Source organism: Anopheles marshallii, chromosome 2 (genome assembly GCF_943734725.1).
Source record: "Anopheles marshallii chromosome 2, idAnoMarsDA_429_01, whole genome shotgun sequence".
Classification (NCBI taxonomy): domain Eukaryota; kingdom Metazoa; phylum Arthropoda; class Insecta; order Diptera; family Culicidae; genus Anopheles; species Anopheles marshallii.
The window spans coordinates 64,715,222-64,827,788 of record NC_071326.1 but is presented as its reverse complement, the minus strand read 5'-3'; the positions used below and the strand labels follow the sequence as shown (position 1 = coordinate 64,827,788).

Here is a 112,567-nt window from a genome sequence, read left to right as displayed (position 1 = left end):
ACTATTGTTCTCGCCATTCTCGCCTTAGTGGGTAATTAACCGTATCGGCACGTCAATGAGCGCAATGTCTCCCGCACTGGGAGGGAAGTTGTGGAAGCATTGGATAGAATCAAGATGCTCTTAAAGCTAGCATCGCAGGGGAGCATTGCGAGGGCACTGGACCGTACCGTACCAGCGGTGTGCGTTGAAAGGAAAAGTTGACTCCGTTCGCAAACGTCAACGTCAGTGAAAACAGTTTCCGCGGATGGTATCGTGATAGTTTGTTTGTTAAATGACTTTTTATTGTGCCACTGGACAAAGTAGATACAAATGTTGCAGCTATTTAGTATTTAAGTCTATGACAAATGCAAATAAATTATAATTAGTATCTAATTAACCGTTTTATCGATTTATGACGCTCGGCCTGGTCCAGAACATAAGGTTCATTGCCTAAATTAATATTTGCATGTTGAAATTTCCTTGAAGAAAAGCACATTAAAGAGAGTTTTACGTAATTCAATTAAACCGGGAGATGAGACGGACTGCATCAAGGTGGAATATTGTGCAGCGTTCGCAGTATCAATGTTGCACGTTGATGTTAATTGTTGATTGCTGCTGGGTTGCAAGGTAATTATCATTCATGTTTTGAGAATGAACTCCATGTCGGAATTTCAAGGCGATTTGTAGTGCGGTGGTTATAACTGTATGCCGTTTTAACTATTTTAATATAGCTGTGCTTCTAGGCCGAATTCATGTTTATTTTTGCAAAAGCTAGTAAGTGAATAACATCGAAACGATGACTTGATCGAACTTTAAAAGAGACCTTCACTTTTTTTAAGCTATTTAGCCCAAATTGAAGCATAAGTGAGCAAAATATTTGTTTTTTTTTTATATTTACAATCAATAAAAACAGCGTCTAAACCAAACAATAAATATTGTGTTTCGACAGCAAAACACAAGTAACAAAACAGTTAATCTTATCCTTTACCTTGACAAGGAAAAACAGCTTAATTTTGTTTATATATGAGATAAAATCTGAATAACTCAACGAGGTGCTAAATAAAACCATGCCCCTGTATAATCTTATTTACAACAAAATTATACGAAGCTTTTTGGACAATAATTCGCCATTAACGCATCAGTTCCGATTCGATTACCGTTGGCAGTCACCTCCTACGAAGTAATCACAACCTCACAATTGCATCAAAAATAACTCCACGTTATCGTAACTCCATATAAAAACAACGGTAGTGAGCATGTTTGCCCAATAGCCGTTGCACGTTGGGTAGTTGGTTTTTGTTCGTACCGCGGGTGTAATTTGAGCGTAATTTGATGTGGATCCACACGCGCGTTTTGTTCGGACTACGGCCGCAGGCTGCGGGCTACCGTGACATTGACAGTGTCGAATGTTGAGCGAGAAGGTTGTACAGGCTCGTAACTGTCCGCTGTGTGTTAGTAGGTGGTTTTCCACCGGTACGTGCATACCAAACGTGAGTAGAACGGATTTTTATGCCCGAGCCCGGGTGGTTAGTTTGTTAATGGTTACAAAATGTGCTAAGCATCCGTCGGATCAGAGTGTGATTTGTTTGATGAACGTGTTTTGTTTTCCTCTCCGAGCGGATAGGATGTTATACAATACACGGATAAAATGAGATAAAATGAGGATAGGCAGATGTAATGACGTCTGCTGCAAACAGAACAGTAGTCGTATCGCGTTCTGGCTATAACAAAACAAATGCAATAGTAAAACAAAACCGTGGAGCTCTAAAAATAGCATTCAAGTAATAAAAGGTATCATTAAAATAAGACAAGTTTCCATCTTCCTTCATGATGTTTTTTTTTTAATATAACAGTAAACAGTCAAGCATTTTTCAAAGACCTTCAAAATTTACAGCGTGTTATATAATTGGTTTCTGGTGTACTTCATGTTAATTTATTTTCAGTACGGGAGCTCTTATTATGCAACTGATTTTTTCTTTAAAAAACAAAAACTAAATACTTCAAAGTTCATTTATCTTTAAAAATATCTTTTTTTTTTAATTCAACAATAACGGTCAGACCGAATTGCTATCAAAAATATCTATTTGGTCACGAATTAATAATTTAAAATTTCGCAAGTAGTAGATTAAAAATAAATTTTAGAACTGTTTAAGAACTGTTAAGAACTGTTTAATAGGATTGATTTAAATCTCTTGTTAAAAACTACTTTTATAAAATACCAATACATTTCTAAAACGCATTTTTTCACGTTTTAATATTTGATTTCTAGAATATGAATAAACACTCCGTATCCAAAAGTAGGTAGGTAGTTGTTTTATTTAAATCATAAAAGTTACATAATATACGAGAATCTCAGTCTATATAACCTTACCTAACTTTGTACTAAATTAAATTTTGGGATTCCGAGCAAAATCAACAAAAAAGCCAGGTAAATGGTAAGAATGGAGGAAGAAGATGAAGATCAGTATAACAGAAAAAAACATCAGTGAAAGTGAAAAAAAAATCAATGAAAAAAACAAGAAGAAAAGATATGAGTAACAAAAAGAAAAAAAACAAAGAGGTTGAGTAAACAGACAAAGACTTAGGTGGGAAGGAGAAGCAGAGAGAGTCGAATTGAAGTCAAATATGTTATACACGGAATTGAATTGGCAAACAGCGCGGAGGAATGGATCATTAGAGCCAGATAGAGCGTGTCTAGAAGGAATGACAAGAACAGGACAGCTACACAGCTGGCAGGAAAGACCATACAAGTCCAAGAAGGATGTTGGTAATGAACAAGGGCTGGTCTTGAGAGAGACGTGTTTCTATGGAATCAATATCTAAATATTGGTAAAGATACCAACCATTTTGGACGCTTTAATTGGTGGTCTCCGTGCAACAGTTTTTATTAAAATTTTTGTTTTATTTAGTTTTTGAGTTTACACTACACGATAGAAATGTGAAAATCATACTTTAACTACGGAATAATTATTGAACCCTGAAAATCTATGTGATAAAAATCATGCTTTCCGGTCAAAATGAGTTCTAGTCAAAGCCGTAATGGTGTCTCCCGGCGCCCTTGACACAAATCTTAAAGTGCGCCCCCAGTACCCACCCTCCGCCCTCCTGCGCAAATCAACCTTTCAAGCGATTTAAAAGGGTATTCATTTATTTGTTTATATAAAATGTAACTTTATTTCTTCAGAGAAAACCCTCTCCTTGCTTGTAGCTCCAAAGACTGTATCTTTGTTGTAGTGGTAGCTTCATCTTCTTTATCGGCACAACAACCTCAACAGGTCTAGAACTGCCCGTTTCAGACTTTATTTGTTCTGTTCTGCGTACGGAAGATTGGTCCGGATGGGATTTTGAACCGGTCCGGTCGTGCGAAGAACGGCGCCGCTACCAATACTCAACTATTGGTTAGGATTGGTTCTATGACATCCGGATAAGTCCGGATAAGCAAGCTCGACAATTTAGAACAACCACGTCCACACTCTACTACATTTTAATTTAGAAAAAAAAATGTGAAGAAAGCTTTAAGAAGTTTTATGTTGAACTTAAGTTAGGGAAATTTTAAGAAGTCAAGTTGCCGTCTCGGAGTTTGTTCTAGATTTTTTCAGTAAGCAACTGTCGTTTGTAGCTTGTATGAATGATATCGACCAAGTGTGGATAAATTTCACCATTTTCACCTAAAATATGTATAAACCATTGGTATGGCTTGTGGTGTATGGGTAACGACGTCATTCTTCACACGACAGGACCGAGATAAAATCCCAGTAGGCAGTAGGTTACGTCAAGGAGAAGATCTATGAATCTTAAAAATAGTTTTATTTATTAGTTTTCTTTTTTTTGCGTTAACTAGGCGATATAGAAATGTTTCTACCACAAATTCGGAATCAGTCCTGGCAATGGGGGAACAGTACGAAAGGTATTTTGCGTTATGCCATGTTGGACCTTTAATTTTTGGTCCTTTTGTTCATTGAATTCATAAATTGAAGACTTCGGCAACAAAAATGACTATGTTGGTGCTAGTTAGAACAATATTAAACTAAACAATATTGGAACAATGTAGCTGAAGTATTAAAGGTGATGAGTGAACTGCAAATATGGCCTTTTCTCATATTAGTCCTTTATTTTTGTATATTAGAATTATGAATGTAAATATTACAACTTGCCATAAGACTATAGATACGCTCTAAAAAGTTCGTTCCGCTTGCAGTGGTGCATTTGGTTGGGGCCAACCTGACGAACCCCTCTTTATGGCAATCGTTCTAATGTAAAAATATGATTCCAAACATGTATTAAATGATGATATTCAAACAATTTTGACAATTGCAAGCCATATTTTTTTAATTTAAAAAATATTCCGCTAACCGTTCAACCACACAACGGACAGCATATGTATCAAACATAGCATGCGAGTCAGAGCTTTTGCTGAAGCTTTGATAAAAGCACCAATACAGTGCGTTCCAAATGTAGCGAGATACCGGCACGAACTACCGGTATATTCGATTTTTTTCAAATGCATTTTCTAGAAAGCAAATGCAAAATTCTTGCCAAGCTTTCTACGCACTTCACGCTGGCATTAGGATGACATCGAAAAAATTCAGCTAATATTTGTATCCTCCAAAGCACTCTGCATCAGCGGAACGTTAGGCCACCGTACATGACATGATCGCATCTAAGCGGATGGCTCCCCGCCATTTAAAATGATTGGCGCGCTAAAACCGACTTTCAGTTTCTATCCAGCAGCCGTCGCGTTCGGTTTGCGCAATCAGTGCTCCTGAAACTGTAGTTGAAAAACTCCCCCGCCCATTCGACCGTGCAATGCTGGAGTAAAAATTCGTTCATTCGTCTCCGGTTCATTTACCTTCGGGTGACATTGCTACACCGAAAGTAGAACTTCCACCTAATACCGCTTAGCCGCATCGAATCTTAATGGACGCCACCTTGGATGCAGTGGATGTGTTTAGTGATTTGAAAATTGGTTAATGGTTGCTTTGGTGACCGTTTTTTTGTGACCGTCTCGCGATCGGATATTTTGTGTTTTTTTTGCGGATATTTACTACTGTTACGTGTAATTTAGCAGGGCTTTTCTATAATGCGCTAGCAAGGCTAAACATGCTGTATTGTATGGTTGTGAAGTGATTGAATAAGTTTAAAGGCTCGTTTTTGTGACTTACGTTCTTCGCTCCCGAGTGTGTTTGTAGATCGATTGTGAAGCGAATGTAATTGTGCCGTCGAAAGGCAAATTACAAATAGGTCAACTTTTTGAGGATAATTGCTGGGTAAAAGCATTAAGTGAAGGTTTGGTGTTTTTTTTTTTGTATGTTATTTGCGTCCATCCTCCTGAGCAGCCTTCGGACGTGTGCGGGTGCTTTAAGTGGAGACAACAAGTAGAGTAGTAGTACAACACAAGCCAACGAAAAAACAATCGCAAAGCGCAGTGTTATTTGCAAAATCTTTACCGAACAGCTTTGCGAAAAACATTATTGTACCCACAATTTGCTGGTCATCGTTGCCGTACCGACATTTTATCTTACCATCCTACCGAAGAAACACGTAACAACGTTTTGTATCCAGGCACATGCAGCACGCGTGTTAGGGTAAGTGACCATGCCGTTTTGTTTTATTTCGGTTGTAAACGTCCAGATTTGCGTAAAATTCTATTTTAAGCAGGATAATGATCCAAAAGATGTATTAATTTGAAAAAAATCAATCATAGCAAAGCAAACGAATCTTATTAATTTTTGCTTTTTTAACCGCTCATCACACCGGTTCTCAACTACCACAAGCGTTATTAGGCAAGGTCCGAAATGTTCGTTTTTTTTTTGTCTTTCTTTCTCTCTTGCGGCCTACACTTTGATTGGCCATCAACCGAACGAACGGAGAAATCGAGTTCAATGTTACGCGACGATGACGTTGCATTCGATTAAATACTATTCTGCTACGATTTTCAAGTTCATCTAGACCTCTACCTCACAAGCATTCCCCCATGCCTTATGAGTGACTTTACATGTGCGGTATTTTTTCGAGCTGCATTGTTATGCGCACCCGGCAATACTAAATCATTCACACTCAGCAGAAAACATGTTAAAAACCGTATAAATGATGCGCTTAACCTTACCGGTTGGTGGCTTATTTCCGTAAACAGTTGGAAATGGAACTAAATCGAAGGTTAAGAGATATTATATTATAAGAGAGCATTGCCATTCCTTAGAAGAAACAGTAAAATTTTACGAATATTTAAAGCCCTCTAAAACAAATAGGCGACACATTATTCGGGATGCTATTAATACTGTTGTTGTTAAAAAGTAGCAGTACTTTCTTACAAAAATTAAAAAAAAAATCTTAATGTTTTTTCGTTGAAATGTTAAATTTATATTTGACATTCCTTACAGGCACAAAATAATAATCCTTCAATCAGCAAGTTGTTTATCATCTCATCGTTTTTGTTTTCGTGCTCTGGCGTGGCATTTTTGTTATTGCTTTGGTGATCTTATTACACCCACAAAAAAAAAAGATCAATAACCGATCGCCTGCCACCTTTCGATCGATCAAGTTTAGCTCATTCAATTGCTAAAAGGAGCTCTTTGTTGTGAACCTGATTTCCTGCGGTACCGCGGGCCAGGTTCTACCTTTTTTTTTTAGAACCATTGCAAATTAAACCCCCATGCAGGAAGTAGTACACAAGCACACATACCTCACGCAATCTGCCAGCACGACAGGTGGACCTCGTCGATTACCGTCTTTGGGCGAAGATCGATCGGCACCAGGCGAAAGGGAGCAAGGCACGCGATTTGATGCCGGTAAGCTAGTCCGGTCTCAGAACAAACTCACGTTCTAGCACTCCCGGCCCGGTCACATTCTCCCGGGCCCGGGCCAACAACTCCGCGGCATGCACCAGTTTTCCTTGAATCATTAAATTGAGGAGTGAAACAAAATCTAGAATAACGCGCGTACACCGGTTCATGATTGCCGCTTGGCAATTCAACAAACGTTTGCGGGGTTCGTGCCTTGTTTGAAAGCGGGATCGGAATAGACTTCCTTCTGACCAGGGGCATACAGCAAAACGGTTTGCAAAAAGAGAAGAAAAAAAGAAAATGCACAGACACACAGATCATACACCTAACTTGCACTAGCGTGATACCAGCGGGCTGCGGAGTTCATGTTTTGTGAGGATCGCTCGCAGTGACCCGGAAGTGATATACTTTAAGGACGCTTAAAACTCGGGCTAAATCATTTCGAAGCTGAATTTCGAAGTTTTATCGTCGGCTGAATGGAACGCAGTAGAAAAAAGCTACAGCCAAACATAATCAAACAACACTTTATTATAGCTCCGGCCACCCACAAATTTGCGTGGTGGAATAGGTCCGTGCGCGTGCATTATTCCACGAAATCTTTACGACACGAAGCTGATGATGCGGATGAGGCGAGAGGATCGTTATCGTCATGTGCTCGTGCCGTTTATTGTGTTTTCGTCATTGACAAAGCTTCCTAGTCATAAGCACACAATGGAAAACCGCAAAATTCAAGCGAATTTTACCTTTTGCGCTAAAGGGTTTTGTGGAACCAGTGTTATCATTCATGTCCGACCACCTCACGCAGGAATGTAAGGTAGGAAACGGGTTGATGATGCTGAAGTAACCGCTTTTTACTTGACTTTTGAAAGCTACAGCTTCACGTTTCAAAGCATATAAACTATGAATGTGAAAGGATCGTTCTTGATGACATCTTTAGAGGAACCTGTCAAATGCATTGGAACGTTGTAAGATTAATATCATACGTAGTACCATCATTATAGAAAAAGCTGTCATTTTTGTATCAAGGTGTTGTTAAAAATAATTTTCAACTACAAAAGATATAACAACATCTTCAAAAATAATTCAAAATACTCAATTAAATAAAAACAATATTCAAAATAAATAGCCCGACTGGCTCGGTTGAATGGCGGCACCGGTCCCACACTCTAGAAGCGAGCCAAAATCTCATGCGGACCACATTGAAGCAGGATTATTATGAATTTGAAAAATGAAACATTAGCTTAAAAATGTATTTTAGTTTATCTTGTATTCAAACAACTTTTATTATTTTGTTTTGCATGGTAATCGCTATTCCATATTATTCTATTTTTGCATTTTTTTGTTTATAATTTTACCTAAAACATTTGCTTTGTTTATTATTACAATAAAATACAATAAAAAAATCGACAAGTGCAAGGATTTGTTTAAAACAGCAAAATGAATGTTGAATTTGTTGCATTCAATGTTAAAATGTGTATAGCTTTGGGTTCAGGGATTGAAAAATTTTTGTTTGCGATTGTGTCTGATAAAAGATAACTAATTGATGCATTTGGAACAACATATACATTCTTTTCATATGTAACTTATCATTTGCAACAAAATTCATTCAAATAAACTACATTTTAAGCTTAGTTTACAATTTTTAGATATAGGCTTCTTTAGATAGTGAAGTTGTTTGACATATTAATATAAAAAAATTGAGTACTAATGCAAACCAATCGCATAAACTTTTATCTTACATTTGATATTTGATCCTAAACTTTTACTACTGTCGCTCAAGGTTTCTATTTCCAAACATCGATCAAGCAGCTGCACACAAAAGAAGAGATAGTAGAAATAATAAAAACAAATCATAAAATGCATAGCCTTTCCTCATTAACTAGTTTTTTTTTTTATTTAAAAATTTCATGACGGCTACTAAATACTCATAAAATTAATCAAATATTCAACATTTTCTTATCAATGTTGCAACGTTTATGCGCTGATGTTTCCCAACCAGAAGCATATATTTAACACCGCTGGCGTTAATTTCATTGATTAAGCTCCTAATGCATAGCACAGTGTGCTGGGCTTAACCGGCGACCTTATGTTGCACCGCGCCAATATGGAAAGCGCTGCAATCTGCCGATCGTCACGAGCTGTGCCCGTAAACCTTCAGCGATGTAATCCAACTGGCACGTGTGGTTGCTTATGTTTTCGCACACATCATGCCGGGCCGGATTGGTGCCACCGAGCATCCCTTTTCCGTTCGCGAGCTGCGATGTGTGTGCCCAGATCGCCTAATTGTGCCGATGGCCTTGCGATGCTAGATGATGATTACTATTATTTTTTTGCCACCGTTGGTTCTCATCCGTTCACGAAGACGAACGGATGGCTGGAGCACGAGCGGCAATACGAAAATATTCAAACAAACGGCTCATTTTCGTGCCGGGACGTTTGGTAACATAATCGATTGCAAGGTATGATGCGCTCTCGATCGAAAGGGGCATTATGCAAACAAAACCCATCGTTCACACCTTCCGCCCGGGTGACTGTGGCGATAAATGATTTAGTAGCAACGATCATTGTGATCGAATGAGGCAAGAAAACTGTTTTTTTTCTGTTTTTCTCGCTCTCTCCCATCATCTTTTTGGCGCGAATCACACTTAGGCGATCGCTCGGTACTGATTACAAACCGAGCCGAAATCAAAACGGACTGGGCACAGTTACTATTACAGCACCCATTTCTTGATACGGTCGATTCCAAACCCATTCGTATCTTAGCGGAGCAGAATCAAATTAAAAGTGAGGTTATGTTCATACATACCCACACATATATATAGTTTGTATTGAGATCATAATTTACATAACTGATGAGTGGATCGGGCCTGAAATGAATAACTACAAGCTCAGAAGCAAAACAGAGTTTAATGGAAAGCACAACCCCAAGGGCTTGTTACCATCAACTCAAGGTAAAGAAAAAAACAATTACTGTTCTGGTTCTGCTTGTGCTGAGTCTGGCCCTAATGAGACCACTTCAAAAACAATTGCAATCAATGCCTAATGGCTGTCTCTCTGTGTACCTTCTTATAAAAGAAAAAAAAACTCGAATAAAAATAGACCAAGCTTAACATTATGAGGGTCTTAAAACTCACGTTTCTTTGCAATAAACTTCTAATACCTTTGTCGGAAGATAAGGCCTTGGTGAGGGCTTTCGAACGGCTCTAAGATACCATTTTTGTATCACTTTATTTGAAGAGGTGAAAATGTTCCGTGAGTAATTTATCCAATTGCGCATACACAAAAACGGTTCCATTCCGTGTTTAACCACTTACGAAAACCACTAGAAAATGTGTAGTACCGATAAACGATAGCAAAACAACGACCACCTCACGTCTAGCCGGAATTGGGAATTTCCCTTTTGTGGAAAATAATATTTCTTTGTGCATATTCATAGCTCATTTCATCCACATCCACCGTCACTCGTCTAAACTGAGCCCAACGGTCACTGCGAAATGCTTTACGATCAATATTAGGCAAGTAAACATCAACAAAGCGATTGTTCCAAAGTGTTGTTTACCGCCACATGGCCAATTGCCTGGCAGACAGACCTTCTCTGCAAAAACACAAAACCTCCATCATGATCCAATATTGTGGATGGCGGATAAGGAACAACAAAAATACAACTCCACTTCCACGTTACCGCCTACGTTGGAATGCCACCAGCGCCAATGCTCCACTATACGTATATCCGTCCGTAAGTTCCGGTTTAAGCTAAGTGGATCAATGTCTCACAAGAGATCGTTCCGAACTCTTTGCCACCCTAGAGCCAGAATATTGTACCCCTTCGCAAGGTGTGTTGCAGCTAGGTACGGGGCTGCACCGGAATAAGAGCGACGCGCATTACACCTTCACGAATCGCTTCCTTCACGCTACACTCTACACACACGAAGTTCCCCCGGAGGGCTCTCCTCCCTTCAGACCGGTGGGTTTCGGGGTCGAAACAGATAAGACAGATGTCGTTGTAAAATCATTAAGCCCCTTTTGCCAACCTAACGTTCGTGCGACACGGTTGGGAAAACAAAGACGCTGCGTTTATCGCAGTTACCAGGTAGAGCTGCCGGGAAGCTGAGTTTTATCGTCGATTTTGCACGATCATAAAGCTCGCCCCGCGGTACGCGAGCACGATTTACCGCGGTTAGTGTCTACGCCGTCGATACGACGACGAGAGCCGATGCAGGTGGGTTTTGGCATCTTCACCGGGTGCCCCAGCGCAGGTGGAACACCGGTCGGTTCGAAAGTGCACAACCTCGAACAATCAGCTGTTGGGCAGGCTGTGGGAAGTTGCTGAACTTTGTATGTCCCGCTGTCCGTGTGTAACCGTGCGATCATCGCGTATCAGCTGATGTTCCTGAACAACTCAAGTCAGGGCATCGGTTGCGCTGATGCATCAAAAGTTGGATGGAACACAACCGTAATTCACGTGTTGCGATGCCAAGGCCGAGGCTAAACCACACACGGTAATATGTCGAGATGGCGTGAGATCGTTGTTTGCCTCTCTTATGCAATTACTGATTTATTGTTCTATCGGCATCATCGAACTTGCCGTGAAGTGATTAACCCGATCTGGGCACTCGCATATTGGTTAAGAGCCCTCGCCGAGCAAACGAGCACTGTCACAATGCGTCGTGGACCTTGCACATAGACCGACCGAATTAATGTCGATCATGAACATATGTTTCATGATACACAATGTTCCAGTTCCGCCAACACGCGGCACTTGGTATTCGAGACCATGCCGACAATTATAACGCGACAATAGCATCATCAACAAGACGTTCGATGATGGAGGGTTTTTGTTTCTTCGAACACCTCCACCAACAATCGGACGCTCGTTTGCAACTGGTACGTGCATGCACCCGTGCCTGAGTGCAATTTTAATGCACCGCGGTTGTATTCAAACCACCCCGCACGCATACCAACCGGGACGACGTGTGGTGCGGCGTCTAGCGCGCAACAGGCACGCACCCGGTGCTTTGCATATGTAAATAAGTAACCATTTGCGTACGTGGAAGTGGTTTTGCAGCCATTCGTAAAATGCGTGCGATAGTTTGTGGGTGATTGATGTTATGCAGTAGAACATTCGAATAGTGTTCGGCGAACACCTCTATTCACCGAATCGAGAAACGGTACGGATTGAGAACGATCACGATGATGATTGTAGTATTAGTGAGTTGTAGCTTTGGAAGGATTTAGCTGGAGATTATTCAAACTAAAGTTGCCTGTTGGAGTTATTGTAAGTATACTGCCAGATAAGATTTCAAAAGAAATTCTAGTACTTTTTGGTAAGGTACTAACCCTTATGCCATCTTCAATAAGGTGTTTTGGTACATCTTTAGTCTTGATATCTTGGTACCTCCTTAATCAAATTAATGTTTTACTAGTAAATTATGCAATCTCAGCCTAATGGCTTAATATACAAACTCACTTCTCCTTTCCCTTGACGGATGATGAATATGCCCGTCACAGATCGGCCGTATGTTGCTGACAGAGGACGTCCATGTCCATCATGACGTGTACCTGCAAGTAGCATGAAAAATCCTGTACCAATTTTTTTGTTTCTCCTGCATCCGACATGTTATATATTATAGAAGAGTAGAATTTAAATCGACATTTATTCATAGCAACTGAGAGTTCACGTAGAGTTATGTGTAATATGCGCTCGTCAACAACGTGTTAAGTTCATTAAACCGAGCGAAGGTAAATGAAGAATGAGTTAAATATTAAAGATAGCACTGTAGTCTGGAACAGAGGCGGGAAATGAACGTATTACACTCAGCAAAGATTCAATGAGGCAAGCTAAAGTAGGAACTCTGAATCATTCGACAAGTGTGATGTTCTCAACTCTCAAAGCACTATTAAAAGTAAGCACATCCCATGCTTTTTTAGGAAAATCACGATCAAGCAGCAAGGACATTGTTTTATCCGAGTTTAGCCTCTGAAGCATCAGGTTTAACCAAGGTTTTACACATGGCGTATTAGACCAAGGGTAAATCTAACTATCTCTGGTATGTTATATTGAACAGTATTTACACCTAGTCGACAGTACTAAGTGGCAGATAAACCACCTTCATGTTGTTGTTGCAAAACAAAAAATATCCCTAATTACTCGACAATTTCGCGAATGCCTAAGCTACTATTGAGCGATATTCAAGTTTGCGAAATGTCGTATAACTTGGCAGTTATGGTTTCCACCACTTCAAAAACGACAGCTCTGCAGATTGACCTGGTGTTTGCGCTAGTAAGTGTTGGATATAGTTTTGGGACCTCCTTTGGCACCATCCTCCTAATATATGACTCTACTCCAGCAGAGATACTCCAATCCCTACAAATTAACTATAGACCAAATGTGCACAGAGTAAGCTTAAGAATCACTCCACTTAACTACACGCTATAACATCCCTTAACGCGACCATCTCACTGTGAAACTGTCCAAATTCCAAACTGCTCCACTTCACTCGCCCATTCCAACGTTCTTCAACGACCTTGCGGTTCACTGTTTGTTAAACAATTCCCGCCGTGAACGTTGTCCACGCGACCCCAGTACGGTCCCCGTGTGCCGACGTCAGCGCAAAACTTACTTCGCGAAAGGTATGGCGTCAATGGAGGATGCCGTGGCACACGACAGCCGTGTCCAGCACAAGTGGGGCTGGAATCAGTTCACGATGAAGTGTCGCATCTTTTGCGCCGTGCTGCTAAGTGCCCTAGTGCGTATCGGCCACTCGTGGGATCTGCGTTCGATCGGGATCGATCGATTCCGCGTGCGGCACGTTTCGCTGTACCACTCGAGGGCATTCTTGACGATTGAATCATCCAACGGTGAGTGAACATTCCTTTGGCACGTGTTATATCATAGGCTACTATAGTAATGTGTCTACCAAACACCCTTAGTGTCGCTGGTGGAAGCAACCTGGCCCGAAAATACTGGCAATCAGTGGCCTCGAGTACTGTCGAGCGATTGGGACGAACGGTCGTGCCGTGGATTGCGACAGGTGCTGGGAACGGATATCGATCGGCTCGCTCGACTGTGGGTACTTTGCGGTGCGGACCGGGACAAGTTGATCTGTCCACCGAAACTGGTCATTCGCAGTTTGCTTAGCCCCGGTACGGGTGAGATACACCATCAGTTTCGTGCGGCCGATAATCAGCGCTTTCACACGATTGTTGTTGACCCAGTCCCAGCAAGTGATGGAGATACACGTGCGTATATAACGCTCCTGGATGAGGATCATGTATTGCTGTACTCTCTGTTTAAACGTACGGTAGGCAAGCTACAATTTCAGTAAGTTGCGCATCACCATCATCATGTCTCGATTCAAGATTTTCTTACATACGACATCTCACTCTCACGCAGAAAGAACGATCTCACCTCAATGCATCCGATCTCACTTTCGGAGGTGACCATCAACAACAACCACCTCTACGTAGCGGATACGGTGAGTGATCGCTTGTTCGCACTTCCCGTCCGGAACATACGTCAGCTCGCCTTTCCGGAAGATGGCGTGCGGAAGATTATTATGAAAACGAATGTTACCTACCTCGGGCGGTTGCTCGGTCGGCCGTGCGGGTTGAAGTTGGATTTCCACGACAATCTGCTGTACGTGCTACAACGCGACGGTGCGATTGTCAAGTGGACACCGGGACGTTCGCTGAAGGCGGAAAACCATCGCGTTATCCTGCAGCAAGGTTCGAACATCACGCAGATCATCCTCGGAATCGCCGGAAAAGCTTGGGCCGTGTCCGGGGAGTACATTTCACACGAGACCCATCGACACTGCATGAAGATTGGGGTTTAGGAAGGGGTTTTTTTTTTTTTAATACTGTATGCAAGAGAACTGTGATAAAGCATCTCAATGGTACCATGATGGAAATATAATGTTTACATATACTCTTAAGAGCTAACAAGCTTCATGTGTCCAACTCTGTCAATAATGCTCCGACACATTCTGATTCCAAAGTGACAAACAGACAAACAAACTAAATTTTCGATCCAAAAAAATCCCGCTTCTGAAACGTTTACTCCCGCAGCACCAATTCCAACATTCCAAATTCTACCGGGAAAGTCGAACTATCAAAACTAAGCGTCACCAGTTCAGTGACGTAGTACCGCAACAGAATAAAACGAGTTTTGCTTTGAGAAGGAACACGCGTCTCGTGTTCATTTGCGAACCAATCCTTCCTCTACGTAAATTGATATTGACCTTCGCTCGCATTGATGGCCAAGTCGTTCGCCACCGGGGTGCCGCACGCAAACCGCTCGGTAAACCGGCGCTTACTCGTTGAAGTGTCCATGATGTCCGTTACGGTGACATTGAAATTCGCTAACCGTAAATCCTTACCAATGAGTCGGCCAACCGTCTGGAAAGGGTTGAAGGTACCGATCGTTCGAGCGGAAAAAAAGCTTCATTTGCCAGTAAATTCTGCACTCACACAAATCAAGCAGAAGCGGTTACGACCCAAAAAGACTTCAGCAATTCGTTTTTGCGAACGGCTATTAAAAATATCTAAGATAACGGAAGTTTTAATGGATGTTGATAGTTTGGATCTTTGTGTCGTTAATTAAATTCGCATTCTCAAAAGTTTTAATGTGCCCAAAAGATGTGCCAATGCTCTTTTTGAAAGTGCGATAAATTATCCATTAACTGCTTCTTAACTGGATGGCTTTGGTAAGTGGAACCGACAACGAACTTATGATTTGTCTTCCTCTTTTTTTTCCTGTAGACGAACATTAAGCTATCCTTTACACCGCATCTCGGTGGCGATAACAACGGACACCACTCGCAGAAAATGGAAGGTAGAGATAATAATGGCTTCATCGGTGACAGCAGTCCCTCTATAGCGGGTCAGTTTCGCTGGAATACTCCACCCTCGAATGGAGTTCACGTCTCCGGCACGCACGGAGTGGCTCTTACCGATGTGGAACTGGCCGGAGGTAAAACCGTCCACAGGACTTCCGTGCCGGAGGAAATCGCACGAAACGGAACCGGTACAGCAATACCCGTGCAACCCACAGCCGACCGAGACCAGTGGGGTAAGGGTGTAGAGTTCCTGATGTCATGTATCGCCATGTCGGTTGGGCTCGGTAATGTTTGGCGATTTCCATTCGTGGCTCTTGAGAATGGAGGCGGTGCGTTCGTGATACCGTACATCATAGTGCTGCTGCTCGTTGGCAAACCGGTCTACTACATGGAGATGATCATTGGACAGTTCTCCAGCCGGGGAAGCGTTAAGGTGTACGATATGGCTCCGATCATGCGTGGTAAGTAGGTTGTCACAGGATAGAGTCTCCTTCCTCCGTCAGGTTGTTGACAGATAGCAAAGAGCTGGAAGAATGGTTTGATCACACAATTCTTATCCCATGAAATAACTTCCGAACGTTGCGAAGGCGTCGGGTATGGACAGATACTCTCAACAACAATCGTCACAACGTACTATGCCTCACTGATGGCCACCACGTTGCGGTATCTGTTCGATTCGTTCCAAAGCATCCTACCGTGGGCCGTGTGCGAGGACAGCTGGGCAGGAAACTGCATTCCCTCGGGCTCAAGCAACACCTCCAGTATGAACGATCTTAATAATACCCTAGTACTGTCCAACAGGACTTCCTCAGCCGAGCTGTACTTTACGTAAGTGGAGCCATCTTGTCTCAGCTAAAACATGGGCAATCAGTCAACGATAATGCTTCCAAACGGTAGCGGTGATAAGGAGATATAAGAACCGGCACGACTGGGATCGTTTACGGTTGAATACTAAAGCGAATCTAACACCGGTTGAGTTAACTCATACCCTTTTTCTCCAGTGGTACTTACCCCTGTTATCCTTCTGGTTCTTCTCTATACGCAAGGTGTTGGCTATGGGCAGCTGTTCTCGGTGTCTACTCTAATCACGTATTACTCTTCGCTCATGGCACTAATTGCACGGTATATGATAGACTCGTTTATGAAACCCCTACCTTGGGCCAAGTGTCGCCAGGAATGGTTACCGAACTGTATTGATTCGGAGGCCAAGGCGATGTCGGCACAGTCAGAATCAGCTTCGCATAGTCTCAACGTCACAGGTCTCTCGATGGCCAGTAGTTCGGAGTTGTACTTTACGTAAGTTTACCGGACATGGAACTGTCGAGCGTCTCTGTCGGTGGTGGTGTAATATGTCTGTCGTACGGTGTTGGCTGTAAGCGTGCTACTTGACCGATGAGTTTGTGTGTTGACGCTGCACTACTGGACGGAATTGATCACACCATTTAATCTGATTGCAGTAAGGTAGTATTGAAGGAGCTGGACGGTATTGATGATGGAATTGGGCTACCAGATCTAAGACTGACCCTCTTCCTGGTTCTTTCATGGTCACTCGTGTTCCTGACACTGATCAAAGGTAATTATAGCATGTCAAGTGGATGTAGTCTACACCAAACTAACACACTTTGCATTCCTGCTCGTTTCGTCTAGGCGTTAAAAGTTCTGGAAAAGCCTCATACTTCCTGGCGCTCTTCCCGTACGTCGTCATGACCGTGCTCTTGATTCGGGCCTGTACACTCCCCGGAGCGGTGGACGGTATCGTGTACTTCCTCAAACCACAGTGGGACAAAATCTACGACCCCAAAGTTTGGTATGCTGCGGTGACACAGTGCTTCTTCTCACTTTCGATCTGTTTCGGGAACATCATCATGTACTCCTCCTATAACAAGTTCCGGCACAATGTGTATCGTGACGCTACGATCGTCACATCGATCGATACCTTCACCTCGCTGCTGGCAGGTTGTACTATTTTCGGTATTCTTGGCCATTTGGCACACGTCACCGGCAAGACGGATGTTGGTAACGTCGTCAAATCGGACGCTGGTTTAGCGTTCATTTCCTACCCGGAGGCTATTGCAAAGTTTGAGGTATTGCCGCAAGCATTTTCAGTACTGTTCTTCCTGATGCTGTTCGTGCTGGGCATCGGTAGTAATGTCGCGATGACCTCGTGCGTTATGACGGTTATTAAGGATCAGTTCCCGAAGGTACGCAACTGGCAAGCGGCTACGATTATAGCTATCTGTGGTGTGCTGCTCGGAAGCATTTACGTTACTCCGGTATGTGATAGGTAGGTGAACTAAATATGTGCAATGTGTACTAATCTTGCCCATTCTTTCATTGCAGGGTGGCCAGTACGTGCTAAAGCTGGTTGATTACTATGGTGCTTCATCGATCGCTCTAGTGCTCGCGATTGCCGAACTGATTGCAATCGGATGGGTATACGGTGTAGATCGGTTGTGTAAGGATACGGAATTCATGCTGGGACATCGGCCAAACCTTTACTGGAGACTTTGCTGGCGCTGGATCACTCCGCTTCTCATGTTTGTTATTCTTATCTACAACCTTATCACGTTGGAACCGCTTATGTACAAGCAGTACGTGTATCCAACGATCGCATACGGTACGAAACATTCGACACTAACACACATAAAGTTGAAGCAGGTTCGTGTTAATTTCTTCTCCCGTTATCCCTTTCACGCAGACATTGGTTGGTGTATTTTCGCATTCGGACTTCTGCAGCTTCCGATCTGGGCTGCTTATGCCATCTATAAGCAGAGTGGAAAAACTCTCAACGAGGTATTTTTATCAAACGTTGATCAAACTTAATTATTGATAAAATAAATCATCTTGCAGAAAATAAAGAACTCCTTCAAACCTACGGCTGCTTGGGGACCGCTCGATCCAGTGACGCATTACGAATACAAGAAGTTCATCGACGAGGATTGATCGGCTAGCTAGCGATCGGGATGCGCTCGATGACCCAATGGTAGCTAAACAATTACACAGTATTGCTAATATTTTTAACTAGAATCGGACAATCCGATCGACGATGTTTCGTTCAGCGAAGCGCAACGGTGTTACTGCTATGTGATACATTTACTTTAGTATTGGTTGTAATTTATTGTACACACAAGTTAGAATAAAATAAAAGCCAATCCGCCACCGATCGGCACACCGACGGCCGCCGTCAGGTGATGTGAAATGCCATGGTTAAATTTCCGTTGTAGTTACGCTTTAGCAGCTGCACTTTTGTTACACACTTAAGGCACCAGGAGTGAAGGAATCCAGTGCGGAATGATTTTACGATCGTGGGAATGGATCGCCTTCTATTAGGGCTGCAGCTGCATCGCAGGCAACAAATATGAGTTCACCCTTGGGAGGATCGACCAGTGTGGCCGGCAAGGAAGTGTCCCTATCTGCCACAATACGCTGTGGAAATAAGTTGCTTTAAATATGATTTTCAATAAAATAAACACGAGATCATCAATACCTTAAGCATTTCTGCTTTTCCACCACCCTGTGCACCGAACAGGCACACCTTGGCATTATTGATTAACGGCAGCGTCATGGTGACCCGTTTTGGTGGTGGTTTCGGAGAATTATCGATTGGAGCGATCAACTTCTTCTTCTCTTCGAGCAGCGGGTGACCTGGAAACAGTGACGCCGTATGTCCATCCGGTCCTATACCCAAAATCAGCAGATCAAACGACGGTATATCGTCCGGCTTTGCCAATGCAAATGTTTTCCGTAGCGTACGTTCGTATTCTACTGCTGCATCATTCACGTCCAGCGAGGTATTCACCGGAAAGAACACACTCTCTGGAATGTTATCACAGTTTGCAAGTAGATCTCGTTTGAAAATTCCGAACGTTGATTCCTTATCTGCTACCGGTACAACACGCTCGTCGCAAAAGAATATCTGCCACTTGCTGAAATCGGACCGCAGATCCGACATACCCTCACAGAGAATGTCCGCTAATGAGCCACCTGGAATGAAAAACAGACACGCATGTACAAGGATGGTCACGCACTATCGCCCATACGAATGACTTTGAATTCACTTTGAATTCGATGGACATATTTTGACCTACCCGATACACCTAGGCGGAACTTATCCTGCTTAGCGAGCGTTTCGTTGGCGTATTTTTCAAGCAACCCAAGAATTTCATCGCAGATTGCGTCACCGGTTCGATAGAAGGCTCTTTTGAGTGCCATTTTACGGTAGAAATAACGATTAATTCACAGTTTAAGCAATGCACCAGCTAACGAGTCTGTCGCGTTTTCATTCGTCACGAACATAAATAAACATGACGCAAAGGCTGTTTTGACGTTTGCTCCAATTGACATTTCGGTTTTGTTTACCTTGTGCCTCAACAAGCATGAGCCAATACCCAACAATCAAATTTTTAAATGTTGTTACAAATTCGTCCATTACAAATCGTCATACAGCGGAACAATTCAAAACACTTTTATATTACATAGTTTGAAAATAAGAACACAGTGATTTTGATTAAATATAAAAAAAGTTTAACAAACCCGACTTTTGCCGCATGGCACCTAGTATGCAGCTCTTAAACAGCGTTCACGCTGCACTGTGATGGTATTGCCAAAACATGATATAATTTCGGACTATTTCTGTGTATACGACATATAACAAATCATTCCACTTTGGATGCTCATTTCACAAACACAGTTTTGGTTTATTTCTTCATTATTTGTTTAATTTTACATCGTATGATACGACTCGAAGGGATAAAGAGGTTGCGATAAGTTTTACAGAAAGTTGCTATTTACAGTACTGAATGGTTAATATCTAGTGCGTGCTATTTTATGGCCCTTATGCCATTTCACTCGACCTTTACTTCTACCATACATCAACAAACTGTAGCATCAATAGCAAAGGTGTAAAGAAATGCTAACCAAATAACGCATGAGTACAGGTGATTAAATCACGTACTTTATTCCTGTTTCGTTCAGCTTCACAATCTTAATTTAAACGCGCTTGACTAAGTTCAAACCATATCGCTAGCCAGATCTGTTGCTCCTACAATTGATTCCTTTCGCAAATGTGTACTAGTAAAAAAGTAAAGGTAAATGGGTTACGGTAGTACAAAACAATTAAGCTAATGGTTGCATAAATAAATTAGTTAACAATCGCTTATTTACAAGACTGTATCGATGTTGATCTTGATGCGGCAATAAATTTTATGAAAAGAAACAAAAAAATTAAAAACTGCTGTTCCATGATCATTACGGTCTTCAAGAACGTGTAATGTGAGAAACGAATGTTCAAATTCGCACGATCACAAGAACCTTTATTTCTATTCAAGATTTACGACGTTAGACGTTTGATATCGTATTTGTAAGGGGTAGTGCGTACACAAAAACGATCAGTTGTGCAGTTTCCAGTGCATTCAGAGAATTGTGTCATTCGGTGTGTAGATCTACTGCTATGTGAGTGAGCTTAGGTGTGCTTTTATGTGGTAATTTTACGCCCACCTTCTTCCGTTTGCTTACAATAGCTACGGCTAGTTTTAATAATTATTTTGGTCAACATCTACTTTGGGTTTTAGTAATAAACTTTACTTTTGGCTGTTTGCTATCCCTAAATCTTCCCTATCATGTTATCGTATCGTAAGACAAAAAGACAAAAAAGAAACATCATATTGCACTGTGTGTACTGAACTTAGGTATTGAACTAACTTTAGCTACAGGATAAACAATAGAAACTAAGCGCCATCGATCCATTCGGACTGACGCACACTTGCTGGGTAAATAGTAAAAGATCGTATTATATCTCCACTATTAATGTTACTGAAACACTTCTACCAGCCTATCCGACTACGACGGGGGATAAAGATATCGAAACAGATGATGACGAGAGGGGTCATAGACGTGCGATGCACGGTACTTCTCATCGTGTACCAACCATTCCGGAACATGCCTAGCCAGAAGTTTCAACACACTACGGTAATTTGACTAGCACAGATACTTTTTCTTAGGTTTCAGCGGTTTAGTCCGTCATTTTGCGGCGGAAGCCGTACCGTTCGATGTACTGTTGCTCTGCTGCTGGGGCGTAGTCGAACGGGAAGCTATAGACGTACGGGAGCTCTGGGTGTGCTTTTGAAAGCTGTTCTCCGCACGTGATGTACCGCAAACCTTGAAGAGCGGATATATAATCTTATAAGACTTCATCCAAGCAACCGGGTCTATATAGTCCTACCTGATGGTGTTGATCCCAATCCTTGTGCTGACAGAAAGATCCACAGTATCGTGCCAGATTACAGCCGGAACAGGTTTCGTTTGCCTTTCGTCCACAGTTCCAGCAAGCCTGCAAGGTACAAAGATCACTGGTTAATCGGTTTGCATCTCCTAGCGGGTAGATCGAAATTCTCAACTGAATATTACATTCTGACTACCACTCGAAATGGGTGGCTCTGTCTCATCGGCGCTGTTGCGATGTATGTCAGCGTACAGCTTCTCCATCTTTAACCGTTCCTGAGCGATCATCTCCAGTGTTCTTGACTCTGCGGCCGCAACGGCACGCTGAATCTCCATAACAGCTTGCCGTTTGACCTGCAAAAACCATGCCTATCATTTACTATCTGAGAAATTTGTGAGGATCTTTCCTCTCCTAACCTGATTCACAGACTCTTCGGCGGTGCGCCGGAACTCGGATATTTTTTCCTCCGTTTGTCTCTTGATGTCCGCCATCGAGGTGTCCTGGTGATCTCGTGCATGACTGTTATCGATACCACGCTGCTGCAGTATGGAGATCGCCCGCTTCGTTTTCTCCACCATTGCCGAAATGCAGGTCAGCATTGTGTGAATGTTTTTCCACTCCTCTTCACCACTGGCTCCTCCAATCGAGCCACCACCTATACTGCCACTACCACCGGTACCATTACCGGTGCTGCCGCCACTGCTGCCACCGCCAGCGCCTCCGCCGCTTCCGCCGCCAGGTGGAATTCTAGGTGGTCGATGAGATTCGGTAGACCCAGCTCTTAAATCCCGATCGTCTCGGTGAATGGAATGCTGTGGAAGGTGGACACAGTAAGTATATGGCCCACAAAACACATACAAAACACTTACCAAACCATCGGAATGTGGATGTAAGCCACCGTTTTGATATTCGAAGAGAGCTGGATGGCCGGGATACAGTTGGGACGCGCCGGAGGCCAACAAAAGCGACGGATGGGGACGTTTGGTTGGCGGCAGCACGTAATCACTCCATTCCGGCGGCCCTGTCGAATGTGTGTCGTATAAGCTGAAACAAGGAATGCTGCAATATTAGGTCTCTTCCTCGATGTCGATGCTATTCACTGTACTCACTTATCAGAAGCTCGTCGTTTCAGTCCCAACCCATTTACGGTTGCACCGGCCGCAGGTCCACCGGAGGCAGCACCACTTGCAACGGCAGCTGCTGCAGCTGCCGCGGCCGCAGCGGCAGCTGTCACCGAGGATGCGAACGTTCCCTCGTGTGGCAAGAATATTTCGGCCGTTTCGGCTAAGTTCTGCACGTACTCCATAACGCTGCTCTCGTTGGATCTGACGTACTGGGCAGATGTCTGGAAATGGAGAATTACGGAACGTTAATGTTTTAAGCTCGTTTATTTTTCATTCCTTAGATTCATATTCGTAAGTTCTGTAACTGAAATACTAATACTGCTTTGTAGAATAAGAGCTTCTTCTCGACAATTCTTTAAGTATTCTTTCTGAAATGCAAGGTAACTTAGCATAAGTTACTCAAAGTAAATCCGATAAATCCTGTTCCTGTTCCTGAGCCAACATCATAGCGGAAGCCAATAGAAGTACCGAAGCCGTCGAACAATAATGATAAAGTGCAGTCAATGTACCTTCCCATGATCACTTCGCATAACTTTTAACGCAAACAGCTTGGACAGTATGCTGTTATTGCAAATTTAGCAACCAACCCCATAGGGGTGGGAGCAAGGCAAAAACCACCCTAACCACATGTTGTTGCCTGTAACAGCTTGCTTCGAAAACTTGCCACCACTGGGCAACGGTTTGGGAGTGCAATAATCTGCCAATTCCAATGTCTCTTAGATTGTTCCGTTACAAACAAAAATAATTTAAATAATAATGAAATTATTATAGTTTATATTAATTTAAATTTTTTAAACAGGCTGCTGGAAACAATAAAAGTGGAAAAATGCTTTCACTTTTCATCCTGCTCTTTTGTTATGTCTTTCGACAGGATAGCTTTTTGCAATTCGATTTTGTTTGTGATAAAATTATTTTAAAAGTAGTTTGATCAAGTATTAATGTATGAGAAAAATGAATCGTTATTTAATTTTCACTTTTAATTTCATGTTGAAGTTTACTATTCACATTAGTAGCGTAATGTCTAAGCAAGAAAACTTGGGTTTCTGAACGGTATCGTCTCGTGTTGTGCTTAATAAATCTTTTGATAAGAGTTTTTCATACGAAACTTTTGAAATTTTCACTTTTGAAAACGTTTCTTATTTTTGTTCATGAGACGCACATTAAAAATGGAAAATTTCTATTAAACAAACTTTTAGAAAAAAAGCCTATAATTTTTTAATCTTAGTTTTATTTTGTTAAAATAATGTATGCGTACTTTGGTTTAAAATAATGTAATAATGTTGTACTACATTATAGTTCTACCGAGTGCCCTGGGATAAGGCAAATTGCAAGCAGGAAATGTTTTGCAAGATTTGTACAAAACTCAACACAACGATGTTGATAATACGTCAAAAGTGATGAGTAATGCTCACGCAAGTAAAACTCTTTACACAGTCCGGCGTCCGTTTTACTCCACGTTCAAAGCTCAACTGATTTATTTCACGTATTTACAAGTTTGACAATTCGCTGGCAGTGTTGCCAGAAAAACAGAAAGTTGTTATTTACATTCAACACTCCTCCTAAATAACTACTGTTCAAAACACATAGTTAATTCGAGCACATTTGGATTTGCTTCAAAAACTTCCCTATCTGAGGCGCAGATAACGGCTTTGTCAATGCATCTGCTATCATTTCGCTCGACTGACAGTATATCAGCTCCACAGTTCTCTGCTCGCATAATTCACGTATGAAGTTCCTTTTCGTATCGATATGCTTCACTCGCCCACTCGATCTCTCTGCAGTAGCAAAGCATATACAACCTTGATTGTCTTCGTACAACACAATTGGCATGGTCTGTGGTTCGTTGAAGTCTTCTAGCAATCGCCGCAACCATAGCACCTCCTGACACGCCAACGTTAATGCATTGTACTCTGCTTCCAGTGACGATAATGCAACACTCGCTTGCGCTTTGCTGGTCCAGCAAATTGGTCCACCACCAAATAAGAAAACAAAACCACTCGTAGATTTTCGTGTTTTCACATCGCCTGCCCAGTCAGCGTCAGAGTATCCTCTTAAAGTCCAATCATTGCCGGATCCGAACTTCAACCTAAAGTCCTTTGTTCCTTTAAGGTATCTCAGGATTCTCTTTCCAGCTGTCCAATCACTTTCGTTGGGATTTTCCATTTTCCTTCCTAATAGCCCAACACTAAGCGATATGTCAGGTCTTGCATTTACTGCTAGATACAACAACGCTCCTACCAAACTGCGGTACAGAGTCTTGTCTTCAAACATTTTACTGTCATCGTTAACCAGTGAATAGCCGGGGTCCATTGGAGTCTTAGCAGGATGCGCATCTTTCATTCCGAACCTCTTAATTAGATCTTCTATATAACCTGTCAGTCGCATAGTATACACTCCGTCTTCCTTATGAATCTCGTAACCTAGGAAATGTCGAACGGGACCAAGCGAAGTTATGTTGAGTCGATCTTTTAGGTCAGCAAAAATTCGATCAATTGTTGCTTCTTCTGCACATCCCATCAGTAAATCGTCTACGTACACAAGTAAATACACTGTAGACTGATTTCCACGAAGTACATAGAGACAAGGGTCGGAGTCACATTGTACAAATCCAAGCGTCGACAGAATTGCATGTAAAGCCTTGTTCCAACAGCGGGCTGACTGTTTTAATCCGTAAATGCTTTTCTGTAGCCTGCACACCATGTGTTCTTTTCCACGAACTTTAAATCCCGATGGCTGCTGCATGTACAACTCCTCCTCGATAGTGCCATTGAGATAGGCCGTCTTTATGTCGTATTGCTTCAATATTAGCCCCTTCTTCACAGCTATTGCTAGCATCGTACGTAATGTTGTTTGTCGAGTAACTGGAGCGAATACTTCCGTATAATCAATGCCAAACTTCTGCGTGTAGCCCTGAGCTACAATTCGTGCCTTGTGTCGCACTATCTTGCCCGTCTCATCCCTTTTCAGTTTGAAAACCCATTTCGCTCCTATGGGCTTCACTCCGACGGGTAAGTTTACAAGCTCCCATGTTTGGTTCTGTCCATGGGCTTTCATTTCTTCAATCATAGCTTCTTTCCAAACAGGGATTTTCATCGCTTCATGATAACTTGATGGCTCTTCGTCATGAGTGACCTTGCCCACAACAAAGTCCTCATAACGTTTGGGAAGAACGCCACGCGTACTTCGACCTTCTTTTAGTGGCTCTTCAGAAGTGTCACTCTCTTCTGCATCTTCATACACAGATATAGTTTCTTCGGATTCTCCCACAGATACTTGATCCGTCCAATCCAGTTCAACAACTTCAGTCCGAGCTTCCACCGGCACGTTTTCCACAGTGCACTCCTCCTGCTGTTCGGAGCCATTACTTAGCTCAAGAAAACGGGCATCACGACTAATGATCACCCGATCTTTATCGATGTTTAGAAATCTATAAGCCTTATGCTGGTCCGAGTAACCTAAAAAAATAAGTTTCTCCGCCTTCGCATCGAACTTCTTTCTTCTTGGGTCGGGAATATGAACGTAAGCCTCGCTTCCAAACACTCGTAGTCTGGACAAGTCCGGCTTTGACCCAGTCCAATGCTCGTAGGGTGTACGGTTTACTACTCTTGAAGGGAGTCGGTTCTGCACATAGGCTGCTGTCATTACAGCCTCTCCCCAGTACCGTTTCGGCAGTCCAGCATCAAGCAGCATACAGTTCGCCATCTCTTGCAAGGCTCGGTTCTTTCGTTCAGCCACTCCGTTAGATTGTGGTGAGTATGGAGTGGAATATTGTGCGCTTATACCTTGGGACTTATAAAATTCCTGTAGAGCTTTAACCGTGTATTCGCCTCCCCCATCAGAGCGAATCGCACTAGGCTTCCGACCAAAGGTGTTTTCTGTCCAGCGAACATATTCGACGATCTTATCGGCTGCTTCATTCTTCGTTTTCAGGAGATAGATCACACAGAAGCGACTAAAATCATCAATAATGGTCATGAAGTATTTGTAACCACTTGGGGTAGGATTCTCCATCGGTCCACATATATCAGTGTGTAAAAGGTCCAATGGTTTCTTGGATTTGCGCTCGGTCACTAAAGGAAAAGGCTTTCTGGATAGCTTCCCCTTCAAACAGCACTCGCACACAATCCTTTCTCCGCAATCCTTCACATGTAAACCGCTTGCTAACCCTTTATTCCGGATTGCCGCGACAACATCGATACTCCGATGACCGAATCTCCGGTGCCAAGTATGTTGACACTCTTCTGTGTGATTTCCTCTAACTTTCAAACACGCCTCTGTAATCTTCATTTTGTACTGGTTGCCTTCCATATCACCAACCGCGATGACCTCACCCTTACCACACTTTATTTCGCAACCGTTGGCATTAAAAACGACGTCAAAACCTTTTTGTGCCAACTTTCTTACTGAAATTAAACCTCCCTCTAATCCGGGAACATAAAGAACGTTTTCGAGGGTAATGGCGATGCGTTTACCTTCTCCAGTTTCACCAAAGATAATACCGTGTCCGCATCCCGCCGATTTTACCTTTGTTCCATCGGCCAGCACCACGTCAGTCACATAACCGCCTTTGAACTCCGTAAAAAACTCGCGATCGTTGGTCATGTGACACGTGCAGCCACTATCTATCGTCCAAGCGCCAGGAATCACTTCCCCAGCAACAAAACACGCCGCGCCATGAACAGCAGTATCATTCCCTGTTGGTTGTTGCTTAGCTTGGATACGCTTAGCTTGCGCAGGTTTCGAAGTCTTCTTATAGGATGGCCGTTTCTTACAATTTCGCTGGAAATGACCAGGTTGGTGACAATAAAAACATTTCAACTCACCACGATCCTTTGTTTCAACCTTAAGGACTTTCTCCTCCTTACAGTTTACTCCTGGTTGACATTCGCGCTTCATGCTTTCTTCTCGCAATCGAGCCAACACCGATTCCATAGTGACGTCTTCTTGAGGACAGGTCTCCACCGATGTGACAAACGTGCTGTACGACGGCGGCAAAGTCCGTAGAAATAAGATGATCCGTAGCATTTCACTCAAATCGACGCCGGCGTTGTCCATTTTTTCGTAGATGTTTTCCACATATTCGATATGCTTTTCCACATCAGCATCCTCGGCCATCATTGTAGAACACAATTGATGCAAAAGCAAAGCTTGGTTGCCAATTGTAGCCTTTTCGTGGTAACAACGTAGATTGTCCCACATTTCCTTGGCTGACTCTGCTTTCTTGATAAAGCGCAACTGGTTGTCTTCGACAAACATCGCAATTGTATTCCTTGCCTTTGTGTCCTTCTTCTTCCATTCTGCAAAACTGTCGTTCTTTTCGTCTGGTATAGGAACCTCGATCACTTCCCATACCTCCTCTCTCTCTAGCAGCGTTTGCATACGGAATTTCCATGCGATGAAATTCGCATTGTTCAATTTCGTAAAAATGGCCTTAACGGAATCCGCCATTTTGTACACTTAGTGACGCCGGTTGTTCAGGAACTTTATCTTTTCTTACGATCACGAAGAAAGAAATAACGCGCAAACTAAATACACTCGCTTAGCACGTTTCGCAAATTACTCAAACTAGCAATTTTCAGCTCCTGGGCCCATAACCTGATGAGTAATGCTCACGCAAGTAAAACTCTTTACACAGTCCGGCGTCCGTTTTACTCCACGTTCAAAGCTCAACTGATTTATTTCACGTATTTACAAGTTTGACAATTCGCTGGCAGTGTTGCCAGAAAAACAGAAAGTTGTTATTTACATTCAACAAAAAGCCGTCATATTACAATAAACAAATAAAAAAATAAACAATATAATATTTTGTTTAATTAAAAAAACGCGAATCAAATATTTATAATTTCTATATCTTGAGCCTGAATGAATAATGAATTATGAATCTGAATCTGAACCTCCTAAAAAAATGAAAATTTTTAAAATTAATGTTTTTATCATGCCCGTACCTATCTACATGCACTAATCAGATTAAATTAATAACTAATACAAATTATAGTAACTAATCTACAATTAGACTCCTATGACTGATTCTAAAATTTCAACTGTTTAGTTCAGTAGTTCTATTATCGTGATATTCGTTTCCGAAAGCCTTACATTGTATTTCAACACACCCATCGCATGAGCTCGAAGCGCATCTATTGACCCGAATGGAATATAGTCCACACGCGTAACAACACTCCACCAATGCACACTCCGTAAGTAAATCCTCCATTTCCAATCCTATTGCTTTAGAATCGGTTTCGATTGTTCCACAAATTTCGCACATAGAAACACACGCAACTGGCCCAGACTAAGCTCTCGCGAAAAGCTGCGAGCAATTCACGTAAAACCGCACACGACAGCAATCGTTCATCGGCGGGTAAAGTGCTGTGATGGTGGATTCGGGTTCCCACACTAAACAAAAAATGCTACTTGCCAGGTTTGAGGAACGCCACAGGGATGAGAAAATGCGAGAAAAGAAAAAAAACACACACACTCGCATCCACACGGAAACAAATTCTCTGTGCGCCACGCCGAGATAAAACGAGCGTGTCACAGCTGCACGGAATACACCGAAATTTGTTTTTCAAAAAGATTAAAATCGGAAACAGTGTTTTCTAACTGTTCGTGCATTTTTCGCCACCGGTTACGGCCCCTACCGCAACCCCCCTTCCCCCTCCCCTATTACGCTCTTTGGTTGCCTCCATCGAATTGAAGAGGGTGGATGGATTTTGGGTGGAAATTCTTCAAACTTGCGTCCTTACACGACCTCGAAGCGTTCACCCTGCGGGCACAGCATAGAAGTTCTTTCTTTGGAGAATTTAAAAAAAACTCCTCCCTCCAGCACCCCCAACGGGGAAACTCAGACGGACGCGTATGTTCGGATCGCACGGCATTCAATCGGTCGGTGAAAATCTGCGTGGAGCAGTCTGGCGTCCACGAAGCGAACCAAGAACCAGCTTGGGAAAAGCTTCCAGCGGTTCCAGCCAGGGCCTTGCAGCGTTCGTCGGATGCGCATGTATGGTGGCGGTGTACCAGGAACAACGGTTTTTCGCCCGCAACGTTTAGCGGGGGGATATTTTCTTTCTATTCTTCCGAATTTCCACCATCTCTCACCTTGCGTGGCATTTGAGCAGGTTTGTGGCGCTTGTTTTCTTTCCCACACCGTCGTCAATCATCAGTGCGCTCACTGTGTTTCCTATCCGGGGATCGGAGGCGATGGCGATGGCATCGCGGTGCAGTCCCGGACGGGAAGTTCGTGGCGAAAGGAAAACCCAACCTAAACAGCAACAGAAGTTGGCACGGATAATAGTTCCCACGAGCGGTCTGCGGGTTGGTGATAATTCGCTCCTATTTGCGAAGGCTACATTTTTCATGCACTGAGTAAGAAGGCGTGTGCTGGGTTGCTTTTTTTATTTTATTTTTATGCTGTGCACAAACACAGTAGAGATGAGAATAATCACTCTTTTCAATGATTTGAATCGGAGTCAAAGAGTGGGTTTAAAGATTTGAAACCTTTACTCACTCTTTTGAGATTCATTAAAAAATATTACACTGCATTTATGTTTTTACCACTCTTTTGCGTTTATACTCACTCTTACTCTTTGTGCCGACTAGAAACTCACTCAGGAGTGAGTAAAACTGTTTTATCACTCTTTGGATTATAATCACTCTGTAAGAGTGAGTAAAAGAGTATTATCACTCTTTGGATTATAATCACTCTGTAAGAGTGATGATACTCTTTTACTCACTCTTACAGAGTGATTATAATCCAAAGAGTGATAATACTCTTTTACTCACTCTTACAGAGTGATTATAATCCAAAGAGTGATAAAACAGTTTTACTCACTCCTGAGTGAGTTTCTAGTCGGCACAGAGAGTAAGAGTGAGAATAAACGCAAAAGAGTGGTTAAAGGAGTCATAAAAACTCTTCGTGCTGATTTATATTCATTCACTCTCTCGAAGGTTTCAAATCACTCACTCACTCTTACTCAGCGTGCACATCTCTAAAACACAGGTTATGGCAGTGGACTGCTGGGTACACTGTACACCACTACGTCGGTAATAGTTAGATCGCATATTTGTTTACTATTTGTTGTCTATTTGTTTTTCTTCAAAGGGAATTCTTGTTTTTTCCCTAACTAATGGCAAACGATCGTACTAAATAATACTACTCGTACACACTGTTGCTTTTCAAACGGGTGCATGTAAGAATATTGTGGTCCACTCACCTGCTTGTTTGATCGTGCAAGAATGTTGATCTCTCGCTGCAGTACCGGAACGTGCGACTTTAGGAACGGTACGACGTTGGTTCGTAAGGGAAAATTCGTCGCTTCCTGCACTGCTAGTTGAAACTCATCCACAGTGATGGCACCGCTCTGGTAAGAACAAAAAAATGGTGCACTCAGGTACAATTATTTGAATATTTAACACTATTTTATAACTTTTAAATTAGATTCTTTGACCTCAGAATTCAAAGTTCTTACAATTTTTTGGTTTGGATTTTATTCAACTATCAGTTACTACAAATTATGAGGTGGAATAAAACAAGAACGAAACATTTTTTTAAAATAAATCCGGTTAATATTATTTAAGATTTTTTTAAAAAATATTTTAAAATTATCATTTCGAGAATCATTCGTTGAATTCGTGGCGTTTAAAATATCATCAATTAAATGCTCATTATGAATTATAAAATTCTGATTCTTTTCTTCGTGATTCTTTTGTTTGTGCCATAAGGTTTACTATGTTTGGTCTTAGGTAAGAAAAATTCCGGACAATAACTAGTATAACTTGTTTAACTACGATTTAATTGGCGGAAGAAACGTAAATGGTGTTATAAGCTGCTGAAATAGTTCGAATCGTATGCTTTCCAAAATGAGCGAGTGAACGCAAGCTCAAACCGACTAGCTTACATAAGTTGCTGTTAATCTAGCTCCAACTTGAGCTTAGTTAAGTTAACAATTTGAACTCGTATGAATTTAATTGAAAAATATATAGATATTAAAATTATTGTTTTTGATCATCTCTGAAGATCACCTTTGGCAGCAAACTGTATATGCTTTAGAACACAGTCACATATCGTCTACGAAAACATTACTTTCACTATCATTTTCCATTTGTTAACTGCCTAACTGTCAATAAAAAAATCATTAACAACTAATTTAAGTATTGATCTAACTTAACGACTAAAAGTTACTAACTAGAATGAACAGAGGACTATCTGTAAGGTTCTGCTAAAGTTGACCGCTATCTCAAATTGTTAATAAATGAGGTGAAGATATTTATGATTTAAAAACAACTACCCATATTAAAAGAAAAACAAAAAAAACCGGATCCTATTTTTAAATAATATTAATATTGTCGTTTAACTAACAATTATAAAAAAAATGCTCATTGTATCTTCTGGTAATGGTAAAAATAGAGTCTGCGAGTCGAAGACTTTCAAACGCTATCAGCTGTTCACAGGTGGTAATAATATTGATATTGGTATTGATAAACCAGTGAAGCCTGTACCAAGGATAACAACTCATTCGGCATTGAACTGATTCCAGACATTTAGCCCATTAGACGATGTATGGATGTGCTCAAACACTTGAGCAATGAATCTTTGAACTTTTTTTTTGAATTTTTCTTCTGAAATTAATAATCATATTTTTTACAGTATACAGTGTCCTAAATTAACCACAGTATTGGCATCTCCTTACGTTTTACCCAGGATCCATGGGCTTGAGTAGGATTTCGCACAATATCAACTTGCTCAAAATTATTTTCATTGGCCTTTTGGTTAATGTTTGGTGTTTTAAAGCACGTTTTCAATTTTTCTAAGTTTGTCTTGGGGAATCTCTCCGTTCTTTTCAGCTTCAGTACCCATCATGCTCGTTTGAGCTTTGAGCTACATTGCGCCTAGCGCTCATCTTACTGAACGCTTTGCCCAGCTCATTAGAAAAAGTTACTTGACCGAACACTACACTTGACTTTAGTGAAATCACTCTTCATGCTGAATAAGAACTTACGATATTACGTTGATAATGCCAATAAGGTAAGATTGAGCGTTGGCAGGCATGTGCGTATATGGTAATAAAACATTTGATTACGCTTTAAATAATAAATAATACACTGCGTACCAAAATGATAGCCTCACCCAGTGTTTTCGCCTTACTCTAATTAGAAAGGTCATATGCCAAATTTAGTTTTAAATATATGTTTGTTTTACGTTTAGATTTCATTATTCAGTTGAAATTTCATTTGTCTAGAAAAACACAACAATTAAAGACTTATATCAAAATAACCAAAAATAGGGTGAACCAAAATGATAGCCTCACCTGTGAGTATCACTCAAAATTAAATCAAACAAAATATCAAACTGTGTCGTCAGTAGTAAAACTGGTTGCTCTATTGGAGATTTGTAATAAAACTTCAAAATGACACGCACCATTCCAAAGAGTCTTTATGTGGGTTATTGTCTAAAATGTATTTGCGGTGCAACGGAAACCTTAATAGTCCAGATGTTTGTACTGACTTTTGACGAGATTTGCAACGTGAACCACGATGTATCTCACGACTCAATTTTGGAGGTGACTCTGTCATGATAATGGAGCGATTACCATTGCCATCGCCATCTGATCTAGCCATTGTTTCAACACGTATGAACTACAATATGTACATAGACATCTTGGAAAATAATTCGAAGCCATGCATGGACCATCATAATCTTATTTTCCACCAGGAAAACGCTTCCGTTCATTCCAGCAAGATGACTTAAGTGCGGCTATCATTTTGGTACTCAGTGTATAATACGATGTTAATATTATTGGGCGCATTAATTATTTAAATTATTTAAAACATGTAATTAAACTCAAAATTTGTAAAAGCTTTCAAACAAAAAAATTTGACCACCTTTCGAATGTACCAATTACACTTACCGCTAGTGAAAGAACCAAAGAGCGCACCCGATCACCGGTGTCGACGTTAGCATCCTGCCCGAACTGAACGAGCGCACCAAGGAACCGACGGATCTTCAGCAGCTTGGCGGTGTCCTGCTGGGCGGCGGCAGCAGCAGCCGCTGCAGCTACGGCGGCCGCGGAGGCGGGCGTGATGGCCGGTGGTGGCGTCAGGCTGCCGAGACTACCGCCACTGCCATTGACAGTGCCGGTTGGTGATGAGCTCCCGTGGCGATTGACTTGTGATGAGGCCGATCTTGGCGGTACCAGCGTGCTGTGATGTTGCGAGATCTGCGGCGAGATGGGCGACCGGGGTGCCACCACCCGTGCCCCCTCCGGTGAGTCCGGTGTGCGGCATTGTTCCTTGCCTGTGGTGCGTTCCATTCACGGTAGCGTTGATTTCATCGAAAGATGCAAAGGTGATGCGATGAAAAAGAAGAGACGAGAAAGAAAATACCAGATCAGTGGGGAGGATCGAAGCGAGCATCGGGAGTTTCGGGAGTAGAAAAATCAGTCAATGTTCGTGACAGGACGCCGTGTCGTTGGCGTTGGGCACTCCCCGGTGTGTTGGCTTCGGTGACAGCGACAGGGTGGTACCTGTGGTTACTTTCGGGATGAAAGCGAGTGTGTGTGCCGTTGTTTGTCTATGTGTCGGTGGGTGTGCATGGGAAAAAGAAAGAAATTAATTGAAATTTCAATCAAAATCGGTACAACGGGCGCTCTCCGTCACCGTCGAGTAAACGGTTAATTGTACGCCAGTCATACTGGCCCCCTTTTGCTGGCCAGCGTCGAGGAAGAAATGAATGAGATGGATGGGAAAAATGGGAAAGGTGACCAGGCCAAGGCCGCCGTGCAGCAGAATCAACCACACCCGATGGAGACGCCTGGTGACGCTCGTCGTTCGGAGTTGGGAAAAATATTCTACCCCACCGCTCAAACACACACATACACCCAGTTCTCCGAAACGGATTTCCATCATCCAGGTGCACGACTGGGAAAGCGTCCTTTTAGGATACGCTTTACACGGGTACCCACTGCCCCTGCACCGGCTTACGCCACATCCGACGGTCCGGTGTCACACACACGCTACTCCGGCAGAACTGGAGCGTCCCGGGAGGTGGAAAAAGCAAATGAAGCCTTCATTCATCTCGGTCTCGCAACTATTCCAGCGATAGCCTCCTGCCACTTGAAGGGCGGAATAGTGAGAACACTATTTTCCCTCCACCTGTCCGCTTGTTCGGTGTTGCAGGTGGCGCGTTCCTTTATTTTTCCCTCTTTGTATGCTTTTTATTCTCGTGTTCGCTTATTCCCCTGGGCTGTTTGGTTGCACGACAATCGGGGAAACTACGCGCCGCACGCCACTCGTGCAACGGGTGCAAATCGGGTGCTCAGCCAGTCAACCAATCAGTTTTGCAACTAATTACAAAACTGTCATAACCAAAAACTTTACCATGAATGGATAATTTCACTCATTCGCTGTGCGCGCCAGGCTGGTTCCGGAAAATGGCGAAAAAATGAGTATGAAATTCGGCAGTTTCGGTAGCAGCACTGCGCTAGCAAAATAGCACAGCTGAGCGTCATCAAACCCTAAGGTGATGAATGTGTAAGGGAAAATAGAGCTTCAGAAATATTTTTTATTGAATTTAAACCATAATTAATGCATTGGTAAAGTCTGCACACATATAAATAACATACATGATAATATATCGTTTGCGACAGCAAAAGTGCATCATCAATTTGACATATTTATTGCTATTGCATACAATCCAAACCACCAACCTTCATCTAAACATGGCAGCACAAATTTTACTCCCAAGATACACTTGCATCTGACAATCTCGTTCGATCAGAAATGAACAAAACAAGAAAAAAAGAGCAATGCTACTAGTGAAATGTTTTGCATCTATCGAACCTATCGATATCCCGAACACTTTCCATTCGCATCGTGTTCGCAACCGTGCGATGACAGGAAATCGGGTGTACTCTCTTCGCCATTTTTTGCTATCGCTTGTTGATGCACTCACCGCCAGGTAGAGGTTTCGGAATCCGCTAAAAAGGACATGACAGCTCAGCGCGACAATGCAAACGATGAACAATTGATCCGACCGTCACCGTTCCCGCCGGAAGCCACAACGTACGGCAAGCGCAATGCCATCCCTTAGCCCGTGATTGTGCGCGCTAAGTGATGCCCCGGAGCAGGAACAGTTCGCGAAGGTGCCGAACGGCACGGTCCCAAACGGTGCAGTTTGCAGCAATGCAATCAAGAATGGTTCGATCGATTGGGAAGGAAGTAAAAAATAGTGGCAAAAATTGCTGTACAAGTGTATTGCCAACACACTCTCTGAACATGACACTTCAACCTATTACGCCGTACTCGGTCCGTGGGCTCGTTGCGATGGCCCAAACATGCTTTCGCCCTAGAAGAGTGGGTTTTGAACCATTTCTCAGCAGTGTTCACATTGGGAAAACAAATATACATCATTTTGAAACTGAAGTTTAGTTGAAAAAGCTGAAAAAATTCTCATAATTTCAGCCAATTCTTTTAAACTCTCAGTAGTTTTAAGAACTGAATTGTTAAAACTATTTAGGAATGGTTGGACAAGTATTTTTTTTTTACTAAAGATTAATCTATGATTAACTTTATTCTAATCAAATCATAAAAATTGTAATATTGAAATGATACTTTTTCCATATATTTTTTACCTTGACTGTTGGAATCGTGTAACTAAATTGTTGTTTAAAAAAGATACATTTCAATTATGAAATATCACAAATTTTGAGGAATTTTGAATCTTTCGCTTTAGGCTCAGCCCTTTTCCAGTGAAAAGAATATTTATTTTTGATATACATGAAGAAATACGATTAAAAATGATTATTGTTTTGTCAAGAGTATCAATCGATGATAATTATTATTATGGACAACCATCCCGTAATTGTGGCAACTTGTATAATACGATTTTTAAATTAACGATTTTTAACGAAAAAACGAACGAAGAAATTTTTTCCGAATCTACAAATTTTGTAGATTACTAAGTGTCATAAATATAGCATATTTTTAGGTGCCATCGATTTGGTAAAGAAATCTTGGACTCAAGTTTAATATACAAAGCTAGTATGTAATCTGATTGAACGTAAAATTGCGTATTTCTTTAACGCATTTGATACAAACTATACGTAATAGAATTTTTGCAATTCTAAAGAAAACCTTAAAAACACTATTTTTCCACTGTGATCCCAATATATCAATGAATAACGACACAATACTGACCGAAGAGAGCAAGGAAGGTATAAAGGCTTCGTAGTACCACAGAGCTTTCCCACAAAGAACGGACAACGCTACCGAAATACGATTGCAAATAGCGACAACATACGAAAAGCTTCGATGTGAAAATTCACAACTGCAATCGATAGCATGAAGCATTGGCGAGCGATAAAAATGGAATGCTGGTTAGACGTATTGCACTACAATGCACGATATTTGTTTCCTCACAGCTCGTCGACGATAGTGTTGAGGATTCATCTGCCAGCCAGATCAACAAAATTGCCGATGATACGTGGCACATCCTTACATTTGGTTGCGTTTTACTTCCCGTGTTTGGCGTGGGTAAAACTCGGCTTCCTGTGTGGCCGCTTTTGCAAAAACGCAAAGCAAATCGGGAGATTTATTGGCTGTAGTGAGTTTCTAGTCTATTTTTTCTGCACTCAACAGACATACTACGACGGTAGCTCAGAGTAATAACAATTGAAATTTAATCCTTCCGTCCGGTGGTACAAATAGTGACACTTGCACAGACTATTCCTAGAACAGGATGCCACTTAATCGATTTGAGTCGCTTCGGAACCAGTGGCAAAGGGATTCTGAAGGGGTGCAAGTGCTGTTGGCGTAGGGGCGATTTTCGATCCATTTCATTCATCCCGATTCTGTCGATCGAATCAGGTGAATCCAATCATTGACAGCATTCCGACGACAGCGCACGAACAGATGCATCAAACACCCCTTTCGGACAACGGTGCCGCAACCGCTAACCTTCACCGCTAAATCGCCCGACAAGCGCTATTTAATTCAAACATTTTTCGATTTAATCAATTGGAAACAGCTTGCCAGTGACAGGTGCCAACGGCTCGGGCTCAGCATTTTCACCGCACGGGTGCCAACCCTCCATCCCATGCTAAAACCATTGCTCCGTTGTAATACCGGCATACAAACGACTCCGTGGCTGCTGCTGCTACTGCTGCAGCTGGCACTCATGCTCCAGCAGACGATGTCTGCTGTTGATCTATCGAAGCTTGAAGCATGCCAGATTGGCATGCCTGCCGACGAGAATGGTATCTGAAGAGCAAAGCGAATATAGCCACACATACACACAGAAGCCAACAAGAAAAAACACAGAAAAGACCATTCCAAAACCATTCCCCATTGACACAACCACAGTGGAACGCAACGCGTCCAGTATGGCGCGCTGGTTTTGAACCCATCACCGGCTCGCTACCGGCAAAAAAACATTGTCCAGTGAAGTGAGCCTCCCGCGTTTCACATTGGCCACCCGGTACGGTTGGCACCCGTACGGAAACAGATGGTGAAGATGCGAACGTTTCTGGTCAGAAATAAAATTACATCCAAGCCCCGGCCGGCCAGACCAGTGCGATCCATATTTATTTTGCCACCCCCCTGGGGTGGCGGTTTTTTCAACCTCCCCATCGGACCGACGGCCACATGCTTTGCACGTGGTGATAATTTTCTAATTTGAAAGCGTCTGGTCAGCGGATGGGTGGCCGGAATACTGATTGATGATAAAAACCCCAGCCGAAGCGATTGATACAAGCTATGGACGTGTAACGATAAAAAAAACAGTAATTGCATTACGGTTCCAAATGCATGAGTTGTGTTACAGATTTGTTAGTTTCAATTAATATTTACATTGTTAATTTCGTACAAACGTGTGGAAATGGTCATTAAATAATGATAAAACGTCTTCATTGAGTCTATTTAAATTTAATATTATGGTTGCACGAGTCCTAGAGCGATATTTTTTACTGATTCATTTCAAATGTTAGAAGCTGAATATATTGATTTGAAAGTTAAGTGTTATTTTGTATTACATTCCCAACGGTATCGGTTACCAAATACTCCGGATTAAACACTATTTATCCTTCGAATTATGTGACTAAATTTAACAATTACGTATAATTCATAAATATGTTGTTGTAATTTTTATCTAGCGCGAAACGTAAATAAAACCATGCTGACGAGATGATAAGGTTTGCTGAATAGTAACTTTATGTATACACTCACTCAACTTTCAAGGGAACAGTTTGACAGAGGACAGTTGATTCATCATTGCCTATTAAACACGTGGTTCAAACTATTCTTCCGATATGGTCGATCTTGCTTCCTATAAATCTTCTCATATCTTAAAAAAGGCCAGAGTGCCTTAATAGTTGCCTTGGTCTAGCCACCACACCATAGCAGACATCACCGAAAAATGGCAATTAGCAGAAATTAAAGATAAAAATCGAAAGTAAAGTGATCTCTGCATTCTCCCTGGAAGTTTGAAATAATCTGACAAACAGTGAAGAAGTGGATAAGATTAACTTTGTTCTGTGAAAGTGAATGTCAAGACCAGCTACACCTAGCTTGTAGGCAAATGCTCAGAAGTAATGAGTAATGAATTACTTCGAAAATGGTTAATTATAATGTTCTTTCGAAGACCACCAGCCAACCTAATAGCGTTCCGAAGTTATTGACAGGCTGTTTTAGCGAAAAGCTCAGCAAGAGAAGTTAATCTTATAAGTTTGAGGCCAATACAGAGTGACATATGGTAGTCAATTTTGCGAAAAATATGTCGTATAACCGGAGAGAACACAAGATCTATTCTATCTATTTATACGCTGGTAAGTAATCCTATCTGTAGGTCTTCCTCTCCAAAACCAATTGAAAAGTTAGGTTAGTTTTTAATTATGTAGTAAAAATGTTATAATAAACAGCACACTGCATATGCTAACATTTTTGTTCTGAGTAGCGTTGGCTAAGGTTCTGTCCAGTTGTCGCATGGCCGCCCTAAAGAACTTCTCATCATTGTAAGTTTCAAGCGAAGCGAAAAGTTTTTTTTTCATCGTCAATTTGTCAATTTGTGCATGCATACATTACAAAAAAGCAATATTCGTTCAAATTACAACAGAAAAACTCCTACCGTCTACTAAACATCCATCATAACGTATAATATTGCATTGACAAACTGTCAATATAAGTACATCTTCAATCGAATAAACCGCAAAGAGCTATCCGCAAATAACAATTCGTTTGACAATAACGCAGAAATAAACAACAGTGCTTACCGTCGCGATGCTGACAAGTGTGTAAATTACATATTCATATTTGTGTAATGCGTTATTGGGGTATAAAACAGTTTGAAGTTATGTACCAAATAAAAGCAAATTGAGCATGCCGGCAATCATTCCTAGACCAAACATATCCATTCGTTCCATTATTTGTTGCTTGTATTAATTAAACACAAATTCGGCTTCTTGTCGTAAAAGCGAAGTGTAAACATCGGTTTCGTTCGTTAGCCACAAAGGAATCGATTCATCATCATTTTTGGAACGAAACACCAATTCCTGCAGCATATATGTCTGATGCTATGTTTTCTGCATTTCAGTTTGCAAAAACTGGACAGAACTACAACCAGAGTATAACAGAAAAAAAATAACAGACGCATCACACCCGACAATATGACGATTTAAACGATGGTACTCACAAAAAAAGAAATTCAGATCCTCAGACCTGCATAGGAGGTCACCGGTACAACACGAAAACATGATCTATTTCTGACCACTCTTTTGCGACTTTGCTTTCGCTTCGTATTGTGATATCTTCAGCGAAACACTCATCGATATGTTCAACCTACAACCAGATTGCATAGCTTCAGGCGTTGTTGGACTTGGAACAAACCGAAAGCAGCGCCAAACTTTCCCATAAGAACACCAAAGCATTGGTGAACGGCAGACATGCTGGTCGGTGGAACAAAAAAGGGGGTAAAACTGTAAAAAAAAGAACAGGAAGCAACAAACCCGGAGCACATGCAGCGTGCAGGAATTGGACGGGTACCATGCTGACCACTGGCTGCTGACAACAAAAGCTGAACGCTCCCGCAGCGGACGCGTCATAAACATTTCGGCCTGCAAAATATTTATTTACGATATTTCCGGCTTTCGGTATCGTGCGGTCAGTCTCATTATAAATATGGGCCTCTCCTGTCTCCGGCAATGTCCAATGTTTACCGTCCACGTGTTCGGTGCAGATCGGATGTCGCCACTACCACCAACCAGACCGGGCCTTTTGTTCCACCTGCCTCCTGTTTGCAACAGCACATATTCGGGTGATATTGGGCGGCTGCGGAGATGAAAGCAACCCCTAGAACAGCATTGAACCTATACACACACACACACACACCTATTGCGTTTTCTGGCATGTGGAGATTCCTTGTCGTAGCCATTCGGATAGGGATCTGCAAACGAAGCGAATCTGATGCTGTGTGTTGCTGGTTGCAAACATTCCATCTGACACGTCTCCGCATTTGTGACTGTGTGTATGTCTCTTTGAAAGTGTTCAATTTGTGTACAAACGTTCGGTGGAACCACAAACAACAGAATGACACACAATTCCTGCCGCCCAATGTGTACCACCTTGCAGCAGTCTGGTCAGTGCAGGGTAACAGCTGGAGCAAACAAACAACACAAGTACAATTATTGCGAAAAATTATGCTAAAATGATGCAAAATTAAATATTTCATCTTAGTAAGTGAAACTGTTATACAACGGAGTGTAAAATATGTATCGGTACTAATACAAAACCCTGCAGAACGTACAAATTAACAACATTCCACCACGTGGTGCGTTGAAATATTTAAAATACCCTACGCCTACTAAGACGGTACTCATTTCATTGAGAAAAATGCTTTCTCAATCGACTGCAACAGGCATGGTAGGCCGTTCTGGCATTTCTGTTTTTTGTTTTGCAAATATCTTCGCTTGTAAATGTGGCCCATTCTCGTCGTTGAATACCTTGCGGGAGATTAAAAGTTGTTGATGACGATCAAGGCATCTTACCGAATGTTCCGGAAGCGGATATGTTGTTTTCCTGCTGCTTCAATAGCCCGCCAGCAATTTCGCGTGTCTGCAACAGATACGATACTGATCGAACGATTTTTACGTTACTACCGCCTAGTACTACCACGCGGTAGTAGTACTCAAGTGTTGATGTTTAAGAATTTTTAAACATCTTTTCGTGGCGTAGCTGCTTTAGGGCAGTGGGTTTATGTGTTGCTTTACTGCCCACGCTACTTGTTTGTTGTAATTCAGAAGCACCAAGGGGAACAAAAAAATCATATAAAGGGCGAGATTTTCAACGTCGAGAGGAGTTTACGCCGCACAGAACCTCAAATATAGGGCAACAATCAAAATAATGACTTAGATTTAAAAATAGGCGGAGGAGTTGAAAGTTCTTTTGCTTATGTTATGAAAGTTTGTTTCTTTCCTAGAATAAAATTTAGTTTCCTACATCGTTCCGGGAGAAGTTTGATAAAATTTGATTTTTTAAAAATATTTTTATCCTTATGTGCAAAGACATCTGAACGGAGATTACAGTTTATGAAACATTTCTTCATACTTTCCAATACTTAATATTTCTCATATTTCATACTTTTATTTTTTCCATCATCTTGGCTTATGTAATTGACAATTTTAGAACGACGGATTAAATGTTTGTAAAAGAGAAATGCGAGAAAATATATTTAATAATAAGAAGCTACTATACTTATGTGTGAATTATTGTCTTACTCAGTGATCAATGGAATGAATTGCAGTGTTATCTTCACACACTAGCACTTGGTAACGATATCTTACCAAATGTAAGAAAAACCTACAACTCATGTGTTTCCCATCGGCATAGATAAGGGCCCGCTTGCTCAAGGTACCATTTCTGATGATTGCTCTCATGCATAACATCTTCGCTCGATAAATTCACGCTTTTGTCTTGCACCCGATTCAGCAACGCCGGCTATACCGGGTGAGGGATTAGTGAAGACAAACATGGGACATATGCAGACATATTGGTCCGTGCACCGTACGCTACGAAGACAGATTACGACTTCCGCTTATTTGCATGATTTCATCGGCATCCGTCCTGGGCGAAAAGTGAACCCAACCACCCGACCGGACCCGAAGATCAACGTCAGGGTGTTCGGGCGCTCTAATGCGGCAATTTATGGCAGTTTACATTTGTTTTGCAGATTTAACCATATGCGATATCGCATTCGATCCGAGGTTGATGCCGATACCGATTGGTCTGATCGGTAATGGTAGGCAGGTAATGGAAGAAAATGGTAAAAGATGAATATATCTTCTCCAAAGGGATACAGCATGTGCCACAGACGCAAGTAAGAATTTATCTCTGATCCGGGATGACAGATTTCTCGCAAGATGGATTATACACAGACATTTTATTTTTACAAGTAAATTGAAGCTTTTTTACTGCAGTAACAAGACAAAACAGTTTGTCAATAGGACTTAAATCTAAATTATAAAAAGTGCGCATAAAAACACGATATTTGAACTTTTTGATGCAAATAACTCAAACTGCAGTAAACATAGCAGACGATGAAGAAGAAAGAGGTTACGTTTTAATTCTATAAACCTTCTTATACCATCCGTAAATTTCATTCCCAAATTGGCCAATTTTAACCATATTTACATAAGGCCCGTTCTTACATAAAATCACGTTGCGTGTTGATCAATTCTGGAGGACTGTACTCGTAAAATGTGGATGAAATCCATAAATAAACACATCACCGGCTCGCAATTGTGCAACGGCACAAAACCGGGGCTCGATTGTTCCGTTTTTAGCTGCAGCCGTGTACATGACAATGAATGCTTCCACGTACGTGTAATGGCTGCCCACAAGAGGTTGGACAAATCGTTACATTAGGTGGAACTATTTTTACCACGACCTTCTCTCACCTTTCCAGGCAGAGGAGTGTCCGTTATGCAGGCACGCTGTACACATTTACTGACAGGAACAGGAATTAATCGATATTGAATTGAAATTGTTTCGACGAGTCTTCCTACGGACATCTAAAGATAGTTTAGAAACAGAAACCTGATTCTTCTCCAACTGTCGTAGGGTGTACGAGTGACACACACACACACACAAATAAAAAATAACACACCTCCATTCCCAGCTGAAACTGGCGTTCTGTGGGAAAAATATTCTTCACAAATCATTATAAATTGGCATTGTGCGCTACGGAGATGTCAGTGACAGTGTGTCCCACCGGCTCTAGAAACCCTCGTGCATTGTACCGTACATACGACGAAGGCTGGCAACAGGAAACGGAAACCGATCCCGATGGTCGAAACCCACCGAAGGAAGCTTAGACGAACAGGCAAAACAAGCGGCAGTGGAGCTGCACGTGGCAACAGCTGGCAGGCATGTCCCGAAGAATGGTGCACGTCCCGAAAGCTTCGACTCGACCGGCCTGTGGCTGGCAGTGAAGTGTATTCATTCACGCACACTAGAACCCGTCCGCTGCAGATGGCAACCAGCGCCGAATGGCCGAATGCCGAAAATGGATGGAAAGGTTACGAAAGGCGATACGGCGCAACGGAAACGCTCATGAAAGGAGCTCAGCAGCAGTAAGGAAGACGGTACAACCTTGGCCGGTTTCGGGTTTTTGGGGAAGTTGACCAACGGCCACACGTTACCCACGTCGGACGAGATGGACGGTTAGTGGGGGGACGGGTGACCGTTTGCTGTGCGCGAGGGTTAATCACTTCTTAGCCACCCGGCACCGTGGGCTCGGGTGTTGAAGCAAAGAGCCAACACCCGGAGGGCACGAAACATCGACCGGGCGCGCATTTCATTACGGCCCACCAGTTCTGGCAGGAGTTCTGTTTTCTATTACTTTTCCACCATCTGCCCGGTTGCCTGCCTGCCAAGGGTGGTGGATACACTCGGCAGACGGCAGACACTCACAGTCCTCCCGGTTTTCCCTCACACGCGCAATAGCCATCTGGTACTGATGGCGTTTGGAGAGAACTGCTTTGCTGTGTGTGAACAGGCGAAGGGGCACGAATTGGAAGCACTTGGCGTTTGTCAGTGGCAGCCGTGTCTGTGGCCGAAAGCCCTGGAATGGCGTTGGTATGGAAGTACGGTTTCTTCTGCTACCCGAGACGCTGGCTTCCGGTTAATGTCCGAACGCGCGAATGCCTGGTTCTCTAGAATCCTCGGGTGCTGTGTAAGGAAACGCCATCGGTTGGTTTCTGTCATTATCGACGAACGACCGGTGCGAGTGACTTCTGCTGCTGCTGCACTTTAACGTTACACCAAACCGTTGTCTGTAGGTGACGTAATGCAGATTTGCTTCCACAGTTCCAACGACTGTTGAGTTGAATTAAAACGTTCGATGCAGAAGATACTCTCTTGCCATGCTGAAATGTTACCATATCATGCGAACAATGCATAATTTTGGCAAATTTAATTAGTAAATACAGCGGTGTAAGGTACTGTACATAATTCCTACGATTTAAAAATACAAACAATATGTACTGAAAAAATACTGTAAATACATTACAATATGTACTGAATATGTACTCGAATTATTAACGCTCACGTTTCAAGTAAATGAATAAGGTGTAAGTCTACAAAAGTCGGAACGTCCTGGTCTCGACATTAACAGTACTGTAGATATATTTTAACAGTTTGTAGGCAAAACTTGCCTGATATAATTTATAAATTAAGTTAAATTAAAATTAAATCATACAATTTGTTTTTATTGATAAGAGCAAATCCATATACCGGATTTGATTTTACTTTATAACAAGAGCCTGTTTCGCCTAATCCAAATTCCCGTTTCGCCTAATCCAAAATCGAATTGCGATGATTGTTTAGAGTGCATATCTATGAGAAAGACAAAATTTTAATTATTTCAGCATCTAGTTACCACTATTAGATTTAAAATTCTGCAATAAATAAGTCTTATTTCACCTATCAGTTTATTATTTTGTGTGACATTACCATTTGAAAAAAAAAACACACCCGAATGCTAACTGGAATGAAATGACAATGACTTACAACAATTTGCAGTAGAAAAGTCAATAAAGGGGACGATATAAAAATGAAAGCAATTAATTGAGTGATAGTTAGTCTAAAAACAATCACTGGCGAAGGAAATAATAGTTGGTTCAATTGTGTGGCTCACTCAGGATTAGCTAGACAATATGAATTTGCCTTCGCACCAAGAGAAGGTTAATAAATTAAAAACACTTCACCCATTAAATCAAGGAAAATGCAATACTAATTGAATTTCAGTACATAATCCGTAAGCGAGAAGCGAGAGTTTGTTTTTCCCCATCATTCTAATGCAATCTTTTCCATTATTTTTTTTATTTTAACACTAAAACAAAAAAAAATTAACGCTTAAATTTCGTTAAATTTAAAGCTATGAATATGAACTAATACATGACCAACGTCACGTAGACTTTAAGTGCCAGAAACCATCCAATCAGAAATGTATTCATTTCAATTTATTTGTTCTTTATTGAAATAAATAAACTGAACTGATATTTAACTCAACTAATAAAAAAAACGTATGAACGTTTAAAAAATGCAATATAAACTAATTCAATCTCCACATTAGATAATCAATTTCGTTTTTTATCTTAATTTTCATTTAAAACATTAAAACTAGACACGTGTTTGATCATAAAGTTCGGAGAAATGCAAAAAATGCTTTGGTATTTTGTTGTAACTTACTAAGTTAATTTTCTAATACACTAAACAACTAAACCGTGTTTGTATTAAATTTGAACAGCTTTAAATTATGCTGCTAAAACCACAGGCAAACGCCAACTGGGTGTTAGAGGCTCGTTGTGAAATGGCCCGAAGGCGCTACCAGTAAGTGCACCGAGCGGGAAAATTTCCAGCTGCTTTTAGCCTGCACATCCGCACAACCAGCATCAAATTTTCCATCGTATTTACCAACCCAGCATCGGAAGCTGGCCGGCGCCATTGCATCGACATCCCACTATGTGTGTGTGTGTGTGTCTATGTGTAGTGTATTAAAATATTTATTTTTCTATTTTATATAAATTGTACGAAAACAATGCCACATGTGCGCCCGTGTTTGGGTGTGGTTTATTTTTGGGCATTGTCACCAGAACGCACTGTGAACGGTGAGAGGTTTTCCCACCCACCCCTAGGGTTGGGATGAGATGGAGGAAAGGGGGAAGGGGGAGTTTTCGTTTTTTTGGGGGCAAGTACGGTACCGTAACAGCTGGATAAACGATGTGGCCATTCAAGCGAACGTTTGAGTTCGACCGCACGGAAAGGTGCTGGAAATTGGATGCCGGCACAAGCACTTCGCTAAAGGCTGCGGCATAGCGATGCAGTGAAAGAATTTAAAATAGCCTACCGCTAAAAAAAAAGACATAATAGTACGCGCCGGAGTTTATTTTCCATTTAATGCTATTTTAATTCACAATATTTCGACAAACCGTAATTTCATTCCGCAAGCGATGTGGAAAGCGTTGTTCAATTAAAAATGTACAACCGAGCGTTGGAGTTTTTGTGGGTTTGTTTGTTGCTTTAACCAGTAGAAGGAACATGCCCAAGTTGAAGGCAATAAAAAAAGCAGCAAACAAATTGCTAACTTGCAAAACTTTCGCCAAAGGTTTGTGCGGTTTAATTTCCGCTCAATTGCAATAAGTGGATAAACGAAACAATACCACCGGGAGAACCAAACAAAAAAAAAGGAATGGGAAAATGGCATCAGGGAAAAATTACTGCCGCCTTTGCTAAGTGATGAAGAAAAATCCTATCTCCGATCGCCCGGCACATGAAAACGCGTTCGCTACCGAGCTACCGAGAGGATTTATCGCAATGCCCCGAAAATGGAAGGAACCGGTCCGGCATCGGGCGTAATATTTCCCGCGGTGAACACGCGGAAATTCCCCAACCACCGGGCCAAAACCCGGTGGGAAAATTCATCGATAGCATCAAAATGTGGCAATAAAAATCGCTCCATCTTTCTCACCTCACCTCATCGCGTCCTTTGCGTGATTGGTTTTGCTCGCTCTCTCACGCTCACTCTCCTTTTCCTTCTTGGTACACGAAAAGCTTACCATCGTTTTTTTTCCTCCTGCCCAGCCACACACCTTCAATACCCATCCCAAAGGGGGTTGATTATGTTTTCCTTCCCTGTGTCGGTTGTTGCTTTTTTCTTCCCCTCTCTTACACTCTCTCACTTCCCCTCTCCCCCTTCCGCTCCATATTACCATTTGCAGACGAACCTTGGCCACCTTCAGCTGGCCGTGTTCGCACACCGGAGGGCGATTTTCCGTCGCTTTTGCATTGCCTCCTTGAACATTGGGCTCGTGGCCGCCCTCCTGCATCTGCCCATGGCGTGTTGTCCTGCGGCTTAATTTACCACCCGACAAAAGCGGCAAACCTGGGACCGGGCGGCAAGGAAGGAAAGAATACGAGGATGATTTTGCAGATGGATGCACAACACTCACACCGGCCGTCATGTTTCCCATCCCGTGACGGTTGGTGGGTGGTTTCCGTTTGTTCGTTGATACTGAGTGTTGCTCAAGTGAAGAGGAAGGGAGGAAGGGGAATGTTCCGTCGGAAAAGCGGCTCCCTTTGGACCCCTTTTTACTTTGGTTGTTTTTCTAGAGTTTCTTTTGGTTTTTTTTTGTGCTCGTTCTTCCGTTGTTTTCCAGTTTGTCCTTTTCCCCACTCCTTATAACGCCATAACCATCGGCATACCATTCGCACGTGAAGAAACGTAGACAAACAAGCGTGTGAAATGAACACAAATGCCATCGGAGGCGTTTGCTATGGGACAATGTCGGAACCCTGAACGAGAACACTCATTTTGTAACCGATTTGATATTTTACACCAAATCTAAAGTATTGCATACCATTTTCAGCTTTGATTGTTAACTTCAACTTGTTTTATGTTTCGTTCACTTGTTTGTTAGCAGCTAGAGACAAATAATAAAATATGCTTCCTGTAGCAAATTAGCTGGTGGTTGGAGATGTAGGCAAACTATTTTTTGAGAAAAATGAAATATTTATGAAATAAAAAGAAAGGGTTGTTTTAATTTATTATAACAATTTTGAAACATTTTTTCTTGTATTTTGCAAATAATTTTTCACACAATTTTTTTTTTTCATGGAGATAATTACTACCAATATTAAATTAGAGCGGTCATCGTCTATTTTTTCAACTAAATATAAATATTCATATTAACCGAGTATGCCCGGGATAAGGCAATTCGCAAGGAGGAAATGCCTTGTAAAATTTGAAAGATTGTATAAACTCAACACTTTGTTGATAATACGGCAAACGCCGTCATCATGTAATAAATAAATAAATAAATAAATAAATATTCATATTAAAATAACCATATTTCCAATGTATAAACGATGTTTGTTCGATAATACTTAAACGTAATCAACAAAAGACTAAATTTAAACCACCTATGCCAGCAGTAGTGTAGAAAGAAAGATTTAAAATACATTAAATAACCGATTTCCACGATTCACCTATATGATTACAAAATTCCTCTAAATGTTTGCAAAAAACTCCCATTCGGTTGCACGATTCCAAAACTAACGATAACTAATTGCGCAATTCTTTAAAATAATAGTAAACCATGTATTGCAAAATCCAACCAGTTCTAGGTTTGAATGTGATGAATTACTTTTTAACTTTTTTATCGTTTTTACGATGTCATGTTATTTCCTTTAATTCAATGCCTTGAACTACACTTTTCTTTAATTTCTTCCACCATCGCTCACACACACATCTTCTCGCTAGTGTATTTTTTCAGCTTCTAAACACCACTGGCACAAAACATGCACATTTAACAGAAAATGTTAGCTATTTCAGCACTGGCAAGAAAACTATCACGAATAACCTACATAAAGCTTGAAATGCCTGCCCAGTAACGTCCCATCTACTCTACCTACATGACACAGTAATTTGACCCGGTTCGTGCTGGCAACGCAATCCATCGTCTTAGCATTATCGCACGCATCCTGACCGTTCCATCGTTCATATTTAACCACTCGTCCGGTGTTATCCCTGCGTCCCTAGCTGACCAGCACATGGTTCAATGATAAAAAAGCCCACCGAACCGGATCATACTTGAACCAGCCCTTTTTGCGTTCTCACTCGTTCTCGCACACTATCACACCTCGAACGAAGCGTTCGCTCCTCTGCAATAAGGAGGCTTATACCTCGTTGTTGATTTATCATCACCACCAAATCCGCTATCCTGCCGAATGCGTCCAACCGCGGACGGTAAAAACCGTTACACTAGCGCACGCGATGGATCAATCAAATCTGTTCCGAAACGGCAAACCATCGAACACTTAGCGCAATTACCATTTCGCCATTCGAAAACCGGAACCTGGACGGTGAGGGGGTGCACGATTTGCATAAATAGTTTTGTTTACGTTGGAAATCGTGGGAAAAGTATCAACCGATCGCACCGACCGCCTGCACGTATGCGGCAACGGTGGTTGGATGACGCGCGTATTGCGTGTCGTAGAAACGGCAACTGATAAGTTTCTGGAAGGTGGGAAACAACAGGACAAATAGTTGCAGCTTACACCGGTTTTTAATTGCAATTTCGGTGCCACTTGGCCTTAGTTTTGAGCGTCTAGTGCTAAGTAATGAAATATGTTTTCCATCGTTAAGCCTAGGTTCGCACTAATGTGCCCAAGTTATATAAATTATTGTTGTATCTTTGGTTTACACAAATACAATTTATTACATAAAACGAAATGAATATACGCTTTTACAAATAACAGTTAAAACTTGTCTTAGGACGGAGACCCTCAACGTCCGAACGTTGCTCTGGTGTTCAGCAATCTCTCTGAGTGTGTCAACCGAACGCACACATCACCAGGTGGCAGTCCCTGTCACCTGTGAGTGGAGATTAAGTACCGTTTCCACTCCGACGTGCTTCATCCCGGTTGACACACACTCTCATGTTGACAATTACAAAAAGGCAAATAAAGCTCCTTTCATTCGATTTTTCAACAAAAAATAATTACAGTGGAAAGTTGGTTATATGGGAGCTTTTTAAACGGGTGCATTAATATGCGTGCTGCTCGGAACTTACAGTACCAAAGGAGATTTGACATATTCACTGCAACACAGTTGGCAGTAATAAACAATAAAGCAAACATAAATTAGTCGCTTATAAAAAGCCCTGCCTGTCTTACTTTATACGCTAAATATGTTTACATAATACGGTCAACCTACTATCCGTGTAATCCTAAACCGTCGAGTCCCGATGGGCACGGATAATAATTCCACTGTATAGCATTAAAGGATGCATACATACAGGCGTTAGCAACCAAATTGAGAGGAAATTGTTTCATGCGCTTAAATTCTTAAATTCTTAAATTCTAATTTTAATTTCTAATTCGAATTTTCTAAATAATTCGAATTTTCTATTTGTTTCATATAATACTTTCTTTTTTATTTCTGAATTTTTTTTCATCAGAACGAAAACAAAAAATTGTGTTTAAATGATTTCTTTTTAAAGGTTTTCAGAAAATACTCCAAATGCCATCATGTGGGAATTACAAATAAGAATATAATTTAGAAATATCGTTAAATTATGTTTCATAACTATTTTGTTTATCATGTATACATACAACATTTATACAACAATTACGTACATTGTATGTGCACCACCTCGCCGTGGTAAAAAAACAGAAAACGATTAACGAAATTAGAACGAAGGATCGCCGTGAAAACCAAAATAATGTATACAGCAGCTCTCCGCTTTACGCTATACTCGCTATACGTGATTTCGCAATACGCGATGTTTTGGAAAAATGACAGCTGAAAGATAATCAAAGGAATTCTGCAAACGACAGTTCTAAAAACAATGAAAAATAGAACGAATGGAAATTTTACTAGTTATGATTGTAAAAAATATAATAAAAATACGAATTACTCTTAGTTCCGCGCAATTTTATTGCGAAATTTTCTGTGACCCCTTATATATGTCATTATTTTAACTCTAAAACATGTAGTATAAACGATTTTTCTAAAGAAATTCGATATACGCGAAAATTCAATATACGCTACAGCGTTCGGTCCCAAAAATTAGCTTAAAGCGGAGAGCTGCTGTACAGTATTTCTTAATTCCACAAACCTTTCAATCAAACCGTCACATTCGGCACACCTCAAGCTCAACGCCCAGCAAAGATTACTGCCACGAAAGTGTGAGCTGCAACGCGAAAGTAGTTACGCGTACCATCGCGCTGATATGCAAATGAATTTTCCCTCGCGTTGGTGCTCTTGTGTTGATTTTGCGAACCGAGTTTTCGGTAACCGAATGCTCCTTTCCACCAGGCGAGCGGCGGTGAAGCTTTTCATCTGCCCGTCTGTAATTGCGAATTCGCACCGTACGACGACGCGTTGAGAGGTCTGTGCTTGCTTAATCCGATCTCACCGAACAAACTGAGCAACACCTCGACTCAGCTGTCCGGTGGCTGTTATTGGCCTTCCCCCTGGAGGTGGTGGTCATCTGCCTGTAGCTTTGTTATCTTTCGAGGGAAGTATAATGGAAAACGGTGTGACAAACAGAGGTGTATGTTGCTCGCTTCGTTCCTTCGTCAACTTCACCACCTCCATCTACTTCATATTCCAACCAGTTTGGCATACGGTGGTAGAAAATCATTTTTCCTACCAAACCACTCTTGGCTGCATTTTGCTCTGGTAGGCTGGATATGGATTGTGTTGCGCGACAGTCACTTCATCGTGCTTGATCGAGCAGGGTGGGGTGAGAAGGTTTTCTCACGAACGTCCACCGTTGGAAGACACGATTTCAATTCCACTACCGGGTGTTGTCGGTCTCACCACCACCGCCCTTCGTCCACCACCCACCCAAGACATGATTACCAATTTGCAAACATTTGCTGATTCATGGAATCCTTCCGGACTGGGTTGTGCCCTTTCGGGAACGCGTATCAGCATCCAGCCACACGGTACCATTGCGTCGCATGGTTTGCTTTCTTTCGCGACCACAGTGGGAGAACTTTTTTCCCACCACCATCACGTGCTGACGGGTGGGAAAATGGTGATAAAGTAGCAGTCCATCCTTTGGGATGAGCACGAACGAGGGCTGAGGTGGAGAAAATAAAATCAACCCCGGGCAGCGCACATATAATTCTTTCTTTATCAAATCAGCCGCACGCGCTCGGCGAGTGGTTTTTCCCACACGCGCGCGCCACCCGAACCACTTCGGGCTGGGGAAAATCAGTGCGAACGAGTGGGCTGAATATTGCAAGATAGATTTTCGCTCAAAGTTGCCCGCCACCTCAACGGAAAAGTCCACGTAAATGGCGCTTTTGCGGTGAATCAACAAATCTCCCGGTTCCGTTTGAGATGCTTCGCAAAGGGACACTTTTGTCGCGACGGATGGAGGGTTATTTCCCTTCGCCCCTCATTTTATTTTGCGCACGATTTTCTTTATTCGCCCCGCAAGTCAAAGTGCGGGAATGGTTCCATTTTTCTGCTGGCTCGGATTGAGCACGTTCCGTTGGTCCTCCTGTCGTCGTAATCCTTGTCGTCAACACTCTCTGGGACTCGAACAGGGTGGGAAAGGGAGACACAAGTTTATCCCACCTGCAAAATTGTAGACACCGTTTGGAAGGAACCCCTTGGAAGGAACATTTACCTTCCCACTTTTGCAGCACACGCCTCGGGTTGGGGGGTGAACGTTAGTTCGCTGCCTTCTATTATCCATGACTCCGTTTTGAGCATCGTTTCCCATCTTTCCGTCGTTCAACAAACACTCAAACCCGACTGTGCCTGAATTGATAAGAGACATTCGCCCCGGGGTTTGGCACAAGATTCGCCCGGGGGAGCGACGGGCACGAAAGGTCACCCAAAGTAATGAAGCGTTCGGTGTTCCCTAATGTAAACACAATTTAGCACCTGATTTGTAATTAGGATGAGGCACGGCTAATGTATTGCCAGGTGAGGTTTCGTTCGATTCTAGGGAAACGGTACCGTCCCATTTATTAACTTGATGGAGGTGGTTTATCGTATGCCCAAAAGTAGAAAAAAGAGCTCTTGAGTGAAATATGGAACCGGTTTCCTTTGGAAAAATGTAATTTCAAACGAAGGGATGTGCTGAAATTGCTTGCAATACATTATTTGCTTAAATTATGGTTGAGGCTAAAGAATTTTTTAACTTGAACTCACCTTTCAATTTACGAGCACTAGTCTCGTACGTGTCTTTGTCTGGTATCTCTTCTTTGATTGCTTTACCGTCTAGTGCCATCTGCAAACAACAAAAATATTCAAAAAGGTATTATTATCTAAAAATGTTATACAAACAGCATTTTATAAAGCATTTTGATTACTCAAATTATACGTTTGAATGAATGCTTGTACTGGATTTAATTATACAGTATGGTTGTTACGGTTATGGTTGTCTTTTCCTTTAATAGGCAGATTATTGCAGCAAAGCAAAGCTTTGCTTATAAACAGCTATCTCATATGTACAGAAAGCACCAAGCCAGCCATTATAGCTCTACACCTTTGCACATATTGCCGTATACAGAAAACTACATCGAAATAATGTGGAATTGTATCTTAGCTGCAACGAAATAACAGCCACCATTAAACATAGCGAATTGAATGAAAAAAATCTCCTTTTGTAAGTGTTCTACAATGCGTATAATGGTGGTATGGATCCTATCGTTGTGGTATCGTGTGTACTGATAGTGATGCTATGTTTTGTTTATAATTTTATTACTAACACTTTTTCCTTAACTCTAAGGTAATGATCCAGTTTCGTTCTACGTTTACCGTAGGACCTGTGTGCACGTTTTCCGAATTTTGGAGGTCAATTTGTCCTTTCAATGACAAGAAATTGTATACCGTTTCATCCAAAACATGCTCCGAACACTGATTTGTTTATTTAATTCCATCCTAGTAGTCACCTATTGTCACCTCATTATGTTTGACAGGAGCTCTCTAGGCAAATGCTACCACATTTATGAACATGCCACCACCACAATATGAACATGCCTGTTTTTGGTTCCTGTAAAGTTAATATGGCCAAAAAGATATACGAAATTTCACTAAATAATCGTATATTTGCAAAAATCAACATTTTTATAGTAGATTATTTATTACTTTTCATTACTTTTCATATGAAATCTTAAAAAGTTCAGCAATATATTGCAGCCTATTTAAAAAAGTTGAATATTTGATCCATTTTAACACGGAGTGAGGTCCTTTGTGCTTCAAACGATTCGTAGAAGACCAGAGAATATTTCGTATTACTCGAAATATCTTTATTGCGTTCAGTTTATCGTAGAGATGGTATTTTATTCCATTACCACCACTTTTGATACTAGCACCACTATTGGAACACTTACCGTCAATTTTCGTTTCTGTTCGTCATCGTAACGTTTAATCAGTAATACAACTGTGTTAATATTGTATAATTATGTTTTGTTATGATTTTTTTTTTGGTTTTGAGAAACGAAACTCAAAGAGATAACAACCGAATTGAACGAGTAGATTGTGTGGAGCCCCGGGAAACAACCTCGCAAAAGCTGATAAGAACCAGACCTCGTATGCAAAAAAAATCATACAGTTAAGGTTTAGCGTCATTAACTTTTCTGTGTTTGTGTACATATTTACATACTTGTAGTTGTGTGTGGAATCTTGTAAGATTATTCTTTAAAGTTACGGTGCCAAACACCTATTCCAACAGTCTGTAACAGTACAGCATAACGAAATACACACAGTGAGCAAAACAGCTTTACCATTCTAAAACAAGTTGTTAAAAAAATCTTAACTCAGTGTAAATTTTTCATAGTATTGAACACTGTTAATCAAATGTTAAAATTTACTTTCTCTTTGAGCTTTTGAAGGTCAACATTAGGCTGCAAGCGCCATTGCTATAGGTTTTCCAGTGTTTACAACATATTCAAGATCAACCTCCCGTGTGCATTGACCCTATGTTGTACCCTCATTAGTGCGCAATGTAATCCAACTGAAAATACAGCATGTGTTGTTCAAGGAGGGTTTGATTTAAAAACGATCATAAACATGTTACATGCTTTAGAAGAATGTAACACTGAGAAAGAAAAACAAATGATAAAAAGGTATGTGGTTTTAGTTGAACCTTGGAAAGCATAATGCAACAACATTACAATTCTTACAGTGCTTAATACTTTGTACAGATCCTGCAGTGAGGTTCCCACCTCCGGCATATACACCATTCAACCAGAAAAACCCTTCTACGAACCAATAACCGTGCTATGCGATCAAGATCACGAAACAGGAGGATGGATTGTAATACAACATCGGTTCAACGGAACGATGAACTTCTACCGCAACTGGAAACAGTACAAGCATGGGTTTGGTAACCTGGACGGTGAGTTTTGGTTGGGTCTGGATCGTATTTATCAGCTGACAGTTTCACGACCGCATGAGTTGGTGGTGCTGTTAGAAGATTTTGAGGGCAATAAGAGGTACGCCAAATACGACCAGTTCGAGATTGGAGATGAGACCGAAATGTATATACTCAAGGAGCTGGGTAACTATTCGGGAACGGCTGGTGATTCTTTGCGATTCAGTAATGCCGCGAAATTTTCAACATTCGACGTGGATAATGATACAGGGGATAATTCATGTGCAGTCCAATTTACTGGGGCCTGGTGGTACAATTCTTGTCACGCATGGTATGTTGGTAAATGATTGTGTGAAGATATGAAAATGCATTTACTATCACCATCCATATTACATCAATCTTAACGGAAAATATCTTCGTGGAAACACAACAAAATATGCGGCTGGGATGGTTTGGGTCACATTCCGAGGATATAATTACGCACTTAAATCTTCCAAAATGATGATTAGACCAAATAACCTTTAGATCATTACTTTTAAAGATAAATCAACATAAACGTTGTTCAACGTTAGATCAAATAAAGGTTTTATACAACTTAATTTACTTTTTATTTCATTTCTTGTTAATAGACCCGATTACAGGGCCACATAACGTAGCTGCGGAATGTGGGCAAAGGTCTAGAGGTATTTTTTCTGCAGAGTGAATAGTATTTTTCCACTTGTTACTAATAACATTGCTAACATAGTCCACGTGGCTGGTGAGAATCATATCCTGATTAAAGTCTCCTACTATCTCTGGTTTGGGTTGGTGCGGTAGTATAAATGCTAGTCGCGCCGGCCTATCACACTGACTATTTTCCTGTTGTCCGAAAAATTCCCCTGAAGCCAGCACTTTCTCTCCGGCAACGTGGTAAATTTAAGCGTAGTGAACCAGTTATGGCTCGTATGACGTAATGTTATTGTACGCCATGAAGAAGAAATGCGTGGTTTTCGCCGATCAAACCTTCTTCAACCTGTTGCTCGGTTTCTAGGGACCTTTTTAAATAAAGAGATCGTTCACCTCTTATATTTTCATTTTTGCTTTTTGCTACTAGCAGAACTTTAAAAAATCTCATCCTAAATTTTTACATGCTTTTCTCTTTAATTAATTAATTAATCTTTAATTTGATCAGTACAATCCATCCATTAAAAAAAATATTGCGTGTCTTGACATTGACTATTGACTATACATTAAATTATTTTTGTTTTTTTTGATTTCATAAAGTGTTAAACTAATTGATTGGTGAAAACATTTTCGATAAGTACCATAGAAGAAAGGTTTTAACAATTAATATCATTATTTTAGATTAAAGTCCTCAATATTACGGAATCATAGATGTTTACTCGAGTACAGTTAATGTCTGCCCAATCTACTGAGGAGTAAATATCAGCAATGCACACCGCTCAACGCTTTGCTTCCCATCAAAACTCATCCGGTTTGTGGAACAATCAATCCTAATCGATCCGCTGGCAGGCACAGCAGAGAAAAGAAAACGAAAATTTAGACAACATCATTTACTGGCCGCTTTCCCACCCGTGTTATCAACACCAGGTGCTGTTTCTAACGCAAACCATCACTCGGAATTTTTGTTCCTTCGCTTCCACTCGTTCCACAACCGCCATCCGTGATTGATTAATGCAACACATTTTCCATTTCGGTTGCGCCATAATGACGCGTCACGTCTGCTACAGTGTGCCGCCGGCTGACGCTCCCGGAGTGCCGGGAAACATTTGTGCGAATTTTCCACCCCACACCGCGTTCGCGCGCTGGCTCACCATTTTTCATTCACCGTCGTTATATTTTCGGGTTTGCCCCGGCCCGAACGAACATACACTGGCGATTGTTTTCCTTCTAGTGGCAACGCAACGGGTTTTCCCTTCAGTGTTGTGTTGGGTTGCGTCGTTTTTCTTCACTTTAGTTTTGTTTTTATGTTTTGTTTTTTGTTTTGTTCCGCTTTGCACGACATTTTCTTCTCTACCGAAAACCGGTTCGCTTGGTCAAACGATTAAATTGACATTCAACCCCTTTTTTCCAATTAGAAAAACTGTCATCGACACGTTTTACCGTCGAATGGAAATGAAAAGGGACCGAGGGAGGTAGGGTGGCAAAGGGGGACGATTCGATGAAATGCGGCGTGGAGGAGGTGGCGATCGAACCGGAGCGATTGTTTTCGGCAGTTTGCTTACCAGACGACAAGCTGATCGAGACGTTCCTCAGTGGAACAGTGTGTTGAACGCAGCGGAGAATGGATGAAAAAAGCCTCTGTAGGAAAAATACTCCATCCATCCAGCCCCATCACCTCTTCCACACTCTCGCACGCTTCCCAGAGGGAAAAAGGAAAATGAAAAACAGAAGAATAAAAAAAGAACAGTGCACAGCTGCGGAAAGCGATGGCACAAAACGGAAAACCGTCAAAATCAAATCAAACCATTTGCTTCCAGCCATGCCAGCTGTTTTCGAACGAGCGAAGACGCATTTAGCGAAACAGCACGGAATTCGGTGTCCGCCAACGAGCTGTTCTTGTACTGGTTTTATTTTTTCTCGTTTTATGTGTGTTTGTGTTGTATATTTAAGGCACATCACTGGCTCGGACTAAGTCTTAGGAAACATGAGGAATGGAAAAACAACAACACCTGCACACAACATTTCCATTGTAATACTATACTAATGCAGCGCATATGGCTGGCTAATTGTTACTTGCTACTACTAGCTAGTAGTATTTCGAGACAAAATTAGTACAGCTGTACTAAATTTAACTTTATCCAGTTTTATTTCCCTTGTGACACACTAAAGCACTAATGTGGTTATTGACAGAATGATTAAAGCTGGTTTTTTATTTTACATTTCAATTTTAAGATTACTTAAAGAGTTTAACTTTGACCCTAAAATAAACTTCCAAGTAAAGCAATGACAAGAAAAAGCAATAAGACGAAATGACTCAAAGAAAACATTCAAATGTTTGTTTAATCAATTTTGTAATTCAATGTGTTCGGGTTTAATTAAGATGTACGATCGCTATTAAATGCTCAATTTCAAGCAATATTCTAAAAAAATTTACAAATTTAACAAAAACTTCAGAATTAACTCTTTGCTGTTCACTATTTTAGCATTTTTTACATTTTTAATTACAACTAAAATAGCAATAAATCATTGCATTCAATAACACACAGCTACCCACAGCTTGTGAAAGAACTTTTCCACATTCAACAAAAAGACCTGTTCGGAATTATACCTTTCCACCATTGAACGAGCTAACGATTTTCTACCAGAGGGAAATAAGGGCGCTAGAAAACGGTTTCTTGCGGCTTGCGAGAAGTTGCACACCTGCTGCACCATGCCCGGAGCATCGACCATCGGGACAAAATTGTGGCCAGAGCTCAATTTACACCTGCATAACGTCTGACCCGCAGGCGTTGCAAATCGATTTATAAAAATGCCAACCAGAACAGAGTGTGCGACACCAGCACTGTCCCACGGTGTGCTGTTGAACGAAGGCGACGATTAGGACGGGACGTGCATACTATGCGGGACCGGCAAACTAGGCGGGTGAACGATCCTAAAGGGACGCATTTGAAATCTGTGCCGCCGTGGAACCATTTGTCGAGACATTGTTCCTTTACCGCTCGGGCTTCGATCCGTGCTGGGTGTGGAAAAGACGATGGTAGCTTCTGTTCCGATGTAGGTGTGCAAGCGTCCGAGAGAGTGCATTATGTTGTTCGTCGTAACATTGGAGCGAAAATGCTGGATTAGCTCGACCACCATGTGTGTGTATGCGTTGGTGTGAGTGTGCACACATACATACATACAAAGCATCTACCTAACCGGTGGATGCTGGCACACCTATTCGCTGGCGAGCGTCCGATCCATCCACTAACATTTTCCGTCCACCCAACCAATACTAATATCGGCAGTGGCTGTACCCTTAGAACAACAGGGACAAAAAAAAATAGAAAAAAGCAGAACAAAAAAAAAAGTTCCACGATAGATCCACAAAAGCCACCAGCCTGGGAGCCCGGGAAACATAACCTATATTAAAATATCGTTCTTCATAAGTTTTTGACAGATAGAACATATGGGCCCACTTGGTCCGCTTTTCCTCGGAAGCATTTTCCGATGCGGTTCGCTTGCCCACCTGATCCTTGCGTGCTTTTTTCGCTCCTGCTCTTTTTGCTGCTCTTTTCTCTGGCTTTCTCTCTCTCTCTTTCTCTCTCTCTTCAGGTACTTTACTTCAAGGGCGACAGCCATCCGCCGTATTTTCGCCACGCCATCGTCTTCTTCGCCCATTAACACGATCAGCTCGGCTCCCGTTCTTCCCCGTTCCAGCCACTCTATCGTCCACAATATTAATGGATTGAAATTGTGCTGTGGAAGTTTTTCGTGGTGATACACACTTGCACCCGCACTTGATGGGGTGGAGGTTTTCCTCCCCGCTTCCGTTTGAGTTCGAAACCCAGGATTTCCTAAGCCGGTTGGAGATGAGGATGGATAGCGATATCTCTCCCTCTTTCTCTGCTCGTGCGCTCCTTCTTTTACACTCTAATCCATCGACACATGAGCCACAACGCTACCTTGCCGTTCATTTGAAACACGGTATGCATTAGCATCATCGACGATGGATTCTCTCCCATACTACACCGCAAGCATCATCGAAAAAAGCTTCCCTCAAACTCACCCGCCTCGCCCAATCGCACCACATCCGGTGGTTTTGTAAGTAGCAAATATTTGCTGCCAGGATTTAATCCTGGCCTTTCGCGTTCTGTCTCGGTACCGAAATGAGGCACCACGCTTATCTCTGCCGAACCGAACACAAACTGTCATCGTCCGTTCGGTCGTTTCGTTCGTTGGCTAAATTGCGATGTCCGTGCGTTCGGAGTAACGCACCTGAGCATGGGACACACGATACGATCTACTTCGAGCAGGGCGAATGAACAAATGCAAGCTCCTTGCTTTGGATGCTTTCAGAAGTACCTCGTGCTAGAAAGGGGATTACAGTTTTTTTTCCAAATCAAATCCAAATCAGTACGGGGCAATGGAAATGGCCGTCTTAATCGGTGCTTGCTGCTCCTGAGGGGTTGTTCGAGTGATTGGGGTATGTATGGTGCTTATCAGTGACGGAACGCGACTAGCACTTCCCAGCTGTTTGACAGTCGTTGGAGATTTATTGGCAACCAGGATCCGTTTTATTTGGTGGAAGATATGGTGACGATTTAGGGTTCGAGGAGAAATATGCAATTGAAAGGATTACTGAACATCAAATAACTTTTCAAATATTAGTTTTTGGAGGAATAAATTGTAGCCATAATCTCCATTTTTGAAGCATTACATCGACGGAGTCATGAAGCATTACTGCACACTACAAATATTTCATTTGCTGTAAAACATGTAAAGCACCTATCCCTGTCTACAGAATTCTAAAAGATTCATTAAAAAAAACTTCATGCATTGTACAATTGCTGCAAAACGCAACCGGTTACTCTTCGCGAATAAAAAAAATAGATAACAGATGGTAGAGATAAACCAACCCAAAAATATTCCAAATTTCTGTGATATGCCAATCGCCAGTGTTATATTAAACAATACGGAAATTGTACGAAAAGTTTACAAAACTCAAAATAGAAGATCCAATTTAGATTAACTGTACAAACAGGATATAAACTTATTATTATAATGTAGGAGTTGTCTGGTGTCATTCTCGTTACAGGACTAGCTCATTTAAGTACGATGCAATTACTTCAAGTAACCAAAGTTACGGGTAAAATTAAAGTCAAATAAATCCAGAAATGGTTTGACCTCCTGAGCATGTTGTGCCGCTAAAGTAGCAGAAGATACTTAGCCTTGAATCGTTGGCTTGTAAGTCTAGTTCTTTGTTTGTTTTCTTATTGTAATCTTCCATTTATTATTCTTCTTGTTTATGTATCTTTGACTTTGAGTTGGTTTTGTTTATCTTTGGATTATTTATACACATTTTAGTTTCAATTCTAAAGTGGTTGTTATTCTAACCAGTATTCTGTTATTAAGAATACCGCAATGCGAAAACTGTTAAACAGAATAACAAAATACAAATTGCATAACTTCAAGTGTTAGAGAATAAATATACTCGCTGGTGGCCATTCCGCGTAAAAACAAAAATTATAAATTTATTTAAGTTGTCGTTCATTATGAAACTTTTAGCTAAATGTATATAATGATAGTTTTTTTTACACTCTTTTTGTTTTGTAAAACCAACAAAATTTCATTACAAAAAGCATGCACCATTACGTCTGTATTTCGGCATATTCTTTTTTGTAAAATTTCAATTATGCTCTCCATTTAGCCAAGATGTGTAACAGCCCCGATGACACAATTTCTGCTGCAGATTGAAACAGGCTAGTTAGCTGTCAGGCAAACGGTGCCCAGAACATGCGCCATAATTGCCAAAACCGGTTGCAGTGGCGATCGTCTCAGCACTAGCAGCACCGGCAGCAGCACCAATCTGTCTGAGAATTTCGCATAAACCGCAAATGTTGCACGGACCTGAGCGAACGCATCCATGCCCTTCCCAAAGGCGATGGTCAACCTGCCCGTGGTGTGAGCGGACTAACCCGAAACCCAAAAACCCAGCACGTAGGACACAAATCCGAGACGGAAATGGTCCATTAGACCGGCATCCGTGTTTGGTTTCAGATCATGGCGTTCTCAGTGCCCGATGACGCTTACCGTTGCGTTGCGTTCACCTATACTGCTCGAGGACCTTATTCGGCCGAGTGGGGGCGAGAGATTCCGGTAATCATCTTCGAAACCTGTCGGCACGATGACACAGCTGCAGGCGAAACCGAGGAAACAATCCTCCACGCACCGGCATACTACCCCGTGAGCGTCCGCTGACCTAGCATTGGTTTAGTGGTGCTTCTAGGAAAGGAGTGTTTCGAAACCCGATCTCATACCGTGCTACACGTACAGCACCAACCAAAAGACACCCACTGGCACTGTTGGTGCTGCTGCTACTGCAAAAAGGACCTTCCGGCAGCCGGGACTTCTTGAGCTAGCGCAGAACCGAAGGAAAACTCCGTTTTGCATGGGACGGAAACAGCTGTGACTGAAAGAATTAATGCTAGCGCGCCACACTGGTCGGACCGGTGTGCCTCCTGTCGGAAGTTGCCTTCGGATTTGGTCAAAAATTCGAAAAACCCCTCACCGGAAACGGGGTGGTTCCCGCCCAGCCCCAACCTCAATGGCATGTAGGTGGTAGCGCCAGGCGGGGGTCAGAAATACATCGATGATGACGACAGTTCAAGCTGGTGCCGGTGGCACTTTTTGCCAGTTGGTGCAGTTGAAGGTAAATAAAATGACGGAAATGCGGCACGGAGCGTTAGTGCAAAACGTGGGTTTTGTGATGAAAAAAAAAATGGATTCTTTTAACGTTCAAACTAATAACGAAAGTTTCCGAAAGCCAAATGTGTACCGATTCTGGGTAGTAAATTTATGTGATTTGAAGCGGATGGTCGGAATGATTTTTCCCGGTTTTTCCGGTCGATAGCCAACCGAAGTGCGGTTTGTATGATTGTTCTTCATTTTTTTTTTCTATTATTTTTTTCTGTTTACTTCACATTTGACTGAAGAAAATTTTGAATAAATACATAAATTGGTGTCTTTTGTTTAGTAAGTTATGTTAAATGAAATGAAAATGGATACAAAGTTAGTTTGCGATTAAATGTTTACTGTGTTTATGTGTTTTTATAGCTACTTAGTGAACAATTTAGAAGTGCTGACTTGCATTTTAATGCGTGTAATTTAATTTGTACAGTGTACAGAAATTGACTGTAGTAGATTTTGTGCACCCATAATATTAATTGATTTGATAGCAACGGACCAGTATACATCACTGATGCGGTAGTTCTAGTGTTGACGTAAAACATTTTCATTAGTTTTTCGGCAAATTTTATGACATCTGAAAATAAAATAAAAATCCTTTGACTCATTCAAACATAAGTCTTAAAGTGTACATTTTGCAGTACACTAATAATTGTGCATACATTTTCACTTCAAACTAGCTGACACTTGTCATAGTTTCCATTTTGATAGCTACAATTCTTTTCTTTTATACAAAAAAAAACTTGCTTACCAACTCAATTAACTTTTTCCTAAAAGCTACTCAACAATGCGAGCGAAAGTAAGCAATGCTTAGCTTTGTTATCATTCTGAATACACATACACACACACACACGCAAAACCACTCACAGCAGCGCTTCCATTTTCTTTCTATTTCAGCCACCTCCTGCCATGGGGACATGGCGCACACGGTGCCGAGTGTACGACATTAGTTTGAGTTTTTATTTATTTTATAATCCGCTTCTTCGCCGAGCCACGCGCGGTAGGAAACATGGCAACCGTTCCATTTGCTTTTGGGCCCATTTCAAACTGCAGCACATTGTAACGATTGCCGTGCCGGTGTCGGAGGCTGCAACCATTTGGTACCCAAAAGCCGACTCAATCTTCTAGTCAGCGCTGTCGGCTTGGGGATGGAAAGCGCAAGAAGGAATTGATTCTGAATGGTGCCATGGATGGATCATGTGTCTCCTTGCTTGTATTCTTTTTTCTTTCCCTTGGACACCTTTTGGGGGTTATCGTCCAAGTACACGGAATGTTGCTAGTCTTCGTACACGCTTTCTTCTTATGTGCAGCAATCTTGCTCCCCTTTAGGTGACAGTTGGCGGTCTTGGGAAAGTGTTTTTTTTTGCTGTTAAACGGCCATCGTCGTAGTTGCCAAATAGAATTTCCAAGAAAGCTAGTTGATGTGTGATCCCTTAGCAAGAGGATTTCGAACCTCCTTGAGCGAATGAAAGGCAGTTCTTCCTTGGAATGGCCAACATACACTCACTCAATATGAAGTGTCCCGCACTAGCTGCTATCGTGTGGGAAAACTTACCTCGCGATGAGAAAAAAAAAACCTTGGAGAAAATGAGGAACTCGAAGAAAACGTTCTCTATATCGACTTTTCCGAGTTTTTCATTCAAATCGAATCAATGTTACACCATTGCCACAGTTTCGTTTCCTTCGCCCGGAAGACAGTTGGAATTTATGTCTGCTTCTGTCGGGCCAGGGCGGTACAATTTATTGGAATTGATAAGTTTTAATTTAAAATTTCAATTAACTGCCGTCGCACCAGTTCGCGAGAGAGCGCAAGTGGTGAAGGAAGTGTGGCATTAGTGCGATACCAGTTGGTACCATGTTGCCTATTTCCTGGTTCGATTAAAGGAGCAGCAGAGTTTTCCCATTTCATTTCCCAAGCTCTCTCGATCCCCAAGATGACAGGGATCGCGTTTTTCCAGCTAGAAAGCACCAACCGGCTTGGAAAGGAACGACAACTGAGCGGGCTAGTTAAAATGTGCACGGTTAACTTTATCGAATGGTTATTTATGTGACACGGATTATTGAGCCAACCTGGGCCGATGTAATTGAAGCGAACTTCACACGCGGTATGGCGGCGTACGGATGCTTCAGGAGCGATTTTACTTTGCATAAAAGCTCGATCTTTTTTTTTTCTTGAGTTGGTTTTGCTGAAGCAACCCACACAGTGAGTTAATTATATGCCACACCTGTTGGCTAGCATTGCCGTCGGTGGAAGGTAGCGTTGGAAGTTTTACGCATGATTTTTTATGCGACGATAATCATAATCGTAAAATGGAAGATAAATTGCTTGCCAAGTGTGTGTGTGTGCGTGTGTGTGTTTCTGGAAGGCTTGCTTTAATATTTGAATATCAATGTGCGGACAATAAAATAGCAGTTTTGATTACTTTCTATACGATAACTAATTCTTTTGCTGTGTAATACACAATTATTCTGGTACAAAAACGCAGATTTAACCAACAATTCGTGATAGTTTTTAAATTTAACATGGTGAAGTGCATGTAACAAAAAACTAATCGAAATTTTCGCGTTTTTAAATTAAATTACATACAAAATATTGTAATTGATACTACATTATTTATGATACATGGCAAGTCTTAATTAATTGTCTCTTTATTTGATTAGAGACAGTTCATAATTGTAGTTCTAAATTATTTGACGAAGTATAGCGATCATCGTGTAAAGCATAGAGTGTGGACTATAGAAAATGAATTCAGAATCAAAAAAAGCGTTTAAAAAATTTGACTATTACATGATCAGCATAAGTTTGCTTCAGTATTATTACGATTTCTGTTCAATGTTATGATTTTCATAATTATAGTTCTTAAAACTGAAAGAAAGAACCATTTCTGATTATTGTTCAAGTTAAAGTATAAAATAATGAGGTAAAAGTAAACTCTTTCCACCTTTTACAAGGTTTAATAAGGTTGGCACAACGACCAATGGTTAATTAAGGCATTGCAATGATGGTAGATGGAAAATTCCTAGGGTCTAGTTACTACTAATGGTCTGCGACAAAGAAATGGCCTAGCTTGTCTGCTCTTCGACCTAGCACTAGAGAGGGCCATCCGCTACTCGGAGGTGGAACTTCGGGGAGCATCTTTTTGAGGTCATTCCAGATATTAGCATACGCTGATGACATATACATCATTAGTTTACGGTTCTCCCATTTCGGGTTAAAGGTTAGCACCGACAACAACACTGATAGTGAGATACGCACTAGGGTGCTAGCTGCCTGCTGGACTTCCTACAGTATGAGGAAACTTCTCAACCCAAACTTTTACTTCTGACGAGCGCGCTCGACAGTGAACTTCTGAAGCATCTGATAAGTAAGTAAGTAATGCGTTAGAATTTATACGGCATAAAGCTTTTTATTCATACATTACCAATGCTTTCATAACTGTTAGCTCAAAAAAACTTTGTAAAAATACATTTTATTTGTTTCCAAAACCTCAATTCGTACAGAAAAATGATTCCTGGGCTTAACTGTGAAAAATAGTCAATTACTAATTAAATAACGTGACGAAAACGTTATATTTTATGTTTCTTTTGTTTGGTACAACTTAAACTCGTTAAATAATTTTCAGTTCATCTTGTTTTTTTTTTAATTTATCTGAAGAACGGTCGGGCCGTATATCTTTCATCTTGTTTGTATAAATGTAACAATTCAAGCACTCCAAACATTGCAATCAGGCACTAATTATTCTCCAATGCTTGCAATAGGTGGTTAAAAAGAATACAAAACCAATCGATTTTTGAATTTAACGCATGGTACGTTCCTTAAGGCCAATTCTCAAAACGATTGTTCCTTAATTAAACCCTACCCGCAGCATCGATGAAGCCTTTTCTCATAAACACAAACATCAATCGCATGCCATTTTTGATGGAACTCATGACTCAAGAAAACGATTTGCGAGAGCAGATTGTCACACCAAATCGAAGAGCGATGGCAAAAACAGAATACGATTCCATTGCAATTTCATCCCACACTACCCCGAGAGGGTGAGTTTTGTCCCTGTCAGCATAATTTCCCTTCGATCAAGAACAAACGAAACAAGGAAAAAAACATCCCTGATAACAACTCGCTACTGCTCCAAGTGCAAAACGATTTCCGGGAGCGTTTTTTTTTTTTGGCCACCGGAACTCACTCAATCAATCGCACATTTCGAAGTTCAATCAACAGTCGTCCGTCGGTTTGCTAAATCCGGAAAGGCATTTTCTTTCTATCCGTCCACCTGCAAATCGTTTCAATCGTGTGTCGCCCTCTACTAGGTAGTCCCAACTCCCTAAGGAAAGCGAAGGTAAAACAAATCGGCTCGAACAAAGATGAAGCATAAAGAGAAGAAGAGTGTGCTTTTTTTAAGTTGTTTTTGTTCTGGTGTATGCGCCGTTTGTAGTCACGGCATACTCTACTAAGAGCAGTGCACAAAACTCATGATTGATCACTGTTCCGAACTTCGGTACAATCAATTTTGCTGCTGCCGACGTTTGACGTTGACCTGCTTCTTGCAATTGACGTGTTGGTATGGTTGGAGGGTGTGGCGAAGGTGCTGACGAAACCCTGACAGCAGGCGCACTCGAACTGCACAACTCCCCGTCAATGAGGCCCGAAAACGAAATGTGTACAGGAATCCAAAACATACTAGAGAGAGAAAAAAAGGCCCCATAATAGACCAACGCATGCCCTCCGGGTTGGATTATGTTCTAGCCAGAAGGGTAGAGTGTACCGACCACCATCTTACCCGCGCAAAATTCGTCACAAACCTTCCAAAGGTTGGGAAAGGAAATTCCATTCCGTTGGGGTTGTGGAGCGAATGCTCGCGTACAACTCATTTCGTAAGCTAGTTGAATGAACGACACAACGAAAAAAACAAACACAAATTCAACTACATCACGACGGAGGAAGCTAAAAAAACGCACACCAAACATCACATACATCAACGGCAGAAATCGAAACTTCGGCACTGGCACTGGCAACCCGTCGAAACCAGTCGATTTCGAACGCTTACCCCTAGCTGTGGACATCCCAACACCCACAATCACACACCATCAAACGCAGACGTGCGCTGGTTGCTCCCGCATTCCTAAACCAAAAGCATTTCCGGCATCCGGCTGTAGACCGCCACAAGGAGCAGCGTCAACGCCAACAAGGAGAGAACAAAAAAAAAACAACGAGACGATCCAAAATGCAATGTACCCGGCATGGGTTGCACTTAGATGACCGATTCCACTGCTGTGTGCAATCGTTTGGGCACCGAATGGAAATGGTTCCTAGATAAAAGTTTTGTTGTTGTTTTGCTTACCAGCGCAAAACCTTTGCTACAGTGTGTTAAACGCACATAACGGGGCACTAATCACCCATGAAAGCTGATGCTGTTGACAGATCTGCGGGTTGACGGTGATTTTGGAACAAATCGTGGTTCGATTTTGTTTCAATTTTGGACATGGTCTGCTGAGCAGATGTGTTGACACTTTGAACAATTTATTTCCTTTCAGATGTTCAGTTAAACATTGTTACATATCGATGTCTTGTATCTGGTGCCAGCAATTTTAATGCAACATGATGCGCACGGCCTTATGGCCTTCATGAAGGAACAAAAAAAAATAAAACAGTTATATTCAACACTGTTATAATAATTTGTTTATGAAAAATACCATCTCCAAGTAAAATATGGCATTCCGTGCGCCTAAAGGTATGTAATTCGCTCTCCATATTCGTTTTGTTTAGTGTATAATTAGTCTACGAGTAAGAAAGTGAACTAAACCTGTTTATACTAACAATAAAATCAGTGTAATAAACATATCTAAGACAAAATATGCTACCTCAGCATTCTACAATGCATTACGAAATATTGAACAACCACTTCAATAATCCAGTATCAAGTCAGTAATGCAAGAAATATCATTTTTTCCCAACGTTTTTATACAATATTCAGGAAACATAAATAAACCTTACTAAAATGATTACGAAATAAAAACAGATAATATAATGTTACAATTTTACTGGAATAAATGGATAGTTAGCCAAATTTTTCCAAGAACAATCTTTTTGAATATTTTTTTAGCTGCAAACATTGACCGTTTCAAACAAGATAGAAAATAAAAATCCACGATTTCACCCCATTAAAGAGCAGTCTTAATTTTCAACGCATTTAAAACACGCTTTGCCATATAAAAATTGTTTCCGCCCGGGTTCGAACCGGGGACCTTCTGCGTGTGAAGCAGACGTGATAACCGCTACACTACGGAAACTGGTGGAGTTCGTTCAGTGGTTTACAATTCACATTCGATCCACCATTCATGAACGGTTTTGCCGATCAAAGGGAAAGCAATGTTTTGGCGGACGCTTCGCAGCAAAGTTATTCCGGTTTTCTTTACACACAAAACATGTTTCCACCAGCACGAATGAACAAATTCCTTTGCTAAAGATTATCTGCTGACAAAACAAAAGAAATCAAACACACTCGTCACGTCACCGGCATAGACCGGCGGACGAAAAGCAGTGCGAAAAGACAACCCCTAAATAGTCTGTGCGGGAACTCATCGCGCCAAGAACGGTGAAGTTGATTCACTCGCAAATGTTGGTGACATTTTCCGACCCACTTCGCATGCGATTTTTGTTCCTTCGCTCCGAAGGTGCAGATGAGTTCGACACTCAACAAATTTCCGTGACAAAGGCGTACAGTGATATCGCGATCCGGCCGATTAGATGCTAGGGGCAGGAGCGTGTTGCATTTGAGCGTTTTTATGCATAGCCCCGGTCTGGAAGGCGTATAATTTCCATCATCGTCATCAGCTGCAGAAGTGCTGTCCGTGATGCTGGCCAGACATCATGCCGCCATCGTTCTCCCGGCCGTCGGTCGCCGAACTAAGGGTTGGAAAAGTTCGCCTTCACCTTCAGAAGCTCAGCAACAGTTTTGTGCAGACAGTGTGCTTAACCCTCGTTCGGGAAGACGATGCTGCTTGGGTGTTTGGGACTCGTGCCGCAAGACGTTTTCACCACAACCACCTTCGGCTACACCCCATACTCGGGGGATGGTTACTGGCACCCTCATGATGTGGTACTAGCGCAACGAAAACTATTCGGGATGAAACGAGCGCAACGCAGACAGCATGCAAACGTTCTCAAGCAACCCTTTCACGCCAGCACCACTTTGTGACTGGAAAAACAAATCACCACACTGTCGTTCGCGGGCGCACAAACAACCGTGTCCACACACGTGCGGGACCAGCATGTTGTGGAATGCCAACCAACCGGCATCTGTGCCCACGTTTGCTAACGAAAGAAATGTTTTTATTCCATTCGCTCTGCGCTAAGAAATAGAACACTTGTCTTAAAAGCTTTCCAAATGCAGAACTCTTCGAAATAAACAAACCAACCAGCGGTAAGGCGGTGAAAACCGTATCTATAACAAATTTATGCGGTAGGTGACATATTATTGATTTAAGTGAATAATTTGTAATTATTTACAAATCTAATTATTTTGTAGGTAATGCCACGCAAATAAGTCTTACGTTTTTTCCATAAAAGTATTGATTAAATTATTATTTTTAAATAACACGAAATGAAACCTGAATGGACGTAAATCAATGTTTTCACATTGTTGTGTTTTTTAAAAGATTTTATCTTAGATAGATAAGATTTGTAGTTTTAAGTGGCAATTAATGTAGTTAAGTAAGGTGATAAAGTAAATTTTTAATAAAACAATTGATATTTTATAAATGTATTTCCATACAAAAAAAATATAATTCTGGTAGTTTTACTACCAAAGAAATTCAAAGTTATATCCCGTAATCAGTGCGTGACATAATTCCTTGGCATTATTTATTGTCCATTTTTTTTAAATAATGGAAAAAGTTTATATATAAAGAGATATGTACAAAATTAATTATATGCTGAAAAAAAACAAAACAATTAAACACAATTTTTCAAAAAATATTTTTAAAATGTAGTCATATTTCTTCGCGTTTTTAATACAACTGTCGCGCGGCGTTATGTTATGTTACGTTATGTTATGTTATGTTACAGGCGTTATGTTACGAGTTGAGCAACATAGAAACTTATCATTTCGCTAGTTTAACGCAAACTAATTCACAAAAAAATTTAGAAAGTTGCTAGTTTAGCTACTAATTGCTACTATAGTCTAGTTGCTACCATTATTAATAATTTCGTGGAAAACACGTCCATTACTTGGAATGTTTACAGTATTGGTTTTAAGTAAAGATTACTAACGTTTCTGATAGAGTTTTTTTTTTTTTAATTTATTTCAATTTCATTCGACAATTTTATTGGCACATGTATTGTTTTTCAAAATTGCCAAACACGGGAAACATTTGAATGGTTTTGAAGCAAATATGTTATTGATGTTGATTTTTTTTTCAAATAATGAAATTAAAATGTTGTACTGTAAAACTGCTAGTGCATACCGTGGTATTAAACCACCTAACAGTATCATAACAATCCCGAACAGAACTGCCTGCGACATCTCGATAAGAAAGAAAAACCTCCATTCCCCGAACCACTGTGTTACGTGGGCCATGCGCCACACAATGTCACTGCTAGGTGCTGCATGTTCCGATAATGTATTTCATCTCGGAAAACCTTCCCAATGTGTCCGAACGCAATACCCGCTTCCACCTCGGCCACGACTAAATCCCAATCAGTTGCAACCACAGCCCACAGGGAACTACAATCCGCCCGAAACAAACGACAACAAACCGCCATCACAAACACTTGCGTTCTCGTAATGGCCCCGACATCTTCCACCGTCTGCCTGTCCATGCTGGCTAACTCCAGCACAAACCCCGCTAGCCGTTCCCTGCACACTTTAACACATGTGTGTGTCTAAGATTTTAATGGATTGACGACAACCAAGGGACAGAGTGGTCTGCCCCCTCCACTATTAATCCTTGAGAGAGTGTATGGTTTCATCGTGGCCCCTGTACCACATTCACCCCTTTCCCACCTCCTACACCCTGTACCACGGCTGGACAAGCAGAAGCACACTGCCTGCCTGCATGTACCGCATGGGAGGTTTTTCCAAACGGTAACGGGGAAAGTTTAATGCAACATACTGCCACTTCACCATTTTGCTGACACAACACACGCATCCTCTGGCCCGAGCCTTGCAACCTTCAGTGCCATGTGTGCAGCTGGGGGTTGATGCCTGCAGTTTTTTTTTATTTCTCACTCTCTTCTTTCCTTCTTTCAAACTCTTCGTTGTCGCTCAAACTCGCACATATGTTTGGTTTGCACACAAACATCGCGCAGGAGTGAAAGAGGTTTGTTCGCCGTTGGGCTGCCAGTTGCAAAAGCTGAAGCGCGCCAGCAGCGCGAGAGGACTTGTTCTGCGACTTCAAGTGTTTCTACTATACGGGCAAAGAAAACGGAACAACAAATTCCAACTAAACGGTTGGGTTTTGGTGAGAGCGAGGAAACTTTTCCTATTGTGATGTTTGTTCTCGATTGATAGATAGAAAATAGCCTGAAATTAATCTTATTATTCCACTATGCAAAGTGGTAGCTACTGGCTATTTATTGTTTTATTTTATATACTATAATATTTTATTGTTTAATGTTGAATTTAGTTGAATTTGCTTAAAATCAATTTTACAATTGAGTTTACAATTGAACATATGGCACGGCGGAAGTATGAGTGGAAGCACTTAATTGATCAATGTCTAGTTATCATGTAGAAATCCACAAATCAACACAATGATCAGATCAGACCTCATAGTTTTGATGATTGCTTGAGCATGGTACTTCATCAGTATAAGAAAGGAAATATGAGGAATACAAGAAATGGTAAGATAGTGGAAAGAAGCAATAGTAATCGTCAATAGAAATGCTTAGCGCTCTATGTCTGATTCAAACTTGGATCGAACTACATGAAAATATCAATACAAAAATATTCAAAATAATGAATCGTACTCGCTAATCACAACATCAACTCATTCACCTGAATTGCAGGGCTATTTTGAAGCACGCATGTATTTTGAAGCACGAAGCACCTGTTTGTGGTCCTCGCAGTCTTATATGTATTCAACAAATATCGTATCAAGCAAAATTGAATAAATTTAAATTGTAATACGAAATTATTTGTAAAACATTCTCCAACTCTAACAACATCTTACTGTGGCTAGTATTTTGTCACACAGTGTTGCCAAGCCTTCAGTAACAGCGTATGATGTAACAAGAACCGCACAGCTCTCTAACACAATGTCCATACCCTGTCCGGCACCGGCAGGCATGTTCGAACTCACATCTTTTCGCTTCTCAATCATGTTTACGAAGGACCTGGCAACTGGGTCCATTTTTTATCATCCCTTTTTTCCATCTGCTGGGAAAAAAGGATTCTGATGGAAAAATTGTAATCAGATACTGGCAAGAAGGAAGGTGGACAGGATTGCACACCATGTCAGATAAATTGTGGCCCCTCTCTGCCAATCCTTTTCTGTCTTACCCATGACTGCCCATATCCCAACACACACTGTCACAAAAAAACTACTTCCTACACTCGCATGTTGTGCCCCACATGGCAAGCAGTCCCGTGTACAGCCCCGACAGAAAACATGGCGCTCGGTACAGCACCATGCGGTCCTGCAGTGATAAAGGAAATAATGTTTGTCTTCCTTCTGACACCATATGATTAAAATACCTAAATAAACATATTTGAAGCGGTGACACATATGACCATATGCTGCTCCCCAGCACGACGGCATCACCACTCACCACCGCACCCACCCAATCCCCCTCCCAAGTGCTTCCCTCTTTTACGCAGCACCGCCATTCCTATCCTCATCAATTCGCTCCGAAGTTTGTGTAGCTCCCTCCCGGTCCATCCTGGGCCACCTTTCCCCACCAAGCCGGGGCCAACCCAGTGGAACCGGAAAGCATTTAACGGCGAGAGCAAAATCGCGCAGCTGCTGACGAAGCGAAAGTGGCCATCTTTAGCTGGCGTGGGGGAGGGCCATTGGGTGTTTTCCACTTCCAATTCCTCTTCCCGCGAAGCGATTCCGGGGGTTCAACAGAAGCGAGACATCGAGGCGCGATTTTCAATCTGTCAGTTAGTTATCGGAGCCATGTGGAACATTTCACATAGGCTGGCGATTTTCCTAGAATTTGCATGATTTTTTGCGCATGACGTAAGAGGAACAAAAATCAGATTTATTTAATAAGATTAAAGCAAACAAAACAATTTGCCAATTTCATTTCACGTGACCAATTCATCCTATTTTTTATCAACAATATAATTTAAGATTTAAAACCTCCCAAACTATCGGCACCGAACACACGATCACTTGCAAAGGTGCTTTCCTATCATCCTCGCCATTTTCAGTTGCATTGAAAAAATGGCGCGCAAATAGTGAGTCGGACGGGAAATATTCACCCAAAAACAAGCACGTGGTATTTCAGCGGCATAGAACTAAGCGTGCTAAAATGAATGAACTCACCGGATGTTACAAACACACGCTCCTGTTGCAGAGTAAACTGAACGAAAAATGCTTCTTCGTCAGCACTCCTTGCCCAGCTTGGTTTTTGTTTGCTGCCCCTTGTGGTGGTGATGATAGTAGCGATAGTATGCTTAGAGCATCAAAAATCTCACAACCCAATGGAAAGGGAAAGTAAAGAAGCAACACCCGAATACCTTCATCTTGATCGTGGCGTTTCGAATCGCTGTGAATGCAGTGAAACATTTCGTTTCCCCTGCTACATTGCAGATCTTCCACTTGTGCATGAGGCCACGCTGGGGCTGTTTCTTATCTCGGACCAAAAGTTTCTCTGCTTTCCATCCAGCGTGTGAGAGCTGCATGCTTTCGAGTGGCTTTAGAACCGTGCGTCGGTGTCGACCTTTTGGACTTTTCCCGATTTTCGTCTCACACGGTCCGACGCCGCTTACATCCAGCCCAGTTGCGTAGCGTTCGGCTTGTTCTACGCCTGTTTTCGTTTGTTTGCAACACCCGCCAGCGAGCAGTCAGCGTTCAGGGGTTGTCTGCAGTTTTTCAAACCGATTGCAAAACGATATGCCATTTGCATCATGTTTGCTCTTGACTTTCGGTAACCAGCGAGGCGAATAAATGACAACAGCCACCCAGTGGAGAAAAAGCGAAAAAGCTGGTAAGATTCAACAGATGATTTTTGTAAGTGTTTCTGAAGTGGTGGTGGTGATTGTGTTGAGGAAAATGCGTTATGCGAGAGAGGAGTAAAAGTGAAGCGTTCTGGAGGGCGAGTTAACGAGCGTAGACAAAAGAGTTTTCACATTGCATACAAAAATTGGGTGATGTCGATTGCAGCGATACCTTAACCAAATTCCATCACGCGTGTGTACAGACCATTAAGATGCTTCACGAGGCTTCCTCCATAAAATCGTGTTCAAATTTATGTCCATTATTGATAACAATATGGAATATGTTTTCCGTAAAAATGGGTTCAAGTATTCAGTACGAAATATGTTTGGATAGGAAAAGAGAATGTGATTTCAATTGTGAATGAGGAGTAAAGTATGGAAAGAATAATATTAGAGATATCTTTTACCGAGATAAAAAGCCATTGGGAATAAACAGAAAACAAATTACACAAAATTCAACATTTACATGTTATTGTATCAGCATGTTCTTTTATAATCTAAAAAAATAATTTTATAGGTAGCGTACAATAGACGAACATAAGACAAATTGTTTGCATCTTCCGTCCACTTCAAAGCCTTCATTAAAGAAATATACACATTGCAAAATCATGAACAAACTGGAGCTCTTTTTCAACATTACCAGCAAAACGAATAAAAAAATGGTATAGCGTCATTAAACTGAACAATCAACTCAAACATATCTAGGAAACTGCAAAAAACTCAGACTTATAAATTATTACGTGCACTCAAATGGGAAGGCTTTTGTAATCACTAATATGATGATAAATGGTAATAATTTTTGAAATTAAAAACACTTAAAAGGACAATTTAAGGTTTTTGTTTGATTAAAATTATTTGATAAAAAAATCACAGCCAAAAACCGTTGCACTGCATTTAAATATTAACAGTCCTTATTATCTGTCAGTTCCGTGACATTCACGGTGGAAAATAAATTACTTTTCCTTCCAAAAGGGTGTCGTATCCAAAATCATGCCACACCATACCGGAGGATACGGTACCGAGCGCAACTCAATTCAAAGAACAATGATATTGCAGCAAAGTACGATAACCGCGCAAACACAAGAAAAAACAAATGCCTGCGGCTTGCACCACAACCGCACGGAATGCATCACCTCATCTTTTCTATTCTCCGCAGTGCTGCTGCACTCAGCACTTAGCTGTAGGGATTTCACACACAACTCCAGACGGCGTAGTACACTCCACTCCATTTTTTTTTGTTTTGTTTCATTCACCGAGCAGCGATGTTTTGCGGTGAAAATAAAGTTTTGCAAAAGGAAACACAAAATCGCGCGTGCGACGCTGAACGGCTGCACACGGACGGTAGCAATCGCTCCCGAAAGCAATCGCTTGATTCGAGTGCAGTGCGTACGATTTGCGGTTGAAGAAGAGGATCCAGGAAGCAGCGAATAATACCTCACATCCTCCAGCGATATGGAGCTGGTGCGCTTGAACGTATTTCGCCAACAAAAAAAAAAATCCCCCACACAAGTGGATGTCGAAAGGACACGTCCAGGACATGGGAATGGAATGCGAAACGGTACCAGCGCTGGTATGTGCTGCAGCACAAACAAAGGAATGTCGATGAAAGTGGGAATAAAGAGCGAAGGGCGGTGCGAGGAGATGAAATGGGAAAAAGCAGCAACTCCTCCACACAAAGTAAGGATGCACGGCACGTGGAAATGTGTTTCGGGGTGCCAGAAAGGAACTGGGAAAAGCGCGTTGAAATTAGATTAAAAACCAAATGTTACGTCTGTTTGTGACATGTTTTTATAATTCCATTTTTTCCCGCCATTTTTCTTTGCCCGTTCTGTCGGACTGCTCCGTGCACTTCCCTTTCCTGTGGTTTTGCAGTTCGCCTTTCCCTCCTTCGCATCCTCCCGCTGGAACGCTCACGGCGTGCGTGTGTGTGCGAAGTTTCCTTCGCTACGCCTTGCGCGTGCAGCATAGTTTGTTTTTCTCGCGTGGCCACACGATTGGATTCACCCTCGTTCACATCGGGTGTCGGGGTCGTCCCTGTCCTCTATATATGTGTGTGTGTGTGCACTGGCACAGTGTGCTGTTTCGTGCAAAATTCGGGATAAAATTATATACGACGGAAGTACATATGCTTTTTTAACGTAATCATGAATTGATCAGTCAAATTAAAATAGGATTTATGTTCAGTTATTTTGAAAGCGAGAGCAAATGCCTAATTCTAGAGAATTAGTATCATAATCAGACCTTAAAGTTGGGGATCTAGGAACTATTCTACAACGAATTGTGACAGGTTCAGTTCTCAAATTGTAGTTTACTAAAATGATCCCTTGTGTCATTCTTTATGTCAAAATACTAAGTCCTTTACGAATCTGTACAGAATGATACAGCCCGGTACCTGGATTATTTGGCAGATACAGGCTAAAAGCTTAAGTTTTCTAACTTAGAATATGATCTGCCCCAATGACAGGCACGACCTAGTAGGTCGTTACGCCAAGAAGAGATGGAATATTAAAAGACCGAATTGACCGAGTTCAATGCAATGTTTAAGACACAGCTCAATTCATCAATGCAATGAAGAAATCTAAACATTACGTTTGAAACCAAAAGAGAGCATGCACCAAAATAAAATGTAAGAAGAAATGGGGACATGGGGACGCCTAGTACCTAATATTTGACGGATTATTCGTTTACGGTTTATGTTTCCCAATAACGCAATAATAATAATAATAATAATAATAATGATAATAATGCACATCAAAAAGACTCCTATCTAGACTGCTTTCAAAGAGGCGTTATATTGAGGTAAGAAAACAAGTTCTGTGTAATGTTTTGTTACAAAATAAAATAAAAAGAAATCTTCCATCAAGTTAACTCACAAATAATACATAGGAAAATGACTATAACAATTAATATTATCGTCCTTCCAAAGCATTGAGAAAGTCACTAAATGTTTGTTTTAGTTAAATAAATAAAAAAAATTATCCCACGAATTTTGTTTTTTTTCAGTGAATGCCCATTGTGCAGTGAGGAGGGGAAAAGATTATGCTTAACCTCGCCATTACCCCACACACTGTACTCTCCTGCGATACTCTGATCCGTTGCAGACGCGAATGAAATCAACCGCGGTATTTAACAATCATGTTGGCAGCGTGAGGATATTTCTGGCAGTTCTGTGCGGCAGATTGCGTTTCTTCCCATTTCTTTTTTTTTATTTCTGCGTGTGCTTGTACATCATTTTCCCTCGTCCTAAGCGGTTGCGTTTTTTTATTCTACCGCTCTTTCGCTGATGTTTTTGATGGGTTTTCGGAGACACAGATCGTACTAAATATGTTACGTAGGAGGCCCCCGTACGGCCGCATCATCGCTAAACTCCCGAACGGTTTCGGACGCTGACAGCGGACGGTTTTTCCGCGATAAAGCCAAAATGCATGGCAAATGACAGTTGTTTGGGTGCGGCATAAGCTTGCCGAGTGTCGACTCCGAGCGACTGTAGCAGCAAAGCCAAAACATATACGTACACACAAAGTCAGAGAGGAATAAAAATTCAAAGGATACCACCGCCGTTAAAATGTCCGGTGAAATGACTATGATAGGTGTGTACCTTTTATTTTTTGTAAGGTATAGATTGTGTTTCCGTATTTCAATTTGTCCTACCTCGCAGCCTTGCCAAATCAAAAGGGACACCTTACATTTATGATTTTCATACAACTGTCCCTAAACCCCCGGTTGGGTGCACTTTGTTTTTGTTGCTGTATCCCGCCCCATCCAAAGCACACAGAATCAATCACACCGAAGAACCGTCCACAAAAAATCGAATCCTCTCGCTAGGTCCCTGATTAAATACCGGCCCAACATGCGTCCCGACGCTTACGGGGTGGGCGACGAGCGTGCGACAAGTAAAACTTTTTAATTTACGATCAATATTTATGACGAACGCACGGATCGACGATTTCCCTCTGGAAAAAGGGCTTCAACGATGCATACGCGCCCAGTAACGTGAGGTAGCACACGCCCGTCTTGCTAGCGATTCGTGGTGGGAATGCAGGCTGGGGGAGTGGTGTGTTTGTGTGACAAAACCATAGAATCAATCTGTGCCACATAAAACCGTCGATGGAACATAAACGGACACCTTGCCGTGGATACGACAACCGCGCCCGCGACCCATTCCTTCGCACTTTCAATTCGTTCTGCTCGGATGGACGGTTTTGTCTTGTTTTACGATGAATGGTTATGTTTCGGACTTTATGTGGTCCATTAGCTTTCAGTTCGGTCGGTTCTGCCCACCCTAAATACATTCCTTCCATTTCAGGGGTTTGGTTTTTTTGTATTTGTTTCGTTTATTTTAGGACATTCCAGCAATCGGGCAGCAGGGTGGCAATACATGTCCGATTTCATCGTTTCGGCATCGGGCACCGGGAAAACCGCAAATATTCGTCGAAGTGGTTTCGATCGAGCAAATGGCGAAGATGCGCGTAACGGTAGGGTTGCAAATTGCATGTGAAAAAATGGAAAACCTTTTGCGGCAAAGATGGTGTGGCACGTGCAGCAAATTACCATCGTTCTCGTTGAACGAATGGATTTTTTTTAACTCAAAACCAAATGTTTTAAATTTTTTTGTTTCAATGTACGTGATACGTGTTTAGTTGTTTGTATTTTTTATACTAAGATACAAAGTACAAATAAAACTGTATTCTAAATAGTAAAAAACATTAAATTTATTCGATTAACTAATTTATGTTTTAGCTCTTCATAGCTGGTAAAATAAAAAATTGTTCCCAATAATATAAGATTGAATTACCAACCGGAAGATAACATCAACAGCATAGTAGCCAAGCCATTGCGAAGCAGATTAAGTTCAAAATCTGGAACCTAATTATTAAACTTCTAAAGGCATACTGAACTAATGGAGTAAATCTAAATAGCCTTGGAAGTGTTATGAAGTACGGTACTAAAAATTAAAAAAGTGAAAAATACAAAGTTGTACAAAAACACAAAGAGGAAAAACTACCCATGCGATTACAAGCAAAATGCAGCACTATCAACCATAAAGAGTGATTAAAACGTCAAAGGCGAATCATTCCAGAATGTATCAATACAGTTTAAATCTAAATTTAAAAAATACATCAATCTGCAACAGCTTGTTTAGTTTCTTAAACTTTTTCTTAACATCTTTTATTTTTCGGTTGTGATTTAATGTATCGTCCCAATACATTCAAGCAAGCGTCAACGATTTTAAATTTCTATACACTACAATTAAAATATGAAAAAAAAAAAAACAAGTTGAGTGTATTAATTTCAATCACTAGAAATATAATAATCTAAACCAACAATTAGGCTTTTGTTTTGTAAATTTTACTATTAATTAAAACGTATGCATTTTAGAACATTTAACCATTGCCACAAAAATTAACATGCTCACCCATCTACATCACTTAGCTGTGTTGCGTTCCTTCATTTCTACCGCCAAGTTGAAGCTCCCGATCAATGCTGGATCACGTTTTGAGGGATACGTTTCGTAACAAGAGATTGTATTGTAACAACGGCAGATATCGCACATGCTGGCAGTATGGCTTTCACTCTCCGTACCAGCACGCACTGCCATTGCGAAAGGTCGTGTGATAATTTATTCCTTGCCCGGAGGTTTTCCGTTACGGTTACGGGAAGCACCCAAATGTGATCGCGACGCCATTGCCGGATGCTGGTCCACCAGCGGCCATGGGCACATTGAAACCATCATGCTCCAACCAATTACGGCGGAATGCTTCCATCATTTAAAACCAATCAACGCCCGTACTGGGTGGCCACATTTGCTTTGCAGCACTAACTCGGCAACCCGCGCATTAGAAGCGAGTATTTTTCTATGTTGCTGTAGCGTCAGCAGTACAGTGCCGCGACCAGGGCCCAACGAACAGTTCCGAAAAATCTGCGCTTACGGGATGTTTAAACGCCCGAAAACAACCGTATGTACACTCTGGTTTTCGTATGCTCAATCGATTCCCGCCACTTGATGCTGTCCAGAACCGAACCGGCCCAACCAATAGTGCCCCGTATGGTTGGAATGCTGAAAGACGGATAAACGCTCGTACCAGCACGATTTGGAGAACGCTAGCACGCCGGTCGACCGAAAACCAAGAGTAATGCGGGCCACTACCAGCAAACAGACAGCCTGTCAGTGCTCCTGGGGAACATGTATTAAATCTTCGTTATTCACACCACGGAGAAGAAAAAACAACCTACCAAACGGAAACAAATCGAAGGTTTGCTAAACCTTTTTTCCCCATCCTTCAAAACCACGGGAGATTTGGGTGAAATTGCCAGTGAAATCAACTTTTAATTGAAAAATTCGTAACATATTCCCATCGAACATGTTCAATTGATACCTGCATGCATGGAGATAAAAATACCTCAAAGTAACATTCACCTTGGCGGGCAACACAAGCAACAACCCGGTTCGGGGCGCGTCACACAAACAAAAACACGTCCGGCCGGCCACGCACTATCAATGGGGTGGCATTCTTCATTTCCAAACACTTAACACTTGCAACCTCCAACGCCGTGTGCGGAGAGCTCGCGCCAAGTGTTAAAACAGCTGAACAGCTTCGTCAACACACGCCTCGCAGCTGAGCAAACGGATATACTCGGTCGCGAACATTGCCAACAAGTACATGTGCCGGTGGTACCTGCGTAATGACATCTTGCTAAATGTAGTACAACCGCACGTCACCTCCACGCGGCCAGACACGGGAAGAAGTGATAAATATAGTTGGAATTCCCTTACAGCAGTACGGGACGCGAACGGGACCGGACAAAATGGAGAACCTAAGGAAGATGTTAAGTTTCCCCTTAAACAAAGAACGTTTGAATAATATTCCAATGATTCACTGGGATGACCCTGCAGGCAAATTTCCGTTTCTATCCATTTTAAATTATCACGTTTACAAGCGCTTCACGGCAAACGATTTATAATTATTTTCAGTTTTAGTAAATATATTCACTTGAGGAAGATAAATTGGTTTCACTATTCATTGCACATACATACAATATTAATTTATTTAGATACAGACCAAAAGGAGACCAATGGTAGCCAACATATTGATTGCGATATATTTCGAAGCGTTAAAGATAACTAAGAATAAGTATTTTATCTTTTGGGCACACCAAGTGAATCTAATACCATTCATAGCGGAAAGAAAAGTACGAATTTTATCTACGCAACAGACTATTCATTAGACATCCCCATGTAATTAAGGTTAGACATCCAGGAGATCGTCTCCCAAAAAGAGTAAATAAACGTCCAAAAAGAGCAAATAAAATAAACAAATAACTGCTTTTAATATCGATTGTGACTTCACTTGTGACCCAAATTATGAACTAATATTCAAATTACCTTGATTTTTTTCACTGTAACAAGTGATCTTTACAGTTAATTTTGTGTAATCTTGTATTTTAAAAATTAAAAAAAAACGCAAGAAATAAACACGATATTTGATGAAACGAGAATAGCGCGAGAGATCGATCGAGGGATTGATTGATCATACAAATACTACTGGATATTACACCTCAAACATTGATTCCAACATAATCTGCTGACAATTGTTTTCAACTCAAACAATGGTACAACATCTACAATTCATTTAAACACCATTATTTTAATTGTATTCCTTTGTAGAATAAAATTTTCCTGCACCCTTCCTTAAATTTAGCACCCTTGCGTAACTTTGGTATTATATATTATTACTACATTAAGTGACGGTATATTTTTCCTTATCACTCATTGTCCTTAGAACATAGGAAATTAACACAACAACACAGACACACAATAAAGCAACTTAATTGCACAAACAAGCAGGCTTTCCATTCTTAATCTTCTCGTTACACTATGTAACTGCTAAAGTAACTCAAAGTTAAAATCCTATACACTCTCTCGCAGCACACGCACATTGTCTGCTTTGCTAGAAGTACAAGACGATCGACGAAAACATATGCAATGCTCTACATTGCGGAACTAAGTCAATTAGCTAGGGAAGGGAACCATCCGTTCCTGTACCTTACCCTCTAGGCCGGTTGTGTGTTTCAAGAAAAAACAGACGCACTAAAATATTTTCAAATACCACACTGGACTGGTGCGGACACAAACCAGATCACAAGCATCCCAATGTTCGGCATTCCAACGCAATGGCATCGTGCAGCCGGACGTTTTGCCGGCAGTATGGCAAATAGCGCCGTATGGTAAATGGACGGATAGTAGACACCTTTTTGGAAGGGATTTGGAAGATTTTTTATTATTTTCTTTATTGTTCTTTTGCTCATTACAACACCAACCATAGGAATGCTCGATTCGTGCGTTGCAAGTCAGCATGAGATCTCGAGATCGAGTCGACGCGCAAACTGTTTACCTTTCGCAGGTGATCCACACCGGCTATAAATCATTTCTCATTCTACCGGCCGGAAAGCGGAAGCACTGGAAGCGTGTAGCAGCACACGTTTTGTGTGTGTACGTATGCACGATAGGAACACACCTATTGTGACGAAAGATGCGCTGTAATGTGATACAATCCAGAGGTGTATTCTAATTGATCCGCTCAACGCCCCGGTAGCGGCCGGGTATAAACCGGGTACCGGGTACGGTGCGTTTTAGGTCTTATCTGGCATTCCACCGAATTCTTCCATGCCAAACATACGTTTGGAACTTTTCAAGTGCTACCATGCTATCCACTACCAAGTTTCTGCCGCAACAATCCTTACCCGCCGACACTCGTTTCCCAGGGCTAGCATGTCGGCTAATGATGCACGGCGAGCCGCTTGAGAAGGCACAGCCGTCTGACCTCGCCAGACGCGTCCTGGGAGCGTTGGAAGATTTGATTGGAACCAGTGTGCCCTGTACCATTTGCGCTATTACCTGAAAATAGAACGAAGAAATGAAACATACGGTCAGTTGGGACTAAGTCATCACCGGCGCACCGACCGTTGCAAGGCGCGTCATACACTTGCTCACGACGCGTGTGTCACTTTGCAGCAAGTTTGAAATACTTCTTCCCTGTTACTCAAAACAACGCGAGCAGGATTTTTGTTTGCGTCGTTCCCTCCGTCAAACATTCAAACGAAACATCCCGATGTGAGTGACGGCCCGTTGCCATAATTACAAGTACCACCCGGGTGTGTGTCGGATCACCGGGACGCATCATATTGTACACACGATCTCGGGATGCAATCCGGCGGGGGGATGGCCAGAAAAGGGGTTTTCTTTTTGGTGGTGACAAAAAACAAAGTAGTTATCGCAGAAGTAACACAACATGTTCGTGATCGGTTGGCAGTTTTCGCCTTAATTAAGATCTCTTCGACCAACCAGGGACCGACCTTGTGCGCGCGTAATGGGTTCGGTTTTTGAGGCTCGCCACATTTGTCGCTTGCGTCATGTCATGTGCTGGGATGCGTTTGATGTCAAGGATGGGCAATTGGAGCAGTTAAAAAAATAAAGATTTTTAAAATGAGAAAATAAAGTCATGCATGCATTGCTGTTTTTATGTGAATAACTTTACAGTCATTTTCAATGCTTTTTCCGACTTGGTTTTTTAATAAGAGTACAAATGCAATCACATTTGTCTAACTTCAGGCAAATTTATCACACTGACTAATCAATTTAATTTTCTGTGAGTATAATCAAATTTTATCATTCTTTAGCCATTAATTTAAAACTAATATTATGAAGATTTCAAACGTTTTATTATGGGCGATTACTTTATCAAAAATTTAAAAGTATTGTTAGCAGTACTATTTTTAATATTTTTTTAAGTTCGTGCTGGAGTAATAAGGGTAAAATTCAAATCCAAGTCCAAAGTATTATGATAAGAGATATCAGATTAGATATGATTATGGATTAAGTAGATAGATATCAGCATATTATTCGAAACGATTGGTCCTGTTGTTTCAGTTCCAGTCAAACCCTACTTTATCATTTTTTTTATTTACTTGAAGAAAGCTTTCTTTATCATTCAATTTTTATTACTCGAAACTGTTGACTCGTTAGCCTTTGAGCACTTTTAACGGTTTTAACATAAGTTTCGTACCGAATATTTTTATCATAATTTTTTTATTTTTTTTGTTTCGTGTAGCATAATGCAATTTTATAAATTCTTTCAAAATAATGCTCCAAACTTGGTCACTTTTCCAGGTAAAACCGTATAGAAGCATTGACATCCCATTTTGTTGTCCCAAAACCCCCACAACACGCTCTTTTCCATCAATAATTCCACCAAAATGGATGCCATAGCTCTTTCGGTAAAGGCTTAAACCATTCAGCCGTTCCATTCCAACCCATCGCTAAAACCCACCACGATCGGAATCCCGCGCGTGCGAAGCCAATCGAGTTTAATGGTGATTTTATTTATTCATGAAAATCGGTACAAATAACCGCATTCTTTTTTTTCATTGGTGTACCAGCACAATTGCTCTGCCCGGTATGTACTCCGTCGTGCCAACTGTTGTCGGTGCGGCAGAACAACGACAGCGACGGAAATCCTCCCGGAAGCCTATCTTTATCCGCGACCCATCGGCCTCATCGTGCACGAATTTGTGCGTTTTGTTTTTCCAGCTCTTTCGGGCAAGACAACACACACACATACAAGGAAACGAAGAAGCACAACAAACTACGGTGCTCCAGCTGGAGCAGCTGTTGCTGCCATTTTTTGGCAATATTCCTCGGGCTTGGGGATCAAGACAATATTTATATTGGCACACGGGGGCATCCGGGACCGGTTCGAAATACGGTTTGGTCGGAAATGGGTACCCCTGTAGTGAATGAACAAAAAAAAAGCAACAAGAGGCTTTCATAACAACAGTCAACATGATGGGGGTGAATGGAGAGAAAAAGCAGCGACACACACCCCAAAAATGTAACACAAATGTTGGGGCAAGTGTCACCACGGCTGTGGTTACCCGCAGCAAGGACGATGATGAAACTGTCCTTCGACAGGGTTGGTCGGTGGGTACGTGGTTGTTTTTCATTTTTTTTTTTCTGGGACGATATCGCAATATTCCCGAAATTCTAGCGATTAATTTGATTTATTGGCAATCCAAAGCATTATCCCAGGTTCGCGTGCCCGTCCCACGACCGGTTACGACATGCAGCTGAGATCGGAATGGGATCCAAATTTAGTGTCCCTTGAGCGTTGGATAGCAATACATGTTTGTTTCGTACCGTCTAACGCCACGCAACCACAGGTGATTTTTGAAGAGAGTTCGCAAATGAAATGGATTTTTAACCCTATCATTATTTAAATGATGTGGCATTTCCACTCGTCTGCTCATATTCTTAAACGTCTGCACTAAACAAATATCGTGCATGCACATACACACCTTCCCTTGTACCCACATCGACAAAGCATAACAGTGAATGCAAATTAAATACACCCAATCATCAGCGAGGCGTGCCAGCATGCTGGTGAGAATCGCACCGCTTGCTTGCAAACCAATATTTGTCCGGCATTCGATTTCAGTGCGCCAAAACACAATTCACGTGTACGCATCGATACGAAACCACAGCGCACAGTGCCAGGCAACAGACGAGCAGTCGAAAAATCCATTATCTATGTTTTTCCACCACCACCAGCAGTACCACCACCGGTGTGTCGGTTGCGAAAAAGCCGACCAATGCTTCTAATTGTTATTATAATAATAATTAATAATTAATGAAATTTATGCGCAGCACTCTTTCGCCAACTCCCTCGGGGGGTCCGGGCCTGTACTGCGTGTGAGTGGCCGTATGGCTGGCGATCATCCGAAACACGGGATGCACGATACGCGTCGGGTGTTGAAAAAGGTGAAGGCGTGCGAAGGGCACTTAAAATTGAGGCTAATCAAGCGATCTGCCTCGGGAAGGGTCCAATCTGGTGCGCTTGTGTATGATAAACAATCGGCATTGCAGGCGGAGACGGCTGTACGGCTAATGTGTTTCGTAAGAGCAGATCATATTTTTGCAATCATTCCATTATTGGATGTTGCTAAAGAAAAATGTTTAAATACTTTCTAAAGGGGGAGGTATTGGGTTTATAGGAATAAGCTTAAATAATGTTTTGTGATAAGTGTTCAAAGTTTTCTTCCCGGCACGGTCGTTCTCCATTGAGTTAAAAAAACTGAGGCGTTCATTATCAACTTATTGAAAAACTTCAAGCATTTGCTTTGGTAAAATGTTATAAATGAATCAAACAAAAACACTTCATACATTATTACTTGAAGCAAACTGATTGCTGATGATCGGGCTAGTTATAGGGCTTGAAAACATATAATTCAAAGTTTCAAGCAGTTGGAGAGATCGTACAAACCGCTTTTGGAAAATTGCAATATTAAAACTAAATATTCAAGCAGTACACCATTTAAGATCATACTTTATATGTAAGTCCAATCGATAGAATATCAGCGGCGGTTGGTATCTAGGTAGCGGCGCCGATCTTCACACGGACAGGACCTGTCCAAAATCCCATCCGGACTAATCCCCAGTACGCAGGACATACTATCCAGCTAGGGGTAAATAATGTCAAAGAATGCCGGTATGGCAGGCCTAGACCTTTTGATGTTGTTGTGCCGATGAAGAAGATAAATAATAGATGAAATATTATTGAAAAAAAGAATATAAATCGTTACTAACGAGTCACTTCTAGAAGCCGGATTGCATTTCAAATAGGTTATATTTGTGACGAGCCCTTGCAAGAATACAATTATCCTTCAACCAAAACTGTTCACATGGCACCATGTTCAAAGATTGAGAGACTCAACAAAACAGTGAAGGATATAATCATGGATTTTGAGGTTATGCAAATAAGTTTACCACACAAAAGCACCACTATCTTAGTACGTAATAGTTGGCAAGAGATGACTAAGTCATTTGAAAATAATTTAAATTTTCCAATGAAACCTCTCATGGGGATGAAAGTGATCTTCGGACCTTAACTTAACCAGTAATCGGTACATTGTTCAATTTTTGTTCATATACCTTTAGATATTTTGAGCTTTGATTTGGAAGACTATGTATTTTTTGTTAAGATTGCGTCTCATGATTTCAATTGCCAAAGGTACTCAAAATTCCTTTACATCTGCTTCTTTATGGCGCAATGATCAACTTAATTGACTTAATTATTTTATTGCATAAGGAATGGCCAGTACTTATTGCTCACATAATTATTCAATTGCATTAAATATTCTTCAGTTGATTGCAATATTCGAACAAATGTACGCAAAACCTTGTAATGATAATATTTAAACAAAACATATTTAAAATTATCAATCACCTCAACCATAACTCGATCATATCACTTTGCCGACTCGGCACAAGTTCAAAATTGGCAAAACCTACCACAGTCTGGATGAAGATGTTTGACATCAGAAATGGAAAACATCCATCGAAATGGATACGGCTGCCTCTGTAGACGAACCCGCCACGGAATGCATCTGCCGTGCACGTGTGCGAAATGTCCGAACCGTGCATACTACGGTCCGTTCTAAATCATCGCTCCGGTCCCGAAATGTGGGTAGCCTATAACGGAAAAGGATGACCGTCGGCAGCAGGAGAAACAAAAAAAACGGAAATCGGAGAGCCGTAAGATGTAAGAACGGCTCCCGAGATGAAGCGCAACTGGGAGCGACACAATCCAGTCGAAGTTGTGCTAAGCAGTGAGTTTTCCCTCCGCTCGGCATCCGTTGCGAGAAAACAGACACTCACAAGTAGTATATGTGTGTGAGTGTGTGTGTTCGTGCATTTGAAGGAAAATGCAGGACGCATGAGGAAAGCACTGGCCTGGGTAAATATAGTCTGGTGTGAACTCAGAGCCTTTGCCACATCTGTGCACAATGTGTTCCGGTTTTCGTCTGTTCGGCCAATCCGAGCAAACCGTTTGCCGGTAGGAAAGAACTGCTCCCGTTACGGCTGCCCACGGAACCGGTGCTGGAGAATAGGGAAAGACCCTCCTTATCTACCCCTATTTCCCAAATCCGAAATAACGCTCGTGGAGCACAGTTTTCCCGCACCCGTCTCCGATGGGAACCATGAGGAACATGAAGGATATCGATATCGAACAAATGTTGTGCAGTAATATTCGGTTCTGCTATTCGGTTCTTTCGTTTATATGTGTTTTTTTTCGTGTTTTGTATCCCAGCACAGTTTTCCACATGACACACAGCTGCCGACCGGCAGTAAATTGTGGCACTCCGGTGCCGGAGAAAACCGACCATTGCTCGGGGGGGAAAACGACGGAACGACAAATCTCGCCCCAATACGTCACGGTATTTTCCAGCGTGTTTGAATTTTCTCGCATTGTTCTGGCTGGGGCGGGCGGAAGCTGTTAGGCGATGCGGGAAGAATAAAACTTAATTTTAGAGTTAATTGGCAGGATGTGAAACAATGAGTATAAGTAAAAAAAATATGATAATATCAATTTTACTTTTTCATAATTATTGCCATTACACACAAATTTTGGAAAACACAACTTATAAAAAAACATTCCGACAAAAAGTCTGCAATAAAATGTTTAAATATATTTTAGAAGCAACATTAAGAACATCATATTTACAGTCAAGAAAATCATCAGGAAAATCAATTGTTTCCTCTAGCCTCCTGTAGAAGCCTGTGTCAGCTTTAACGCGCGAATGAAAATGAGAACCTGGACGCATCTGCCAGCTGCCTTTCGAACAACTTAATTTTGAATTAATTCAAAAACACCATCCAACACGTCAGCAGCCTTACGAGCCCTCCTGAGCGTACCCACACTCATTCACACACGCTAAGCAAAAAATAACCTAACGCAGAACCAGCTGGGAAAAAATGGTCTCACGAGCATATGGCCACACCGACGCTGCATGATGAATAAAGTACACTTTTCCATTTTACACCTGTTATTCCACACCGGACTCAACCAGGCTCATTCGGGCCCACTTCATACTTTGTGGAGGGAGGGGAGGTGGATGTCGCTTAACACCTGCCCCTTTCCCAGCTACTTCCGGCCGATCGAAGTCACGCTGATCGGATGGATCCAACGGTGTGGCGTAACCTCAGCCCTTTTAGGAATTTCGACAAGTTTTACGCAAACCTAGATGCAATCAATTCTCTACCGACAACTGACCAAGCGCCACCAGCATGTGGTGTACGGGCAGATTGTTGGGTGCTGTTTGTTTGGTACCGCTGCCTGGAGGATGTTTGCCTAAGAGTTTTCCCGGCAGGGTGGAAATCCTAAGAATGCAGGCAGGTTACCTCAATAGCCAGGTGATGGGTATGAATGGTTGTGATGCATCTTCCTTGTCTAAACGCTTGTTTAGACAATTAGAAGAGATGAACAAAATAGAAAAATAATGATTAAAGGCAATAGGCATTGACGATTTTATGTATTGTGCTAAATGATTTAAAGATTTGAATTCATATTAGTTTGCACTCAACTTTGAACTATCTAATTTCAGACAGGAAAGAACTAAACTCATAGGAACTCCTGTGGGAGTGAGATATATTTGTTATGCTGATAATGGTTGTTGATGCTCCAACATTAAAATAAATTTTTAGTATTATTACTAATCTTACAAACATATACAAAAGTTTTTTTTTCTACATCATGATATCAATACCGAAATTTTGGAACTAACGAACTAAAAAGTGCAAAACATCTGCTAACCGATGTAATAAACGCTAACCCACAGTAACCGCACCAATGTTCTGTTGGCAGTTTTGCCTCGCCTTTAAAGCGTTACTCTCTTACAGCCCGGTTACACCCAACAGATCACACCTGCACGCTACCATAAACCAGTATGCAATTTCGTACGCCGCATGATAGACTGGAAAAGAACTCACCGAGCGGGATGAAATGTGCAAAAGCCCGAAAAACAAACCCCACAACAATTTCCCCACCAGAACAATGCCCGCGCTCACGTAGAACCTAACGCTGCAACCTTCTGGCGCCAAACCCAGCGAAAACATGTCGCACGTAGGCTTGCTGCCCAGCGTCCACCGCACAGTTGTGAGCAATATTTATTGTTATTATTTTTATTGCAACAAATTAATAATCGCGCACAATATAACCGACCTAATTAAAAATGCGGGTGCACGCGGCATCGGTCACATACCACCACTTTCCGGCGCTCCGAACCCGCTCGTGCGGGTGGTGTTCCATGTCGCCGAAGCCGAAGTCCGGTGCGGAAAACGTGTTGAAAATACCATTAATAAACAGTCGGCACAAAATCTGTACCATGCGACTGGAAGGGCGAGTGAGGGTTCAGGCGAATGTTGTATTGGCAGTCAATATGGATGTTTGCAATACAGCGCAGCAGCTCGTGGTTACAGTGTAGATCACAACAATCACTAACAGCAGGGTAACTATTTATAAATCAGCTTTATATTCCTATGTTATAAGAGGGATAAACAGAAATGAAGTAACAAATTCCCATCCGAACCCCGATTATTTGGTGAGTGAATTATCCGTGAGTCTAAATCGCAGAACAGTTTTGTTTACTTTTAACAAAACCTATTAGTTTTTTTTTTTCATTTTAGTAATCGTCCGAAAAACTGTTCTTCGTAGACGGTGAACTCCCGTTGGTTTATTCGTTTCTACCCGTTACTGTGGGGCAATGCGATCTTTAAATTCTAGCCATATGTCCATTTTTAATATCTACCATTCTACCTTTCCAAATTCCAGAAAATCTGAAACATTATTTACGTTTACATATCCCTACTTCCTGCGGAATTATGAGAAATAATGCTCGATAAATAATATGAATTTAAGTGATAAAAATACAAGCAATAATAAAAATGGTACAATCTACTTAACTGAACTCAATCAAACTCGCTTAGAATTGATCAATAATATCTACATAGTTTATGGTATAAATAATACCTTTAAGTTAACAAAAATACAATTGATTATACTGATTGGCAACTAATATCCGCATTAATTTTTCGTCATCAATAAAAAATTAGCAATGGATAAAATCCACAATTTTCTGATTTGGATGAATCACCGAAACATTGAGTCACATCTGGTATCGATGTTGATAACCGTTTATCAAGAAATCGATATTTAAGGAAATCTATTAATCGGCATGCGGCCAATTCACAGGTGAATAATTGTCGTAATGTTTTAGAGGAATAATAGCACTTTTCAAAATGTCTGTATAGCTTGCCATATAAAAAGGCCATATAAAATTTTATCTATTATTATACTTCCAGAAACGTTAAAAGCAGAAATAAGTTTGATCTAATTTTATCTTTTTCTAATATTGTTCGATGTACGACTCTTCTGCGTTATCAAAGAGTTTTACTGTAAATAATTTGTGTTATTAGTAAAGTTATTAATAGTTAGCAAATTAATTTTAGTTAACAAACATGAAGGGCCCTATTTCTCAAAAAGTTATAATACTGGTTAATCTAATATAAGACGAATTTCATTCGGCACATTTTGTGTCTAGCACTGTGATTGATAAATTCGAACCCACATGCCTCAAACCGATAGCATCTTTCACCGAAACTCACGTGCCCCTATATTTGCCAACCCTACTACAGTACAACTCCCTCAGTATGCGGGTTTCGAAGGGGAAATTTTCGGTACAGGTGACCCCTTTCGCCCTTCGGCGCAGGTGGTCCTGACTGCGGTAGTGGTGAGCGCAAGTGTGAGAAAATTATGACCCACCGTGTTCCGTCTCCCGGAACCATATCCCTGCCCCACAATCCTGGGTGGAACCGACGCGAAACCCCAGTATGCCCGACCTGACCGAACCAGACCCGACCGAAAATGGCTGCGGTCGGACAGAGGCCATCGGGGATGCCGTTCAAAGTTGGCACACCATCACTCAATAGCGTGTAGCCCGGACCAGACGCTGGTCGCATACCCACCCCCCAAAAACCGATCCTGTCACGATCTGGGTGATCCCTCGGCCGCGTGCAATTGTTCCGGCACCGTGCGTGTGCCAATAGTCGAGGCCGATTACAACATACTGGAATGCTATTAATATATTGCTGAACTGTGGTTTACAGGCGCTTCCGCGTGAACGTGTCGGAACCCTTCGGACACCCTTCGAACGGGAAGATCCCAGTGCACAGGCATCGCTGCTAGGCGGAATTTGCTAACAGGAGCGAAACGATGTACAGAAGGTGTTGGACAGTGGGCACACGTGTGTGAAACGTGCAACCAATGATTAATTACGCCAATTCCATCGACTCGGTCCCAACGTCGGTCCCATCGAAGGAAAAGAGCGGACAGCAAAAATTGTAGTCCGTAAATTTCCAAACGGTTCTATTCACAATGAACAGATATTAAGAGAGTTATTAAAAAAATTTGAACAAGTCTTTTATTTTCAATCAGTGTTCCTTAAATCCCCTCTTACCTCACAGGTGACAGAAAACTTCATCAAGAAAATTCAATCAAAGCCCTCGCATACTGCCCATTGTGTACTGATAATTAAGATTCTTATCGCCTTACTCCTTACTCACCGAGACGGATATGATTTCATCAAGTGCATCTGTTATCACATCCAGTACTAGCCCAACGTCAAACCGGAAATTGAGGATCTTCTCCATGCCACACAAACCCATCTGCGCTGCTGTGCTAGGGTAGATGGTTTCTTCCGGCAACAAAAGCGTCGTTAGTGCACCTGTCAACATCAGTGCCGGTTGCGGGTTGCAATGTCTCTGACAACCGCTTGAATGCCTTCCCGAAAGGTTTCGGATCCATCGAGAAGCAACTACCGATCACAGCAGCACATCCATTAGGGTAAGTACACAGTCAACTGTGGCCCGTTACTGCTCAATCTTCAAACGTCTCGCCTGATGCCGAGAACACGGCATCATCATCCGTCCGTGGAGGACAGCAAACTTTCTCGGGGACGGACTACAACCCCGTCCCGTTCCAGACATTGTTCTCTCGGTGCTCAGCTCAGCTAACCACACGGACTCCCGTACACCTCCACCCCACTAATCCCGACGTCCAGGTAAGCCTTTGCCGAACTCAATTTCCCACAGGTATCCTACACAACAGCCATTGTGCATCCGGCATGAGCGGGGCCACAAAACTTTTCCCCAAAAACATTTTCTTGGGCACTGTGACACGGAGAAGGACCTAAAGGAAACGCAGCCGTTGCTCCACAACCGGCGGTTCTGAAGGGTGGTTTTGTGTGTGCAAAACTTTCACTTACACCTACACACCAACCGTTGTCCGTTTACCGTTTTCGTTCTACGGCTGGGAAGGGAGAAGGAAACAAAAAAAAACAAGGAAAAACAAAAATCTCCAATTCCATTAACAATTTTTTAGTGGTCACAGGTGTCCCGAACACACGCTGCAGCTGGTACCAGTATTCTACCGGCAGCCTTCACTACTGTCTGCGCGCTTATTGTACTCCATTCGAGGTGTTTCCCTTTTTCCCCCGTGTTTTCCATCCGTTACCGCAACCCAAAACCTACCGGAACATTCTACATTTGCTTCTCCTTCTCTCGCCCCGACCAATCGTTCTGCAGCTGATCGTGGCTGATGGTTTGCCGCCGCTGTGTCGTCTTTCCCCGGTTCAAATTCCCAATGCCCGGTTGCAACTTCCGTTCGTGCGATTGTGTCCAAAAGCACCCGGGGACGAAGACGGATGCGCGTGTGTACGAGCGATTGTGCAAGAAACCGTCTCCATTGGGGAGAACTCACTCACTCCCGCACAGCCTGCATCGAAGAAGGCGGCTGAGAAAGATACCGAGATGCTGGTCGGACGCTTCTTTCGACTGTGGTTTCGTAGCTGCTATGGCCAAACCTCTGCTACGCCTGTATTTCGGTGATAAAGACACGATACTGGGCAGTGTAGCAGGTGAAGAAAGAAAGACAAATTGAGATGGCACTTAAGCTGTCGATACATTGTATGTTAGCCGTGGAGAAATTGTACTGGACACTGCTGTCTTCGGTGCAGGTTGGTGCTCCCAGCCGTTGACGTTGGAGCGATGACCGAGTTTTAGGTCGGTGAGATACGGTGGCACGGAGGTGGAAATCAGTGCTCAGTTTTTCCATAATGTGGACAACTGAATATTTGAGAAACACATCTCATTTCTTCCCACCAGGTGTGTGACTCTGTTGTGATAAATATTTGAATTGAAAGGCAACCCCAAGGAAACAACGTTGCATGGATCAACGGAAAGGTCATTGCTAGTGTTAATTAATCCATAGAAACGTCTAGCACAATGTATGATAAGTTAAAATCCTATCGAAACTGCAATACATGTTTTTATTTAACACTAGTAACGAAAAAGTAAAGTAATAATTTACAATTACTTGTTTAGAAATAATAAGTTGTAAAACTTCTATACTGTTGAATAGACTAATGACTATTCGGATATTAGTAGAGATCCTGAAAATATCACTTTGTACGACTTAAACATTCAACCGTTGCTATAAATTGGTAAAAAAATATTTAAACTTACATCACACTATGGAAGTACTATCTGGCCAGTACTTAGAAAATTCCCACATTTGTTCAACATTATTCGAACCGTTTTGCGTCTATTGTTCAAAGTTCACCAAAATGTCGATCATGTCTGTGCCATTCCAATACTCATTACCATCCCATTCACATGGTTGCCAAAATCAAATCAACGACTCTCACATAACTCATCGTCCAATCCTATGATCCCATGTGCTATGCAGACCTTCTTTGATCGACCGATTACCAACCCACGTACGTATAATTCTTGCACTGCTTTGCCCACCGTTACCCATCGGTTGAAGATCCACAATCTTTATTTGTGTTTTATTAAATCAAAGGCTTATTATTCGTAGGAAATTGTTTCTCGCATGTCTTCTCCTCACTGTGCTGTAGTGGATCTGTATCGTATGCGGATTTAAGTGGCCGCTTTCGTGACCCATATGGATAAACTCCCACGAATTGTCCAAGCAATCGGTATGCCCTTGCTGCCAACGCTATGCGAACGTTCCTCGCAGGCGAACGTCAGCAGAAGACAGTGAAACGATCTCCGTAGTGTGTCGTTGTTCATGCTTGAGCTTGCTGAGCGTTGAGAGCAGAAAAGGGCATCTTCATCCCGGGTGGAAATGGGACATATGTTGCATAATTTACATCTGTGTCGCATCTTGCTCCAAGAGGCGTTGATCCTTTTTGTGATATTTGGAGAAAGAAATGCTTTGCTCGAAAGCACTTTGAAATAAAAGATTTTCAAAAAAAAAATGGACTCTATGGTTGTAGTTAGCTGAAAAGAAAATTTTCGATTGACCAATGAGGTCATTCACACTGTCAATTGTGTTCATCTAAAATTTAACTTCCACTGATTAATCAGCGGAAGTACATTCAGCTGCTGAGGACAACAATAAAGTTCATTGTAATATATGCGTCCTACCTTGACAGTGTAATGAGACAGTTACATACACTTTCTGTACATTGTTCACGCACTAGAAAGAATGGAAGCGATTTAGTATGATTTAATCAACAAACTATTGATCCATCTTACTAACGTTATTAAGACTATAGCTTAGGCTCCCACCAGAACGAACTCTCGCCTCGTAGGCGTATCATTTCGTCTAGTCAATCTTAAACCTTCATATTCCTCCACCCAAGCAATCGGCCTCGGTTTGGGTCCTTCCACAACGAGCCAGAATATACCAATGACCAGATTGAAATAATGGTCACAATTACGGCCATTAATGGCCGCGACGGGCCGATTTAATGAGCCCCAAAAGCGTGCGTTTCCGACGACCGATGTTTACCGAAATTGTTATTTACCCTGCCAGTGGGCAGGGCGCAGAGGAGCAACCGATGATGGGTGACGGGAACCCAACGTTTGTCGTGTCACATCCACCCGTTTCGTTACACCCTGCCCCAACTCGACCGGATAGGGCCACCATTGTTACGAGCCCGTTGAGACGCGTGCAATCCCACGAGGATTTCAATGCGCGCGAAGCCTTCCGGTTGTGGCCATTCCCACAGTCATTAAAACGAGAAACAAGCGAACCGAACCCTGTCCATCAGGGTGTGGAGATTTTTCGGTTTGGAAAAGGAGCAGGAAAGCTTCACACCGGTATGGAGCTCCATACATATTGAAAGTATCCTACTATAAGAGTTTGAGCATTCCACAATTCATCATTTATTACTACTCCAAAATAATAAAATGGTGCAACAATATTAATAAACAACTGCAGCAATAGTTATAAACAAAGTTAAACACAAATTAAAATAATTCATATTACTTTACATATTAACTGTGTTTTAGTTGAATAAACCGTGTGCCGCACGCATTTCGACAGCAATGTACCAGCTATTACATGTGTAAATATTAGAAACATGTTAAGCTCAAAAGTTTTAAAATACTTAATTTAAAACAAGGGAAATATATTAAGTGATTAAAATAAAATAATTAAAATACACTAGTTTCATGTTTGTTTACCTTTGCAATCAACCTAGTAATTACGAAACAAAGAGCAAATCAAAAAGTTAAATCTCAATCAACAACTAGGATTAGATATTTCATATTAAACGATAACAACTAATGAATAAAAGAAGTTTCCGTTTTTATCAAGGTCTTTAACGTCATGACATACAAACAGTTAATATTTAAAATAAGAAAATTAAAGGAAACAATAAAAAGAAAACATTAATTTTGAGCCATTGCCAAACCGGAACCAAATTCCTAACAAAAATCAACGACTTATACAAACTATTATCAACAATCATCAAATAAAAAGAAACAGCCATTACATGTAAATAACAAGCGAAGCATTTTTTCGCCTTTTTTTGCGAAAAAAGTACAATATATAACAAAAAAAACAAGAACAAAGGCATGATAAAAACCGCATTTGTTAAATGCTCAAAAGCACAATTTTAATAATCTTAATTCTTAATGTACACAATTTTGTAAAGTAGTATAGCCAGGGTTAGCTTAGTAATTACTTCAGTTATTTTATTGCAGGTTTTATTTAGTTTTTAACAAAAGCAACACTGATCATTTTTATGATACACATGTTATAACACACGATAAGATAACTTATAATAAATAACTTATTGCCATTAGTTTGTTTTAGAATTTTCTAAACATAGTTGCTTAATATTTTTCACGGTTTATATTTACTTGTCATGACTGACTTTACAAGATTAACTTGATGTTAACTTGACTTGATGACTTGATTTTTACAATATTTAGTTACTTTATTTATTTAAATTCCAAGGCTTTTGCCGTATTTTCAAATCATTTTTATAATTATATTAAAAAATACCCCTTAATACATACAAATACTGACAAAAGTTCTACACAAACGATTGGCCAAGAATCCCTGCTACAAACAATGTTATTTTACTTAAGTAAAGTCTTACGCAGGCCTACGCAATCCGAAGCGTCAATTGCATGTGCCAGTGGAAAAAACGCAGGGATCTTTCGGAACGATAAGACCAAACCTTTTCCACGCATCCATTCTTCCCGCACTGACCTTACCCGTCACGGCCCAATCCTGCCAAATGTATGCACATTCATGTTGTCATTTCGCCCGCACTTGCACAATGTTTGTTTCGGAGTTTTACCCCCGGTACCCAGGTAGCAGCGCCAAAATGCAGGACCCACCGTGTACTATCGCACGTAAGTTCTTCCAGCAGCTCCCGCATACTGAATTGCACACGGTTGACTCACCAGCACACGCAAAAAAAATAGAAGCAACAGAAATAATGGGAGCTTAAACAGGATAAACTCCCACTGCTTTGCAGAGCCTCACCACAGCGTTTTGACATTGCCTCCGGCTGTCGCTGGACTACCTACCAGTCTGCCTGCATTTATCCGGCCAATCGTGGATGAATGCGAGTTTTTCGGTTGCTTGCATTCAGCCCAGCCCCAAATATTGCTGAAGCGGTGGGTGAACCGCTCAACCGCTCGGGTGCGTTTGCTGTTATTCGTACCGGGAAAAGGGCGTACGCGTGTGTATGTTTACGGTTTGGAACGGGAACCCACTTGAGCACTTGTTATCGGCAGTTCGCGCTGGCTGCCGGAAAATGCGGGAGAGTAAAATCAAAGCAGCTATCTCTACTCGTCTGTGGGCACTAGCAGTGAAACACCACGGGAAGGATCGTCCGTCCGTACCACGACACAAACAGCGGCAGCATCAGAGCAACAAACCCGTCAAAGACTACCGAGGCCTCCTTTGTGAGGTGGGCCGGTTTCGGCAGAAGGAAATTATCCGTACGCGACGAAAGCTCAAGGATATGGCGGTCCCAGAGTTTACTCTCCTTCCGAGTCCGGGCTATCGGCACATTTTCAAGATACAACCCGCAGCCTGCACCGAACAAGCGGGACAAGACCAAGGATAGTCGACACACGGTGCTAGCAGGCTTTGTTTGCTTTGGCCCTTTTGCTGGCAGTGGCACCCCAAAAACAGAACCTTGGCAGCGTGGTAGATGATATCGTGCGCCATCGGGACGGCGAAAGATGTGATGCAGCCCTGGAATGCAACGCTACCCGGCAGAACGATATCTCTCTATATCAGTGTCTTGTTGTTTCTGCCGCTGTCCGAACAAACCTGGCCGATGTTTGGATATTTAGGCACCGGAGAACACTGCTACGGCGCAGATGGTGATCTCTGGAGACCATGAAGGAAGGCGCACGCAAAACTGCATGCCGGCTAGTCTTCGCTTCCCAAAACACAGCTAAGGAAACATCCACCGACCAGTCTAGAGACTCGTACCGTACCGGAAGACTTCGGGTACCGAAAACCAGCAAACCGGACATTGGAAGAAGGATTCCGTTTGCATACATATTTTTTGTTCGCGATGAATTTGCTCGGCTCGATGCGACTGGAACAACAACGGATGCATCTCAAACACTGCACAGTGGCCGTAATTGCGTATGGCAAATGGCGCTAACCTCGCCCAGACAGTGCCTTCCGGTTCGGGTCGTCTAGGCAGTGCACTAGCTAGCCACTTTGGGAGTTTGAGATGCCAGAACGCACTGGACGTTTGTTTGAAAAATGCCCAATTTCGGGCAGGTAAGATACACATTGCTTTGCAAACAAAAACGACCGGCCGTTTTTTGGGTGCTTGAACATCAAACTGAATCTAGTGGTGCGTCGGGGAAAACGTATCACATAAACGCATATTTGCATTAATTTTGCTAACGGTCTTCCGGGGAGATTTTCGTTGCTTCTAAGGCAATTTTAGTTGGGAGAATTTCCTGTGTTATAGTTCTAAGCGATTTGGTTTGTTTTTAAATCTCTTATTTGGTAAAGCAATCACTTCACGAATATCATTATCAAATATCGAATATTTTATATACATTTTTAGGGAGATTTACTTTGTTAAAAATTTAGTCTGTATGTGAAAAAAGATTGCAGTGAATATTAAATAAAGATTTATATTACAGTTCTCATGATGCACTGCCATAGCTAACCGCGAAGCTTCGCTGAATGCCGAATCCGCTTATAATATCATTGCAAATACCTGAAAGCTATAAAATGGACTTTCCATTTATAAAATTTTCCAATCACCACACCTATCGCAATGAACTAAGCTGGGACTATATATAACCTATATAGTACCAGTACTCACATACGCCTCTGAGACACGAACTTTGTCCAAAACTGGCGAATCCCTCTTAGCCGCGATCGAGAAGAAGATGCTCAGAAGGATTTTCAGCTCCGTATGTCCGTCTATGGAGGAGCCGCTACAATGACGAGCTTTATGAGGCGAACTTACTGCCAGTCTATTAGACTCGCCGATAGACAGAATGACACCGGACAGCCGTAAAGTCCTTTTAAATCATCCACATAGACAGTGAAGGCGTGGTAGGCTTAAATTGAGATGGAGTGTTGGTAGGCAGAGACCTTGCAATTTTCACAATAAACTACCACCAAATTTCTAAAACCTCGTATCTGCCAACTGAATCTAACACATCCCTTTCTTTATCGGCACAACATCCTCAAGAGGTTTACGCTTGCCATCTCTGGTGTATATTGACTTTATTTTTACCCGGAGCTGTCAGTCATGCGTATGGAGGATTGGTCCAAATGAGATTTTGGACCGGTCCTGTCTTGTGAATAACGGTACCGCTACCAATACCCCTTCGGGCCGCCCCGAATCCAACGAATCATTATTTTTCCAGTACATCATAACAGGTCAATCTTTCAACTAGATTTCCGTTCAGTGAACAATAACAACAATGTGAACTGCAAAATACCTCTATTAAAGAGCAGAATCTCCCATAAAGAGGATTCGGGTTATTGTAACGTTAATTTTTTTGCGAGTTACACAGAGCAATGTCAATAAGTAACGAAATTGCGACGTTGACCATTAGTATGACGTACAGAATTGAAAACAATATTTGTGAAGAGCTTGCAAAGTAACATCCCCTAGAAAACGTATGGAGTTTCGAACCCCGAGGATAAAATACCTGCAGCAGAAGATAAAACGATACACAATACGACAAATGCCGTGATCATCAAATAAATAAATACTAACTAAATAAACTAAAATACACCTTAAATCAATCAAAGACATTCCGAAATGATTGAAAACATGGTATATTGTATTCTTTCTAATTTAAAAGTTTTGTGATGTTTTATTACCAAATACAACGTAAATAAACAACCAAAAATTAAGAAAAAGTCTACTTTCCAAATAAAGTGCATAAGAATGAACCTCCCACAAAATGGGTCTTTGATGATTTTCTCTAAAAAAATAAATTGTTAGGGAACTGTTACTACATATGTTTTTCTTTTCCTCTTCCGAATGTAATTTATTCTTCCTGGAATGAACAACAAAACGATCTTCTACTTCCATCAGCATAATTCAATCACCAATTTGTCCATGTTGTGACTTACGAGCGAGCGCCACGTTCCCTACGTTTAAAACCCATCGGTCTCCTGCCGTCGGACAAAACACGGCTGTGAATCGGTGTGAAAACCCAAACAAAAACAACATTAGCGTAACCGAGACTGCGATCCGAAAACCTCGTGCCAGACCTCAAGGGAGGAAATGTACGTGCGGGCGAATGACTGGCAGCAGCATGTGATATTGGTGTGGCGCGAAAGAAATCGCTCAGAAATCCCGCACGACCGGTTTGGTCGTGAATGTTGAAGGTAATGGTTCATATGATACGATGCAAACTGTCCATAACGTTCATAAAAATGTAAAAATACACCCAACTTAATTAACCCATATGTGTCAATCGTAATTGGAGTCATTGAACTAAGGGTAAGTGGGAAGCATTTTCAGCAAGTGGGAAAAGTATATCCTGAAATTGGCTGTATGTGCGATTAGTACACACAAATTTATCAAATTGAAGATTGATCATGCTTAAAGTAATTCATTTACATGTACTACATGTACTGGCACTAGGGTTTTTTTTTATTTATATAAAACGGGCAGGCCATATTGCTAACAGGGCAACTTGATCTTTTTTTATTTATCATATGGACATGTATCTTAATACATACAATTAAAATGCAAAAATAAACTTTAGAAAATGTAACCCTCATCAAATATGAACAATATTTTACACATTAAACTATCAATCTACTGTAGAGTAATTTCAAGTTGTTTTAACTATGTTTAAAGTAAGTTTATTTTGGCAAGTCGATGATAAATGACTTTATATATTTCTATTTTAAGAGCCCCAATTCCTATTTTTTCCGGCTTTAGTTTTTAAAGTAGTAAAACAAAAATACTTTATCCATGAGAAGGACTTTATGAAATATTTTTTATTTGAAAACTGCCATTAGCAATAATAACATCACCAATTAACAAATTTTAATACTTATGTTTGTTAAATGTAAAACGTTTACTAACTTATCAAGTAATCAACCAGCTTTTTGTGTAATCCACAACACATTCCTGGGTTAGCCAGTAATTCTTGAACAATTTCATGATTCTCTCTTTCCACCAGTTTTTCTTTAACAACTCCTTTTTCCCTATTCCTTGGTTAGTTTTAGCAAGAGAAAAACAAGAGAACGAAGGAATCCCTTAAAAGGATCACCCCTTGGGATATAATGGCAAGGCCGTCCAGAATGCGTGCTGCACATATACCTTACCGTATCTGTACGAAACAGGGAGAATGGGCGATGGGAAGAACGGGAAGAGATCAGGACAGCATTGGCCGTAAAACAGCTGAACGAAACGATGCTAAATTGCAGCACAGCCGCTTCCGGAGCGAGTTCGACAACGCTTCAAGCAGCTTGCTTGCTTGTGTAAAGAACTACACACAAACACACTCGCATGCACACTCCGAAGAAAAGCCATCCCAACCGAGAACGGCTAAGGCCGTGCTACGTACGCAAAAAAAACAACAAGGAAAGTCTGTCAACATATGATCACATAAATTTCCGAACCGATGCGAGACAGGTGTAAGTTAATGCCATGCCAGCGTGTCGAAGCGATTTGGACGATGTCTTTGGCGCCTTTGGTACCAGGTTCGTACCGGATAGGAAGGTTCTAGTTCTAACATTACCCTTCTAAGAAGAACGCTTATGCTGCACGGTGGTATGGTCGCGTTTGATAGCTGCGTAAAGATGCTTCCCTGTACGTGATCGGGGCCTGGTGTCGGCTATTCTTGGTACATCCAGACAAACGTTAGCTGGCGAACAGCCTTTCGCTATCTCCCCACATAACAAACCGTTTCTAAAAACGATTAGTTCAGCACATTCCGGCTCCAAATACGGCACCCACACCCAACGGTCCGATGCGAACCCATCAAAACTGCAGTCAAACTGTGCAACGAAATGACATTAAAGATGCAGACCACAGAACCTGCACCTTGGCCGGGTAGGTCCGTGGCGCTTGTGACAACTTTGTGACAGCGAGCAGGATCAGTAGTGGTGGTCCACCCATCCAACCTACCGTCCATTACCATCCTACCCTGGTCGAACTTAGGTACTGAGCAATCTGATACCTCGCTCCGGGAACTACAACACGTGCGTTTACACATCCACCGTCTAATGGGCGGTCTTTTTGGCGGGCTATATAATACACCGTCTATTGCTCCACTCATCCCGTTGCACAGACCTAAACTCCCATGTCACGGTCCAAGGAAATGTAATGTTTTTGCACGATGTTTATTTTCGGTTGCGTGATGCACGGCAATCATCGATGGCGACGACTCCACGTACTGTGCGCGGCAAACTATTCTACCCATCGCAGCCAGAGTGCAAGGTGGACGGTGGGTACGAGACACGAGGTGGGCAATAATAATCATACCACCCAAGAAACTTGCGCTCGGTTCGAAACCCCGCAAATAACCTTAACGGCGTAGTGCGGTGGAATTTTCAGGCCCCCGAGTGCATCCTGTGCAGCGCCAACTGCTTTGATTTATGGCCACCTAATCCGGTGACAGATGGAGCGGCAGGCAAAGGCCGATCGTTTTGGTCGCGTCACAACCAACCAACGCCCCGGCCCTTTTTTCACGGTGCGGTATGTAATTGGTTCGTTCTAATTTGAGAAAATTCCACACCGAAACGCTAATGGAGTTTGTGAGCTTGTCGTTATGGCGATGACTCTTACCTTTTCTTGGTCGGTGCGATTGGATGTCCTCGGTGGTGATGATGTCTCGAACGGAAGAAGTACGGGGTTTTCTTCGATGCCGGCACCAAACAAAACACTCGGTCGCACCACTTGCCCACAAAACCCACGCAACTGTTCGAACTTCTTGCGATAACCCCCCGGATGTACGAAGGATAACGAACGAATGAGCGAAAGAGCGTCAGGGCGGGAGAGAAAGAAAAAGAGCGCGAGAGAACGGGAACGCGCGCACGTGTTTCACCGGAAGGCGTTCTGTTTTGAGGGGGAGTTTTTGGCACACCAACACTGTAAAACTTGCCGAGTAACACACGGTGAAAATACGTTCCCCGTCCAAACACTCTCCCCGGAAGGGATGAAACAGCTGATCGTCGAGGGTTGAGCTTTTTCTCACAACAACACAGCCAGCGTCACTTACAAACTAGAAGGCTTCCTCCCGGTGCAACGTCGAGATACGTTTGGCATGTGGAACGTTTCCCGCCTGCTTGGATCATCACACAAATTTGCTGATAGTAAAATTGATCGCGCCAACAACAACAAACGAAAACAACAACGCACTTTAGACAACACACCAACCACGGGACAGCTGAGACGATGCACCTGCCGTAGAACACGTGTGGCAATCTGTTCTGCACTACGATTTTTCTGCGTCACACATCCCAACCAACGACAAACGGTTTCTGTCCCCCGGGTACTCGCTGTGGCGAAACCCGCTCGGTGGGTCAAACTATAGCCGCAAATACCAAAAAAAAGGGGCCTCAACAGGCGATACGGTTCGCATGCAGCTGTCAACTACCGCACTAGCCGGCAGAACGAACGGAACGCAGCTGGCGCATTATGTTCCCGTTGTGCGAGATAATGATGCGGCACAGATGTTTACCGCGCGCTCAAACACCAGCCAGACGAAGTTTTGTACGCGATGATGCTGCACACAGCGGCACTGTACTGCGGGAACCAATAGCACAACCGGCACCGTAGACGGTCACGACGTAAATGACGCTACGGAGCGTACCGAGCGTATCGTCGGCATCGGCTACGAATGCGAGCATGCGCTGAGAAAAAAAACATCCGCGCGTTTTTGGTGAGATGAGAAACGTGAGAAAACGAAGCATTCACAGTAGTGATAATTCTTTTCCGTACACTTGGATGACCCCGTGCACTTGGGAGGTATTCGGAAAAGAAACACTTTAACTATTTCATTTGGGGGCTTGTTCTTGTGTGGTAAAAATGTTACTATCTTGAAAAGATTGTTGGTCTCCGTTTGTCAATTCAAAGAAACTATTTTATGAACTGATTTTATAAAATAATATTCTACATTAGTTAATCATTAGTCCTGGTTATTTTAATGTTCTGCAAATAGCTCATTGGTATACTTGATAGCGGCGCCGGTCTTTACACAACATGACCGATACAAAATCCCATCCCTCGCATCTAGCACTGGCTATCCATCTACGAGTAAATCTAGTAAAAGTGCCATTTCTATTCCCAAATGCCAAATGCCAAATGCCCAAATTTCATCGGAGGTTTTAATGTCTCTAAATAAGAAAACTGTACACCTAAAAACGGTCAATTATTACATAATACGCTTTTATATAATTAAGATACACTTAGCTCGACTCATTACTTAAAATATATTAATTTGCTATACTTTAACCAAATAAGCGTTTTATTAACATCCACCTCTTCTATGCATGAAGCCCATAGTTATGCAAACTGCATGACAAAACACGGTGGTTTTAAATACTATTAAGATTATAACTTTACAAGTCATATGCTTTTTTTCTATAAAAATATTATTAAACTTTAGTTTCAAATTGTCATGTATGCGAACGATGGAAACATTTTTCAGCTAATGAATCTTCATTATTTGCTATTCAAACCTCGTGATAAAAATCATGTTTATCCCCCATTGAACACAATTTTTTATTATCACTTATTTTTGTAAAAGGGCTTTTCGTCAGAAATTCAAGAGTTACATCGCCAAAACACGTTTGAAATTGAATTATGTTTTCGCGTTCAAATGTCATGTAAAGTTGTAATGATAATTTCGCGTTATATGGAAATGAGATGTCCTAGAAGACGTCACCGCTAGCAGGCTTTGAGTTAGCAGATGCTGCAAATACCAGTATATTTATAATCATATTTGAATTTGCAGCTCGCGGAGGTCATTGACTGCAAATGTTGCAAAATCTTCGAATGATAAACGGCAACTTAAAAAAAAAATTGCATAATTGCAGGCGTTTGTACCCACAAATGTAAAATAAACATCCTAACAATGCCAAAAAAAACCCCTATTGCAATTATGAAAGTAAGAAGATCAAGCATAAAAGATATCCCTGCCTAACCTGTGAGTATTGTTGGAAAAATAGAAAAAAAGTGCTCGAGCAACATGCACTTCAGCGAAATATTAACACAACGGTGAACAACAGCTTCATTACCTCCCATTACCGCATTCCGTATCAACCAGGACATAAATATGTCGGTATTTATTTATATTCCTATGCCAATAGGACAAGAACCATGATTAAGATGATGATGATGATGATAATGATGATGGTTGAATGAGTGTATGTTTTCCGTAGTGGCGGGTTTACATTCGACGCGAAAGGAGCGTGAAGATTAAATCATGAATGAATAGTGGCTGGCGTGGATGGAGCGGCGTACAGTGATAAATATGTTGTTATTCGTTTCATTTCACTCCGTCCTGTACCGGTTGCTTTACACGGTTTCACCAATATTTTGGGCTTTGACTGTTGTTGTCACACCTTTGGCATGCAACGACTCTTGAATGTGCGATGGTTAGTGCCTCTACTCTCGAAAGGCACTGTTGCATGTCATCCAGCATTATGTTATTAAACGGGCGAAAGGCGATGAAAATCTGTGTGTGTTTATGTAAAACACAGTTTTTGTTGTTACTGTTACTATTTTCCGCAAAATTTCGTTAGAATTGTGCAATGGGTGGTAAAATTATTGTGCTATAAGTTATTGAAAACCTTCTTGCATGATTTATTACTTTCGCGTTTTTTTAGAAGTTTGCGACAGAAGTTTTAATAGTTATGTTCTTTTGCATGTAATGTTCTATCTTTTTTTGTTCTTTTAAGTATTATTTCATTCATTAACTTTCTTTCTTTTTTTATTGAATAAGGACGGCCAGGCCGTATTGCTACTTTCTTTCTTTATCGTTTAACATTTTTTACTTGAATCTTATCAAAGTGTTGGAATTTTATTCAAAATTTTTTGGAGTTCCTACTGTTACGATAGACATGTAAAAATTATGCCTCAACTATGGTAGAATTAGTGGGCTCCAAAATGTAAGCTAGTAGGAATTAATCGTATCCGTTTACTTATTAATAATCCGTTAGTTCTAGTGTAAATGAAAGCTTTTTATGTATTGTAAGATTTATGATGTTTTAATCGTATAACCACCGTGCCTCCACATGGAACTCCTTGTAAACCAACTGTAAAACTAATAATCAATCTTTAATATTATTTAATGGTTTTGTTTTCTATATCATGACACTAAAATGATCCATTTGATCCGGTTGCGTGCAGACCGAGCCCTGATTTAACATATCAAAACTCTGATGCGCGATTTGTGAATCCTTCCGGATCGCGCCTTTTTAGAAATGGAACAGCTAGCAGAAAGCATGCTTCGTAACGGAGGCCAAGGAACCAAACACCGGGAGGAAAAACCACCACCTATGAGTTAAGGGGAGGTGCACAATATTTTCCCACGGAACTTTTGCCGGGTATCGGGGCGCTAATAAAACTTCTGCCTTGCAACCGGCTGTTACCACTGGGTGGGATGTATTATGTGTATATAGATTTTTTTTCTAGCCCCGCGCGTGTGTGTGTGTGTGTGTATATTTGTTTCATTAGAATTCTTATCTACCGAACACACCCAACACCACATGGTCTTTCGGCTGTCTGGCCCCGGTGCGGTGGTGCCCGCTGAAACCGTGGAACATTTGGCGTTTGCGAAATAGCGCTTTCGAGTGTGCGGTGGTTTGTGGTTTGTGTGGCGTATGGCGCACGATTAGGAGAACGGTGGAACGCAGGTTCCCTCGCTTGCCTAGGGCAGCAGTTGAAAAGCATATGAAACCCTTTGGTACCATCTTGCTTGCTTGCAGCTATTTTTCCAAACTTTACCCCTGGAACCTGGATGTTGACTGTGTTGATTTGCATGTGTACTATTTCCCACATGCTCCACCCTCCCACAATCCCATACCAGTGGTGTGAGGAAATCGGAGAAAAAACAACGCTTTTCTTTTGGTTCGCTCCTTGGGCAGTGTTGCGTTTCCCTTCCTTACTTTCCCAGGTGCAGGTTGGTGTAATTGTGCTAGGTTCTGCCCAGTTTGAGCAGAACTGAATTTTTCATGTACATCGTGGCAATAGCACGGCATTTTAATAATTACGACAAGGTGTAATAAAAGATTTAAAAACTTCACATGGCTTGCTTTGGAGATCAAAGATTCCGCAAATGTTAGCAAATTTTTTTTTCTTCCTTAATAATTTGCACATGTACTCTACAAAATGTATATATTTATTTGTTAATTCCTTATTTTTGAAATTGTTCAGTAATTTATTTTACAAACATCAAATCATGCTTTATTTCCGATCTAAACTGTAGTCTAACAAACGCATTTCAGTCAACCAAACGGAACAATCTACGGCACATGAAGTGATTTCCTAGCGCAACAACATCTGCGTTACATCTGTTCCCTGTGCTGGATAGTATCATGCTCAAATGTGGAACGATGATGTGATGCCCGACAAGGACTTCTGGTGAACTATCGTGCATGATGGTTTGATTTGCCTCTTTTTTTTCCTTTACAAATCCATTAAAGCAATTGAATGTGTACTTTTCGTAGTTGAGGGTGTATTGAACTCACTGTTACTAATTGCACATTATATTTCCTACGTTTTAATGATCTATTTTTGCTATTTCACAAAGGGCGGGCACCTGGCGGTATTAAAAGTTTCTAAATTATCTTATTAATATTTTTTTTTTCCTTTTTGTATTAATTTCATGATCACAGTTTTATGTCTTATTTATTTGAAAAACAACCCATCCGCTTTAAGCTGTTCATATTGCAAGTTTATTAATGTCATTCACTATAGTTTATAAACGGCTGTATTGCATGTTTATTAATGACTTTTTTATTGTATTTGTGTCTTTCCTTATTAAAAGACTTCATTATTCTATTTTAATTACAAAATGGCTTGCAACGTTTGTTTTTTGCATTGTTTTTCCTTCTGTAATATTGTTGTTTTTATGTTTAATCTTTAAACGTTAGTTCCATAATCTGTACATGTCTCACTGTTTTTTTCGTTACATACCAAAAAGTCGAATTTCTGTTACACAACCTCAATATATGACAATTTTTTTCACAGACATATTCTTTAAAAAAATCCTTTTACTTTCACTTCAAACATTAACCAACTCAACACTGTTGCAAACGGTGCAAATGGAATACCTTTCAATCCTGCATAGAATAGAACATAGCACATAAAATAACAACAATGCAAGACGCGACTAACGACGCACATGCCGCCGATGGCAAACGACCTTTCAGCAGCAGGGTCCAGCCCCGGGGTCGTCTGTTTTATATCTTTTTTCACCTTTTCACTCTCTTTCCTCTCTCTCTCTCTCTCTCTCTCTCTCTCTCTCTCTCTCTCTTTGTCGCTCTCTCACACTGTTTCAAGAACTTAGGTCTCTCGGATCGGATGAAAACAGCTGCGAACGGTATGCGCTGTACAGCCGCACATGGAAGGCATGTGCATCAGTTGTGCTCCGTCCAACAACGTTCTCCGTGTTGTGTTTCCCCTTTTTTTCGCTGACCAGATGCTTCCGGCAGCATGTGCACGCGGGTTCGGACTGGGCCGATTTGTCCGGACACCTTGCACGGGTAGGTGCCCGTCCGAATCGGTGTAGGTGTACCGCAGATGCGTGTGTTGATTATGCAAAACTGATAACAAACGGACTGCTGTTTAGACAATATTTAAAATTTATACATAACAGCATTTAAAGTATAACGAATATAATTCGATTGTTGCATAACATACTATTTGACACATTTACAGGACATTTTGATTTATCAATTTATCGATATATTTAAAATATTAAAACACACAGTGTGTGCCATAGCTTTACGATCACTTGCTTCCCGTGCAGCAATAAATGTTGTCCTGCGATGTCACAATTTACAAATCTTTCTTCTTTGGTGGCACAACAACATCGAATGTGCTTGACCTGCCATGTTTGACTTTCCCTGACTTTCTTTATCTGTAAGAGAGTATCGTACCTGTTGTACGAGCGGATAATCCGTACCGGTATGGAACTCATGTCGATAAATGCAAAAAGTTTATGTAAAAGGTTTTTTCCTTCTTGGAAAAGAGTCTTGATTTCATTAATTTATTTTTTTTGATATTAGTTTTATTTATTCTGTTATGATGGTTATAAGGGCGTATGGTCAAATTAATCTTGTCTTCGATTCTCGTTTAATCTCAAGTATTTTTTTGTCATAATGCCTAATGTCATAAATTACATTTTAAATGTCATGTGCTATATGAAAAATATACAATAATAATAATAATAAACTTGGAGCAAAAGTGAACCACTCGGGAAATAAACCATTTTAAAAACACTGTCAACTTTGCAAAGCAAATGTGAAAATGTACTGAAAATCTGGCACAATGAGAGATTTGAGGAACTTTTGAATAAATTTTATCCATAGGGCCACGAGGCTCCTCATCCATTTCCATCTTTCACATTTTTTGTAAACTGTTAAATTAAATTCAGCACTATGGCAAGATAAATTCATAAAAAATATGAAAATGTCAAATTGAACCGAAATTTTAAAAAAATGTATATGATGCAAAAGTTCTAACATTTTAGCATTCCAAACATTTTTTAAAAGGTTATATGTACGTATAAGCGAAAGCAAAATTGCGTTTTTTTTCCTTCATAAATTTACGAAAAGCTTATCTCTATTAGGTGGCCCGAAAATTTTTATTCAATATGTGTAAAATTGTACAAAATTCAATGTAAAAACATTATAGTTTTAATCTCCATTTTTGTTTTTACCTTTCATTTTAATAAATCAAATAACCGTACAATTTCGTTCTGAACTGTATTTTAAAGCTGTACAAAGCCAAATGCGACTTGCCTGTCCATCTGGATGAACGTTGACAGTATGATAACATTT

General features: G+C 41.4%; 5 protein-coding genes and 1 non-coding gene across 7 annotated transcripts; 3 read left to right on the top strand and 3 right to left on the bottom strand.

The window, feature by feature from the left end:
- The first annotated feature begins 13,465 nt into the window (after positions 1-13,465).
- On the top strand, positions 13,466-14,596 carry LOC128708978 (uncharacterized). The gene is made up of 3 exons (XM_053803960.1): positions 13,466-13,619; positions 13,692-14,082; positions 14,155-14,596. Exons 1-3 carry the CDS (start codon positions 13,466-13,468, stop codon positions 14,594-14,596), a joined length of 987 nt encoding a protein of 328 aa, XP_053659935.1.
- A 991-nt stretch (positions 14,597-15,587) lies between these two features.
- LOC128708010 (sodium-dependent nutrient amino acid transporter 1-like) lies at positions 15,588-18,541 on the top strand. 2 transcript variants are annotated; one of them, XM_053802965.1, is made up of 7 exons: positions 15,588-16,059; positions 16,645-16,894; positions 17,056-17,171; positions 17,246-17,871; positions 17,939-18,215; positions 18,297-18,391; positions 18,449-18,541. In XM_053802965.1, the coding sequence occupies exons 1-7, from the start codon at positions 15,588-15,590 to the stop codon at positions 18,539-18,541; spliced, it is 1,929 nt and encodes a 642-aa protein (XP_053658940.1). The 2 variants fall into 2 exon arrangements, with proteins under 2 accessions (XP_053658940.1, XP_053658941.1); XM_053802966.1 differs by lacking the exon at positions 16,645-16,894 and adding an exon at positions 16,186-16,426.
- Positions 18,542-18,895: 354 nt separating this feature from the next.
- On the bottom strand, positions 18,896-19,810 carry LOC128707620 (6-phosphogluconolactonase). Its single transcript, XM_053802578.1, has 3 exons — positions 19,687-19,810; positions 19,086-19,582; positions 18,896-19,024 (listed from the first exon to the last, which is right to left on the bottom strand). Exons 1-3 carry the CDS (start codon positions 19,808-19,810, stop codon positions 18,896-18,898), a joined length of 750 nt encoding a protein of 249 aa, XP_053658553.1.
- Positions 19,811-21,616: 1,806 nt separating this feature from the next.
- On the bottom strand, positions 21,617-54,237 carry LOC128707027 (protein CBFA2T2). Its single transcript, XM_053801971.1, has 10 exons — positions 54,159-54,237; positions 40,979-40,984; positions 33,847-34,232; positions 31,153-31,299; positions 22,928-23,163; positions 22,688-22,862; positions 22,235-22,630; positions 22,004-22,171; positions 21,819-21,926; positions 21,617-21,754 (listed from the first exon to the last, which is right to left on the bottom strand). The coding sequence occupies exons 1-10, from the start codon at positions 54,235-54,237 to the stop codon at positions 21,617-21,619; spliced, it is 1,839 nt and encodes a 612-aa protein (XP_053657946.1).
- A 726-nt stretch (positions 54,238-54,963) lies between these two features.
- On the top strand, positions 54,964-64,842 carry LOC128718403 (microfibril-associated glycoprotein 4-like). The gene is made up of 5 exons (XM_053812030.1): positions 54,964-55,004; positions 55,844-56,077; positions 56,156-56,649; positions 56,714-56,836; positions 64,727-64,842. Exons 1-5 carry the CDS (start codon positions 54,964-54,966, stop codon positions 64,840-64,842), a joined length of 1,008 nt encoding a protein of 335 aa, XP_053668005.1.
- Positions 64,843-69,929: 5,087 nt separating this feature from the next.
- On the bottom strand, positions 69,930-70,002 carry Trnav-cac (transfer RNA valine (anticodon CAC)). Its single transcript has one exon. It is a non-coding gene; the product is annotated as a tRNA-Val (tRNA).
- Positions 70,003-112,567: the final 42,565 nt, after the last annotated feature.

What these genes read in the sequence shown, in the direction of transcription:
- LOC128707620 (XM_053802578.1), bottom strand. Translation starts at nt 19,810, where the DNA reads ATGGCACTCAAAAGAGCCTTCTATCGAACCGGTGACGCAATCTGCGAT. An exon ending in GTTCCGCCTAGGTGTATCGG is followed by an intron (nt 19,583 to 19,686) that starts GTAGGTCAAAAT and finishes TTTTCATTCCAG; the next exon opens with GTGGCTCATTAGCGGACATT. An exon ending in GAAAAGCAGAAATGCTTAAG is followed by an intron (nt 19,025 to 19,085) that starts GTATTGATGATC and finishes TTATTTCCACAG; the next exon opens with CGTATTGTGGCAGATAGGGA.
- LOC128707027 (XM_053801971.1), bottom strand. Translation starts at nt 54,237, where the DNA reads ATGGCACTAGACGGTAAAGCAATCAAAGAAGAGATACCAGACAAAGAC. An exon ending in TTGCACGATCAAACAAGCAG is followed by an intron (nt 23,164 to 31,152) that starts GTGAGTGGACCA and finishes CTCCATTTCCAG; the next exon opens with ACATCTGCCCAGTACGTCAG. An exon ending in AAACGACGAGCTTCTGATAA is followed by an intron (nt 22,863 to 22,927) that starts GTGAGTACAGTG and finishes TCCTTGTTTCAG; the next exon opens with CTTATACGACACACATTCGA.
- LOC128708978 (XM_053803960.1), top strand. Translation starts at nt 13,466, where the DNA reads ATGAAGTGTCGCATCTTTTGCGCCGTGCTGCTAAGTGCCCTAGTGCGT. An exon ending in GACGATTGAATCATCCAACG is followed by an intron (nt 13,620 to 13,691) that starts GTGAGTGAACAT and finishes AAACACCCTTAG; the next exon opens with TGTCGCTGGTGGAAGCAACC. An exon ending in GTAGGCAAGCTACAATTTCA is followed by an intron (nt 14,083 to 14,154) that starts GTAAGTTGCGCA and finishes ACTCTCACGCAG; the next exon opens with AAAGAACGATCTCACCTCAA.
- LOC128718403 (XM_053812030.1), top strand. Translation starts at nt 54,964, where the DNA reads ATGCCACCACCACAATATGAACATGCCTGTTTTTGGTTCCT. An exon ending in CATGCCTGTTTTTGGTTCCT is followed by an intron (nt 55,005 to 55,843) that starts GTAAAGTTAATA and finishes GAGCTTTTGAAG; the next exon opens with GTCAACATTAGGCTGCAAGC. An exon ending in CTGGTGGTACAATTCTTGTC is followed by an intron (nt 56,650 to 56,713) that starts ACGCATGGTATG and finishes ATCACCATCCAT; the next exon opens with ATTACATCAATCTTAACGGA.
- LOC128708010 (XM_053802965.1), top strand. Translation starts at nt 15,588, where the DNA reads ATGGAAGGTAGAGATAATAATGGCTTCATCGGTGACAGCAGTCCCTCT. An exon ending in TATGGCTCCGATCATGCGTG is followed by an intron (nt 16,060 to 16,644) that starts GTAAGTAGGTTG and finishes TCTATACGCAAG; the next exon opens with GTGTTGGCTATGGGCAGCTG. An exon ending in GTGGAAAAACTCTCAACGAG is followed by an intron (nt 18,392 to 18,448) that starts GTATTTTTATCA and finishes ATCATCTTGCAG; the next exon opens with AAAATAAAGAACTCCTTCAA.